Here is a 143,678-nt window from a genome sequence, read left to right on the forward strand (position 1 = left end):
GGGCCTTCCTAGGAATACATAGTGTCTGGAAACCACCTCCAGTCATGTTTGGCCAGTCTGTTTAAACCTGACGGTTCAGGGCTCAGGCTCAGTGATGTGGGGCTTCTTGGGCCTGGCAAGGTTTCGAGGTTATCAGGGCCACATCTGGCAGTACTTAGGGCTGGATGCTGGGGATGGAATTGGGGGCCTTGCTTCATCCCTTAACCTAACTGCTCTGTTTCCATTTGGGGATAGGCTATTTTTCATAGTTCTTTGTGTCTTTAAATAGTTGTATCGAGCTATTGTTGGCATATCACAAACTTCATACTTATAAAGCATACAATTTGGTAAGTTTGGTGGACTTAAACTCTGTAAAACCACCACCACAACTAAGATCAAAATAACCATCACTCCCCAGATTTGTTGTTTTTGTGAGAGAGGAAAGCCGTACTTATTGGGGAGCTGGGCCTTGCATCTAGAGTTGCGAGATGGTGCTACAGATTGGACCGAGGACCTTGTACATGTTGTCTACGCACCCTGTCACTGACTGAGCCACATCCATGGCCCACTACAAATTGTCTTTGGCGCTTTTGTAATTCCTCTTCCTGCCTGAATCTCTGAAGTTTTCTGTGCTTTATAAACCAATGTGCATTTGGAATCACTGAAAATTTTCCCTTCCTCCCTCTCCTACTTCCTTTCCTCCCTCTCTACCTTCCTTCCCTTCCTCCCTCTCTTCCGTTTTTTGGGCCCATCTCTAGCAGTGAGTTACACCTAAGCTCTGTGCTCACCACTCCAGCTTGCTTCGCTAGCATGCTTACCTAGTGTAGCAAGAATCCTTCTTAAGATGGCTTTTTTTTGGGGTGGAGCCCCCACCCCCACATCTGCCAATGTTCAGGAGTTACTCATAGCTCGTTACTCAGGAATTCCTGTGGTGAAGCTTGGGAGACTATATAGGATGTGGAGATCGAACTTGGGTCTGGCCATGTGCGAGACAGATGCTCTACCCACTATACCATCAGCCCCAAGTTGGCTGATTTTTACTCAGTCATATTGAGATCCTTGTTGTATGTATCCTTTTGCTCTTTTCTTGATGAATAGTGATCTATTATGTGGATATATTTCAGTTACCTATTAATGAACATGATTTTTGATGGTTAAGTATTCCACATAGTACCACTGAGAATACCTGTGCACAAAGTTTTGTGTGGACATGTTCTTATCACTCTAGGGTAAAATCCTAGGAGTAGAATGTTTGGTGTCTTTACTATTTCTTAAAAAACTACTAAATTGGGACTGGAGCAATAGCACAGCAGGTAGAGCATTTGCCTTGCAAGTGGCCAATCTGGGTTTTATCCCTGGCATCTTCTATGGTGTCCTGAGCCTGTCAGGAGTGGTTTCTAAGCACAGAGCCGCAGGGTGTGGGCCAGAAACCAAAAACCCTGCTACCATAATTTGTAATTTGGAGCCGGAGAAATAATAGTACTAGTTTAAGTTGCTTATGTCAGGTATGGGAACATATAGATTCCTAATCACCCACAAGTGTGGCCTCTAATCCAAACCCAAACAACTGCTAAGCTCTGTGACCTCCAGCCAGAATGTGAGAGCCCTGCAGTGGAAGGTGTATAGCCACCCAAGCATGAAAAGCATCACAGCTTGTGTGCACTACTTGATGCACGACTTGACCCACTGAGCACTTCTCTTAGGCAGATGTGAGACCCTGGTCATCTCAACATGATAGGGAAGAGGAGAAAAAATAAACTGCTTCACTTTTTCTTTTTTTCTTTTTTGGTTTTTGGGTCACACCCTGCAGCGCTCAGGGGTTACTCCTGGCTCTAGGCTCAGAAATCGCTCCTGGCAGGCTCGGGGGACCATATGGGATGCCAGGATTTGAACCACCATCCTTCTGCATGCAAGGCAAAAACCTTACCTCCTCACTTCCACCTCTGTGTGGTGCTGAGAATCAAGTCCAGACCTCTAGAATGACAGTGTTTTTTTGTTTGTTTGTTTTGGGGCCACACCAACTCTCCAGCCTCAGTGTATGTATTACTATTTACAGTGATGCTTTTTCTATGAGAAAGTTTCTTCCCTTTTTTTTTGTTGTTTGTTTGTTTGGGCCACACCCATATTACACTCAGGGGTAATTCCTGGCTATGCACTCAGAAATCGCCCTGGTTTGGGTGGGACCATGGGACACCCAGGAATCAAACCACGGTTCGTCCCAGGCTAGCACTTAGCTCTAGCGCCTCCTCTCTGGCCCCTCTTCACTTTTTCAAAGGGGTTACTCCCTTTTACATTCTTATCAGCAGTGTATGTATGCAAATTCTAGTTATACATTTTCTTAGGCCTCCTTTTTCACATATAGAGAGATAAAGAAAAAACAGACATTAAAACAGCTTTCCTCAAATAATATGTATACATGCATGGTTATACAATTCAAACATTGTAATCTGGGTTAAAATGAAAAGCAAATAGCCACTGTCCAGAGATAGCTAGTGTTAGTAGGTATTTTGCTTTTCTGTTTGTTTTTGTTCTTTTTGAGCCACTCTGGTGGTGTTTAGGATTTATTCCTGGATCTGCCTTCGGGGATAACTCCTGGCAGGTTTAGGGAATTATAAAGAGTGCCAGGGGTTGAATCCAAGTTGACTGTTTGAAGGCAGATGTGTTACAATCGCTCCCACCCTAAGAGTAACTTTTAATCTTTTCTTACCGGAAACCTTGCTCAAATCTGTTCCAATATTTCTGTTGTCTGTTCTCTCTCCCCTAGTTAATAGTGTTCTGATCTTAGCTTTTGCTTTTTCACTTTGCAATTTATTTAGGGACATTTGCATTTCAAGCACAGTCTTTTTAATGACTACATGACAATGTCACAGTGTACAGTCTGTTTTGCTAATAAATACAGATTTGTTCCCCTGTCATTTATAAGCTAGGCAACTATGTGAATGTAATGTGAATTTCACGTTTGATTGTGTGTGATTTCATCTGCAAGAAATGCTGGTGTGTGTGTGTGTGTGTCTGTGTGTCTGTGTGTCTGTGTGTCTGTGTGTAATAGGGCACCTGCCGTAGAGACCTGAAGAATGACTGCACCAGCTGCGCACAGCCACAGACCTCCCACGGAAAGTTGCCAGCCCCTCAGTGGCTGCTTTGTCCTGAGCCACACTGGCCACATCTGCTCTGACAGCTTTGTTAGGCTCCCTCCTGCCTCTTGACTAAATCACAGGCTGTGACCTTTTGGGGCTTACTCTGACAAGCAAATTTGAGGTCTTGTGCTCAGGTAAAGTTCCATATTAATTAGATTTGTAGATTTTGGTTTTGGGGCCAAACCTGTGTATTTGGAGGACTCTGCTTATTTTGTACTTGGGAATCTCTGGAACTTGGGGGATTATAATAATGCTGGGTATCAAACCCCCTCCCCCTCCCTTATGCAGAAGTGTCCGGGTGTGTTGAACTAGATGGTTTTTGTTATGTATGTTTGTTTAGTTTGGGGACCACAACTAGCACCACCTCTCTGTGGTGCTGAGAATCAAGTCCAGACCTCTAGAATGACAGTGTTTGTTCCGTTTGTTTGTTTGTTTGTTTGTTTGTTTGTTTGTTTGTTTTGGGGCCACAACAGCTCTCAGGGGTTACTCCAGGCTCTGCCCTTGGGTCATTCCTGGCATTGCTCAAGGGTTCATTTGGGATGTGAGGATCAAACCTGGTTGGCTATGTGCAAAAAAAAACAGCCTACCTGCTGGGCTCTCCCTCCGGCCCTACTGTAAAGTTTTTGAGTGTTGTGCCCCAGTCCCTTTTGCTCCATAAGCCTTGTGGTTTTTATGAATCTTAGGGTATGATATTTAGGAATTCATTTGTCTTGACAGAGCTAATATATTCTGTAATATGAATGTATAATTGCTTTTGGGGAGCAATGTTTAGACATACCCTGCTTTTCAGTCTTTCTAGCAGTGTTCGAGGGATCTCCTGGGGGTTTATTCAGGAGATTCCTGTGTGGTGCTAGGGATCCACCCATTGTCAGCTGAATACAAGGCAAGCACCCTACTTGCTGAACTTGATCTCTGACCCCAAATGCATTATTTCTTTGTTACTGTGGGTTTTTTTTTTTTTTTTTTTTTTGCCACACCTGGTGATGCTCAGAGGTTACTCCTGGCTATGTGCTCAGAAATAGCTCCTGGCTTGGGGGACCATAAGGGATGTGGGGGATGGTCCATCTTGGGTCAGTCGTGTGCAAGGCAAGTGCCCTACCACTATGCTACCGCTCTGGCCCTGTTACTGTGTTTTTACAATAGTGAACAATTTCTTATATACTAAGGAGCATGTGTCATTGATATTATGCTTTAAAACACCTTGACATGGGTTCATGTGTGAGTGTAGTTTAACAGAAATTTCAGTATCGATGTCATGGTGTTAAATAGTAGAACTTAAAAAATAATATAGACGAAGATACCTTCTTAGCTACCACTCAGCTTTAAAAAAATTACTAATACTTGAATCTTCTGTACTCTTCAGTGAGTTAATTTAGTTTTTGGTTTTGGTCCACACCATACACTTATGGTGCTCGGAGGTTCCCTTTGGGCTCTGTCTTGCAGGGTTCTGGTCTGGTTTCTTGAATGCAAGGTGTGTACTCCGTCGATCCCTTTGAGGCATCTCCCTGATCTTCACTGATGATTTAATACATCTGAGATACTTCATGATACAATTAAAAGTCATCTGTGGAAATGACACTTTATACTCTCTCCTTCCCTAAATAGATTTTCTAATACTGATTCTCCAGCTGACTTCCCTACAAATGTAAGTGTGTACATTATTCACGACATACTCAGGGAAGAATGATCTTTGAATAGGTTTCTGTTAGAAGCTAATGTACATTGGATTTATCATTTATTAAAGTTATTTTTGGTTGTGAGCCAGAGCTTGCTGCTGGGCTATACTGCCATCCCATCACTGCAGTTTTGTTTTGTTTTGTTTTGTTTTTTTCACAAGAAGATTGAGATTTAATTGTGATCTAATTCACATATGATACAATTCACTCTTTCTAGTGGTATAAAGTTCAGTACTTTTTTTTTTATGGTGGTGGTGGTGGTGCCAGGGACCTAATCAGTCATGCAAGGCATAATGCTGTCATTGAGCTACATCCCCAACCCTCAATTCCAACTCTTTAAAGTATCTTCACCAAGTTATGTAACCACCAGTGTGTGCAATTCTAGAAAACGTCATCCGTCCTCGGGTTTTTGTAGATGTGCAAATTTTCTAGAGTAGGCAATATAAAGAAAGATCAATTTTCTTGTTTGTATGCTTTTAAGTGCTTTCCTCCCCCAGACTTGAAGCTCCTGATGGAAATGCTTAGACGTAGGAATTCTGGGCAGGTTAGGAGCTCTGGTGGGAAGTTCCCATTTAGTGAAACGTTCAAGATTTGGCTCCATTTATTTTCCATGACTGTCCTGGAAAGCAACAGGGTCATGATCTGGTTCAGTTCCATTTTTTCCTTTCCAATATGGCTTGTAGGCAGATTTTGTTTTCTTTCTGCTTCTCGTGGAAAGGAAACTGTTATGGCTTCATAACATGGATGTGACTTAGTGATGGAGCACTTGACTTGCATGTATGAGGCTCTTGCTTCATTTTAAGCACTGCATAGGCTTCTGAGCATCAGAAGCAATTCCTGAGCCCCCAAGTCAGGGAATAGACCTTTAATCCAGGTAAGACCCCCCCCCCCAAACCAAAACAGAAAAATGGGAAAGATGAAAAAAAAAAAGACAATTCTGTCATCTTTGAAAGTGATTTCTTTTTTCTTTTTTGGGGGAGAGGGGCACATCTATTGGTGCTCAGGGGTTACTCCAGGCTTTGTGCTCAAAAATTGCTCCAGGCAGGCTCTGGGGACCTTATGGGATGCCAGGGGTCAAACCCGGGTCCATCCTGTCTGCTGCATGCAAGGCAAACACCCTACTTCTGTGCTATGACTCCGGCCCCCTGAAAGTGATTTCAAAGGAAGTCACTGGAAGGTTATGTGACTTCTTTCTGGTCATTTCATAAATTTGTTTTTAGCATCTCAGAATCCTTAAACATCCCATATGACACACTTTGTTCAGATAAATTCTGTAGTGTGCTTATTTTGCAGACCAGGTTCTATTCCCAGCATCCTATATGGTTCTCAGAGCCACCCAGGAGTGATCTCTGAATACCAAGCCAGGAATAAACCCTGGGTACCTATGGGTGTGGCCCCAAAACAAAACTTAACCACCATCACCAAAACAAAACACAAAAAATTAACCCAACAGCAAATTCAGAGTTTAGTGAGGGAAAAGTGCAAATTTGTCTAAGGGCAACTCTACAAGTTATGGTGCGGCTCTTCTCCCCACTTGTAAGGCACAGTACCTCAGCACAGAGTCCATAGGGACCCTTTGTGGTATGGTATGGGCCATAAAAACCAAATAAGTCAGTGAAGAGTACAAAAGGCTAAGTATCAGTACTTTTAAAGCTGGGTGGTAGTGGCGGGAGAGATAGCACAGTGGTAGGGTGTTTGCCTTGCATTCATCCGACCCTGGAGGGACCCGGTTTAATTTCCCAAAGCCCGTATGGTCCTTCAGCCTGCCAGGGACAATTTCTGAATGCAGAGTGACCCCTGAGCTCCACTGGGTGTGGCTCAGAAACCAATTAATCAATGAGTCAATAAAGTAAAAAAAAAAAGTTGGGTGGTAGCTAAGAAGGTATCTGTTGTTTTTTTTGTTTGCTTTGTTTTTAATTTTCTTAACACATTGATGCCAGTACTGAAGTTTGTGTTAATTAAACCACATACATGAGCTCATGTGTGAATAAAGCATAATACCAATGACATGTTCCTTAGTATGAAAAAATATTTCGCTATTTTAAAAACACAACAAAGAAATGATACCTTTGGGGTCAGAGAGCTGGTTCAACAGGTAGGGTGCTTGCCTTGCATTCAGCTGGCATCTGTTGGGTCTTCTGAGCAGCCCCAGGAGATATCTCTAATATGTTAGGACCTGGGCAGTTTTAGAGTGGAATGAGCCCTGATTTTCTACTTTTTTGTTTGTTTGTTTGTTTTTGGACCACACCCAGTGACGCTCAGGGGTTACTCCTGGCTATGTGCTCAGAAATCACTCCTGGCTTGGGGGACCATGTGGGACACCGGGGATCAAAACTGAGGTCTGTTCCAGGTTAGCACGTTCTATTTTGAGATTTCTCCCTGTTGCTATTTGGATCATGGATTCAGTGGCCATGACCCACTTTATTTGTCCTTTCTCCTCTTTTGTTTATTTGTTCTTTTAATTTTTACCTTATTCGGCTTTCACAGCAGTGCTCAGGGGTCTAGGACCAATTCCCAGTCCAGAGGTGCTGGGGTTCATTTGGTAGTAGTGCTGGGGCCTGTGACAAGGAGAAGCTGCAGGACCTGAGCTTTCTTCCTGGCCCCTCCTTGTTTTTTGTTTTGATTTTGCCTGACTGCTTGGGGCTCCTCTGTGCTTAGGGTCCACTCCCAGATGTGCTCATGGGACCCTGTGGAGCTTGGCTCAAATCCAGGCCTTCCTAAGCAAAGCATGTGCTTGGCCCTTTGAGTTTGTTTCTGGTCCTTGTTTTGTTGTTTTGTTTTGTATAGTTTGAAATGTCTCTTTGGCTAATAGAGGAGAGTGGAGTGCACAGGCTCTTAATCAGACATTCAGTAAAGGAGCACTTGTTTTTTATTCAGATGGATGTGCTGTACTTCCCCTCTGTGACAGTTGATGCATGGGCAAGTTGTCTATGGTGAGAATACACAAAGCAGAGGTCCTAGAGAGGATCAGATCATTTTATTTTGAGGGCTAGGAATGTGGCTCAGTGGTAGACCCCTTGTCTCATTTGTAAAGCCCTGGCTTCCATTCCTGGCAATGAAAAAAACAAAGGAAACAGCATTTTATATTGAAGATATTTCATAGTACATGTCTCTTTCAATTGTCTCATTTATCATTTGCTCCATAATCCACTGCTTACTGAATGTAGTGTTTGAAAACAATTCTGGGGCCTTCTTTGACATGAGAACCAGATCTTTTGCTAAGAATTTTTTGTGATTATTATTATTGAGCTTTTTTGTCCACCCCTGGTGGCACTCGGGTTACTCCTGGCACTGTGCTCAAAAATTGCTCCTGGCTCAGGGGACCATATGGGATGCCGGGAAATAACCCAGGTCCTTCCTGGGTTGGCTGCTTGCAAGGCGAACACCCTACTCTGTGCTATCTCTCTGGCCTCTGATTATTTTGCCTAATTTTGTTTTTATTATATAATTCAGTATTTTTCTCTTGTGGTTTATTTTAAAGTTTAGAACATTCCAAGCTTAGAACATTTTGTCTTGGTCTTTAACATCTGTCAAAAAAAACTCAGGCTTGTTTGTTGAACAGGATGGGTTTGATTAATTACATCGTACATGAGGAAAACCTTATTTTCTAAGCATAAATGAACTTTTTTTTTTTTTTTTTTGGTTTTTGGATCACACCCGGCGGTGCTCAGGGGTTACAACTCCTGGCTGTCTGCTCAGAAATAGCTCCTGGCAGGCACGGGGGACCATATGGGACACTGGGATTCGAACCAACCACCTTTGGTCCTGGATCGGCTGCTTGCAAGGCAAACACCGCTGTGCTATCTCTCCAGGCCCGCATAAATGAACTTTTAATTTTTTGTAACAAACTTTAAGTGAAGTAAAAATTTTAGCTTGGAGAAAATGTTTTCTCACAGGAATGATAAAGAGCTTTTTGGAAATAGTTTATTTGTTACAGTATTCTTTCTAATTTTATCTGGTTTTAAATTCAAAGAGGAAATTTTAAATTCAAAGCTGGATGTTTTGTTTCCAAGTTGAATCTACGATATCTAACAACTGCTCACATTTCCTTTTCATGAGTCGCATAGTCAGACAGGAAGAATGCAGAAATTAATAGTACCAGGGGTCTTTTGTTACACATTCCACATACATATGGATCCCATCATGAAGAGCCCATGCCTTGGCAGACATACTGAGCTACAGAGAGAAGATACTGAAAGGTGCCTTCCCACAGAGAGAAGATACTGGAAGGAGTCTTATGGGCTTTGCTCTTTGAAACAGGACTGGTCTGTTTAAAATGTGCAGTACACATCTGCAGGAGTTAAGCAGTCCATACTGTTATGGGGCACCAACAGGAACATTTCTTCCATAGTTGTTTTTTGGTGGGTTTTGGGGTCAGAACTAAGAGTGAGTGAGCTCAGGGCTTAATCTTGGCTCTGCACTCAGGAATTACTTCTGTAGGAGCTCAGGAGACCATTTTGAAATACCAATGAGCATACCCAGGCCTTACCTGCTATACTCTCCCTCTCCCTGTTTTTGGTTTTTGACCACGGACACTAGTACTGGAGGTTTCTCACAGATAGTATCACTGGGATGGAACCCAGGGCACCTGCTTACAAAGCATGTGCTCAGTCTTTTATCTCTCCTGCCAAAAGAAGTATTTTTTAAAGTACCTAGGCGTAGATGAAGAACTTTGCTTTTTTTTAAAACAACAACACTAACACACACACACACACACACACACACACACACACACACACACACACCAAAAAAAAAACACCAGAAAACCAACTCAGCATAGACCTAAATAGTCCCGTACATGTATATTAGAATTTCAAATTTATGCCAGAAGATGTTAGAAGCTCTAGTTAGTTAGTTACAAGGGCAAACACCTACCCACTCTATGATTGCTTTGAACCTAAAGTTAGCTAATTTTTTTTTTTTTTGGTTTTTGGGCCATACCCAGCGGTGCTCAGGGGTTACTCCTGGCTGTCTGCTCAGAAATAGCTCCTGGCAGGCACGGGGGGACCATATGGGACAATGGGATTCGAACCAACCACCGTAGGTCCTGGATCGGCTACTTGCAAGGCAAACACCACTGTGCTATCTCTCCGGGCCCAAGTTAGCTAATTTTTAATATCTTGAGTTGATGGAATATTTTAGACATAGGCTTAGGATCTGTTAACTATATTACAGGTTTGTTAATGCAAGTCTGTAAGTTGGTGTTAATGAATCATGATCTGAATAAATGACCAACAATTGTTATGTACCTGTTACATAACATACTTTATGTGCCAAGGAGATGTTTTATATAATAAATTGTTTACTGAGATTTTTATTTTGACATTTGTGATACTGCATGGGCTTACCACATTTTCATTAAATTTTAATTTCTTTTCCCATGAGAGATTTGAGAAAGATTGGTTTCTTTTGAAAAATTTGAACAATGTGCTGCCTTGTCAGAGGTTTTTGGTGGGGGGAAGGGCACACCAAGCTATGCTCAGAAGTAACTGCTGGCATCTCAGTTTGGGGGGCTATATAGGATGGCTGAGGTTGAACCCAGGTTGGCTGCATGCAAAGCAAACACTGTACTTGCTGTACAGTTGCTCTAGCCCCAATGATTTGAAAGGGAAAAACTTTTGAAAGGGAAATCGAAGCTTTTAACAAATTATTTTCCTTTTGGTTTGGGTTTTTATTTGTTTGTTTTGAGCCACACCTAGTGATACTCCGGGGTTACTCCTGGCTCTCTACTCAGTGATCACATCTGTGGTTCAGGGGATTATATGGGATGCTGGGGATCAAATCCATGTCAGCTTCATACAAAGCAAATGCCCTACTCACTATATTATTGCTCCAGCTCCAGATTATTTATTTTCTAGTTATTTAAAGTTATCTTTTGTCTTTGAAGGAAAACACATCCACACAAACATAAGTGTTAATATTATGTAATAATTCTTTGGTGTGTACCCATAGATTTCTAAGCACAAATATTAAACTGTGTCAATAATTATTTTATTGTTTATTTACAGTGAAAAACGAATGTCATCATGTCTGGAGTCAAACGAATAATCAAAGAGACAGATCCTGATTATGAGGATATATCTGTGGACTTTCCAAACAAGCGGCATAAAGCAATCGAGAATTCAGGTAGAAACTTACCTGCCTTAGGAAATGATCCATTTCTCTATTGATATGTAGCTTGAAGTAAGATGTGTAAGAATGAAAATAAAATGTCTTTCCACTGTGTTATATAATTTGAAGAAGTTTGTGGGGGGCTTTGCTAAATGCCTCATTTAACTATCAGTCCACCATGTGTGGGACCAGAGGCAGGAAGCTTGAGAGTCAGCAACGAGACAGACCCTAAGTTTCAGCACTCATTTCATGTTCAGGATAATAAGGCCTGGAACATATTGCAGTGTGGGATCATATGAGATTATAGGTGGAACAAGGACTAAAGCTTTTAGTTTTAGTAATTATCTGTTATTTTAATGTGTATCACAGGAAGAAAAGCTCATCAGACTTGTTTCATGCATGACCTTGGGATAAGGTTATAATAATTTAAAATACTACTTAATTGTGTTAGACATTTCACATAGCTCTCAGGTGTGGTAGGTTTCTTGAAAGTGGCATATGAATAATTAAAATTTGGGAAACATAATTTTAGCCCCAGTACTTTTGACAGTTGTTGATTAAGGCTCAGAGGTATTGTTATGTGTCCACAGGGACAAAGAGAACTCAAGGGGCTGGGCCATGCCTTGAGGTAGGCTCTGGTTCCATCTCTAGCACCACTTGCCCATACCCCAGCATCTCCAGAAGCTTAAAACTAGCCAGCATGGAGCTAGGAATAACCCCAAAGTACTGCAGTGTGTGGCCCCAAGCCCTCTGACCCCCAAACAAATGAATCTATTACAAGCACAGTACAGTGATCAAAATAAGTATGTTTTAACATACCCACAACATAACCTTTTGTCTAAACTCGTCTGTACTCCACTTCTACCGTTTGTTTCAGTTTTGTGTTTTAGAACTATTTCCCCCTTTAAATGGAAGCTAGGATAGACCACAGTGTCCATTTAGTTACCATTGCTCTTTGGTCTCTTTTATATGTGTTTGCTTTTTTGGGGGGAGGCCACACCTGACCTTGCTTCAGGACCACAATGGCTGGCACTATGCTCCATTAAGGGCACACACAGCTGTGGACAGCTGTGGTACGGGGAGTCAAACCGTTGTCGTGGCAACAGCCCCTTGCTTGCAAGGCCTGTCTATATACTATCTCTCCAGTTCCTCTTTAGTCTCCTTTAATTGCCTTGGCCTTTTTAAAAAACTTTTTTTTCTTAGTCGAAAAATAAAAATTGGTTGTTATAACTTTATAGTGCTAGAGGCTCCTCCTGGCTGTACTCAGGCTCATTAGGTGCAGGTGATTGAACTTGGGCTTTCTGCATGGCAGATAAGCATTCCAGCCATTGAGGTCTCTCCAGCCCCAAGTATTTTGTTTCTTCAGGGTGGAATTAACACCCTGCACTGTTGAGGAAATGCTCACAACTGATGCTGAGGGAGCTCTTTGGTGGTACCAGTGAAGAAGCTGGGCCTCCTGCATGCAAAGCATTGACTCCAGCCCATTGAGATGTCCCTGGGGGGGGGGCCCTCTTTGACTTTTCTTTGTCTTCACTGTAATTCTTCAGTAATATGTGAACCAGTTACTTTATAGACTCATCAATCTAGGTAATTGAGTAATTAGGTTTAGCATTTTTCTTTATTTTATTTTCTTTATTTTTCTTTCTCCCAGTTAGTCAAATTTGGGTGTGAGCAGGAGACAGTGTTAAACAGCTTAACAATAATACACAACCCTCGGACCAACTAGGTTTATCATTTTTCGTTGAGAGTGCCAGAATATTGTGGTCTTCTCGACAGATCATATCAGAAACATGTGAAGTCATTTTGCCCATTATTAGGGAAGTGAACTTTTCTCCACATGCAGGGGATGACAGCTGTTTCTCTTTTTACATGCTTGTTCTGAGTTTTGTTATTTGCTGTCTTGAACCAAGACAGCTTCTGATTAATTAGGCCCTTGTATTCAAGATAATATATAAACATGTTCTTTGTGTAGCTCGAGATGCTGCTGTGCAAAAGATTGAGACTATTATCAAGGAACAATTTGCACTTGAAATGAAGAATAAAGAACATGAAATTGAAGTCATTGATCAGGTATAATGATTTTTGTTTTGTTTTTTTAATTTTGGGCCATACCCAGAATTGCTCAGAACTTACTCCTGGCAGGCTCAGGGGACCATATGTGGTGCCAGGGATTCAACTTGTATTGGCTGTGTACAAAGCAAACACCCTACCCACTGTACTATCGCTCTGGCCCCAATAATGATAGTTTTTAAGGTTATTAAAAGAAACCTTTGAGATAGAATGTTTCTTATCTTGTGCCCCCTTTTTTCCGGGCAAGGGGACACACCTAGCAGTGCTCAGGACTTCTGGCTCTGTGTTCAGGTATCATATGGTCTGGGGACCATATAGGGTTTTGAGATCAAACCCTTGCATGCACTCTACCTGCTGTACTATCGCTCCGGCTCCTCTTATTCTCTCCCCCCCCACTTAAGTGAATTGTAGTAAAAGGAGAAAGAAGAAATTTCCAAAATTCTGTTTCCAAAATAAATCCTTTTTGCTTTTTTTGTTTTTCTTTTAAGTCTCTTTTATGATTATTTCTCAAACAATATACATATCTGTTGGTAAAGATACCTATCTTTGCCTACTACTGTGCTCATATATGCTCTAGGAAACATGGTTCTTGTTATTCTTTTAACTTTTTTTTTGCAAATCTGATATAGGTGATTTTTATTTGTTTTGGTTTGGGAACTGCACCTAGTAGTGCTCAGGGTCTACCCCAGCTTTATGCTCCTTCTGGAGATACTCTTGGGACTAGGTGGTGCTGAGGATCCAGTCTGGCCTCCTGCATGCAAAGCATGTGTTAACCCATTGAGCTACATATCTCTGGTCCCTCAAAAGAGATTTTTATTTGTTTACTTTTGGAAGTGAGGCTGGATTTGAGTTATACCTAGTAGTGCTTGGGAGGTTATTCATTCTTGGCAGTGTTCTGGGGACCATGTGCTGGGGAGCAAACTGGGTTGGCTCCATTAAAGACAGGATTCAAAATTCCTGTAATGTCTCTGATGCCTTGATTTTTATGTCTTTGCTTATTTGAGAAGTTGAATTATTTTTGTGACTTTCACATTTCTTTTTGTGAGTTGTTTGTTTTGTGAGTGGTATGTTCCTTTTCTCATTTCCATTTTTTAGCGACTGATTGAGGCTAGAAGGATGATGGATAAACTTCGTGCCTGCATTGTTGCAAACTACTATGCTTCTGCCGGGCTTCTAAAAGTTTCTGAGGTGAGTTTTCTCATGCAGGCATTTTTGGACACTCATTTGTTTCATGAAGGTGAGATTGATATTGAATAAACTCTTTTTTTTTTTTTTTTTCCTTTTCCAATCCGGTAACTAAACTGGTAACTAAAACCGCCTAGAGAAGGGACTGAGGGGCGAGGGAGAAAGAAGGGACTGAAAGGCTGCCGAGGGGCTGCCTTGGTGCAGTAGTCTTCCACTAACCGGTCACAGATGTAGACAGACCAGAAACTGCAGATCTTTTACCTGGATTGTAACTGCCGAGAGTGGAGTGGAAGCGGGCCAGGAGTGAGAATGAAGAAAGAGGAGAGAGAGAGGAGAGAAGAAAGAGGAGGAGAGAAAGGAGAGAAGAGAGAGAGGTGAAGAGAGACAGGAGAGGAGAGGGGAGAGAGGAGAAAGAGGTGAAAGGAGAGAGATGGAGAGAGAAGACACAGGAAAGAGGAGAGAGATGGAGAGAGAAGAGAGAGGAGGAAAGAGAGATTGAATAAACTCTTAACTGTCTCTTTCCTACATTGGTGATAATACCAAGTAATATTTCTTTTTTGGCAAGGGAAGGAGGGAGGGGCTAACACCCGCTGTGCTCAGGGTTTACTTCGAGGGGATAGTAGTGTGTTGTAGGGGATTGAACCCAATCAGTCACATGCAAGGCAAGCTTCCTACTTTATGTACTATATAGTGAATTTATTTTACTTTTATTTATTTGGATGGGAAATTGGGTTACATCCAGATGTGCATATGACTTAACTCCTGGTGGTTCTTGGGAACTATGAACAATGCTAGGGATTGAATCAGGATAAGCCACATGTCAGACAAGCACTTTACCTTCTACTACCTCTCTGACCCAACATTTTTTGTTTGTTTAATCCTTCAACCATTAGCACTGTTGCTCATATTTGTAGATATAAAGTATGAGAGTGAGACCCAGTCCTAATTTGCTGTGTGTCTCTACATTTGATTGTAGTTGACTCTGAAGTCATTTATATGTCAATTGCTTTCCCTCCCTTTCCCTTCTAATGAATGACAGGTGCTTAGGTAACCAGTGTATACTCTCTTTTAGTGAAGTTTAGTTCTCCAGCATTTAATGAACAGGTACACGGGTATAGCAAAGGATATTTGGGATGTCATTTCTTTAGCCTAGACTGCTTTGCTGAGGCTAGGGTTAGTGTGTGCACTTGGCAAATTTCTGGATATCTCTTGAGTATCCCTGGGACACTTCTTGAAACTACCTTCATGGGTGCACTTGTGAATGTAGAGAGTGTCTTTCCTGGTTATTATCCTATAGGTGACAGAACCTTTTCTTTTTCTTGCCACTCTTCTGTGGGGCCCAGATGAGAAAGGAAAAAAGCCACACATGTACAGAAAAATTCTAATCTAGAGAAAAAGTTCTTATAATCTCTCTTTATCTAGAATGCTGCTCATCTGTCCTTTCTGTCCCATTCCTCTCCTCCTATTTCCCCAGGTGTTAAGTAGATTGCAGAGATGGAGATTTCATCTTGTAGAATGTCCCTCATTTTGTGTTTTTTTATTTGCTTGGGTAATTCCTTTTCTCTCATTTTTTATAAACTGGAGATTGGGCCTAAAAATTAAAGTTAAGCCTTTTTTTTTTTAAGGAGTCCCACACAGGCAAAGCATACACTCCTGTGCTCTGTGGTATCTCCCCAGCTCCTGTGAGGTGTAGTTTTAAGTAGTATCCTATTTTCCAGGTTACTGTAGCTTTCATTTTATCTTCAGGGAATTTTAAGTCTTTAATGTTTGGTGTTTTTGACTATTTATTTAGTACTCTGTAACTTTTCTTTGAAGTGTAGACTTTGTATGTCAGAGAGTTAGGGCTTTATTATTTATGATGAGATGAGTTGAAGGATTTAAGCAAGATCCTAAAATAGCTAATGATTTGGGAAGGCTCAGACATTTGCTTCCTTTGGATGTATTTGAGTTTAAGTTTGTTGTGCTTGCTTTAATTTTTGTAGGGATCAAAGACCTATGACACAATGGTTTTTAATCATCCTGCTATCAAGAAATTTTTGGAATCACCATCCAGGTCATCATCTCCAGCCAATCAGAGATCAGAAACACCATCTGCCAATCATTCAGAAAGTGATTCTTTATCTCAGCACAATGACTTCTTATCTGACAAAGACAATAACAGCAATTTGGATATTGAAGAAAGACTCTCAAACAACTTGGAGCTGAGATCAAGCCGAAATACTGGAAGGGTATAGTTGGTTGGGAGGGAGGGAGCCAAAGAAGGGAACCAGTTATGAAAGTGCATGTTAGTTTCTTTATTGGAGCTCTAGGAAATAAATTAATCATCTTCTTTCAGAAAACCCCACATTTTATTTAGCCAAAAGTATTAAATCTAAGAATTAAATGTAGGGCTTTCTAATACCAGTTTTCTGTACATAGCACAAGCCCTAGATTCCAATCATATAGTAAATGAAACCTGCAGGAATTGCTAGTGCTAAGTTTTGCCTGAGTTATGTGCACTCATCTTTATTCATTGAAGAGCTGTGGCTCTTCAGTTTACTCTGCAATTTACAAGTTGGCTTTCATAATTGCTGGAAACTTAACTAGTAGTAAATAGGACTGAAACCCATTTGTTGCTTTCTCCTTGCTTCACCAACCTGATTTTCAAATTTTCATTGCAAGTGATTTGAATTTCTTGGGAGTCCTTATGGGATTAGATTAATGGTTTTGATCAGCCCAATATTCTGATGAAGGAAATTTCTAGGTTGGTTTCTGCATAGTTAGAATTTGATTTTTTTGTTTGTTTGTTTTTTTGTTTTTGGGCAGCACTCAGGGGTTACTCCTGGCTCTATGCTCAGAAATCGCCCCTGGCAGGCACGGGGGACCATATGGGATGCCGGGATTTGAATTACCATCTTTCTGCATGAAAGGCAAACGCCTTACCTCCATGCTATCTCTTCGGTCCCTTAATTTTTTTATTTAATAAAAAATGGTGAAATTATTGAAATTATAAATATGTTCATTGCAAATTATAGAATATAAAAACATAAAGAACAGAAAAGTCAGTCACTGCACCTATCCTAGAATCAGGCCTTTTGTGGTTGTTGTTGTTGTCTTGTTACTTTTTAATTTGTAAACCATACTTGGTGTGATGCAAGGGGTACTCCTGGTTCAGGGCTTGGAAGTCAATACCAATGGTACTGGGGCTATGTAGAGGGGATTATGGTGATGGTAGTTAAATCTGCACTTTCTACATGCAGAAATGCATTTCAGCTCTTTGAACTTGTCTCTAGCCTCACATATTTGTTTTTTGTGTTGGGAATTTGGGGGGGGGGTGTTAGCATACCTGGCAGTGCTCAAGGATCACTCCTGGTAGGCCCAGGGATCAAACCTGGGTTAGCTCATACAAGGCAAATGCCCTACCCCCATACTATCATTCCAGCCCATGTATTTTTGTCTTTTATTTTATTTTGTATTTTTGGGTCACACCCGGCAGTGCTCAGGGGTTACTCCTGGCTCTATGCTCAGAAATCGCTCCTGGCAGGCTAAGGGGATCATATGGGATGCTGGGATTCGAACTACTGTCCTTCTGCTTGTAAGGTAAACGCCTTACTTCCATGCTATCTCTCTGGCCCCTGCCTTTTATTTTTAAGAAAAACAACTTAGTCCTTAACAATAAGTTCTAGAAATTTACCATCCTTTCATAATACACATTCTCATGTTCATGTCACAAATGCTTAATGTTTGCCTTGTATCAGGCATTTTGCTAAGAATTGTTCAGACCCGCAGGGGTCTTCAAACTACAGCCCGCGGGCCACATATTGTATTTATTCCCATTTTGTTTCTTCACTTCTAAATAGGATATATGCAGTGTGCATAGAAATTTGTTCATAATTTTTGTTTTTACTATAATCTGGCCCTCCAACAGTCTGAAGGACAGTGAACTGGCCCCCTGTTTAAAAAGTTTGAGGACCCCTGGTTCAGAGCAATGAAACAGATCTGCCAGACAGGTGTGATTATCATCTTATCTTAATAGATGAAGAAATTGACAGAAAGGAAATGTAGCTGCCCATTTGAGGTACAGTACATCTGCATTGGAGAGCCAAGATTTGAGAGGTGATGATCTATCTCCATAATAAACATTTAAAACTAGCTGTTGTGTTTGTATTACTTCTCATTGAAAAATTTATACTAGTATAGAAGAGTAAGAAAAATGTAGATTTTGAGGTTAGGGGATAGAGCCACATACAAGTCCCTAAATTTGATCCCTGAATACAAACACACAAAAGTTTCATTGACTCTTCTTGAACTCGTTTTCCAGAATTAACCATCATTGCAGTTTATTTTTTTTTTCCCATTTATTTGTGGAGGAGGGGATGGCATGTCACACCAGGTGATGTTCAGGGATTATTCTTGGCTTTGCACTCTGAATTTACTCCCAGAGGACTCAGTGGACCATATGGGCATACGGGATGCCAAGAACTGAACTCGGATCAGTTGCATACAAGGCGAGCACCCTACTCGCTGTACTATCTCTCTGGCTCTTCATTGCAGTTTCTTTTGTCTCTTTGCAGAGGAAATGAAAATGTAGCTATTAAAAATATACTTACTCGGGCCCAGAGTGGTGGCACAAGTGGTAGGGTGTTTGCCTTGTAGGCGGCCGATCTAGGACGGACCTTGGTGTCCCATATGATCCTCCAAGCCAGGAGTGATTCCTAAGTGCATAGCCAGGAATAACCCCTGAGTGTCATTGGGTGTGGCCCAAAAGGCAAAAAAAAAAAAAAACCTCAGACTTTTATGTGTAACTTTTATATAAATGGATGCCTAAATGAAAGAAAATTTTTCTATTCAGAGAGATACAAAAGCTAAGTAAGAATTTGGTAATAAAACCATAGGAGAAAAATCTGAGTATTTTTCTTTTTTGTCTTGTATGATTTGGTGGTTTCTCACCATTGGACATTGTACAAATTGAAAATAAAAATTGATTATGATTTCTTTTAGGACACTTCTAGTATCACTGGCTCCCATAAAACAGAGCAGCAGAATGCTGATGCCACAGGAGATGAGACTTCACGACTTTTTATAAAGAAAACAATAGTAGTGGGCAATGTGTCCAAGTGAGTATCTGTTGATTTACAGTAAAATTTGTCTAATGTCCACGTGTCTGGCTGAGGCCGTTCTTGGCATGCCACGCATGGCCCGGCACCTTTAGCCCCTTCCGCGGACAGGTCTGAAGACTCAGGGTAGTTGTGGTGGAGAAATAATTCACAAGCAGTCAGTTAAGATTTCCTTAGGGTCAGCCAGCTTTATTCCAAGGCCCTATCCATATTCCAGGCAGCTTCCTTTCTGCTGCTTCTCCTCTGGCTTTCTGCCTCTATCTGCTCTCCCTTACCCCCCCTCCACCCCCCAACCAGAATCTTTATTTTCTTTCTTCAAAATCGCCTGCACCACTCCAGGTGTGGGCAGGTGTCTGATTCTCCAGGTTGGCAGGAAGCCCAGCCAAGGGCCTTGGAAGGGATAACCCACAAGTATCCTCTTGAATTGATTCATTTTCATCAATTTATGTTACTATGCCAGCATTCTAAGTTTGTGTTATGTAGGGAAAGGCTTAAGGGATTATTTCCCCCCACAAATTCTTTGTAGTTTTTAAAGTATTTTTAAAAAGGATGGGGCCCGGAGAGATAGCACAGCGTTGTTTGCCTTGCAAGCAGCCGATCCAGGACCAAAGGTGGTTGGTTCGAATCCCGGTGTCCCATATGGTCCCCCGTGCCTGCCAGGAGCTATTTCTGAGCAGACAGCCAGGAGTAACCCCTGAGCATCGCCGGGTGTGGTCCAAAAACCACACAAAAAAAAAAAAGGTACAGAGGGGCCAGAGAGATATCATGGAGGTAGGGCATTTGCCTCGCATGCAGAAGGATGGTGGTTCAAATCCCGGCATCCCATATGGTCCCCCGAGCCTGCCAGGAGCGATTTCTGAGCATAGAGCCAGAAGTAGCCCCTGAGTGCTGCCGGGTGTGACCCCCCCCCCAAAAAAAAAAAAAAGATACAGAGACTGAAGTGTTAATTTTGGATTAGAGTAAATTTTTTTCTGAAATGTAAGCTTTTATGTAAATAGCATATTTAATCTAACATGGAAATATGGATATGTTTGTGTTTGGAGGAACTTTTTACGTCTTTTGACCTAGTCTTACCATTTGGGGCCTTTGTTATATTATAAAAATTTTTATTTGGATACTCTCACTGAAATGTAACAAAAGGTTGTTGAGCAAGTATGAAAGGTAAAATTCCTCCACATGCAAGGATTATAAAATCATATGTTATCTTGTGGGAAAAACATTAGTTTATCAAGTGCTATCTCTCCACCTTCCAATCATACAATTTTGACTATTGGGCCATACCTGGCAGTGCTCAGGGGACCGTGCCATGGCAGAAATTGAACCCAGGCCTCCCAACATACAAAGCATGTGTTCCAGTTCTTTGAGTTATTTCTTTAGGAAATTGTACAGGGCTTATTCATTAATTTGTGATTGATTTACCATACTGTGTCCCAGAAGTAAACCCTTCTTGATAATGGTCTTGTTTTAATGTACTGTCAAATCATGTTTGTTAATATATTGGAAGGATTTTGATTTTAAGCTTATCAAGGATATTGCCTTCCCTCTCTGCCTCCCTTTCTTCCTGTTTTGCCTCATTAAATGAGTTTGTTATATGTGCTGCTGAAGTGAGCATGTCATTAAATGAGTTTGGAAGTCTGCCTTCTATTCTAGTTTGTAAGTGTTTGAGAATTGCTGTTCTTTAAATGTTTGGTAGATTTTTACCAGTGAGTCTATCTGGTCCTGCATTTTTGTTTGTTGGAAGGCTTTTAAGTACTATTTCAATCATTTTAGATTTTTGTCCCACATTTAGCAGTGTTCAGGACTTATTACTGGGTCTAGTCTCAGGGATCACTCCTGGCAGGCTTGGGGGACCATATGGGGTGCCAGGGATTAACCCCAGAATGGTTGTTTACAAGACAAATGTCCTTATACCTGTTATACTTTCATTGCTCCAGTCCTGAATACTGATTGAGTTTTTAGTAATCGTAAAATTGTACTTTGGATTTGCTTACATGTTCCTGATTTATTATTGGTAGATTATATGTTAAGAATTCATTCATTTCTTCTAGGTTTTTGGCCTGTACTTTTTTTTTTATTTTGGGGGCGGTTGGGGCCATACCTGACAGCGCCCAGGGGTTACTCCTTGCTCTGCACTCAGATATCGCTCCTGGCCAGCTCAGGGGACCATATAGGACGCTGGGGATTGAACCAGTTTCTGTCCCAGGTTGGCCGCGTGCAAGGCAAACACTTTGCTGCTGTGCTGTCTCTCCTGTAATTAAATTGTTTTTGTTTTTGTTTTTTTGGCCACACACTATGATGCTCAGGTTATTCCTGGCTATGCACTCAGAAATCGCTCCTGGCATGGGGGGACCATATTGGACGCCTGGATCAAACCGTGGTCCGTCCTAGGCTAGCATGTGCCACCACTCTGGCCCCTTCTGTAATTATTTTTAATCTCTTATGATTCTTTGAATTTGTGTGCTGTGTGTTGCAGTTAATCTTTCATTTATAGTTGAGTCCTTTTGGTAAGAATAGCTAACACTTTTTTTGCTCTTTTTTTTTTTTTCTTTTGGTTTTTGGCCCGATGACATTCAGGGGTTACTCCGGGCTATGCACTCAGAAATTGCTCCTGGCTTGGGGGACCTTATGGATGCTGGGAATCGAACCATGGTCCGTCCTAGGTCAGCACGTGCAAGGCAAATGCCTTACCACTTGCGCCACTGCTCCAGCCCCTTTGCTCATCTTTTTTTACCTGAAATTTAGTTTTTGGACTACACCAGGTGGTACACAGGGATTACTCAGGGATCACACTTGATGGACTTGATGTAGTGCTAGGGATAAAACCTGGGTCAGCTATTTATGAAACAAGTGCCTTCTGTGCTCTCTCTGGCTGTTAATGTTGTTTTTGGGGGAAATAAAAAATGATTGTTTTATTGACACTTTTTGTTGTCTTTTTACTTTTAATTTTGTTACCATTCTTAAAATCTTCTAATTTTTAGATTTAATTTTTTGTTTCCGTTTGTTTTTAATTGCTTAGGCACACACTCAGGGGCTATTTCTGGCTCTGTTAGGGAGGAGACTATATGCAGTATAGTACCTGGAGACTGAAGTAGAGTTAATTTAGGTGTTTAATGCTGCAGACATGTTTGTCTTAACAATTGGGTTTTTGTTGAATACTAGAAATTTTGTATTTCCCCTTCAGCCAAGAGAACCAGGTCGTATCATATAATACTTTGCCTTCAACATGGTAGTGCCAGGAACTCAAGCCAAAACCAGCATCGCTTGGTTCAAACTGGGTCCAGTGCAAGCAAGGGCAGGTTTCAGAAACTCTAGTACAATTTCCCTGGCCCTTTCCCTTTTTCTTTTTCACCCAGTGGTTGTTCAGTATCCTGTTGTTTCACCTCCATGTAGTTGTGAATTTTTCACTTTTTCTTCCATAATTGATTTTCAGTTATAAGTTATAGTTAGGTGTTTGAAGAAAAAAAGACTTCATGATTTTTCTTTTTTGGTCCTCTAGGTATATACCTCCTGATAAGAGAGAAGAAAATGATCAGTCAACTCATAAGTGGATGGTGTATGTTCGAGGGTCTCGCAGAGAACCCAGCATTAATCATTTTGTCAAGAAAGTTTGGTTCTTCCTTCATCCCAGCTATAAACCAAATGACCTTGTGGAAGTTAGGTAAGCACACTTGAATTATTTAACCTAAGAAGTGCAGATTTATGGAAATGGTGGAAGACATTTAATTTGAGTGCTGCTTTTAAAATCTTGTGTTATTAATGATTTACTCATCTTTGACTCTTAAGTCACATTAGATTTAGTTGCCTTTGAAATGGCTACTCACTAAATGGACATTGTCTCTTGTCACATTGTTACCAGACAAATTATTTTAATTTAGTTTTCCTCTGGAAATAACATATTTATAGGTACAAATAAATAATAAAATGTTGCTTATTTGGGGATGGGGGTAGCTGGAGCAATAGGTAGGTGTTTGCCTTCTGACCTGGATTCAAGCTTGGTACCCCTTATGTACCTCTGAGCCCACCAGGAGTGATCCCAGGTGTGACCCCCCAAATTCAAAAATTAAAAAAATAAAATTTTAATTAATAGATACTATAAAGATTAAAATAGAGAATTAAAACTACTTAGATACTTTTTTACTTTCTTTTTGTTTTGTTTTGTTTTTTTGGGCAACACTCGTTTGATGCTCAGGGGTTATTCCTGGCTAAGCACTCAGAAATTGCCCCTGGCTTGGGGGGACCATATGGGACGCCGGGGTATCGAACCGCAGTCCTTCCTTGGCTAGCCACCTCACCGGCCCCTACAATTTTTTGTTTGTTTGTTTGTTTGGGCAACACCTGGTGACACTCAGGGGTTACTCCTGGCTATGCACTCAGAAATTGCTCCTGGCTTGGGAGACCATATGGGACTCCAGGGATTGAAGTGAGGTCTGTCTTGGGTCAGCCACGTGCAAGGCAAGTGCCCTACTGCTGCGCTATCGCTCTGGCTCTTGATCTCACTATTTCTAACATAACCTCTTTTTTTCTATGTTCCCAACAGTGGAGTTTTTGTTAATTTATCTAGCATGAAATATGTCGTATTTAGAAATGATTTCAGATGTATTCTTGACACCTTTGTATGGAGTGCTTACTAACCACCTATACATTCGTTGTCTAGTTTTGTTTTTTGCTTTTGTTTTTGTGGAAGCTATCATGATTTATCATCAGCATCTCCTATTTTTCACCTCTTAAGAACAATCCTTCTGCACCTGATTCTTAAGATATGTTTGTTTGGGGCCGGGCGGTGGCACTAGAGGTAAGGTGCCTGCCTTGCCTGCGCTAGCCTAGGACGGACTGTGGTTCGATCCCCCGGTGTCCCATATGGTCCCCCAAGCCAGGAGCGACTTCTGAGCGCATAGCCAGGAGTAACCCCTGAGCGTCACCGGGTGTGGCCCAAAAACAAACAAACAAAAAAAAAAAGATATGTTTGTTTTCTAAAAAGACTGCTTTTCTTCACATAAAACTACTTCCGGGTGGTTTAGGTCTATTTCATGCTCAGAGAAATGGCTTTCAGAGCACCTTTATCTCCTTAACCTGATGAAACCTCAGCTCTTCTGAAGCTTAGGAACATTTGTTGCTTCTTGTTAAAGGCATCCCTAATTATTGGCCACTTTCACAAATAACATTAGCACCCCAGTTCTTGGACTTTCTCTCTACAGATACCTTGGCCACCATTTCTAAACCTTCACCTCTCTGTTCATTCTTTTTTTGTTGTCATTTGTTTTTGTTTTGGAGTCACACACAGCCATACTCACAGTTTATGCCTGGTTCTGTACTCAAGGATCACTCCTGTTGGAGCTTGGGGGACAATAAAGGATATGGGGATTGAACCCAGGTTGGGTGCAAACAAGGGAAACCCTTTTCACACTGTACTGTTTTGTTTCTTCACTCTCAGCTCCTCAGCCACTGTTACTCCCTTGGGAAGGCTTTCCATTGAGGTTTTCATTTCATCTACTGAATTTTTCAGATCTGTTGTTTGAGTTTGGAGTTTTCTGAGTTCTATCATTGTGGTCTGTTCAGCTCGATCTATGTTTGCTTTGAGTTCTTTGACATCCTCCATATTAATACTCTAAACTCCTTATCTTGATAGCTGTTGTTCCTCTTTCATTTTAGGAATAGAGTTTACTTAAATTTCGTTTTATGGGTGGACTGAAAGTACAGTGGGTAGGGCTCTTGCCTGGCACAAAGTGAATCTGGTTTAAACCTCGGAATCTCACATGGTCCTCCAAGCACTCAGGAGTAATTTCTGAGCACAGAGCCAGGAGTAAAGCCTGAGGACTGTAGGTTATGTTCCTTTAAAAAAAAAAAAAAAGAATTTCATTCTTAGGCGTTTAGATATGAATGTTCAAAAGACCATGTCTGCGAGTTGCTTTAGAGCTGATGCAACAAGCCTTCCAGAGAGATGCTTACATATAGTTCATCACTCCTCTCCTGGAATTCCTTTGCTGACTTGTACTTTATTTTTTTTTTTTTTTTTTTGGTCGCTAAAAAGCATCTATCATCTTTTGTCTGTTTTCAACCACAGACACGTGTGCACTTGGTAGTTTTTTCCCTGAAGATCTGCCTATCATCTCGCAAGATATAACTCGGCTGCTCCTCCATGACTTTCTTTGCCCATTTTTTTTTCTATTGTTTAAATTGCAGTAATGAATTACTTGACTGCATAACATCTTGACAATATTTTTCTGAGTTTAGATAACCCAACTCTGCTAAGTAGTCCAGTAATTTTATTCATTCATTTTGGGTTTGGGGACTTTACCTTCTGGTGGCAACTCTCAGCTCCAAGTGTAAAGAAAGGACTGTGGTGTCCAGGATCAAATTCAGGCCTTGGCATGCAAAATATTGATCTCTCTCTGACCCATAGCTCAGTATTTAAAAGAAAAAAAAAACTGAGTTTGGTTGATAGGAAATAAGATGTTTTGTTTTGTTTGTTTATTCATTTGCCTCTACCCCCTTGAGAAACAGCCGTGGCCTCAACTTTTTGGGGATCTTTTGGTGGAGCAATGGTTTTTAGTCATATCCTATACTTTTATGGCCAGTCATAGATATTTATGTCTGTTGTTTGATTTGTTAATTCACATGAATATCTGCCTTACTAGACTCAGTTCTGATGTTTAGACCCTTTTCTTAACCATCTGTTTCTCTTATCATAGTGTGTTTGATATATAGTTAATAATGAGTTTGTACTAGTTGTTAGAATAAATTAATGGACCTGTGAGGTGGGCTTTTCCATTTGTAAGTGACTATTTGGAAGTTTTTAGTGTTATTAGCAGAGTCCTAACTTCCTCTAACTTGTAAACAGTAAACAGTGAACTGTTGTGTCTTGTGGTTTCACATAGATGATATAATCCCTTTTCTTTTTCCATATAGTGGTTCCAGTATTTTGATAACAGCTGTTGGATTGCTTTTAGTCATATCTAGGCCAAATACTCACACTTGCTTTGTATTACCTTTGTCATTCAAGTAATATTTCACAGCACCAGTTTGTTTTACTCTTCATATAATCTGTTTTTCTCTTTTTCTTTTTTTTTGGGGGGGGGCACACCCAGTGATGCTTAGGGGTTACTCCTGACTATGTGCTCAGAAATAGCTCCTGGGTTGGATGACCATATGGACGTCAGGGGATCAAACCACGGTCCGTCCTAGGTTAGCGCATGCAAGGCAAACACCCACTGCTTGTGCTACTGCTCTAGCCCTGACTTTTCACATATTCTTAAAATTAAACTTAAATTCTGGGCACTATTTCCTTTGAGGTGCAGAAGCTTCTCAGCTTAATATAGTCCCATCTGTTTTATTTCTGCTTCCGCTTGTTTGGAGTGTGCTGTTTCCTCCTTAAAGATGCCTTTAGTCTCAATGTCACGGAGTGTTTTACCTACATGTTGTTCTATATACCTTATGGTTTCAGGTCTGATACCAAGGTCTTTTTTTTTTTTTTTTTTGGTTTTTGGGTCACACCCGGCACCGCTCAGGGGTTACTCCTGGCTCTATGCTCAGAAATCGCTCCTGGCAGGCTCGGGGGACCATATGGGACGCCGGGATTCGAACCGATGACCTTCTGCACGAAAGGCAAACTCCTTACCCTCCATGCTATCTCTCCGGCCCCACCAAGGTCTTTTAATCCTCATTTTACCTCATATATGGAGATAGCTGGGGGTCTAAGTTCACTTTTTTGCAATTGGCTAACCAGTTGTGCCAACACCACTTTTTTTTGTTTTGTTTTTTGTTTTTTTGGGTCAGACCCGGCAGTGCTCAGGTGTTAATCCTGGCTCTAGGCTCAGAAATCACTCCTGGCAGGCTCGGGGACCATATGGGACTCTGGGATTCAAACCACTGTCATTCTGCATGCAAGGAATGCCTTATCTCCATGCTATCTCTCTGGCTCCTCTAAAACCACTTATTGAAGAGGGTTTTCTTGCTCCATTTAGGATTTCTTGCTTCTTTATCAAAAATTAGATGATGGTATGTCTGAGGAACATTCTCCGAGTACTCAAGCCAATTCCACCGATCTGAGCATCTGTCTTTATTCCAATACCATGCTGTTTTGATAACTATTGCTTTGTAATTCATTTTAAAGTTGGGGAAAGTAATGCCTTCTATATTTCTTTTCTCAAGGATTGCTTTAGCTCTTTGTGGGTGTTTATTGTTCCAAATGAATTTCAAAACTGTTTGATACACTTCTTTGAAGACTGTCATGGGTATCTTTAGATGGATTGCATTAAATCTGTACAATGTTTTGGGGAGTATTGCTATTTTAATGATGTTAATCATGTCAATCCAAGAGCAGGGTATGGGTTTCCATTTCTGTGTGTCCTCTCTTTATTTCTTGGAGCAGGGTTTTACAGTTTTCTTTATATAGGTCCTTCATGTCTTTAGTCAAGTTGACTCCAAGATATTTGACTTTGTGTGACACTAATGTGAATGGAGATGTTTTCTTTTCTTTTTTTTGGGTCACACCTGGCAGCACTCAGGGTTTACTCCTGGCTTTATGCTCAGAAATCACTCCTGGCAGGCTTGGGAGACCATATGGGATTTCCGGATTTGAACCACCGTCCTTCACCTTACTTTCATGCTATTTCTCTGGCCTCAGAGTTGTTTTCTTAATGTCCATTTCTTCCCTATCATTATTGGTATATAAAAAGGCCATTGATTTCTTTTTTTGGGGGGGGCACACCCAGTGACTCTCAAGGGTTACTCCTGGCTATCTGCTCGGAAATAGCTCCTGGCGGGCACGGGGGACCATATGGGACGCAGGGATTCGAACCAACCACCTTAAGTCCTGGGTTGGCTGCTTGCAAGGCAAATGCCGCTGTGCTATCTCTCCAGCCCCAGGCCATTGATTTCTTTGTACATCTATTATTTCTAAAAAGCTTTTTGGTAGAGTCTTAGGGTTTTCTAAGTATAGTATCATATCATCTGCCATCCACTGAGTGGGAGAAACTATTCACCCAATACCCATCAGATAAGGGGCTAATATCCAAAATATACAAGGCACTGACAGAACTTTACAAGAAAAAAAATCTAATCCCATCAAAAAATGGGGAGAAGAAATGAACAGATACTTTGACAAAAAAGAAATACAAATGGCTAAAAGGCACTTGAAAAAATGCTCCACATCACTAATCATCAGGGAGATGCAAATCAAAACAACTATGAGGTACCATCTCACACCACAGAGATTGGTGCACATCACAAAGAATGAGAACAAGCAGTGCTAGCGGGGATGTGAAGAAAAAAGAACTCTTATTCACTGCTGGTGGGAATGCCGTCTAGTCCAACCTTTATGGAAAGCTATATAGAGATTCCTCCAAAAGCTGGAAATCAAGCTCCCATACGATCCAGCTATACCCTAGGATATACCCTAGGAACACAAAAATATAGTACAAAAATCCCTTCCTCATACCTATATTCATTGCAGCACTGTTTACAATAGCCAGACTCTGGAAATAGCCTAGATGCCCCTCAATAGATGGATGGCTAAAGAAACTGTGGTACATATATACAATGAAATGAATCAGAAGAGATGAAGTCATGAAATTTTCTTAAACATGGATGTATATGGAATTTATTATGCTGAGTGAAATAAGTCAGAGGGAGAGAGAGACACAGAATGGTCTCACTTATCTATGGGTTTTGAGAAAAAAAAAAAGGCATTTGTGCAATGATTCTCAGAGACAAAAGAGAGGAGGACTGAAAGGTCCAGCTCACAACATGAAGCTCACTAACAGAGTGTGATGGGTGCAGTTAGAGAAATAATTACAGTGAGAACCATCATAACAAAATGTGACTGAATGAGGGAATAAAAAGCCTGTCTAGAGCACATGCCTGGGTGGGGTGGGGAGGAGGGACACTTGGGACATTGGTGATGGGAATGTTGCACTGGTGAAGGGTCTTTTAAAATATATATATATATATTACAAAAAAGAAAATTGAATGAGACATCAAAAAATAAAAATTAAATTAAACTTAAAATTTAGATGTAGCATAATTTCTGTAGACAATAGAACTGCAAAAGTGTTGCCTTTTGCTTACTTATATTTGAACTCTTATCTATTGGAGAATAGTTTGCATTTCTACTCAGCTCTCTTTTTTTTTGGTTTTTGGGCCATACCCTGCGGTGCTCAGGGGTTTAATCCTAGCTGTCTGCTCAGAAATAGCTCCTTGCAGGCACGGGGGGGGGGGGACGGGGGGGGGACGGGAGGGGGGACGGGACAGGACGACCATATGGGACACTGGGATTGATCTTGGATAGGCTGCTTGCAAGGCAAATGCTGCTGTGCTCTCTCTTCGGGCTCTCTACTCAGCTCTTTTATCCTTCATTGGAATGCTTTGATTGACTTTTGCATGCAAATTTAGGAGGTTAATCAGATATTTGGGTATGGTGTTTAAATAACATTTGCTAATTGATTTCCCGTTACTCTTGCTTACTAGCTCCCTAAGAAGCACTACATTAAGTTTTCAGTTCAAATTGTTGCAAATAATTGTATCTGCAAAGGATGTCAGATTTTCAGTTTGTGGATCTAAGGCACATAACTTTGTCTACAGCCTTTTTGTTGAACTCTGGTTTAATCGCTGGCACCGCCTGTGGTCTCCTGAGTACAAAGGTCTTAGCCCAGACTTTCCCTCCTCCCCCAAATGCAGGCATTATGGAGCCAGAGAGTACAGGGATTAAGGTGTTTTGCTTTACATGCAGTTGACCCCAGTTCAATGTTTAGCACTGTATATGGTTCCCTGGTAAGTCACCTCAACTTTCTACCCCTAAAAGCCAAAAAAATAAAAAAATAAAAACAAGTCACCTCAACTTTCTACCCCTAAAAGCCAAAAAAATAAAAAAATAAAAACAAGAACAACAAACTCAACTAACAACAAATTTTCAGTTTGTGTTTTAGCTTTGCTTTGTGCTGAATCTGACCTACCCTCAAGCCAGGAACTGTAAAACCTGTCCTATATTCAGTTTTTGTTTGTTTTGTTTTAAGTCCTGATATCTTTCCAAAACCTGTCCATACTTTTGTACATTCTAACATGCAGAGTTGTAGTTTTGAGTTTTTGTTCATACCTTTTTTTTTCTTTTTGGTTTTTGGGCCACACCCGACGTGTTCAGGGATTACTCCTGGCTATCTGCTCAGAAATAACTCCTGGCAGGCACGGGGGACCATATGGGATGCCGGGATTCCAACTAACCATCTTATTTTTGGTTTTGGTTTTGGTTTTGGTTTTTGGGCCACACCCGGCGGTGCTCAGCGGTTACTCCTGGCTGTCTGCTCAGAAATAGCTCCTGGCAGGCACAGGGGACCATATGGGACACCGGGATTCCAACCAACCACCTTTGGTCCTGGATCGGCTGCTTGCAAGGCAAACGCCACTGTGCTATCTCTCCGGGCCCCCAACCAACCATCTTACATCCTGGATTGGCTGCTTGCAAGGCAAATGCTGCTGTGCTATCTCTCCGGCCCCATGTTCATACTTTAATTTATAGTTGTTCTGGAAAAGTACTGACTTTGATCACCACAATGGTGACACTCAGGTAAAATACAAATCCCCAATAGTGTATGGACCTCAACACCATCTTTTTTATTCTCTCATTGCTCAAAACTCACCGACACTAGCCTTTCCATAAACAGTCCATAAATTGTTCTCCTTTAGAATCTTTGTGATTGTTACTTCATGAGATTTTAGAACCTAATTCCTCATCACTTGGATGGTCATTCATTTTAATTTTAACTTTATATATCAAAAAAAGAAGAAAAAAGCATGTCTGTAAAAATAATGAAAGGGGTTTCTTACATTGGTACATATAGTTATTTGATGAGTAGGCAAGATCTTTCACTGCTGCTTTGAAACTTAGGAATTGATTTTGCATCTATTTCAGAGCACAGGTGTGTTTCTGCATTCTGAATCTCTTCCCAAGCATACAAACTGGTAAAGGGCAGGTTGGGTTTTGTTTTGTAGTAGTTTGGTTCTGTTGTGGTGGCCACCTTTAGCCAACTTCATAGGCCCTGGGTTTTAGATTTTGCTTTTAGGCACACAGCAATACTAAATGTATACTGGTAGACCTGGAGATTCAGATGTGAATTGTCAAGAGGAAAAACGTGATCTCCCCACCTTTGAGGAGTTGAATAGAATATTCCTGTTCCTGGTGCAAGAGAATCACTGAAGAGAATGATACTGAGACTCTTGGAAACATTTGTATCTATTTCATTTGGTGTGAATGAATGTAGGAACTGCATTGTGCAGGTGAAGTATATTGTTAGCCATAAAATAAGTTTTAAATTTCATAGTAGTTACCTCAGGAAAATAAAAATTGGGCCAGAGAGATAACACAGAGGTAAGGGGCCAGAGTGGTGGTGCAAATGGTAAGGCATCTGCCTTGCCCACGCTAGCCTAGGATGGACTGCGGTTTGATATCCCCCCCACCCCCCCCACCCCCGTCCCATATGGTCCCCCAAGGCAGGAGTAATCCCTGAGCTCACCGGGTATGGCCCCAAAACAAAAAATAAACAACAAATAACCCCCAAAGAGGTAAAGTGCTTGCTTTGAATGCAGCCAACCCAGGTTTCATCCTGGGCACTTCATATCCTTCCCTGGGCCCTTCCAGGAGTAAGCCCTGAGCACAGCCAGGTCTGGCTGCTAAGACAAACAAACAAAAATAAATCAAAAAATAAAAAGACCCAGAAGGCAGAAGTAAGTCCTTGGTACAGAAATGCAAACTTGGGCTGTGTTCTTAGAATTCCATAGATTTGCAGTGCCCTACAGTCCGATGCTGTCCCGCCACACTGTTGTCTGTGGTGGGGAGTGACCTGGGTGGGAGAGAAAGGTGTGAACCAGCTCTTTGAGCCCTAAAGCCTGATGCCTGGGTTTGAATCTTTGTTCCCTTATTTAGAAACTATGCCCTGGGACCAGAATGGTATACATAGGATGCACTGGTGTTCTATATGGTTCTCTGAACCTTCCTTCCAGGAATGTTACATAAGTGCAGAACCAAGAATAACCCCTGAGCATTGCTGGGAGTGGCCCCAAAATAGACAAAAACAAAACAAAACACAAAACTGTGCCAATGGCAACTTAAGTAGTCAACCATAGCATGTCTCAGTGGAGGTATTTTATTATGTGGTTATAAAGCCAGACAAGTTAAAAGATAGAATTGACTTCACACAGTGACTGCACTATAGTAAACTGTGCGTTTTTTCTGCAAAGGAAAACAGTATATTGGGCTGGGCGGCGATACTGTTAGTATTTGGTTTTTTGGTTTGTTTTCATTGGGCGGGGGGAATTGGACCACACCCAGCAGTGCTCAGGGGTACTCCTGGCTCTGCACTCAGAAATTGCTCCTGCCAGGCTTGGGGGACCATATGGGATGATGTGAATCGAACCTGGGTCTGTCCCGGTTCAGCTGTGCGCAAGGCAAACACCCTACCTCTGTGCTATTGCTCACGTTCCCAGTTTCTATAAATTTTTGAAGGTCTATAGGGGAACTATAACATATATTCTAGAAAAAGACAATATTTATAGCTGATAGATTCAGAAGTATAGTAGCAACCTTCATTAAATAATGAGTTCTGGATGTCCAGAAATGATCGTGAAAGATTGGTCAACTAACTGAATTATTTGGGTGAGACATTATATTCTTCCTGTTTCTAAACCTGCCAATTTTTTTTTTTTTTGGCTCATACTTGCTGTGCCCAGAGATTACTCAGGAGATCATACGGGGATGTTGGGGACCTGACTCGGGTTCAAGGCTAGCACTTTACTCCTTGTAATATATCTCCAGCTCCAAAATGGCATTTTTTTGTTTTTGTTTTTGTTTTGGGTCACACTCATTTGATGCTCAGGGGTTACTCCTGGCTAAGCGCTCAGAAATCGCCCCTGGCTTGGGGGGACCATATGGGATGCCCGGAGGATCGAACTGAGGTCTTTCCTTGGCTAGCACTTGCAAGGCAAACACCTTACCTCTAGTGCCACCTTACCGGCCCCCAAAATGGCATTTTTAAGATCTCTATTGCTTTGTTTTTTCTCTCTGGGTCATCAGTGAAGTTACTCTTCTATAAATACTCTACAGGTCTATTAAAGGTTTAGGAGCTGACAGTCCTTATATAAGTGAAGACATCTTTGTTTTTTTCTGGAAAACCAAAACAAAACATAGTTTAATAAAACAAACAAGAAGTCATGTATAACTTCAAGTTCATTTTGAGCTTCCTCACTGAGTCAAGGGTGCAGTCAGTTCCCCACTCACTTGTCCAGTCAGCCTGGGGCATACCCATGAAGAACTGTCACCCTCCTCTCAACACTTGAGTAGGTGTGAATGAAGACCAAAGACCTGGGGGTAGGAATGGCAGGGCTGGTTTCCTAAGCGGTTCAGAAGACCAGACTCTTCGTCAGCTGAAAATCATTCTTCAGAAGAACAACATTCATCTGTTATGTGTTATCTTCTATTCCTTCTTTTGCTTCCCAAAAATATGTTATAGGGGAATATCCCATTGAAAACTTGGTTCCCTTTGCAGCTCCTTTTTGCTTTATTGCTTCTATTTAGCCTTCCTTCCTCTCAGTGAATATAAGGCAGACTAGGTACATCTCATCTGTTCAGGACACAGCTGGTGTGCTAGACCCATACTGGCAGAAATTCAGCATATAAACGTCATTTTTTTGAGGGGGTCACACCTGGCGGCATTTGGGTGTTTCCTGGCTCTGCGCTCAGAAATCGCTCCTGGCAGACACGGGGGACTATCTGGGATTCCAGGATTTGAACTACCATCAGTCCTGGGTCTACTGCATACAAGGCAAATGCCCTACCGCTGTGCTATCTCTCCGGCCCCTAAACATTGTCATTGACACATACTGAAAGATTAATTCAGGCTTTTGCTTAAAAGGACCAGTTGCGTTATCATAGAATTTGCTTTAATCTTACATTCATTATGCTTTGAAGCAGTATCTCCTCATGTTGTGCTTATAGGCCTGGGTGCCCTAGAAATGGCACAAATTATGCTTCTCCTAGCACCACAGGATTAGCACCTGAGCACTGCTGCATATGACTCACCATATCAAACAAGACAAAGCAAAAAAGGAGAGGATGAAGCATTCATTTTGCTTTTCTGCCCTACCAGATCTCTTGTTTTGGATCCCTTTTCAGTCTTCTCAGATTGCTCTTCTCATTTGATATCAAGCTATCTTTTCTTTTCAGCTGATTATATCTCAGCTATGGTGGTTTCTCTTTCTAATTTAGCTAGTGTTCTAGTCTTTTCTATCCAGGGCTTGCTAATTTTCTTTGCTTGCTTTTCTGTTTACAACACAAGTAGGTTTCTTTATTTTCTGGACAATTCTTAGACTCAAGGATGAGCTCTTAGAAGCTCTCCTGTCCCCCCTGCTGGCCTCTGGCTTGGTGCCTGATCTAGATCTGTTGTTAGACTCTTCTCAAGCCTTCTTCCCCTCTCTTCCATCCCTTGTGATGATAGGTGGGTCACACATAGCTGTGAGTTGTGCTCTTATATATCTTTCTTTGGCTCTGAGATCCAAATGGCATCACCAGAGATGGCAAGAGTGGCCTTGCAGACGTGTCTGTGCTACATCCCCTGGCACTTACAGCCTGTTCTTGACTCTGCTCACTGAATTTGCACTTCTTAGCTTTCAAAACCCACAGTGGAAGTACCTTACTCTATATATAATCTTGGCATTCTCTTTCATTGCTGTAAAACCACGCTGGTGATTCATAGGAACATTTAAATTTTAAATTTTAATTTATTTTCTTCATTAGCTTAAACAACTTTCTGTTTTTAACAGACCTTAAAGGTCAATCAGTTAAATGTTCCCCTTTTTGTTTTTTGGATCATGCCCAGTTTTGCACAAGGGTAACTTCTGGCTCTACACTTGGGCATTACTCCTGGCAGGCTTGGGAGACATGGGATGTCAGGGTCAAACCTTGGTCGGCCATGTGCAAGGCAAATGCCCTATTCACTGCTGCACTATCACTCTGAACCCAAAAGTACCATACCTATTTTAATTATAACTCATGTACCATTGATGATTGATGGTTTGTCACTCTTCTTTTCATTAATTTTCCTTTTGCTTCCCTTCAACATAGTTTTTTTGTTTGTTTTGGGGCCACATCCGGCAGTGCTCAGGGATTACTCCTGACTCTGTGCTCAGAAATCGCTCCTGGCAGACTCGGGACCATATGGGATGCTGGGGATTGAACCTAGGTTCCTGCTGGGTCTGTCGCATGCAAGGCAAACACCCTACTGCTGAGCTATCTGTTCGGCCACTTCAACATAGCATTTTGAATGACAACAAACTAGTTCAGTGAGCAAAATACATATTCCTCACCATCCACTAAATTCAGAGTGAGTGTGTCATACTGTTAATACTTAAAAAAAATCAGTAGCTTTATTTCTTTTCTACCTCCCCATTATTGCTGTTACTGTGATGGGCTTGTACACATGATGCGACACCTCTAGAGAGCACAGCTATGCTGAGATCTGGCTCATGTTCACATGCCTGGCAAGGAGCCACATCCCCAAGCACAACACAGGTTCTTCAGATCTTTTCAGTGCCAAATTTCAAATAAATTGTCACTTTTCAGATTAAAACATTCATTTTGTGTTTGCCAGGATGTAAAATAAACGAACGTTTGAGTAGTGAATGTGCAGCTCAGAGTTTTTCACAGATAATCAAGACAATGTGATAGCTATCAATGTCTCCTAGTTCTCTAAACAAAATTATAGCATTGGATTATATGGTATAAGTTATGTTGTGTTGATTTTAGGCTGTTTTATGAAGCTCTTTTTAGTGGATTTCATACATGAAAGATCATAACACTGCACTCTCCACCAGCATGTCCACTTCTCTCCACCATTGTTCTAGTGATTCCTCCCCTCTATCGTTTTACAAGTAGGAACTGTTAGCTTCCTACGGACAACCAGTTCTCAATTTCTGTTGCCTTTGGACATTTGTTATTCCTCTACTATGATTTTTATATCTACTTATGAAAGAGATAAGAGATTCTTTTGTGTCTGTCCCTCTACTGACTTTATTCAGCATGATACTCTACATCTATCCAAGCAGCAGAAAATAGCATGATTTCATCTTTTCTTATAGCTGAGTTGTATTTCATTGTGTATATGTACCATATATTCTTACTGTAATTTTTTTGTTTTGTTTTGTTTTGGGGTCACACCTGGCAGCACTCAGGTGTTACTCCTGGCTCAGCACTCAGAAATTGCCCCTGACAGGCTCAGGGGACCATATGGGATGCCTGGATTTGAACCACCACTCTTCTGCATGCAAGGCAAATGCCCTACTTTCATGCTATCTCTCTGGCTCCCTGTACCATATATTCTTGATTATTTTGGGGGATAGTACCTAACTCTACTCAGAACTTACTCCTGGTTCTGTGCTCAGGCATAACTCCTAGTGGGACTTATAGGACCATATGAGTGGCTGGAAATTGAACCAGGTCAGTTGTATGCTCTACTGGTTGTACTCTCCAGCTTTGTTCAGTATAGATTTTTTATCCAACCATTTGTTCTTGAACTCTTGGGCTGTTTTAGATTAGGGCTCTTGTAAATAGTGCTGTAATAAATATAGAAGTACAAATGTCCTTTTTTAAAATCGATTTGGGCTCTTAGGCTAGATGCCAAGGAGTGGAATTACTGGGTCATTGGGAAGTTAGCTTTTTGAGAAGTACCATCATACTGTTATCCAGAAAGGCTAGACTAGTTTGCATTCTCATTAACAGTGTATGAAGTTCTCTTTTTCCTCCCATCCACGCCAGCACTTATTTTTTGTTCTTTGAGGTATGCCTGTCTCACTGGTATGAGGCGTTATCTCATTATTGTTTTGATTTGTATTTCCTTGATGATAAATTATGTGGAGCACTTTTGTTATTAATTTTTAATGAATCACCATGAGATATACACAACAAATTTGTTCATAATTAAATTTTAGTCAGACATTATGTCAGCACCAGATGTAGAGCATTTTTTCATATACTTTTGGGCTATTTTATTTCTTCAAGCAGGTCTATTCACCTCTTTTTGATGGAGTTGTGTGTGTGTGTGTGTGTGTGTGTGTAGTTCTAGTGCTTTTTGAATCAAGGATATGGGCAAATATTCTCTCGTAGTCTGTAGAGTATCTTTATTCTTATCAATTTCTCTCTCTCTCTCTCTCTCTCTCTCTCTCTCTCTCTCTCTCTCTCTCTCTCTCGTTTTTTGGGCCACACCCACTAGCGCTCAGGGTTTATGCCTGGCTCTGCTCAGAAATTGCTTCTGGCAGGCACAGGGGACCATATGGGATGCTGGGAATCGAACCCAGGTCTGTCTTGGGTTGGCCTTGTGCAAGGCAAATGCCCTACTGCTGTGTTATCTCTCCGGCCCCTCATCAATTTCTCATGAAGTGCTGAAGATTCTTAGTTTGTAGTCCCAAATTGTTCTCTTTTTTTTTATGTGTTACCAGTGATACTGAATCATTGAATGTTCTTCTAACTTTAGTGTCAGGAACTGTCCTATTTATATTCTCCTTAGTGTAATTTATAGATTCATGTCAGATGTTGTGATTCTTTTTTTTTTTTTTTTTGGTTTTTTGGGCCACACCCGGCGTTGCTCAGGGGTTACTCCTGGCTGTCTGCTCAGAAATAGCTCCTGGCAGGCACAGGGGACCGTATGAGACACCGGGATTCCAACCAACCACCTTTGGTCCTGGATCGGCTGCTTGCAGGGCAAACACCGCTGTGCTATCTCTCCGGGCCCTGATGTTGTGATTCTTAATCCACATTGATTTGACTTTTGTGCATGGTGTTAGAAAGGGATCTGAAATCATTTCTTATCTGGGACTGACTTCTCTCCATACCACGTGCTGCAGAGACATTCCTTGTTCCACTTCCTATTTTTTGTTTCTTTATTGAAGATTAACTGTCTACTTAGGGAATGAATCTGCTTCTGGATTCTCAATTCTGTTCCTTTGCTCTGAAAGTCTGTCTTTATTCCTGTGAAGTGAGATGAATTTCTTTTTTTGTTTGTTTTTGGGCCACACCCGGTAACACTCAGGGGTTACTCCTGGCTATGGGCTCAGAAGTTGCTCCTGGCTTGGGGGACCATATGGGACACCGGGGGATCGAACCGTGGTCCATCCAAGGCTAGTGCAGGCAAGGCAGGCACCTTACCTCTAGCGCCACCGCCCGGCCCGAGATGAGTTTCTTAACTAAATATTCAGTAATGAAATTTAGTGAAGTTGAATTATTTTTTGTTATTAACTTAGCATTTTAGGAAAATCCAGATTGATTTAGCCTCAAAAGAAAAATATGTTTCGTTTTTGTTGTTGTGGACCACAGCTGGTGCTACTTGGAGGACATCCATATGGTGCTAGGATCATACCTAGACCTCCCAAATGCAAAACATGTTTAGACCAATGGGCTAATTCTTGGTCAAAGGAAACTGGAGCCAGAGAGAGTAAACTTTGTCATTTTTGTTTTTGGGCCATACCCAGTGGTTCTCAGCGACTCTCCTGGCTTTGCACTCTGGGACCATATGGGATTGCCAGGTAATTGAACTGGTTGACTGCATGCAAGGCAAGTTATCTAGCCCCAAGATGTGAACTTCTGGCTAACCATTATAAAATAATCATTTTCTCTTTAGTATGAGAAAGTGGGACCATCATGGTTCTGGCTTAGGTGGTAGAACACAAACCTCATATGTGCCAGGCCCTGAGTTCAATCAGCAATACCACATGGTCCCTTGAGTAGCAGGCATAATCTGGGTGACCTGACCACTGCTGGATGAGGCCCTGGTGGCACTTCTGTACTGCTGAGTATTCGTGATTGCTATATTTGTTAGAGCACCACTGGGCCCTTAGCATTGCAGGGACCATATACCACTGAATTCGGAGAGGCTCCTTATTTTTTATTTTAAGTAAAAACAGGTTTTAGAAATTTTGAGGAAAAGAAAGAGAATGACTTGCCTGAGAGAGCCTCAGTACATGTCCCAGAGTTAAAATATGAAAGTTTCACATCTCCCCTCACATCTATTGTTTTGTTTTGTTTTGTTTTTTGCTTTTTGGGCCACACCTGGTGACACTCAGGGGTTACTCCTGGCTCTGCACTCAGAAATCGCTCCTGGCTTGGGGACCATATGGGACGCCGGGGATTGAACTGTGGTCCATCATAGGTTAGCATGTGCAAGGCAGACACCCTACCTCTTGTGCCACTGCTCTGGCCCCTCCCCTCACATCTTGAGGGGAGATGCGGGCAACTTGTGTGTATGGACACTATATCCATCAGCTGGCAACATACACATGTGCAAGTCAAGGCTCCTATTAAAAAAATATTGAGGTGAGCAGGGACTAATGAGTTAATGCCTGTTTTTCCCTAGAGAGCCTCCTTTCCACCTGACCAGAAGAGGCTGGGGTGAGTTTCCTGTCAGAGTTCAAGTTCACTTTAAGGACAGCCAGAACAAGCGGATAGATATCATACATAATCTGAAGGTATCGTAATAAGACATTGCTTCCCAGATACGAATGTCTCCTTAGCCTAGTACTGAAAACAGCAGTATTCAGACTTCTGAAAGAAATGTCTGGATTCTAGAAGTCGGTTAGATCTTGTGTGTCCTATGCTGTGCCGAAGATGAACCCTGCAGATAATCAGAAGACTTGAGCCTCTTGTTAGGCCTGTTGTTTTTTATTACCTGAGGTTAAACAACCAAAACCAAACATCATCATTGTCATCGTCATCACCACCATCACCACCATCACCATCATCATTTTATTTTTGCTTCTCCAGAAAATGGAGAAAACAATGAACCTGTTATTTGGATAAGGAGTATGCTTCTCTTCCAATGATAAAGTGAAGATCTTTAGAAAATTGAGAAATTTTATATAGAACATTGTAGTTAATCATTTTGTGATTTAAGAAGTTCAGGGCATACCCGTAGACCTTGCTTGACTACTTATGGACAGGCAGGGGGGACAGTGTATGCAAGAGAAATCTGGAGATCATGCCAGTTCTTGTCAGCTTAATGGGTGGCTGAATAAATTGCAGCAGTGCTCCTACATTAAAGAAAAATGTTCTTTATTGTTATAGCTACATATTTCTTATGCAGCTGTGAGAAATGTTTTCAAGGCCTGGGGGGAAATAATAAAAAGTGAAAATTACAGAATATGAAGCTGTATGTGCAGTGTGAGGTTAACTGATTTGTGTCTGTGTGTATGGGTATGTGGCTTGAAGTTTGAGCCATGGGCCTCAGAGATGCAAGGCATGCACTGAATCAACTGATTTTAAATAGGTGGAAGACACCCAAAAAATACATGCCGAAGTACTAGTCACTGAAGTAATGGCATCACGAGCAGTCTACCTTCTCCCTTTTTCTGTTAATATTGATACCCAAAGCACCTCGGTGATTTCTCTAAAGGAAACTGTTTATAGAGAGTTCACATATATTCTGTTTTGGAGACCTCATAGAATTCCTGTTTGATTGTGACACAGTGCTTTGGGATTCAGTTAACAATGGGACTAAGCAATCAATGCTGCAGCATGTAGGGTGCTTGTTTTGCATATGGCCAAGCCAGGTTCAGTCCCTCACACTCCATGTGGTCCTCCAGGTACCACCTATTGTGATCCCTGAATAAGCATGAATAAGCTTGAGCACCAACAGATGTGGCCCCAAAACGGTTACAGTAAAGTAGTATTGGAGCGATAATACAAGGATTAAGACTCTTGCTTGTCTTGCATATGCTTGGCTGACTGTGGTTCATTCCCCAGCACCACACGGCCCATCACATATGTACAAGTTTCATCAGGTGTGATCCCTGAGTACAGAGCCAGGAGTAAACCCTAAGCACTATAGATTGTGGCCCCAACTCCTCTCTCCTCATTTCCTTAGAATTCCAGAAAGGCATTCCCAGGTGTACTAGAAAACAGTTACTTGCTGATTGCCTGAGATCTAAACTACCTGGATTGTGGCATCTGTTAGTACTGGATTATCATATTCTCTTTCTCTGGGTTGATTCTCAGAGCTATACCGTTTGTTTGTACCCTATTCTTGTTCTTTTGTTCAGACCATGATTCCTCATAATCTTTTTTACATTGCACTCTTGTCTCTCTGCCCTTCCTAGCCTTATCTTGTTCCTGCTTAGCTTCTTTAGTCTTTTATAGTCTCCTTTACCTTCAGTCCCTAAAACATACTCTTATCAAAGCAGTCTTCCTTTCAGATCATAGGAACTGTTCTGTTAAGGCTTTTTAAGAAACCGCTGCTGACTTCTGTTATTCAAGTTCAAATGATAATGGGCCTCTTCACACTTTTTACACAATGCACATGTTTCCCTTTTGTCGCCACACTGATGCACCACAGGGCACACTCTTCTTCAGCCAGACCAATAGATGTAGGTTTCAGAAATGCTTGGCACCTCTGTGTCTTCATGTTCTCTCTCCCTTGAATGCCTGTTTGACTTCTTTGCATGCTTTTAAATTCCTGTGTCACCTTTCCTGACTATTTAAACCCATAATTATTTCTGAATTTTGTGCTGCAGATCAATTCCTCTTTGATGCTCTAACACATTGAAGTGTTAGAGAGTTATATAAGATGTAAAGTTTCCAGAATGTATGGAATTCTTGTATTCTACATTCCCGACAGGTAATCAATTCTCTCTTCTCCCTCCACCACCACCAAAGAGCACAGTAATTTTTCCACAACAGTCCTTATAGCCATTTTTGTAAATGACAGTTATTTATTTATTTATTCTGCCTCCCGCCCGCCAGCTCTTAAACATTTCTTTATTAATGTTATTTTAATTTGCCCTTTTATGGGCTGGAGTGATAGCACAGCAGTAGGGTGCTTGCCTTGCATGCAGCCAACCCAGGACAGGCTTGGGTTCAATCCCTGGCATCCCATATCTCAAGCCTGCCAGGAGCACAGAGACAGTAGTAACCCCTGACATCACTGGGTGTGGCCCAAAAACCAAAAAATAAATAAATAAAAAAAAATTTGCTCTTTTATTTTTATTTTATTTTATTTACTTATTTTTAACTTGATCTCATTTTGATCTATGGAACTGGCACAGATCAAGACTTTTTTCAGTGGCACTCAAATAATATTTAATGATAGCCTTTATATCTCTCCCAAATTCTTTTTTCTTGTTCTTTTTTTTTTGGGGGGGGGGGCACACCCAGCGGTGCTCAGGGGTTACTCCTGGCAGGCACGGGGGACCATATGGGACACCGGGATTCAAACCTTAGGTCCTGGATCGGCTTGCAAGGCAAACGCAGCTGTGCTATCTTTCTGAGCCCTTTTTTCTTGTTCTTGTGGCGTTTCTTGTACCTACTCTGTCCCTCTTGCTTTGTTTGTTTGTTTGTTTTGTCCCTCTTGCTTTGTTTGTTTTGGGCCACACCGGCGGCAGTGCTCAGGGGTTGCTCCTGGTTCTCTGTTCAGAAATCACTCCTGGCAGGCACGGGGGACCATTGGGATGCCAGGATTGGAACCAGTGCTGGTCTTGGGTTGGCCGCTTGCAAAGCAAACGCCCTACCTCTGCCCTACCCTATCTCTCCGGCTCCCTCTTGCTATTTTGATAATAGTTTTTGTTTTAAATGTGATCCCTAGAATGAAATGCAGATTACATAGAACACTGTCATTTCTAGTCTTTGGAAGATATAAAAATGGATGTATCTTAGAATTATCCAGGTCTTCTTAGTAATATAAGAAGGCTAAAGTTTAAGGGTTTTTAAAATTCTGTTTAGTTTTATTTTTGGACCACACCCAGTGGTGCTTAGGGCTTATTCCTGGCTCTCTCCTCAGGGATCACTCCTAGCAGGGCTTAGGGGACCCTTTGTAGTGCTGAGGATCAAACTCAAGTCAGCTGCATACAAGACAAGTTCTGTGCCTGCAGTATTATGACCCAGGCCCCAACTTAAAGTATGTAAACTTTTCTATTATGAACACTAGATTTTAATTATTTATTGAGTAGTTCTCTCTATTGGCTGCTGAGTACCCTAGCCAGACTTCAGTCTATCTCTGGCAATTTTTTATTTGCTGATCCACTATAGTTTTATATTTACCTTCCTCTCTATCTAAATTATTTCCCCCCTATTCTTTTACCATATAGTGTTCGTTTTCCTTAGCTATCTCAATTTATTTATACTTTAGGATCTCACATGGTAATGCTCAGGGCACTGTGCTCAGAAATCACTACTGGTGGTGCTCAGTGGACCCTATAAAATATTGGGAATCAAACCTGGGCTGACTATGGAAGGCAACCCTCTCGCTTGGCAGTGCTGTCTCTTCAGCCCTCACAAAAAATGTTTTTAAGTGGTACAATATAAATTAAAATACAGGGCTAAAGCTTTGCCTCTTGGTCAGGAGATACAGTACAGGAGACGAGGCACTTGCTTTGGAGGGAAGTTGACCCTGGTTCAGACTTGACATCACCTCATAAAGTGCAACCATTACTATCTGCATGGCTTACATAATTTCCTTCCAAAAGAATTTACCTCTCTGAATGTAGATATGCTTGTTTGGTGTAAATAATTTCTCAGTTATAATCCTTTCTACTCTGAAATCATTTTTGATGTTAATATATTAGAAGTAATTAGCATTGCCTTTTCACTCAGTTTTTTTCCTAAGAGGATTTATGTTTGGATATGTTTGGATATTTCACCACAGTCCTTGCCCCTTCCCTAGGAATTTACTAACAAAATCTTTAACAAAGCCTAATAGGAAAACCAGCTTAATTAATAACATTAGGTGCTGCGTTCTTGCTTCAGTGTTTAGTTGATAGTTATACCATGGATGTGACAGGTGTTATTATACAAAGGTCTTAATTGCAACACATTTTTTGGGGTCACACCTGTTGATGCTCAGGGGTTACACCTGGTGCTGTGCTCAGAGCAATAGCGCAGTGATAGGAGCAATTCCTGAGTACAGAGCCAGGAGAACCCCAGAGCACTGCTGGGTGTGGCTGGCCCAAAAATCACAAGCCTGTGGCAGGCTCTGGGGACCATATGGGATGTCGGCGATCAAACTCAGGTCCATCCAGGGTTGGCCGCATGTAAGGCAAATAGCTTACCTGCTCTACTATCACTCCCAACATTTTTTTAATGTCGTGGAAGGGAGGTTTGGGGCTTGGAATCACAACCCAGCAGTGACTGGGGCATACTCCTGGCTTTGTGTTCAGGGATCACTCCTGATAGCACTTGTGGGACCCTATGTGGTGTTGGCGATTGAACTGGGGTTGGTCATGTGTATGGAAAGCACCCTGTACTACCTTTCCAGCCCTAACGCTTTAATTTTTTGCCTTTTTTTTTTTTTTTAATTTTAGTTTTATTTCTTTTGACCACACTAGCAGTGCCATAGCTAACTCCTGGCTCTACTCTTGTCTTATTGGTGGCTCTGCTCAAGTGATATCTTGATGGTGGGGATTGAACCCAGGCTGGCCAAACATAAGGCAAACACCTTACCTTGTACTGTTTCTCTGGCCCACCTAATACTTTTTTGTTTGTTTTTGGGCCACACCCAACTGTGCTCAGGGGTTACTCCTGACTGTTCAAGGGAACAGGTTGGGGCTGGGGGTGGGGTCATAAGGGAATGTAACCTTGGTTGGCTGCATGCCAGACTAGCAACCTCATTCACTGTACTCTCTACTCCCTCCCATGTGTTTGTCATTTTATCTACTTATTTACACATAGATAAAAATTTCTGTTTTTTTGTCTGTTTTATTACTGTGTTTCATATAACTCATTTGAACACCTTTCTTTTTTCTCTTTTTTAACAAATGGCAAGTAATTATTGTTTATAGCTAAAAGTGTTTTGTTGTATAAATGTACTACATCTTGGGGCGGGCGAGATAGCACAGTGGTAGGGCCTTTGCCTTGCAAGCAGCCGATCCAGGACCAACAGTGGTTTAAATCTCATTTCATATGGCCCCCCATGCCTGCCAGGAGTGATTTCTGAGAGAGCCAGGAATAATCCCTGAGCACTGCCGGGTGTCTCCCCCCCCCAAAAAAAAAAGTAATACATCTTTATTCAGTCATCTGTTGATGGTACTTTATTTGCTTTCACATCTTAGGTATAGTACATAATGCTGCTGTAAACATTGGAGTGGTTATGACTTTTTGTGTCAGTGTTCTTATTCTTCAGATATCCAGATAAATATGCAATTTTGGGATTGCTAGATTACTGATAGTTCTTTCTCTGGCTTTTATGTATTTATTTTGTCACACCAAACTGCTCAGGGTTTATTCTTGGCTCTGCACTAGGAATAAATCCTTGGTGCTTGGGGTCCAGATATGATGCCAGGGATCAAACCCAAGTTGGCTATGTGCAAGATAAACACTCTACCTGCTGTACTATCTCTCCAGCCCCTTCTCTTAAATTATTTTTTATTTGTTTGTTTTGATTTTGAGTCATACCTGGCAGCAGCGCTCAGGGATCACTCCTGGCTCTGTGCTCAGAAATTGCTCCTGGCAGGTTTAGGGGACCTTATAGGATGCAGGGGATCGAACCCAGGTCTGTCCTGGGGTGGCTGCATGCGAGGCAAACACCCTACTGCTGTGCTATTGCTCTGGCTTTCTCTCTTAACTTCTTAAGGAAGCTCCAGGGTTTGTTCTAAATGGCTATACCACTTTCTGTGCCTACCAAGCTGTGTATGAGATTTCTTTTTCTCCACATCCTCACCAGCAGTTATTGTTGCTGCTTTATATCAACAAATTGATGGTTCATGATTGCTGAATGTACCATTTTCTGTCTGTTAGACAATGCTGCAGTGATCATTCTTCTTCCATTTTTAAATTGCTCTTAGGCAGATTTGTTTTTGTTTTGGGAGCACACCTGGCAATGCTCAGGAGTTATTATTCTTGACTTTGTATTCAGGAACTACTCCTGACAGTATTTGATACCATATAGAAAATGTGGGCTAAACACAGTAAACTGCATGTAAGACAAGCACCCTACCTGCTGTACTCTCTCTAGTCCAGGCAGTTTATTTTTAAGGAAGTGTTTAGTTTATATTAAAAGTATTATAATTATATCTGAAGTTGTTTTTAATTTTACTCCACTTCCCTCCCAGAAAATTATGAGGGCATCTAGTAAACTGATGAATTTATAGTTTACACCATAGAAAGTAAATCTTCTAGTGTAAGCATTTGTGGTATGATTGTGGTATGATTTATAAACTCTGAAATTTAAGTCTTCCTTTTGTCTTTCAATAGCTGGATAGAACTTACACCGGCTTGCAGACTCTTGGAGCAGAGACGGTAGGTTTTCTCCTGATAATATAACTATATATAACTATATATATATGTATGTATATAAGAATAAGTAGAGTAACGATTGATAGTCATTGATATTTATATTTTGTTTGTTAGTGTGTTTTTAGGAGCTATACCCAGCGATGCTCAGGGACTACTCCTGGCTCTGTGCTCAGGGATCATTCTTGGTAGTGCTCAGGAAACCATATGAGATGCAGGAATCGAACTCAGGTCAGCTGTGTGCAAGGCAAATGCCCTACACATTATGCTATTGCTTCAATCACTGAACTTCATTTTTAAATTGAGCTGGAAATGAGTACTGAAAATATTTTGAAGCTTGTCTTCTCTTTTTTCCTCTTTGTAAAATGGAGAGATGCTCAGTGGTTGGGGTTCAAGCCTGGTGTGCAGAGGCCCCAGGTTTGTTATTACTGCATCATCCCCCAGACACCACCAAGTAAGCAGTAGTGGTTCGCTGATGGCTAGTACTTTAGACCTAGGTGCTGGACTGTTGGCCCAAACAGGCAGGCTATGTCATCATGGCCTCCTAGCCCTCTTTTGGGGACACCTTACCCCTAAGTTTCTTTTTTTTTTTTTTTTTTGATAAATGTCTATCTCAGCACTTTTTTTTTGGTGGGGAGAGTTAATTTTTGGGCCACACCTGGTGACATCAGGGGTTACTCCTGGCTACGTGCTCAGAAATCGCTCCTGGCTTGGGGGATCACATGGGACACTGGAGATCAAGAGCTTTCTTTGTCACATGTGTCAGAACTTTCTTTCTGAAAAGGTTGAATAAGATTGTTTGGAGGGGCCAGAGAGATAGTGGGTCTTGTTGGCACTTGTCTTGCACATGGCTCTGGGGTCCTGTGGCTAAACACACAAAGCACACACCCTGTCTTTCCTAAATCAGAAATTTTGTTCTAGCTTCCTCTTCCCTACACCCACCCTTTTTGAGATGTAAAGATCCACCTAGGCTTGATTAGCATTAGAAAGGTACTTGTCTGTTAAATAGCCCTCACCCCAGTGGATTGAATCTGGTCAATAAAAATCCTACAGGAGGACCATAGGTGTCTCTCAGTCCTTGAGGCTAGAAGGACCCAACTCCATGCTTTTTCTCTGCGAAGTTTGTCTTGTTTTTCTTTCTTTTTTGGGGGGTGGGGGTGGGGGTGGTATTTGAGCCACACCTGTTGGTGCTCGGGTTATACTCGGCTCTGCACTCAGAAATCACTCCTGGCAGTCTCGGGGGACCATATGGGATGCCAGGATTTGAACTACTGTCTGCCCTGTATTGGCTACATGCAAGGCAAACACCCTACAGCTATGCAATCTTCTAGTTCAACGTCTTGTTTTTCTTAATCCTTGTGGTATCAAGATCTGTTCACTCAGGGCTGGATTACAGCAATGAAGCCACTATAGGTTTCAATCCCTGGCATGCTAAATAAATCCCCTGAGCACTTCCAGGAGTAATTCCTGAGCCTAGTAAAGCCAGGAGTAACCCCAGAGCACTGCCAGGTATGATTACCCCTCTAAGAAAACCCCCAAGAAAGCTTTTGTTTCGAAGTACTGTATATTTTATTCGTCCATTTATGTCAGTACTTTTTTGAGTTACTAGTTTATTTGGGCTGCTAATAACAATTCTGCTAAGAATATGATCAACCATAAACTTTGAGTTTCTGCTTTCAAGGCTTTTGCATATAGAGCCTTGGAAGTACAATTGCTACATCATATGCTTAAGCCATCACAGCGTTTTTCCAAAACAGCTGTACCATATTACTGGCCCCCTGGCAGTGTGCAAGGATTGCAGTTTCTACATATACTTGCCAACATATTCTCTCTCTCTCTCTCTCTCTCTCTCTCTCTCTCTCTCTCTCTCTCTCTCTCTCTCTCTCTCTCTCTCTCTCTCTCTCTCTTTCTCTCACACACACACACACACACACACACACACACACACACACACACACTCTCCCCCTCCCTCCTTCCCTCCCTCCCATACTCTCCCCTCTCTCCCTCTCTTTCTCTTCCCTTTCTCCCTCCCTCTCTCCCTCTCTTTCTCTTCCCTTTCTCCCTCCCTCCCTTCCCCTCAACAAGGTGGTATTCTCTGATATTTATATTGTTCATATGTGCTTACTTGCCATTTTGTATCTTTGGAGATATTTTTCTTTTAAATGCCTTTTAGTCCATTTTTTAATATGTTTGATCTTTTGTGGTTGGGTTTTAGGACTTCTCTTTTTCTACATTAATCCCATATCAGATAATATGATTTGTAAATTATTTTTAAATTCTGTATCCTGTAATGTACAAGTTGGGGGGATGCTGTGTTCAGCCACTCCTAACAGGGCAGCAGTGCTCAGAGCTTACTTCTGATTCTGTGTTGAGGGATTACTCTTGGCAAGTACTCCAGGGCCTTATGCAATGCTGGGAATCAAGAGGGTTGACTGCATACAAAGCAAGTGCCAGACCTCCTGTACTATCTCTCTAGCCCAATGCACAGTTGTTTAAAATTAAGGTATAATCCACTGTTTCTAATATTATGAAACCTTGCCCATAGATTTTTTATTTTTAGGAGTTCTTTGCTTTGGGTCAGTGTTCAAGTATTTGATACATTTTCAATTTTTTTATATTAACTCATAGCTTTATGTGTGATATAAGGCTAGATCTTCCTTCATTCTAATATATGTGATATCTAATTTCCCTGTATCATTTGATAAAGACTGTTCTTTTCCCACAGAATGGTCTTTGGTACTTCAATAAAAAGTGGGGGCCTGGAGGTTATGTATTTGCTTTGCATAGGGCTGACCTAGACTTGATCCTTGGCACCCCTGAATACCACCAGGTGCAATATCTGAGCACAGCTCTGTGTGGCCCTCTGCAAAAAAATTAAAGTTTGGTTATGTAGCTGTACCAAAATCATACAGAAATTATACGGAAATAGGCATCATGTCATGGGAAATAAGCCATATGAGAAGATAATAAATACTGGAGCATCAAATTAATATAGAATGTAGAGGGACAAAACCATGTTAAATATAAATAAACCTTGAGCCCCGCGTTACAAAACTGAGGGTATCAAGTAGTGCGGAGAGGTGAGGGATGAAGAAAGAGGTGAACTACAAGTGGTGAACTGTCTGAGCACATTGGTGCTGGTGGGTGCAGTAAGTAAATGTACTTATGCATAAACATTAGCACTGTTAGTAACTATGTTACCCAAACCATAATAAAAACACATTTAAAACAACCAAAAATAATTTAACCATTTTGTAAGTGTATATTCTATTCTTATGAACTGTGTGTCTTTTGTTGGGTTACTATGTCTTTATTGTCGTGTGATTGTTTTGTTATTTGATTTTGTTGCCAAGGCGTTAAACATAGAACCATATACCTGCAAGACATTTGGTCCGCCACTGTGCCACACCCCAAATCCATGCAATGTTTCAAAATAAGTAAGACCTTTTTTGTTAAGACCTTTAACTTCACCCCCTCCAAACATACAATACGTACATAAATACAAATGTGTACATACATATATACAAACAAACGTGTGAGACTTTAACATTTCACATCATTATTTTTGCTATGTCAGCCATAACAATTAACTTAAAATGAACTAGTCAAGCTATATTCTACTTTGGGAAGAACACTGTTCTGTCAGAAGTTATTTCTTGAGCACACTCTGTGTGTGATAGGTACTGATCTATGTACCAGGGATACAGAAACAAATAACATTGCTGCTTTCTCAAGGAGTTGCACTCCTGGGTGTGTTGAGAATGGGGAGAAAGATGAACAGTAAGTTTGAGAGCAGGCAAGAAGACTTCCCTTCTAAGTAAGTAAGTAAGTGCTATTAAAAAGGCGAGTAGCTGAGGGGAGTAGTTAAGGAGTGCTCCTATAGAAAGATAACATTTTCCTGAGACCCAGCAGTGGAAAGGAATCAGTCATGCAAAAATTTGGGGTTAGATAAAAAAGCAAAAACAAAAATACCCAAACAAACAAACAAAAATAGCAACAAAAAAAAAACATTGTCAGGAAATAAATATAGGAAAGACATTACATTCTCTTTCAGAATTAACAAAATATAAATGAAGGCCACAATGAGATAACATTTTGCTATAAGATTGGAAAAATCTGCCGGTCGTGGTGGCATGCGCCTATAGTCCCAGCTACTCTAGAGGCTGATGCCGGAGGATCACTTGAGTCCAGGAGTTCTGGGCTGCAGTACGCTATGCCGATCTGGTGTCTGCACTAAGTTCAGCATCAATATGGTGACCCCCGGGAGCGGGGGACCACCAGGTTGCCTAAGGAGGGGCGAGCTAGCCCAGGTTGTAAACGGAGCAGGTCAAAGCTCCCATGCTGATCAGTAGTGGAATCGCACCTGTGAATAGCCATTGCACTCCAGTCTGGGCAACATAGTGAGACCCTGTCTCTAGGAAAAAAAAAGATTGGAAAAATATATTTAAAATACTGAAAAAAAAATTTGGGGGGGGGGTAAGAGCTTTCCAGGTAAAATGGTAGGTGGGAAGGCTTTATTTTTATGATGGCTACACTTAAGTTATCTACTTACTAAGCTAGACTACTTACTAAGCTAGACTATTCTCGAATAGGCACTTTAGGTCTTGAGAGTCAAGCTGCTTGTAAGGTGTCATTAGAAATGGTCTGCCTTGGGGCCGGAGAGATAGCATGGAGTTAAGGTTCCATGCAGAAGGTCGGTGGTTTGAATCCCGGGCATCCCATATGGTCCCCTGAGCGCTGCCGGGTGTGACCCAAAAACAAAAGGAAATTTTCTGCCCCATAATCCTTCAGATAGCATATTCTTTGCCAGATGTTAGGTTTTCCTTGCCATTGAGGATGAGTTTACAAGCCTTTTGGTTGCCTAACACAGGTAGTGGATGTAGAGCTGCATCGACATTCTCTGGGAGAAGATGCCATGTACCCTCAGTCCTCCGAGTCTGATATTTCTGATGCTCCACCAGCTTTGCCTTTGACCATTCCAGCACCTGTGAAAGCTTCCTCACCCATTAAGTCGTCCCATGAACCAGGACCTGATCCCTCTGTGGAAAAAGGTAATATGTGTATCTGTTTTAGATCATTTTTTCTTCACATTTTTATTACTTTATTTAAACATTGCAGTTTACATAGTTGCTTATAAAAATTTTGTTCCTGCTATTTCATGCCTCAGAAACCAGTGTAAAATTCCCTCCCAACATTGTCCACAGATTCCATATCTGCCTTCTTGGCAGGCTCGAAATAATTTGCTTTATATTACTTTTTACGACTAAGTAGTAATGGAATTATTGAGAAAAACAACGGCATAAGAAAATTTGCGAAAATTATTATAGCTTGCAATAGAATCATTAAGTCATTGTCTGAAACAAAATAAGCTGTTTATTGCTAGTTGATCATAGTTTATTCATCTTAGGTGACTGCTATGCTACTTTGACAGCTATTTTTTTGTGTTCTTACTGGAGTGTCACCAGTAAAGAAATTGAATGTGTCCAGTAATTTTTCGTTCTGTGGCTGACATGTTGGCAGCTGTGATTTGTGGCTGTAGCTGTCAGAGCTTTGGGAAGTATGAAAAGGTGAGGTTTGGCTACTTGTACTCACTCTGACAAAGCCCTGGACATCTTAGCACCTAGTATCAGCATACTTGGAGCTTTGGTCAGATAGGGTCTGATCAGTGGTTAAGCTCTGAAGTTGGTCCATTGGTGTGGTGATTGTGGCTTGTCGATGCAACTGCCACGGCTTGCAGGCTTGCAGGGCAGGGACTTGGCCCGCCACTCCTCTGGAGATTGCTCCAGTTTTCAGTTGCAAGGCTGGTATACTCATGATTTTTCATGATTCGAATTATATCTCATTTGAGAATAAGATGCATCTATGGAGCTGGTAAATGAAGTGGCTGAGGGGTTGTGGATGTCCGTTTTGTAGCTTTCTTTTTCTCATTTGTGTTAGAAAAAGGGTGCTGGACTGCTGCCTTTGGACACTTAAGAGTATATGGGGCATGATTTTTCCTAAGTAGGCATGCTTCTTCTACTGCACAGCTCTGTTGGAAGGAAAACCTAATCCTTAATCTTCTCAGATAGGAATTTTTTTTCTTTTTATCTGGGTAGGGTTGGATCATTCCTTAGCAGTGCATAGGGCTTTCTCTCCTCCTGACTTTATGCTTAACAGTCACTTTCAGAAGTGCTACAGGAACCATATGTGTTGCCAGGGATTAAACTAGGCTTGACTGCCCATAAGACAAGCACCTTAACAACTCCTGTACTACCTTTTTCATAAAATTTTTGTAAAGTTTAAATGATGGTTTGTAGAGTACTGCATGCACTAAAAAGTGGCAAAGTTCTGATTTTTATTTAGGGTCCACACTCAGTGGTGCTCAGGACTTAGTCCTGGCTCTGAGCTCAGGGATTACTCCTCATAGACTCTGGGACAATAGGGAGTATCAGGGATCTAACCTCAGTTTACCACGTGTAAGACAAGCACCCTATCTCTGCTGCTGCTCCAATTTTTTAAGTGATTTTTTTTATTCACTTATGATTATAATGGTTTTCTATAATGTTTTGTAGGAATATTTTGTCACTCAGTGCAAATATATAATCAGATATTTAAGTACATAAGGTATAACACCATTTCTAAATGTTGTTAGGCTTTATTTTGCTTCAGTGTGATGCTAATATTTTTTGTAAACACAAAGGATGCAGTACACATTTTTGTTTTATTTACCATACTTACTGGCATATAAAACGACCCCCTACTTTTCCTCTTAAAATATAGGGTTTGGGTCACTGTATAAAGCTACCTCTCTTTTAACGCACACCAAATGGAAATTAAAAAACCTAAGAGAAAAGGAGTAGAACCCTCAAAAGTTAACAGTATATTTTTAATAAAGCTAGCCTTTGGAGTGCCAACAATCATTTTACATTTGTCATTTGTAGTGACTGTGATTTTTTTTTTAATTGTGATCTACATTGAGAGCAGGGAGAGGGGACTCCTCCAAGAGCAGCTGGCTAGGGTGCAATGATTAATAGGACAGCAAGAGGGAGACAGAGCACCTCCTCTGTGTGTCCCATAAAAGCTGAACAGAGGACTGAACACCAGAAAGCCGCAGACCCGGCAGCTGGATGAGATGCAGCTCTCAGTAACTCAGTTCCTCTGTGCACCCTGAAAGATGAATCAGGACAAATAGGACTGAGCACAAGAAAGCTGCATACCAGCGATGATACCCGGCAGCTGGATGGGATGTAGCACTGGGTAACTCAGCTCCTCTGTGTGCCCTGAAAGATTAATCAGGACAAGCAGAGGACTGTGATGATGATGCCTGGCAGCTGGATAAAATGTGGCGGTAAGATGGGGGTGGGGTGAATCACTTGAGTAAGTTTCAAGCGTGCTGTATACTGGCATATAAGACAAGCCCCGACTTTTAAGAAGTTTTCATGGGTTAAAAAGTCATCTTATATGCCAGAAAATACAGTATTTACTTTTTGGTTTTGGGGCCACATCCAGCAGTGCTTGAGGGATACTCCTGGCTCTGTGCCCAGAAGTCGCTCCTGACAGGCTTGGGGGACCATATGGGATGCTGGGATCAAACCATGGTCCGTCCTGGATTGGCTGCATACAAGCCAAAGACCCTACTGCTGTGCTATCTCTCCAGCCCCTGATGTTAATATTTTAATTTATTTATAAATCTCAAGTTTTCTCTTTAAATTTCAGTCGCATCTTTATAAGCATCTAATAATGCAGCATCATTAACCTTTTTTTGATTATTTATTTTTGGTCCACATCCAAGGATTACCCCTGACTGCACAGTCACTCTTAAATTTAAGTTACTTTATTTTCAGTTTTCTTTTATTATTATTTGTTATTTATTTTTATTTATTTTTATTTTTTATTTCTCTTGCCTTTTTTTTCCATTCCACAATGTTAAGATTTTATCATTTGATAGCTAATGACTTATTTAATGACTTACTATTTGCCATGTTTTTATTTCAAGCAGAATTCCCAGCAAACACCGAAGCTGAGAGACACACTACATTTTATTCATTGCCATCCTCATTGGAACGAACACCTACCAAAATTATGACATCCCAGAAAATTACTTTTTGTTCCCATGGCAATTCAGCTTTTCAGCCAATAGCATCAAGCTGCAAAATTGTACCACAGAGTCAAGTTTCTAATCCTGAGTCACCTGGGAAGTCCTTCCAACCCATCACTATGAGCTGCAAGATTGTTTCTGGTATGCAAAGGATATGTATGAAATCTATGTGTTTAAAAATTGCTGGAGTGTATGGGGCAGGAGAGATAGCACAGTGGTGTTTGCCTTTGAAAGCAGCTGACCCAGGACCTAAGGTGGTTGGTTCAAATCCCGGCATCTCATATAGTTCCCTGAGCCTGCCAGGAGCTATTTCTGAGCAGATAGCCAGGAGCACTGCTGGATGTGGCCCAAAAACCAAAAGAAAAAAAAAATGCTGGAGTGATAGCAAAACAGCTAGTAGGGCATTTGCCTTGTAGTAGGGCATTTGACACATACGCAGGCACCCCAAGCTTGCCAGGAGTGATTCCTGAGCACAGAGCCAGGAATATCTCCTGAGTACTGCCAGGTGTGGTCCCATCCCCTCATTCCTATTCCCCACCCCCAAGAGCAAGCAAAATTTGCTGGAGTGACACTTTACAGCTTAGAACTATAAGTTTACAATTACAGCTGGTTCCACCCAAAACAAAGATGATCCCTGGTTTCTTTGTATTTGTTTGTTTACAACTTGGGTGTACCCAAAACAGATTTTCCCCACTTAGCATGTATCAAGCAAACCTGGGTGGGATTAGCTCAAAATAGGCCTTCTGTCTATACTACCCTGCTTTGGGGTTGTCTCTGTACTCAATAAAAAACTACAATCTAGCAGGCACGCATATTCAGCCATGCATATTTTACTCTCAGCTTTGTTTGGATTATTTTCTGTAGCGACCCTTGATCAAGACCCACTTTTCCTGGGTAGAAATAGAGCATTTGGGGCCATTACATGACATAAGTCTAAGGACTTGTTTCTAAGGCCATTCTTGTTTCCCTGTGACAGAGCAGTCACAGAACAAAAACAGGTCATTCATGTGTAAATTAACTTTTGAATGAGAAAGGAAATGAGATTCAAAGTATTTGGACATTTTTTTCTCAAGTCAACACAGCTAAAATTTCTAAAATGGGAATTGAATTTTGGAAGTATACATACCAGCATTACAAGTAAGAGAAAAAAATTAGAGGCCTTTTGGAATTAAGTCTCCAATGTTGGAATTGACTTGGTATTGAAATCCCTTTTATACTTACTAGAGAAAAATTTATCCTCACTAAGTTATAGTTCTAAGCTTTTATTTTCATTGCCTCAACAGTTTTATACATGATGTCAGGCATGCTTCTAATAGAAATAGATTTTATAGTTTGGTTGTGCCACCTAAGAAAAGGTATGTTAGACACTGAACAAAAGGTGGTAGAGGAGAAAGGGGCTCATAGTTCTGAGCTCAATCTTCAGGAGACCCAGGTTCCAGCCCTGACACCACATCACCCGGAATGGTCTCTGAGCACCCTTGAGTGTGGTCCTAAAATAAAAAGCAAAAATAAATAGGAATAAACGGAATATTTGATGATAAAAGTAAGCAACTCAGTAGAAATACGACCCGCGTCTTTGAAATTGATGGTAATGTACACATAATTTTACATTTCATTTAGAAGTGGTCTGAAACTTGGTGCTTCAGGGAGAGAATGGCTAAATGTAAAATTGATAGGAAATTTAGAGCAATTAATGATGGAAGATTTGATTAGTGAAAGACAGTTGTTGTGTAGCCATCCCCCCAATAACCTTTTAAGAGCTATGGGATTAAGAATCCATTTATCATTACTGTGGCATAGTATGAATATGTGTTTTGGTCTTTTAATTTCCTATTGGAAATTAAATAAACTCCCCATTTTAAAATTATTAATTCTACACACATTTTCCCTTCCTCACCCTCTCTCTCTCTCTCTCTCTCTCTCTCTCTCTCTCTCTCTCTCTCTCTCTCTCTCTCTCTCTCTCGCTCGCTCGCTCTCTCTCTCTCACTTTCAGTGTATTGCATATTCTAACAATCAGCCTGAGTTGTTGAAGATTTGTTATCTAAAAATTCCTGACAGTTGTTCTAGACTGTTGGGGTAAGATCCTGCATTTTAAATTTTAGGTGCATGCCTAAAATGACATCATTAAAATGTCAGCTCAGGGCAGAGTGGTAGAGTGTGGTAGAGTGCTTTCCTTTCATGCGATCACCTGGGTTTAATAATCAACATCCTTTATGGTCTCCTTAACCCAGGGGTCCTCAAACTTTTTAAACTGGGAGCCAGTTCACTGTCCCTCAGACCATTAGAGAGTCTGACTATAGTAAAAACAAAACTTATGAACGAATTCTTATGCACACTGCATATATCTTATTTTGCAATGAAGAAACAAAACAGATACAAATACAATATGTGGCCCTCGGGCCATTGTTTGAGGACCACTGCCCTAACCCTTCAGGAGTAATTCTTGAAGGCAGAGCCTGGAATAATTCCTGAGCATTGCCAGATGTGACCCAAAAACAAACAAAAAATGCAGACTTATATCCACTGTTTGTAGTAGGACCTTGCTGCTGCAGCTGGTTCTTGGATGAGGGAGTAGACAGGGCAAGTGAATACCACACCCACTTAGGTTAGCTGCTGGGGCCTGAAATACACAGTCCCAGTCTCTTCTCAATGTTACCTTTGCCTTGCCAACCCACCTCTCTCCCTTTATCTTAGCATCTTCTTAGATGGTTTGAATATGTCTTTCTGCATTTTCTTAACAATCAAGGTTCTCCTATATCAACTCCAAGTCCTTCACCGTTGCCTCGAACGCCGACTTCCACTCCAGTGCATGTGAAGCAAGGCACTACCAGCTCTGTTATCAGTAATCCGTATGTTATTCTGGACAAGCCAGGGCAGGTGATTGGCACCACCACTCCCACTGCAGGTGTGTTTGATCAACATTTGTATCATACAAAATAATTTACACATTGTTTTTTAAAGAATTAAATCTGGGGCTGGAGTGCTAGTACAGCAGGTAAGGTGTTTGTCTTGCATGCAGTGAACCTGGATTCGAACCCTGCCATCCCAAATGGTCCCCCAAACCTGCCAGGACTGTTCCTGTATACAGAGCCCTTGAACACTATAGGGTATGGCCCCAGATCAATAAATAAATAAGGCATTAAATAAAATGACAAATGAATAAATAAATGATTAAATTCTTTAAAAGTCTGAAATCTCTCCACAAACAAGAAAAGGGAATATATGAGTAACCCTGGTTTCTGCTCACCCATCCTTACAACCCTTCTTGATGGCCTCTGATCACTGCAACAGAACTTGAGAACGGAGAGATTGCTCTATGAGCTGGACCTCAAACTTTGCATGTGAGAACAGGTTTGATCCCTGGTACCACATCGATTAGGAAGTAGCTCCTGGGGTCGGCGAGGTGGCGCTAGAGGTAAGGTGTCTGCCTTGCAAGCGCTAGCCAAGGAAGGACCGTGGTTCGATCCCCCAGTGTCCCATATGGTTCCCCCCAAGCCAGGGGCAATTTCTGAGCACTTAGCCAGGAGTAATCCCTGAGCACCAAACGGGTGTGGCCAAAAACAAACAAACAAAAAACCCCCCCAAAAAAGGGAAGTAGCTCCTGAGCATGCCTGTTGGTTCTCCTTCAAACAAAGCAAGACAAGTCTAAATAGCTGATTTTATTTTTATCTGGAAGGCATGGACTACATACAGTATGATCATTAACTTTTCCAAATTAAATGTTAAGAATAAGTTAAATAAAATAAATGAGCCACAGTCAAATAAAATGGTGAACTTTTCTGTGGGGGAGGGAAATAAAAATAAATAAAAAATAAAAAAAATTTTGTGGGGGAGGGAAGCATAGTTATAAATAGACTGTTCTGATTCAGAAGAGCAAAAATTATTTTATTCCTCAGTTAAGTTACTTAAAAATATGTTCCTAGCACCACCGGGTGTGGCCCAAAAACCAAAAAAAAAAAAAAATGTTCCTGGGGCCAGAGTGATAGCACAGCTGTAAGGCATTTGCATTGCACATGACCAACACAGGATGAACCCCGGTTTGAATCCCGGCATCTCGTATGGTTCCCCAGGGATGCCAGGAGTGACTTTTGAGTGAACAGCAGGAGTAACTCCTGAGCACCACCACTGGGTATGACCCAGAAACCAAAAAAAAAAAAAAAAAAGAAATGTTCCTAAGGAGCCGGAGAGCAACAGCACAGCAATAGGGTTTTTGCCTTGCATGTAGCTGACCCAGGAAAAACCCGAGTTGGATCCCCAGCTTCCCATATAGGTCTTCTGAGCCTGGCAGGAGCGATTTCTGAGTGCAGATTCAGGAGTAACCCCTAAGCACTGTCAGGTGTGGTCCAAAACCAAAATAAAGAAAAATAAAAGATCCGGCTGGAGAGATAGTATGGAGGTAAGGCATTTGCCTTTCATGCAGAAAGTCACTGGTTCGAATCCTGGCATCCCATATGGTCCCCTGAGCCTGCCAGGAGTAACCCCTGAGCGCTGCCGGGTGTGACCCCGCCCCCCCCCCCCAAAAAAAAAAAGATCCTACATATAGGCATTCATATAGCTTTTGCTTTTGGTTTGTTTTGGGGCTGCACCCAGCAGTGTTCAAATATCACTCCTGGAGGGCTCGGGGAAATCCTATGTGGTCCCAGGGATTTGGCCTATCTCTGTGCTATTGCTTGACCCCTAGTTTTTACTTCTCATTAAAAGAAAACATGAAAAGATGTAAGAGAGATGATTGTTAGGTTATTATACTAACTTAAAAAAGAATTTCAGGTTGGGGGCTGGAGAGATAGCACAGCGATAGGACATTTGCCTTGTACTTGGCCAACCCAGGAGGGATCTGGGTTCGATCCCCAGCATCCCATATATTCTTGACCCTGCCAAGAGCTATTTCTAAGCACAGAGCCAGGAATAACCCCTGAGCACCTCTGGGTGGGGACACTTCCTCCCCAAAAAAAGAGACTTTCAAGGCTAGAGCTCAGTGAGTAGGACATTTGTCTCCAAGCCTGCAGGAAAGAATGTGAGCCAGGAGAAATCTCCGAGCACTGTCAACTGTGGTCCCTAACCTCTTCCTCCAAAAAAGAGAGTTTTCAATTTTGGGGGTGGGGCACACCCTTTTGATGCTCAGGGGTTACTCCTTACCTCTAGTGCCACCTCTCCAGCCCCAAGAGTTTTCAATTTTAACACATGAATGAACTTTTGGACTTTTAGGTAGATTTCTGGTAGAAATTACGCGTTTTAAGAATAGCTATAGGGGCCAGAGAGATAGCATAACAGTAGGGCATTTGCCTTGCACGCAGCTGATTCAGGACAGATGGTGGTTCAAATACCGGCATCCCATATGGTCCCCCGAGGATGCCAGGGGCTATTTCTGAGTGCCGAGCTATGAGTAACCTTTGAGTGCTGATGGCTGATGGCTATTTACAATAGCCAGATCAGGAAACATCTCAGATGCCCAGTAACAGAAGAGTGGCTAAAGAAATTGTGGTACATCTATAGTACGATGGAATACTATGCAGCTGTTAGGAAAAAAATCAAGTTATGAAATTTGCTTCTACATGGATGGATTTGGAGACTATTATGTTGAGTGAAATAAGTCAGAGGGAGAGAAATAAGTACAGAGTAGTTTCATCAATTCGTGAGATTTAAGAAAAATAAAAGACAGTATAATAATAATATCCAGAGACAATAGAAATGAGGCCTGGAAGGACCAGCCCATGATAAGCTTATCACAAAGATTGGTAAGTGCAGTTAGAGAAATAACTACATTAATTTTCAGTTACCATGACAATAATAGAGAAATACAATGCCTGTCTTGAAGACTGGCAGGGGAATGGGGGACAGTGGTGGTGTGAAAGTTGCACTGGTGAAGGGGTGTGTGCATTTTATGACTGAAACCCAATTACAAACATGTTTGTTACCATGGTGCATAAATAAAAAAATTATTAAGAAAAAGATAATAGGGGCCGGAGAGATAACATGGAGGTAGAGCATTTGCCTTCCATGCAGAAGGTTGGTGGTTCGAATCCCGGCATCCCATATGGTTCCCCGAGCCTGCTGGGGCGATTTCTGAGTGTAGAGCCAGGATTAACCCCTGAGCAAAGCTGGGTGTGACCCAACCTCCCCCGCCCCCCAAGAAAAGATAAAGATAATAGGGGCTGAGAGATAGCATGGAGGTAATTAGGCGTTTGCCTTGCATGCAGGTCAGTGGTTTGAATCCCGGCAATCCATATGGTCCCCCAGGACCTGCCAGGAGCGATTTCTGAGCGTAGAGCCAGGAGTAACTCCTGAGCACTGCCAAGTATGATCAAAAACCAAAAAAAAAAAAAAAAAAAAAAGAGAGAATAGATACAATTATGGTACCCCTCTTAACGCTATTTTAAGAGATTGTCTACTCCCTTTGTAAGTAAGGATATCTTTGAGGATGTATAGATTTAAAAGTCAGCCAAAAGTTTTGCTACTGTGTTTGGTAAATGGTGTAGGTGATCATCTACTATTTTTGGTCTTGATTTATAGGTAGCATAACTATAGAAAATGTGAATTATCTGCTTTGCATGTGGGCGGCCTGGGTTCAAACCCTGGCACCTCATATAGTCCCCTGAGCCTGCCAAGAGCGATTTCTGAGCACAGAGCCAGGAGTAACCTCTGAGAGCCATCAGATATGGCACCTTCCAAAAAAAAAAAAAAAGCAGTTTTTAGCATTGACTACACTAAATTAAAATAGGTTTAATCTTCCAGTGAAATGAGTTGGAAGGAGTTCACATTCACTGACTAGAAGGTATTCAGTTTGGCACAATGTAGAAATGTCAATATCAATCATGCTTCAGTATCTTTATAAGTGATGGATTCATTTTTTTGGATTTTGGTTTTTGGTTCACACCTGGCGACACTCCGGAAGGCTCAGGGAACCACATGGAATGCTGGGATTCGAACCACCGCTGGCCCTGGGTTGGCCGCTTGCTAGGCAAGCGCCCTACTACTGTGCTATCTCTCCAGCCCAAGTGATGGATTCTTAAAGAGTATCCTAATACAGGGGCTGGAGAGATAGCATGGCAGTAGAGCGTTTGCCTTGCATGCAGAAGGATAGTGGTTTGAATCCTGGCATCCCACATGGTGCCAAAGCCTGCCAGGAGCGATTTCTGAGCATAGAGCTAGGAGTCACCCTTGTCACGCTGCCGGGTGCAACCCCAAAATACCCAACAAAACAAAAAAAAATTTTTTAAAGAGTATCCTAATACAAAAGCTGCTTTTACTAAGTCATCTTGACTTTTGTACTGACTTCTTGCCCCTTTTTAGCTTAGCCATGTGGTCAGTTCCAAAAGAGGAATCCTTAACTGCTTTTTTGCTGTTTTGTTATATTTTGGGACCACATGTTTTTTTGTTTTTTTGGGTTTTGTTTTTGGGTCACACCGGCAGTGCTCAGGGGTTACTCCTGGCTCTACACTCAGAAATCACTCCTGGCAGGCTCAGGGGATCATATGGGATGCCAGGATTCGAACCACCAATCTTCTGCATGCAAAAGCAAACACCCTATCGCCATGCTCTCTCCGGCTCCATGGGACCACATATGATGATGCTCAGGACTTATTCCTGGCTTAGCACTCATGAATTACCCCTAGTGGTGCTCAGAGAATATGGGATTCTGGGGGGATTAAACTCTGGCCTTCCATGTACAAGGCAAACACCCTACTTGCTGTACTATTACTCTGGTTCCTTTAAGTGCTTTTATTTATTTTATTTTATTTTTTGGTTTCTGGACCACACCCAGCGGCTCTCTCATGGGATTACTCTGGCTCTGCACTCAGAAATTGCTTCTGGCTGGCTCGGGAGTCAATGGGATGTTGGGGATCAAACCCAGTCGCCACATGCAAGGCAAATGCCCTACATGCTCTGTATTGCTCCAGCTCCTTAATTTTTTTTTAAGCCTACAGCACCCGGTATTCCCAGGTGGTCTCCCATCCAAGTACTAACCAGGCCCGACCCTGCTTAGCTTCCAAGATCAGACGAGATTGGGCGCGTTCAGGGTGGTATGGCCGTAGACTCCTTAATTTTTTTAATTGAGTTTCAGTCTTACAATGTCCAACATCCACCCTTACATGCTTTTTATTTTATTATTGTTGTTATGGGTTTTTTGGGGTTCCGCACCCAGCAGCGATCAGGGGTTACCCAGGGCAGGCTCGGAACCATATGGGATCAAACCTGGGTCGTCTCAGGCCGGCTGCATGCAAGGCAAACACCCTACTGCTGTGCTATTGTTTTCCCCTTCCCCATATGCTTTTTAATGATAATTTTAGCTCTGTGAACTTCTGACCTTTAAAAAAGAAATGAGTTGCCAGCGTGATAGCACAGCTATAGGGCGTTTGCCTTGCATGCGGAGGACCCAGGGTGGACCCTGGTTCAATTCCCAGCATCCCATATGGTCCTCCAAGCCTGCCAGTAGCGATTTCTGAGTGTAGAGCCCAGGAATAACTTCTGACAGTGGCAGGTGGTCCAACCCCTCCAAAAAAAAAAGACAAGAAAGGAGAAATGAGTGACCATGAACAGGTGACACTGGTGAGGAGAGATCAGTTCCAGGAACTACCCCACAGACACAGGTGTCATCCCTTGATAGATGATCCTCCAGCATGGCACAGCCAAAAAGCATGGCAGGACCCAGCCACAGCTGCTATAAGCATGCAGGTCCTGCAGTCTAGTGTGTGCTGCTGCTGGTTTTCTCAGGAGGGAATGAAGAAGATTAAACCTTTTTAAAAGATCAGTACATATCTAAAGCCAGAGAGTTCAGTGGGTAGAGGGCTTTGATGTGCATCTTGCCAACCCAGGTTCAGTCCTCAGCTCCCATGTGACCTGACTGCCAGGAATGATCCTTGAGCACAAAGTCAGGAGGAGTAAGCACTGAGCAACTCTGGGTGTGGCCCAAAAATTAAGTAAGTCTCAGAAAAGAGAGATAGTTGTGGGAACTATCTTGAACTTTCTTTGTAAACAAATTGCATAGTAACGTTGTTTATTTTATACCTACCTTATTTATCAGGAAGTCCTACAAACAAGCTCTCAACTGCCTCGCAAGCCTCCCAGGGAACAGCTTCTCCTGTTCCTAAAATTCACGGAAGCAGTTTTGTAACATCAGCCGTCCAGGTAACACTCTTGGGGCATTTGAATTTGAAAATTTGAACACTGTTAGGACGATTAGAATTTGTCACTCGAGTGTGCAAGTTTCATGTTTAGAATCTCTAGCTACTAAGTTCCTTGAATACAGTGCTTCTCAATTATTTTCTGTCATGCCCCCCCTAGGAAGAAGAAAACATTTTTCGCACCCCCCCTGTGCAACTGTAAATAGTATCTTTATTAAAAAAACTTAAACCTGCAAAACAAAAATATATAAAATAACTTGAGCAGATTTATTTTGTTGTTCTTTTGTTGGGCCACACCCGTTTGATGCTCAGGGGTTACTCTTGGCTAGGCGCTCAGAAATTACCCCTGGCTTGGGGGACCGAACTGCAGTCCTTCCTTGGCTAGCGCTTGCAAGGCAGACACCTTACCTCTAGCGCCACCTCACCAGCCCCTGTGCAGATTTTTTTTTTTTTTTTTGGTTTTTGGGCCACACCCTGTGACGCTCAGGGGTTACTCCTGGCTATGCGCTCAGAAGTTGCTCCTGGCTTCTTGGGGTAATCAAATGTGATGTCTGGATTAATGGCTACAATGAGCACCTTTTACAGTGCATAGCTTTTCGAAGCGGGGTTTGAAGCAGGACACAGCAACTCTCAGCTCCAGAGACATACAGAGACATAAATACGGGGCTTAGCTTATTTTGACAGTGTTTGTCGAGGTCAAATGCACCCCCCCCTTTACAGAGCCTCACGCTCCCCCTCCCCCCGGGTGAGCCCCACTATTTGAGAACCACCACTTAAAGATAAGTAGCACTGGGGGCCAGATAGCATGGAGGCAGGGCATTTACCTTGCATGCAGAAGGACAGTGGTTCTGAATCCCAGCATCCCATATGGCCCCCGAGCCTGCCAGGAGCGATTTCTGAGAGTAACCCCTGAGGGCTGCCAGGTGTGACTCAAAAACAATAACAATAAACAAAAGCATTTCCTGCGTTACCCTAGGTCTTTGACTGGCTCCTCTAAAAATCCTCACTCCTCTCCTTTACTCACCTGGTAGCTATTTAGATATTTACTGTGAGGAGCCCAGATGTAACTCAGTGGTACAGCCTTTGTTCTGCTTTTGTGAGGTCCTGAATTCCTCAGTGCAAAATAAAAATTAAAACAGCCCAACTTCCTGTGGTGTGGAAGTTGTCTTTATTGGTGTGGTGCAAGTTTTACTGTATAAAATACTTGGTATGTATTAATTTTTTATTTAATTTTTATTTTTAGACAGTGATTTGTATAAACACCCTCCATCTCCGCAGCACCCCCTCCCACAGTGAACTCATTTCTATAGACCAGCTCTCAGATTCAGCTATCTGTGGCCTATAATAGCTGTCTTAAATTAAGGCTTTCGAATTGCAAGCCTCTAAGAATTCAAAAATCATTTCTGATATTGGGCCAGAGCTTTAGTACAGCAGTTTGGATTTGATCCCCAGCATCCCAGGTAGTCCCCTGAACTTGTCAGGATTTATTTCAAAGTGCAGATTGAGGAGTAACTTCTGAGCATCAACACATGTGACACCCCCCAAAAAAAACAACAAAACAAAACAAAAATGACCTCTAATATCACTAGTGCTTAACATGGATTCCTTCTGTTAGGCAATTTATCCTGTTGAAAGTTTCCTGGTCAAAGGCAAGGATTTTCTATAACTTCACTATAATCTATCTGTGAGTTCTGTTAGATGAATGCCTGAACAATAGTGTTTTCCTTAAAGTCTTAAAATTTTGCAAGTTAATTTTTAAAAATAATTCTTGATTATTTTGGGGCCATGTCTGGCAATTCTCAGATTTCTCCTGACTCTGTGTTCCTGGTGGGTTCAGGGGATTATAAGTGATGTCAGAGATTGAACCCTACCCACTGTACTATTTCTCTGGCCCCGTTTTGGTACTTTGGGGGGGGGGGGGTTCAGCCACACCCGGTAACAGTCAGGGGTTACTCCTGACTTGGCACTCAGAAATCGGGACGTCAGGGGATTGAACCCTGGTCCGTCCTAGGTTAGCACATGCAAGGTAAACGCCTTACTGCTTGTGTTACTGCTCCAGCCCCCTAACTTCTTTCTTGCCCTTATTGTTTGTGGCAATTATTTCTTAGATTTGCATTTTGTAATTGAGACTAGAGGCAACCATAGTAATTTTGAACACTGAATCTTTGTTAATTGTTCAAGCTGTTTGTTGTCCCATTTTTCTAAATTCTTGAAAACTTTTCGCATACCTTGGATATTTTATTCAACGTAAGTCAACTTTTAGTACCTTTAAAATGATATGTGTTGAAATACTATACCTGCATTTATTTATTTCTTCTTAAACTCTGGGGTTCTAAAGCAAATAAAATGCAGCTCTATCCTTATAGTTTGGAAAAAGTCCTGGTTATTGAATCTTTTGAATATTAGAGATGAATGATCACAACTTTCCATCAGCCCTTGGACATGGAGCAAGCATTAACTTTTTGGATTTATTTTCTAAACAAGACTATAGTTCAGGTGTAAATGTCTGTAGTTGGTCTTATGACAGAATGCTTCATGAGTAGGGACACCCTGTTTTATTTTAGACCCAAAGTTTTTTCTTCTATTTTTCCAACTTTTGCTGGGCCTATGTAAAATTATGCCAACCTCTTTATCTTTTAATTAGAGGCATCTGCCCTTCCCTTAGAAAGTTCAATTTCCCTTAAGATGTGAATTAGGCGCTGGAGAGATAGCATGGAGGTGGGCCATTTGCCTTGCATGCAGAAGGACGGTGGTTCGAGTCCCAGCATCCCATATGGTCCCCCTAGCCTACCAGGAGCAATTTCTAAGTGTAGAGCCAGGAGTGACCCCTGAGTGCTGCCGGGTGTGACCCAAAAACCCAAAAAAAAAAAAAAAGATGTGAATTACTTTGTTTTACCTCAAATTACTTCATTTTTCTCTGAAGTCAATTAGGGGGAGATGTTGGAGTAACTGGATGCCACCCCATTCAGTATACGACTTGTTACTCATTGGTTGGAAACATCTTTGAATGCAGCACCTTGGATTCTCACTTGTTCTCCACTCCAGGGTGTGTTCTGGTTCTTCCTAAACAAACTACAGGAAAAATCTCAAAGGTCTTTTTGTTTGTGGCGATGTTTGTTTGATGTGCTTAGGAATAGAAATCTCATTTTGTGTCTATAATAATCTAATCAGTTGGATTTGGAATCATCCATTTTATCTAATTGCATGTTGTGTTTCTGAATCTTACCCAGCAGGAGGATTCTTTGTTTGCTTCTATGCCACCTCTCTGTCCTATTGGAAGCCACCCTAAGGTTCAAAGTCCCAAACCTATAACTGGTGGACTCGGAGCTTTCACAAAAGTGAGTATTTATTGGGAGTACAGTTCTGCTATATTGTCCTTTTTGTGGCTACTGGAGTTGATGGGGTAGGGAGGAGTGGGAGAGAGAGAGGAGAGGGGAAAGGAGAGGGAGAGGGAAGAGAGAGAGAGAGGGGGGGGGAGGGAGGGAGGGAGGGAGGGAGAGATAGAGAGAGGGAGGGAGGGAGAGAGAGAGAGACACCTTTTTTTTTTCAGTGTTTCTAGTTCTAAGACCAGATCCAATTTCTGTGATATGTTTGCATTTTTTTAGTGGTGTTACAAGGTTACTATGAAGATCAGCAAGACTACAGAGGACACAAGCAATACATGTGTTTTCTCTTTGCTGCCCCTTTGTCACTGCTGTGAAAAACATGACTTAGCTGAGTTTAAAGATACATCAGTTAGGGGAGAGGGGAATATGGAGCAATAGTATAGAGGATAGAGCTCTTGCCTTGCATGTTGCCAGTTTGATTGCCGGTATCCATATGGTCCCCTGAGCACCTCCCATAGTTATTCCTGAGCATGCCAGATGTGACACAAAAACAACCAAAAAAGATACACCAGTTCATGTCCTTCTTTTGGTCCTGTAAGTAGCTGTTGCAGGCTACATTTCAGCTGTGCTTTTGTGCTTATGGTGGAATCATTCCTTACAGACCAGGCTTCACTGATTCATTAGTTCCTGTAAGACTAGATTTGGATACTAGAAAGTTTCTTTTTTTTTTGTTGCAAGGTGATCATCAAACAGGAGCCTGGAGAAGCCTCTCACATATCCACAGCGGGAGCTGCCAGCCAGTCACCGCTCCCTCAGTATGTCACTGTGAAAGGGGGTCACATGATAGCTGTGTCCCCTCAGAAGCAGGTCATGGCTGCCGGAGACGGGACTGCACAGTCACCAAAGATTCAGCCCTCCAAGGTTCGTGCTGGGTGGGCTTGGGAGGCCAACAAGTAAATGATGCTGTTTGTCATAAGTTATGGGCAAGTGAGGAAAGGGTTCAGATGAGGTGAGGTCAATAATCCCAGGAAATGTGTAGCTGGAAGCCCTGTTGGCAAAAAGCACATTAAATGATGTTAAACCTGTTTACTGTGCAATAATCATTGCAGGAACAGTTGAAAAGTAAAAAGCTGTGTTAATCTCCCTGGAACTAAGGTCTTTTTTTTTTTTTTTTTTTTTTTTTTTTTGGTTTTTTGGGTCACACCCGGCGGTGCTCAGGGGTTACTCCTGGCTGTCTGCTCAGAAATAGCTCCTGGCAGGCTCAGGGGACCATATGGGACACCGGGATTCGAACCAAGCACCTTTGGTCCTGGATCGGCTGCTTGCAAGGCAAACACCGCTGTGCTATCTCTCCGGGCCCTGGAACTAAGGTCTTAGTCTTAATAGTCACTGTTTTCCACTTGATTCAGGCCTAAAGTGGGTCACTGATCAGACCAAGCTCTGCTGTCTGGCTTGGGTTTTCTGCTCAGGTGCTCTAGTTTGCAGTGACATGTTTAATGAGTCTCAGCTCTCTAGAGCATTTATTTTTAATATGCAAATGTCCATGGATGTACTGGAAACTCTAAAATAGCACAGAGACTCATATTTTCCTCCATAGCTGTTTATATATGCTGTATTCTGTTTTGGTTTTTGGGTCACACCCAGCAGCGCTTAGGGGTTACTCCTGGCTCTATGCTCAGAAATCGCTCCTGGCAGGCTCGAGGGACCACATGGGATGCTGAGGTTCGAACCATCTTCCTTCTGCATGCAAGGCAAATGCCTTACCTTCATGCTGTCTCTGCGGCCCCATGTATGCTGTATTCTTATTTCACATTGTGTGATCTTTAAACAAGCTTTCCAAATGATGGATGGAATTCTTGACTACATCCACTTCCATTTTACAAAAAGGTCCCTAAAACATGAGCAGCTCTTTTTAGAACAGGCAGTTAGTGAGTAACAAAGGATTTGAATCCCTGTATACTGATTTAACAAAGGATTTGAACCCTGGTTTAAATGCTTCCCACTTTCAGCTGATTAAAGTACAAGTATTATCTATCACCCATGTCTATTTTTAGAACAGAGTTGAATTATCTCACTTTGGGAGAAAATAGAATACTTTTTTCTTTGGTTTGGCTTGGGGGCCACACCTTGCAGTTCTGTGTTTTCTCCTGGTTTTGCATTTGGATCATTCCTGCCAGGCTCAACGGACCATATGGGATGCCAGGGATTGAACCCAGGTAGACCATGTGCAAGGCAAGCACCCTAAAGAGGATAAATGTAGCCTGATATTATAAGCATATGTGTGGTATTTGCCTCTTAGCTTGAAAACCATAATAGTTAGGGAGAGTGAATTATGTGAGAAGGCTAATGGCTTAGGTATTTTTGATAAGCCTAATAAGCAACCATCAAAATGATTGAGATAAAAAATTCAGTGATGAGTGGCCAGAACAATAGTGCAACAGTATGGTGCTATTTCATATAGCTGATCCAGGATGGATCTTGGTTCGATCCCTGATGTCCCACATGGTCCCCCAAGCCAGGAGTAATTTCTGAGTGCATAGCCAGGTGTAACCCTTGAGTGTCACCAGGTGTGGGCCAAACCCTCCCCCCCCCCCAAAAAAAAAAGAAAACTCAATGAGAGATTAAAAAAGTTTATCTTGCAATTGGCTGGCCCTGTTAGATCCCTGTCCCCCTCCCCATAGTCCCTTGAGCGTTATTTGAAGCGATTCCCTCACATAGAAATAGGTCTTGACTGAGCACAGTGAGCCCAAAAACAAATAGGCAAAATTTGTGACTTTCCAGTAAGATGGCTCAAAGGCCTAAAACTCATACTTTAGTTGATTTATGAGTGTCTTTTTTTTTTTTTTTTTTTTTTTTTTTGGTTTTTGGGCCACACCCGTTTGACGCTCAGGGGTTACTCCTGGCTATGCGCTCAGAAATCGCCCCTGGCTTGGGGGGACCATATGGGATGCTGGGGGATGAAACCGCGGTCTGTCCTATGCTAGCGCTTGCAAGGCAAACACCTTACCTCTAGTGCCACCTTCCCAGCCCGATTTATGAGTTTTATGAGTTTATGAGTTCATTGACAACTTTCCCAAATTTAACCTGGCTCATAAGAGTTCTCTGATGGTCAGATAAGGCCACTTGCTGTAGTTGTCATCGCAAACATAGAGTCTTCCTTAGGGTCCCTGAAAATCTAGATAGTTTTATTTTGGGGAAAAAGGGACATACCTGTCAAAACCTGGGGTACATGATGCACTGGATACCAAGTGATCCAGGGGACCAAACCCAGGATTTGCAATGTAAAATATTCCTTTTTTTTTTTTTCACTATCTCCAAATTCCCTTCCACAATACTTGTAAAAATATACATGCTCACACATTAACACTGTGTGCACACCACTTTTCCCCCCTCTGCACATTGCATTGCCCCCACACCCTCAGTACAGATTGTTTGTTGTTGTTTTATTTTTGTTCTGACCTAGCGATGCTCGGGGGGTTACTCCTAATTCTGCACTCAAGAATCACTCTTTGTGGGCTTGAGGGTCCATATGGGATGCCAAGGATCAAGCCTGGGGCAGCTATATGCAAGGCAAATGCCTTCCCTGCTATGCTATCACTCCGGCCCCCAGAATTTTTAAAATAAGCTTTCTTACTATTTGTTGGTAAATCAAAGAAACTGGAGCTACAGCTTCAAATTTGACTTTGGTTTCCACAGCCAATTTGGCGGGTCCTTAACTGCTTTTTAACACTGATTCTTAGGACCTCCTAGGACAGAGGTCGGCAACCTTTAAGACATAAAGAGCCACTTGGGCTAATTTCTAAAGGAAAAAAAAAACAACCGGGGAGCTGCAAAATCATCAGGGCATTTAAAACAAGCATATCACTGCATACATTGTTTCTTATCTTAATGCTATATACAGGATCCTGAAGTTAGCTGCCCAGATCTGAAGGAAAAAAACTTTCTCACTTAACAGTGTAAAATATATTTGTGCAAATTAATAGCCAATTAAAATATTTAATTCCCCGCCCCCCTGCTATCGCCCTGCTGTCAGAGCCAAGGCAAAGCTTCAAAAGCCGATTGCGGGGGGAGGGGGCAATGGAGCTGTAGAGTTAGAGGTAAGGTGTCTGCAAGTGCTAGCCTAGGACAGGCCATGCAGTTCGATCCCCCACCCTCCATATGGTCCCCCAAGCTAGGAGTGATTTCTGAGCACATAGCCAGGAGTAACCCCTGAGCATCAATGGGTGTGGCCCAAACAAAACAAAACAAAAAGAAAAGCGCATTCTGACTCTGGAGTCCCGGGTTGGGACCCCTGTCCTAGAAAGCATTCTGGTCACAATGCTTCAATTGTCACCTAGCAGTTCTGATTCAGACACAGCCTTTCTCCAAGTTGGCTTTGCCTAGAGATACAAGGGATAAATGGTTTAGGCTTTTTATTCAGTGTGGTGGTGCTTTGTTGTTCAGAAGTTAGCTGACAATTTTGGTTACTTGGCGGAATGCTGAGCCACTATATTTGTTTTCTTCTCACATCGCCACTTACCTCGTGGTAATGGTGGATTAAGGAAAGGTGCTGAGGGGACCTGAGTGATAGTGGTAGGGCATTTGCCTTACATGCAGCTGACCCGGGACAGACCCAGGTTTGATCCCCAGCATCTTATATGGTCCCCTGAACCAGCCAGGAGTGATTTCTGAGTGCAGAATCAGGAGTAATCCCTGAACACCCAACACCCCCCAGCCCCCAAAAGAAAAAGAAAAGGTGCTGAGAGCCTGAGCGACAGTACAGCAAGTAGGATGCTTGTTTTGTATGAGAACCCAGGTTCTATACCCAGTATCCCAAATGGTCCTCCGAGCACTGCAAAGAGTGATTCTTGAGTGTAGAGCAAGGAATAGTCCCTGAGCATCTTTAGGTATTACCCAAAATTAAAAAGAAAAAAAAAAGAAAGAAAAGGTGCTGAGGATTGAGAAAAATTGGTGAGTTCTTATTCTGAGCCAAATTATAAAAAGTATAATTTTTCAAAAGAAAACCTATTCTCGGGGCCGGAGAGGTGGCACTAGAGGTAAGTGCTAGCCAAGGAAGCACCGCGGTTCGATCCCCGGCGTCCCATATGGTCCCCCCAAGCCAGGGGCAATTTCTGAGCCCTTAGCCAGGAGTAACCCCTGAGCATCAAACGGGTGTGGCCCAAAAAAATAAATAAATAAATAAATAAAAGAAGACCTATTCTCGTGTGTAAAAAGACAGCTCAATGGACTATGCATACACTTTGCATGAGGGAAGCCTAAGTTTTATCCCCATCACCACTTGGTCTCCTGAGCACTACTGGGCTTGACCAATCCCACCCCTCAAGCACAGAGCCAGAAGTACTAACAGGTGTGGTTCAAACACTAAAAAAAAAAAAAAAAAAAAAAAAACCCTAACCAGTTTGGAGTTTTAATGCCCTATTTAGAGTCCTTTTTCTAACAGGTAAGTGTTTATTAACCTTTTCTGGGTAGAGCGCCATCTTCTGTTCTCATTTACGGGTTGGGGGCTGTTTGGTCCACTCCTAGTGGAATTCTTGCCTTTTTCTTGGCTTTGTGCTCAGGGCTCACTCTTGGCGGTACTTGGGAGACTATATGTGGTACCAGGGGTAGAACTTGGATCATCCATGTGCAGGATAAACAAAAACCTTAACTTATCTGTATATTCTCTTTCTAGCACCCAGTCTCATATTTTTTTAATTATCTTTATTTAAACACCGTGATTACAAACATGATTATAGTTGTATGATTACAGTCATGTAAAGAGCACCCCCCTTCACCGGTGCAACATTCCCACCACCAATTTCCCAGATCTCCCTCCTCCCCACCCCCCTACACCTGTACTCGAGACAGGCTTTCTACTTCCCTCATTCATTCACATTGTTATGATAGTTTTCAGTGTAGTCATCTCTGCAACTGCACTCATCACTCTATGTGATGAGCTGCATGTCCTGAGCTGCACCTACCAGCCCTCATCTCTCTTGTCTCTGAGATACTGTTAAAAATGTCCTTCATTTTTCTTAAAGCCCATAGATGAGTACCAGTCTCATATTTTATAGGGATTGGGAGGGAATTAATATTGTGAATTGGCTCTGCTAATAAAGACTGCCCTCCTGTGGCCAACTTGGGATATCATGCTGTAGGATTCTTGGAGATGTAGTGTCATGTTCTGGAAATTTTGAGGAAGTTGACTATGGAATTGGCACAAGGTTGGGAAAAGGAGGGGAAAGCAAATCCCCATCGAATTATGGAAAAGAAACTGAAGTAAGCCCAATGTTTGCTTAGTTTAGGAGCATAAAAATAGATTATATAATTTTACTTATATAATGCATTTTATATCTTTAGTAAATCTAAAATGGAAGACTCTTGTCTCAATAAAGTAAATCCAAATAGTTATATCAGAAACCCAAACCCAATAGGTTTAAGTGATTTTATTTCATTTGCACAGAGAAGATCAGTAGTTAGCTGTGTTGTGTGGTCCCACAATCATCAAGAGCACGAGGTCCTGGGACTATGAAGCATGGACAGGAATCAGTGCCTAGCGTCACGTGACTTCCTGAGCATCGATGTGTGTAGTTCTGGAGGCCCCTGAACAACTCTAGGCTGGCTCATGTGATTCCTAGTAGGACAGGGCCACAGTATTGCCACTCCAGTGTATGCCTGAGCACAGGTTAGCCAGCCTCCCTGCATTTTAGCCTCTTCATCTCATGCAACAGTTTTTGTTTTCATTTTTATTTAGAATTTTGTTCCATACCTGAGTCAGGGCTTATTACTGGCTCTCTGCTCACTCAGGGACCATTTGTGGTGGTACTCAGGGGTCCATATCATGCATGCTGGGATTGAACCCCGGATCCATTATGTGCAGGCAAGCATTCTAGATATAAGAAAACAGACTCTTATGGCCCCTGGTCAGCTTAAGTCTATTCCTGTCCTTCTAAGGTTGAAGATGTTATTTATGAGATGCAACTTGTAACTGTCATCTTAGGTCAGTTGGGCCAATAGGTTCCGGCAGGAATGCTGGGTGCTGCCCTCTGCCGGATGGTGTCTGCCGGATCAACTGAGAAACTGCCCAAATCCCTGTTTAACTCCTTTTTTGCTGCTGCAACAATTTCTTTCTCTGGTCCTTTCTGTGGCTGACTTCTTGTTCTTGTTTGTCTGTCTCCCTCTCTTTCTTCCTCCCCCCCCCTTCTTTACCTCTTCCTCTGCTTCTCCTCAGGAAGATTGGCCTTCCTGTTTGCCTCTTCCTTAATTCCCTTAATTAAACCCTGTATCTAACCCTCTCATTGTGGTTTTGATTAGCCCCGCCCTACAGTTTGGTGCCCAATCTACTACATTATCTCTCCAGTCCTCTCAGAATAATTTAGAACACCAGATCTTAGTATATTCGCATTTGATTTGACTCAGAGTGTAGACTTGACCATACGGTCTTCTGCTGTGCCCCAAGGTGACAACAGCCACCAGTAACCTCACTGGATCTTGACCTCAGTGCCTCTTTGAAGCCTCTTCAGCAATATGTGTGGCAGCAGCTGCTATTGGTTTATTTGCATTTGCTGGGCATTTGTAAATGACCCCCATTGATGTCTCAGGAGCTGGCAAGATTCCCATGTTTTATAAATGGGCTGAGTATTGGGAATGCCCAGACCTCCTGAACTCTGCTTGGCAGAACTAGAAAAAAATTATACATAAAATATTCTACTCAGTACAGCATGTAAGATGCTTGCTTTTCATGCAGCTGACTTGGTTTCGATCCTTCAATACTGCCAGGAATGATTCCTGAGCATAGAGCCAGGAATAGACCTGGAGCACCACCAGGTGTGGTCCAAACCCAAAAATTCATTGACTAAATGACTTAAAGTTTTGTTCTTCAATAAGCCTATTATTGGCTGGAGAAATAGTACAGTGGGTAGGTTATTTTCCTTTGATGTGGTCCACCCGGATTTGATCCCTGGCACCTTGTATGATTTCGAGCTTAACAGGAGTGACCCCTGAGTATAGAATCCTGAGTGCCACTGAGTGGGTGCTTCACCCCTTTAAAACAGAAAACCCATATATTTTTTTAAAAATTTAGAAAGCATATGAAACTTCAGTAAAATGCAGAGTAATATCAGTTTTTACCCTGAATTAACATGTTAACAGGTTTTTTCCTTTTTCTTTTTCTTTTCTTTTTTTTTTTTTTTTTTTTTTTTTGGATTTTGGGCCAACCTGATGACACTCAGGGGTTACTCCTGGAGGCTTTGCGCTCAGGTTTTGCTCACTCTTGGTTTGGGGGACACTGGGGGATTAAACCACAGTCCATCCTAGATCAGCAGCATGCAAGGCAAACGCCCTACAGCTGGCCACTGCTCTGGCCCTTAAATATCTTTATTTAAGCACCACGATTACAAACATGTTTATAGTTGGGTTTTAGTCATTAAAAAAAACCGGGCGGTGGCGCTAAAGGTAAGGTGCCTGCCTTGCCTGCGCTAGCCTTGGACGGACCGCGGTTCGATCCCCTGGTGTCCCATATGGTCCCCCAAGCCAGGAGCAACTTCTGAGCACATAGCCAGGAGTAACCCCTGAGCGTTACTGGGTGTGGCCCAAAAAAAAAAAAAAAAACCAAACACCCCCCTTCACCAGTGCAACCTTTCCACTATCAATTCTCTCCCCCTCTCACTCCCTACCCCCTGCCTGTATTTAAGACAAGCAGTCTATTTCTCATTCACTACTTTTTTTTTTTTTTAATTAACTACTTGTGGGCCCGGAGAGATAGCACAGCGGCGTTTGCCTTGCAAGCAGCCGATCCAGGACCAAAGGTGGTTGGTTCGAATCCCAGTGTCCCATATAGTCCCCCGTGCCTGCCAGGAGCTATTTCTGAGCAGACAGCCAGGAGTGACCCCTGAGCATCGCTGGGTATGGCCCAAAAACCAAAAAAAAAAAAAAAAATTAACTACTTGCTCTTAATTTAACATGATACTATCGATATATAGTGTTAATGTTACAGCATGTTCTTACTTGAAAGATTTTACCCCCCCAATTCAGTGAAGTATTCTTGCATATGCTTTTGTTTGTTTGCTTCATCAAATATCTGCCTTTAGGGAAAGGAAAGATCAGAAATACATAGACTCTTGGGGAAAAATAACTTGATTCAAAAATGTTTTGAGGTGCCAGAGCAATAGCACATCAGATAGAGCGCCTTGCACACAGGCAACCTGGATTTGATCCTTGGTATCTCTTTTTTTTTGGGGGGGGTCATACCCGACAGCCCTCAGGGGTTACTCCTGGCTCCAGGCTCAGAAATTGCTCCTGGCAGGCTTGGGGACCATATGGGATGCCAGGATTCGAACCACCATCCTTCTGCATGCAAGGCAAACGCCTTACCTCCATACTATCTCTCCGGCCCCCGATCCTTGGTATCATATGTTCCCCTGAACCTGCTAGGAATAAACCGAGTGCTGCTGGATGTGGCCTAAAAATCAAAAAAACAAAAAATGTTTTAGCAAGGGCCATTTTGGACTGTATGAATTGTTCTGTTCTTGAGATGAAGGAAACTAATTCTGTGAAGAAGCACTACTGGTCTCTCCTCTGTCTTGAACAGGTTGTTGGGGTACCTGTTGGGTCTGCTCTGCCTTCAGCTGTAAAACAGGCTGTTGCCATTAGTGGTGGCCAAATCCTTGTAGCCAAGACCAGTTCCTCTGTCACCAAAGCAATTGGTCCCAAGCAAGTTGTGACCCAAGGAGTGGCCAAAGCGATTGTGAGCGGAGGTGGAGGAACTATCGTCGCCCAGCCAGTGCAGGCCTTAACTAAGGCTCAGGGCCCTGCTGCTGGCCCACCGAAGACTGGATCCCAGGGCTCAGGTAAGGAACCTGACTGGGACCCTTTCAGTAGCTTCCAATTAAATTGCTGTGTGCCAGGGATTGTGTTTGGAACTTAGTTCTACTTAGGAACCATAGTGGGTCTGTACTATAAGGACTGCATAAATGCAGTTGGTACTCTTTTTTTGTAACATTTCACATAAAAGCCCACCCATCATTTGTGTGCATATGTGCTATTTATTGGGGGAAAGGCATATGTTTTAGCAATAATACTAAAAATAATAAGTGTCGGAGTCTGAGTAATATATCAGTACAGGGGGTGAGGCACTTGCCTTGCAGGTGACTGACTATCCTGTTGATCCCCTGAGTACTCCAGGAGGGACTTGAATGCAGAGTCAGGAGTAGCCCCTGAGCACTGCTGAGTGTGGCCCCAAAACAAATAAAAGCACTCAGAATAGTTTAAATAGTATAGGGGCCTGAGTGGTAGCACAGTGGTAGGATGTTTGCCTTGAATGCGGCTGACCTAGAACAGACCCAGGTTTGATCCCTGGCATCTCATATGGTCCCCCGAGCCAGGAATGATTTCTGAGCACAAAGCCTGGAGTAAACCCTGAGCATTGCTGGCTGTGGCCCAAAAACCGAAAAAAAAAAAAAAAAAAAGTAATTCTTGAAATTGTCTGTGTACAGGTCTGAAGGGTAAATCTCTTTTCTCCTCACCTTGAGATTGCTTTGAACATTTTGCCAGCAGCATTCACAGATACTTTGATTCATGCCTTCTCTACCAATCAAGAGTTAAATAAATACCCTAGACATGGGTTAGGCCTTGATTTGTTTTTGTGGGAGCATGAAAACAGCATTCCTAAGACTGTCCTTAATTTGAAACTGTTAATGAGACTCCAGAGTTTCATATGAAATGAAAAAGGTAATAGATGCCCCCCCCCCACTGCTCAATTTGACTGGCTTAAAAAAATTAAAAAAAGAAAAAAGAAATACTGTTTCAGGAGCTAGAGTGATAGTACAGTAGAGAGGGTCTTGCATGTAGCTGACCCAGTTTTGATTCCTGGCATCCCATATGGTCCCCTTAGCCTGTCATGAATAATTTCTTTCTTTTTTTTTTTTTTTTTTTTTTTGTTTTTCGGGCCACACCCGTTTGATGCTTAGGGATTACTCCTGGCTAAGCGCTCAGAAATTGCCCCTGGCTTGGGGGGACCATATGGGACGCTGGGGGATCGAACCGCAGTCCTTCCTTAGCTAGCCCTTGCAAGGCAGACACCTTACCTCTAGCACCACCTTGCTGGCCTCAGGAATAATTTCTAAGTATAGGGCCAGAAGTAACCTTTGAGCGCTGCTGGGTATGGCCCAAAGTCCCCTCCTCCCCACCAAAAAGGCTATTTCAAGTCAGTGGATCCATCTTTGCTAGAAATATGAATACAAGAGACTTTAAAGAAACGGGGAAATTTTTATCCAGTGATAGGGTGATTATTTCATTGGTTGTCTAAACCAGTATCTCAACTGGGGTCCATATAACTGTGGTTCATTCTAGTGCCCAGGATATTCCAAGATGGGGTCTTCATAGGTGAAAACCTTGTAAATGAGGAGCAGGACACATGTCTAGGGGCCCACACAGTGGGCCTAGGATGAAAACAAGGTTAAAAGAGGACCACCGTTGGAAAAAGATTGAGAGTAAAGGTTTAGTAATTACAGTGGGATAAGAGTGAACCAAAACTTCCAATCTAGACATATGTCACAGATACAGATTACCTTATAGTTTATAAGACTCTTCTAATATATGAATTGTCTATTTGTTTTGGGACCGCACCCAGCTATGTCAGGTAACTTGACTCTATGCTCAGGGTTTGCTCCTGTAGGACTGAGGGGATTATATGAGTTTGAACCTTCAGATCAGTTGTATGCAAGGCAAGCACCCTACTGTTCTACTATCTCTCTGGTCCAGTAACTTAATATTTAACCAGCAAAAGATTTGTAAATATTAGCCTATGTTTGATTCTAGGGAATAAATTGCCATGCTTGCTGTTACCAGTTTTCAATGAGTGTTTCATTCCTCTGGATTTTAGTTATAGCATTGGCCTTGTAGTTGATATTACAACTTTTTTTGTCTTTTTTTTTTTTTTATTATTATTCCCTGTACTCTCAGTGATGGCAACATTGCAGTTACCAGCCACAAATTTGGCCAATTTGGCCAATTTGCCTCCAGGAACTAAGCTCTACCTTACAACAAACAGCAAGAACCCTTCAGGAAAAGGGAAACTACTCCTCATCCCTCAAGGCGCCATCCTACGAGCCACCAACAATGCCAGTGAGTTGCTCATTAAAGCCTTTAACTCTTGTGTGCCCACCAGAGGGTCACTTACCCTTCATTTCAGGAAGCCCTTGGGGAAAGTGGGGACTGTTAGGAATAGTGGCATTTATGCCCAAGTGGATTCTCAGCATACACACAATTTAATTAGCAGTTGACTACAATAATCATAGCCTAAAAGGTGATACTGTTATCCTGAGCTTACTTAGAGTTTGGGGTACAGAATATGTGATACTGGGAGGAAGATGTGGCTGTGAGGCTCTCTATGGGCAGAGCGAAGGGGGCTCTTGCTTTCAGGGGTATTTGGGAACTGGAGGTGTGAGAGTGGAATCTAGGTGCTGCTGACATATTGAGAAAGGGTAAAAAAATTTTTTTTCAATTTAAAAAATTTTGTTGTCTTTAAATCAGACCAAGCCAATGGCTTCTCACGTGTTAGCACAAACTCTATCATTGAGCCTCACTGTTGTCCTCACGTTAACTGCTCTTGCCAAAGTATAATTCATAGCCATGTTGTTAATTGGTTATGATGATGGGTTTGTGCTTACATACCTTCTGATCCCTCACACCCTACTCCATACTAAACTGGTGTATCCAAATTTAAGTGTATAATTGAATTCACATAAAGTGATTTAAATTGTTAATTTATAAGTATCATGCCACTAATTAGGAAGTAAAAACTGCTTACAGGCTTTAAAATGGAATTTTAAAAATGTCTGCCAGACTCTCTCTTAAGTCAAAATACTTCTCAGAGATATATAATCTAAAGATAACTTTAAAAATAATTGTGCCCAAGAACTGAACTAACTTTCAGATATGGCCCCTCAAATAATAATAATAATAATTTATGTCAGCTCTCAGAAGTCTTCTTGTACAGAGTTAACTTATTGCAGAAAAGGAGCAGTTAGGAAAGGGAAAGGATAGAGCTATGAAAGATCACAGGTTCTCTTTCTTGATACTTGTGTGAAGCTCTGTCATTTGCTGTGTTTTCAGACCTCCAGTCTGGCTCGGCCACAGGTTCTGGAGGTGGAGGTGGCGGAGGAGGGAGTGGCACTGCTGGAGGAGGAGCTGCAGGGGGAGCTACAGGTGGACCAGGAGCAGGGACTGGTGGGACCCAGAGCCCTGCAGGCCCTGGTGGAATATCCCAGCACCTCACGTACACATCTTACATCCTGAAGCAAACTCCTCAGGTCTGTTTGTTTGTATTTGGCTTCTTTCAAATCCTTTAGTTCTTTAATAACTGTCTTTAGTTGTAGCAGATTTACCTTTACAGCTTTGAGATCAGGAGTCAGTGTTTTATGGCTATATGATCAATCCATATCAAGTTGGATTTGTTTTAACTAGACATATCAAACGCTGCATACCTATGTAGAAAGAACTTGATTCACTTAAGCAAGTTGTGGAATATGGATTTAAACTTTAGTCTTTCTAACCAAATGTTTTTTCACTATGCTGATGCCTCCCAACACATACAGTTGCAAGGTTTTTTAGAATGGAATTACCCATGAGGTAAAATCAGCTTACTGTGTTTGGAGTTGGGTTCAAGATTAGAACCTGGGCCCGGAGAGATAACACAGCGGCGTTTGCCTTGCAAACAGCCGATCCAGGACCAAAGGTGGTTGGTTCGAATCCCGGTGTCCCATATAGTCCCCTGTGCCTGCCAGGAGCTATTTCTGAGCAGACAGCCAGGAGTAACCCCTGAGCACCGCCGGGTGTGGCCCAAAAACCAAAAACAAAAACAAAACAAAAAAAACACCAAGATTAGAACCTGAAAATCTTTCCTTATTTCCCTTGTACTGGGAGTCTTCCTTGTTCCTCAAGGAAGGTCATAGAATTTGGGTTCCAGAGGTTCTTATTGAGAAGAATGGTTAGTCATCAACCTGAGTGGATACAAATAGCATTCAGGGAGAGATTATAGAACTTGGGTTTCCAGTAGCCTGCTCAGCAACTACTTTGCAAAGTAGGAGATGGGATAACCATCAATACTGGCTCTGAGAGCAGAGCTATTTTTCATTATTCTAAGTTGTGTAATTTGTTGTTCATGATGGGATGTGAGTCATTTAAGTAAGTAGTTGCAAATGACAAATTACTAAAGTTTTTTCTTCTCATTTAGGGCACCTTTTTAGTTGGCCAGCCATCACCGCAGACGTCTGGGAAACAACTGACAACTGGTTCCGTGGTCCAAGGAACCCTGGGGGTCAGTACAACTTCTGCCCAAGGACAACAAACGTTAAAAGTCATTTCAGGACAAAAAACAACACTATTTACCCAGGTAAATATACCTTCTCTCCTCATGTGTGGTGGTTGTGGCATTTATTTGAATATATAGTTTCATCTCCATCAGAATTATGAACTATAGAACTTTGTGTTTTCTGTCTGGTTTGGGTATTTGGATTATGCTGAACTCATTTGAGTTGGTTTGTAGAAATGGTATATTTGATTTTTTTAAGCCACTAAAACTACTATATTGAATAGTTCTCCACTACTAAAAAAGGGTAGGTTGTACTAAATGTTAGCCTAAAATACCATGAACATACCTACTTAAATTTGGGCCCTTTTCAGGTAGATTTTCAAATATAAAGGTATTATGCATATGTTTAAGATCACATCACAGTCAATTATTTTTTATAATAATTGCTCTGACATTGAATACAGGTACCAAACAATGATCTACAAATTCATGTGTTTTGTTTTCTTTTGAGGACATACCTGGCAGTGCAGAGTTACTCCTGGCTCTGCACTTAGGGATTATTCCGGGTTGGGATAGGGGATCGATCATATGGGATGCTGGGGATCAAACTTGGGTTAGCCATGTGCAAGGTAAATGTCTTACCTATTGTACTATTTCTCCAGCCCCTAATAACTATTTTTTTGTTTTTTGGGGGGCTCTTGGCTAGGGGGACCATATGGGATGCTGGGGGATCGAACCAGGGTCCATCCTAGGTTAGCGCATGCAAGGCAAACACCCTACCACTTGTGCCACCACTCTGGCCCCATTCAGTCCATCCTTGTTTCTGCAGGCAGCCCCCGGGGGACAGGCATCGCTGATGAAAATATCCGATAGCACATTGAAGTCTGTGCCAGCAACCTCCCAGCTCTCAAAGCCTGGCACTACTATGCTGAGAGTAGCAGGAGGGGTCATCACTGCTGCCACCTCGCCTGCTGTAGCTCTCTCGACTAATGGTCCGGCACAACAGGTAAGCTTTAGCCTGACAGAAACTGGAATGTAGCATAAAGGCAGGGAGGGATAAAAAGATGAGCCGACATTGTGGTAGGTTATTTGTTCTTTTGGGGGGCCGTGGGGTGAGGGGTAGGGATGGGAACCCTCCCAGGAAGTTCCCAGAAGATCCAGTGGCCCTACCAGCAATTCCCAATCAATAGGTTTAGCACAAGGGCCCCTAGATGTGATACTGCTGGGGCACTGTAGTGCCTGGACATATATGAGCTGTGTTAGGGAGATGTTGATGCTTCCAGGGCTGCACCTTTGATGCTTGGTATTAATCATGTGATCTGGAACTGAACCTGGGTTGGAAACATTCCAGGCATGTGCCCTGTCAGTTATTTTAGCTTTCGGTCTACATTTAGTTTCTAAATTTCATTAATTTTAAGAAAACTCGCCGTTTTCAAATATGTCAATTTAATAATGTTTTAAAATTTTAATTCTCAGATTTGTGCGATCATGGCGAGTATCTAATTCTAGAATATTTTCTTTAGCATCCTAAAAGGAGACTAGATCCCCAATAACTATCACTTTTTACATTCTCTCACTCTTTCTCTTTCTCTCTCTCTCTCACACACACAGTATTTATCTCCTTTCTCACTTCTGACTTCTTTTGCTTCACATGTTTTTACAGTTTGTCATTGTATATCAGCAAATCATGTCATTTTCATATTTGAATAATGCTCACATTTATAGATATATAGTGTATTTTGTTTATTCATCAGTCACTGAATATTTAGTAGTTTCTGCATTTAAATCAACACTTAATACTGCTGTGAGCCTTGGTGTATACATTTTTTAAATATTTTTATTGCAGTTCTTTGATTTACAGTGCTCTTGCTGTTTTCAACAGCTAACCTATCATCAGTGTACCTGCCTCCTTCCCTGAAAGACCCTAATGCCACTTCCTCCAGTCCCCCCCAACAACAACTCATCTGTGTGGTTCAGTTCTTTTTTATAAACACCGGTATTTTTGTAGAATAACATGTTTTTTCTTTTGGGGGCTCTCTATTCCTATCCTAGGAAAGGAATTGCAGTGCTTAAGAAGCTACCAAATTATTTTCCCAATTGTTTGTGTGAGTTTAGATTCCAGCAACAATGTATGAGAGTTCCATTTCCCCATACGTGGACATGCAGGACACTTGTTCTTTTTTTTTCTTCCTTTTTTAAATTTTATTTATTGGAGTCCTTATGGTTTATGTGTGAATTAGTTTGATTTACATTTCCCTCATACTTAATAGTATTGAGCATCTTTTCATGTGCTTTGAGACCATTGTGTATCTTTGGAGAAATGGCTGTTCAAAAGCTTTGTGCATTATCTGATTAGGTTATTTTTTTATTTATTAATTGCTTTCGTAGATCATGAAAGATAGAAATCCATTCTTATATTTAAAAAAATAAAAGAATTCTGCCCCTATTATTTGTACCATCTTTTTTGATATTCTTTACCCTATGGGTTTTTTTGGGGGGGCCCACACCCGACAGTGCTCAGGTATTACTCCTGGCTCTGAGCTCAGAAATCACTCCTGGCAGGCTCAGGGATCCATTTCGGATGCTGGGAATCAAGCCCAAGCTGGCTGCATGAAAAAAACAAACTGTGCTGTTGCTCCAGTCTCCTCTTCTGGGGCTTTTTGTTCAGTGGTTTTGGGCCCATACCTGGCTGTTTTCAGGGCTTATGTTCTCATACATATTGAGTATTCAGATAGCATTTTATAAAGTAATAGAATAGGGATAGAATTTTTTTCAGTGTAGTAACAAATTAACTCCTTTTAATTAATTTTCCTCGTTCGTTGAAACCTGTGTATGTAGGAACAGCTAGAGAATTGGTCTTTTAAATGCTCTGACCATGGCTGGGTAACTGACTCAGTTAGCTAGAGCATATTGGAAACTGGCACCACCAAATGTGATTCCTCCCCCCTCCATAAACATGAAATGGCATTTTCCCTTTTGTATGTCATTACACTTAATGGAAAATGGAAATAGTTTGACTAGATAATACTGAGTTTGCTCAGTAGTCATAATTCTTTCAAACCAGTTACACTTTTTTCTTCCTCATTTCTTTAATTCTATCACCTTGGGCAAGCAGTCTGAAGGAGCTCCCAGTTCATCGACTATTAGTTCTGTCATGAAAACTTCTGGGCAGCAGCAAGTCTGTGTGAGCCAGGCGGCCATGGGAACCTGCAAAGCTGCTGCCCCCTCTGTCATAAGTGCAACATCCCTGGTATCCACGCCAAACCCCATTTCAGGAAAAGCTACAGTATCAGGTCAGTTATGCCATGATGATGCTATTTCTCTTTCCTATCTTTGGAAATCTTGTTGGTGTTGGTGATGGTGGTGGCTTTTGTTTTGGGGCCACCCCTGGCTGTACTTAGGGCTTATTCCTGGCTATGCGTTTAGAGGATCAGTCCTGGCAGTGCACCATGGACCACCTAAGGTGCCTGGGACTGAACCCAGGTTAGTGCAAGGCAAGTGCCTACCTGCTGTACTATCACTCTAGCTCAAACATACCTTTCCTTTTTTGGGGGGTGGAGGGGTTGGGGCACGCCTGGCAACTCTCAGAGGTTAGCTGTGTGAAAGGCAAATGCCTTACCACTGTACTATCTCTCCGGCCCCTCAAACATACCTTTCTACTATGAAACTGAACGCTTGGAGATACTGCGGTTGGACTAAAATACAAATTATGGAAGAAATGACTTTTAAGAAATTAATGCCCATGGGCAGGAGTGATAGCACAGTGGGTAGGGCATTTGCCTTGCATGCTACCAACCCAGGACTGACCTGGTTCGATACACGACATCCCATATGGTTTCCCAGCCTGCCAGGTGCAATTTCTGAGTGCAGAGCCAGGAATAACTCGAGTACCACTGGATGTGACCCCAAAACAAAAACAAAACAACAAAAAAAGAATGCCCTGCCTTTTCTGATCACACTTTAGCATGCAATAAATAATATCTCTGCTTTAATTTCTGATACTACATTAAATTGTCTGTACATTCTCATGAAAGAATCTACCAAGGGGCTCAGGGCATAGCCTGTTTGAGGGACTGAGTTCAAATCTTGGTACTGCATAAAATAAAGGGGGAAAAAAACAGTTATGTCCTAATGACCATCAAATATTTGGGTTTTTTTGTTTGTTGTTGTTGTTGTTATGTTTTGTAGGGGGGTTGTTTTGTTTTACTTTATAAACAATTTAGAATAGGTCGTCACTGTGACTAAAGTACTCAGAGATGAAGTCAGACCAATGGGGCACAGATCCCAGTGGACCTCTTTAGGACACTGTGTGGTCTTTACCTTTTGTTCCAAAGGAAAGTATTGAAGGAGTAACATGGTCAGCCTTAACCTTTAGACAGGATCCTTGGCTGCAGTGTTTAGAGTTAAATAGGGGCACAAAGTGGAAAAAGCACGAAGAAGTAAGCACTAAGGGCTGGAGAGAGATAGTACCGTGGTTTGAGTGCTTGTGTTGCAAGTGCCAAGGTTCAGTATCTGGCATTCCAAGTGACCGCTTGAGCACTGCCAAGAGTAATTCCTGAGCTCAGAGTTATGAACAATCTCTTAAGCATCACTGGATGTAGCCCAGAAACCGAAACTAAACAAAGAAAAGTAAACATTAAGAAAATTTGATGACATATCTTGAGAACATTTGACTAAGAGTTCCAAGAAGAAAACAGACAATAGAGGGAAGGAGATAATCCAAGAAATAAAAACAGAGGCCGGAGACATAGCATGGAGGTAAGGTGTTTGCCTTACACACAGAAGGATGATGGTTCGAATCCTGGCATCCCATATGATCCCTCAAGCCTGCCAGGAGTGATTTCTGAGCGTAGAACCAGGAGTAACCCATGAGTGCTGCCAGGTGTGACCCCTTCACCCCCCAAAAAAACCCACCAAAAATAAAGAAATAAAACCAAAATTTGTTTGAAAATTGAAGCGCTTGAGCTTCCGATGAAAGCCACACTGCCAGCTCATTTACAGAAAAGTGGCTCACCTGAAGCCTTTGTCCATGGAATAAGAACATCAGGGACAGGATCTTAAAAATCGTCGGGGTGGGGAGGGGAAAACAGCTCGGAAATTACATTTTCGGGCCAGAGAGATAGCACGTGGTCAACCCAGGACAGACCTGGGTTCAAATCCCAGCATCCCAATGGCCCCCCGAACCTGCCAGGAAAGATTTCTGAATGCAGAGCAAAGAGTAACCCCTGAGTGCTGCCAGGTGTGGCCTAAAAACAAAAAGGAAAACTACATTAGCATCAGGTTTCTTTTTTTTTTTTTTTTTTTTTTTTGGTTTTTGGGCCACACCTGGCGGTGCTCAGGGGCTACTCCTGGCTGTCTGCTCAGAATAGCTCCTGGCAGGCACGGGGGACCATATGGGACACCGGGATTCGAACCAACCACCTTTGGTCCTGAATCGGCTGCTTGCAAGGCAAACACCGCTGTGCTATCTCTCCGGGCCCAGCATCAAGTTTCTTAGCAGCAGTGCTGAGTACTACTTTTCTTTTAACTTTTTTGGGCCACACCCATTTGACGCTCAGGGGTTACTCCTGGCTATGCGCTCAGAAGTCGCTCCTGGCTTGGGGGACCATATGGGACTCCGGGGGATCGAACCGCGGTCCGTCCTAGGCTAGCGCAGGCAAGGCAGGCACCTTACCTCTAGCGCCACCGCCCGGCCCCCTGAGTACTACTTTTCAGAACCTAGGAGAAAATAACTTGATTCTAAAATTCTGTGTCAGCCACATTATTACTGAGTGTGACTTTTCAGATAACTTTGGCTTTCCTGTCCCAGGATATTACAGTACACACTTTTCCAGAGTTAAAGAGATGTAAACCAAGAAAGGAAGAGAAGAGAATATCACTGAGCAGGACAGCAGGGGGATTTCTCAGAGTCACAGAATTGTGTTCTTGGGGAAAGCTTTGCAGCAGACCTAGGAAACAACTGTCTCCAAGTTGGAGCAAATCAGAGAGCTTAAAAAAGGGCGTCTCTTTAAAAAAAAGAAAGAGAGAGAGAGAGAGAGAGAGAGAGAGAGAGAGAGAACTATCAGTTATTTAGGAGATTTGAATAGGTAGAAAATTGTATTGGAGGCAATTTAGATATTTTTGAAGGACATTGAAAGAAAACCAGTGAAATGAAAATGAAGTTATTAACTAGAGCAGAATGAGAGATGGAATTATAGAATCTATTATCTATTCAGTCAAATGGCAATATAGGAATATAGGGAAGATAGGATTTAAGTATCTAAAAGAGCTCACCCATCTACCCTGGACCTGAGCCATAGGACAACAATTAGGCCACTTGTCCTGCATGCAGACAATGTAGTTCAATCCCAGCATCCCATACGGGCCCTTTAGCACCACCAAGAGTGATTTCTGAGTACAAAGCCTGGAGTAACTCCTGAGTATTGCCAGTGTGGTCCAAAGAGCAAACAAAAAAATGTTTACCTGTCTTAATCTTTCATTTTATTATTTTTGTTTTGTTTTGGTTTGGTTTTGAGCCACACCCGTTTGATGCTCAGGGGTTACTCCTGGCTAAGCATTCAGAAATTGCCCCTGGCTTGGGGGAACCATATGGGACGCCGGGGGATTGAACCACAGTCCTTCTTTGGGTAGCGCTTGCAAGGCAGATACCTTACCTCTAGCGCCACCTCACCAGCCCCTAATCTTTCATTTTAAATTGAATGTTTCATAAACAAGGTCTACCTTACATGCATTTTTAAAAAGTAAAACTAGGATCAGAAAGATACTACTGAACAGGTTATTGTCTTGCATGCTACCTACTCAAGTGCAATCCCTGGCACCCCATATGGTCTGCCAAGGACTTCCAGCAGTGATGCGAATGAAGAGAGAGCCAGGAGTAAGCCCTGAACACTGCTGGGTGTAACCCCAAAACTAAAATAAATAAATAAAACCATGAAATGAATTACAGATAGTCAGGAAGAGTTGAAAGTGCCTGCCATGGGGCTGGAATGATAAAACAGCAGGTAAGGCATTTGCCTTGCATGGACTGAACCTGGGTCCGATCTCTGGATCCCACACGGTCCCCTGAGCACCACCAGGAGTGATTGCTGAATGCAGAATCGGGAATAAGCCCTGAGTATCATTGGGCCTAAACCCCCCTTTAAAAGAACAAAGAATGAGAAAATATCTAAAAAAGTGCCTCTCAGACTTGTAAGTAGGAGACAAATTAGAAGAGAGAAGTGGACACTTATAACTGGATCATTATTGAAAAATTGTATGAGTTTTGTAATTCAGTGTCAAAAAATAATTTTTTTCTTTTTTTTTTAAGTGCCTGCAGGGTAAACTAAATGTGAAAGAGGTGACTCAAGGAATGGCTGTTTTCACCTTAAAGGCCCTTTTCTTTTCAGTTTAAATATATATGTAACTTTTTTTTGTTGTTTTTTTCAGCCACACCCAATGACACTCGGGTTACTCCTGGCTATGTGTTCAGAAATCACTCCTGGCTTGGGGGACCATATGGGACACCGGGGATGGAAATTTGGTCTGTCCTAGGCTAGCACCGGCAAGGCAGATGCCTTACCGCTTCGGGCCACTGCTCCAGGCCCTATATGTAACATTTGATAGAAAATAAAATCTCAAAGTTAATTTTATTTGGGGCCAAAGAAGAACTTTAAAGCTGAATTTGACTTTCAGCTTTGCCTTATTTTCTGTGTATTTCAGGGTTGTTGAAGATTCACTCCAGTCAGTCCAACCCCCAGCAGGCCGTCCTGACCATCCCCAGCCAGCTTAGGCCACTCAATGTCAATACATCTGGAGGTGTGCAGACAATCCTGATGCCTGTGAATAAAGGTAAGGCCTTTATTCACCCTCCTACCTTCAAACCTGGACTTGTCTCCTGGTCTGACTGGGAGGTGGTTGTGGGGGGGGGGGGGATGGGACGGGACCCGTGACCCTGACAGATGGCACTTTGAACTCTAGAGTGCCAACCTCAAACTGGAAGTAAAGCCAAGGCAATCCATTGGCTCCTACATAGGTGCTCATTTCTAAAATTGAGTAGATGGGGGTGGGGAAGTAATGTTGGTAAGAATTGAGGTTTGTGGTATCGGAGAGATAGCATGGAGGTAGTGCGTTTACCTTACATGCACAAGAACAATGGTTCGGATCCCAGCATCCCATATGGTCTCCTGAGTCTGCCAGGGGCGATTTCTGAGCATAGACCAGGAGTAGCCCCTGAGTGCTGCCGGGTGTGACCCCCTCCCCCCCCCCCCAAAAAAAGAATTGAGGTTTGCTGGGTGTCTGTTTTCTTTTTTTTTTTTTTTTTTTTTTTTTGGTTTTTGGGCCACACCCGGTAACGCTCAGGGGTTACTCCTGGCTATGCACTCAGAAGTCGCTCCTGGCTTGGGGGACCATATGGGACGCCGGGGGATCGAACCGCGGTCCGTCTCCTAGGCTAGCGCAGGTAAGGCAGGCACCTTACCTCCAGCGCCACCGCCCGGCCCCTGGGTGTCTGTTTTCTAAGCTCTGTGGTCTGTGGTTGCCTCCATTTCCACAGTTGAAAGATAATAGCGAACAGCCCATCTTGTTAAATCACTGCATGAAAAGGAACCAGCAACATCACCAATGATATTGAAGTGTTTTTGTGCTGTTAGCTTAATAGGGGGCTAATGCTAAACATCATTATCTCAAATAATTTCTAAGTTACATCCTTCCCATTTTTTTGCCCGTTAGTGGTACAGTCATTTACTACCAACAAATCACCTACCATTCTGCCTGTCACAGCCCCAACTCCAGTTGTCCCCAGCTCTGTTCCAGCAGCTGTTGCAAAAGGTATGTATTTTCTTAACAGTATTTTTTCCAATTTCTATGCATTCTATTACTACAACTTTTGATGCCTTGAATTCACAGCATTTGAATCACTTTGAAAATATTTGTAAGATAGATTTGATATTGAGGGAGAAATACAAGTTTTTAAGACACTGTTTCTGGGGGCTAGAATGAATGATAATAAAGCAGGTAGAAAACTTGCCTGTAGAATTACATTAATTATGGAGTGCTGGATGGAGGTGGATGATTGTGAGATGGATGGAGGGTGAGGCCTTTCTCCTCCAGCTTGGACCATGCGTCTGCAATCCCTCCAGCTGGTGGGTCTTAGGATGGCAGTGAGGAAACACTCACAGCAATCAGGTTTCAGGAGACATCAGCTTTTTTCAGGCCCTGGCCAACATGTGTGATCTATTATTACCTTTCAAGCCAAATCCATTATCAGCCCTGCATTCAACCTTGTCTCTCCTGCCAGCACCCTCTGCTTCTCTCTTCCTCTGTCTCTCTCAATTTATCCTCCAAATCCCCTTCCTGCCCCTAAGGCAATCCTCTTGATACCTCCCAAAGACCCCTCCCAGAAATGGGCAGGTCTTACTATCAGGTAAGATTATGTAGAAGATGGGGGTGCCTTATATGCAGCCAATTTGGAGTCAATCCCCACCCCTACCAGATGGTCTCTGGATCCTGCCAGATATGATTTCTGAGTTCAGAGCCAGGAGTAGCCCCTTAGCATCATTGGGCCCTAAAACAAAAAGCTGGTAAAAGAATTGAAGTTAGTCTGGCTTAGCATTTTTAAAAATTCTATTGTGGTGGCATGCAGAAAAATTAAGCATATTGTTCTATATATTTCTGAATATGTAAACCCTTGTGACCAAATTCCACAAAATAAACAAATTCAGTGAACTAAGCATGACAGGACATGAATGCTGCTGTGTCTGTTTTCAGTCACATACTGCTGAAATTCATGTCATTGCTCAGTAGTGTCTTACATTGTAGGACTGTGTAACACTTTATCCTCTCTTCAGTTGGTAGTCAACCGCTATTCCAGGGGATATTGTGTGCATGTCATTGGGATCGTATTTTCATTTCTCTGGTAGAATAACTTTTTCACAGAGAGACAGGAAGAAGTAAAATGCCTGTCCCAGATATAGGTGGGGGGTCAGTGAATGGGAGAGATACCGGGGACATTGGTGGTGGGAAAAGTGCACTGGTGAAGGATGATATACATTCTTTTCTGAAACTTGAGTCTGAACGATTTTGTAACCATTGTGCTTAAATAAGGAAATAATTAATCAAAAATAAAAATACATTTGTTTAAAAAAAAACCCAACTTGAAATGCTGCTTATAGAGCATTATAATGCCAAGGACCACTCAAAGGGGTGAAATTCATGCTTTGCATGATGGGGCCTTGGATTCTATCCTTAGTGCTACATAGTTCCCTGAGACTACCAACAGCAGTTCTGCAGCACCCTGCCTGAAGTAGCCTCTGGGTAACCCCCAGATCAAACAGTAAAAAAATTAAATATTGTAAATATACTTGTCCTGCAAAACTGGATTATCAGAACTTGGGCCGGGGGCCTTTCCTTCTGTTCCTTGAAATCTTTTTTTTTTTTTGGTTTTTGGTTTTTGGTTTTTGGGCCACACCCGGCGGTGCTCAGGGGTTACTCCTGGCTGTCTGCTCAGAAATTGCTCCTGGCAGGCACGAGGGACCATATGGGACACCGGGATTCGAACCAACCACCTTTGGTCCTGGATCGGCTGCTCGCAAGGCAAACGCCACTGTGCTATCTCTCCGGGCCCTGTTCCTTGAAATCTTGAGCTCACTAGGGATTGGCTGAGTATCAGTGAACATGTACGTGTGCACTTAGATCTTGTCTTACATGAACCATAATAGGCTGGAACACTTGCTTTGCACACAGGACCCCTGAGTTTGATCCATAGCTTTAAACCTATAATAGTTCCCAAGCACCACTGTGTGGCCCAAAAAGAGAATGAAAGGAAAAACTATCCAGAAAAGAACAATATAATAAATTGTATTTTATTGGGGCCAGAGAAATAGCACAGTGGTATGGCATTTGTCCTGCATGCGGCTGACCCGGGATGGACCTGAATTCAATCCCTGGCATCACATATGGTCCCCAAGCCTGCCAGGAGTAATTTCTGAGCAAAGTAACCCCTGAACGCCTCCGGGTATGGCCAAAAACCAAATAAATAAATAAATAAATAAATAAATAATCAATTATCAGAGGGACAAAATGAAAAGTGAAGGTCAAGCCAGAAACTCAGATACCTGACAAAAGAGTCTTGTACAGAGCAGATACCACCTCCTAAAAAATGTGTGAGAGCACTGAAGCAATAGTACAGTGGCTAAGGCACTTGCCTAGCACGTGGCTGATTGGGGTTCAAATTCTTGCATCCCATATAGTCCCAAACATCACTAGGAGCCAGGAGTAATACCCTGAGCACCAACACATGTGACCAACAAAAATCAAAACGATCACCCACACACACAGAAGATAAACTTATTTTTAAAAAGCAGCATTCAAAAGACTTAACACTTATGTGCCTTGTTAGCATAGTAGGTTGCACACCAGTCTCATAGAAAGACTGATGCTTTTTTAAAGAACGAAACCTGTGAGCAGCATCTCAGAGGATATCTGAGTCAGTCACAAAAGGAATGACAATTTGTTGACACTCATCTGTCATCCCAGAAGTGTAGACTAGAGCCATTGGAAATGCTCTTCTGTTACTAGAGTGAAAAGGACTTGCAATGCAAGGTGTGAACTATCAGATTCTGTTGGTTGGATTTTTGCTATTTGGACACATATTTGGCAGGGCTCCGGGACTCCTCCTACTCCTAGATTGGTGATCCCTTCTGGCAGTGTAGATTCAAACCCAGGCCTTCCACTTGTAAATCCTGTATTCCAGCTCTAGCACATTTTTCTAGTTGAAAAGAGATTGGCACCAGACACGGCACAATCCAACTCACACAGTTCAAAGAGGACAAAAGTTGGTTGTCTATGGCAGAAAGGAACTGCTTGAAACAAAGGAGCAAGGTTGATAATTACAAATACTCTTTATCCTGAGTAGTGTGTGGGCCCATCATTGTAAACATAAAGCTTATCAAACTGTACACTGAAAACTTGGGAAGTTGGGCCCAAGAGATAATATTGGGCCCAAGAGATAATACAGAGGGTAAGGTTGGCTTGCATGCAGCCTGGGTCATTCCCTGTATCACATATGGTACCTCAAACACCCCACAGTAAGGATCCCTAAGCACAAAGCCAGAAGTAAAGTAAGCTCTAAGCACAGCTATGTGTGACACCACACAAAATTCCCCAACCTTCCCACCTCCCACAAAAGGGGAAACTTAACACATTTATAAAAAGGAGAGTTATACTTTTTATTATGTGTTGACTGATGCCATATCAAAAACTGTTGAAAAATACTTGAATAGAGAAAGGATACTAAGAAAGACCCATAACATTTTTCTTTTCTGTTTTGTTTTGTTTTGGTTTTGGTTTTTGGTTTTTGGCTTTGGGGTCCCACCCAGCAGCACTTAGGTTACTCCTGGCTCTGTGCCCAGAAGTTGCTCCTGGCAGGCTGGGGGGGTGGGGGGGAGGCATATGGGATGCCGGGATTCAAACCACCATCCTTCTGCATGCAAGGCAAACTCCCAACCTCCTTGCCATTTCTCTGGCCCCCATAACATTTTTCTGATGCTGATATATGAGGTAGGCTAAGAGGGCAGAAGTTGAAAGCAGCAAAATGATACAAGCATGGTATTTGGGCATGTTCTTTGATCAAAGGAGGCTACAGAAGGAGTTAAACATGTGTCATAGTGATAGTTCAGCCAGGAAGGCGCTTGCCTTGCATGAGGCCAACGAGGACAGTTTCCTCACTGAGTCCCTTTGGAAGAGATTTTGCACCTACCTGCTCATTGCCTTCACCTGTGACTTCCCCCAATGACTCTCACTGTTGCTCTTGCTTTGTAGTGAAGACAGAACCAGAAACACCAGGGCCAAGCTGCCTTTCTCCAGAGGGACAGACAGCAGTGAAAACAGAAGAGAGCTCAGAGCTGGGAAACTATGTCATCAAGTAATTCCTTTAGTATTTTTGAAGGGATTGTTGCTTTGCGTATTCTCAGGATGGTTGTCTTTTTCAAACTAATGATGTAACTCAGTGGTTGAGTGCTTGCTTGCCTTGCAAGTGTGAGGCCCTAAGTTTGATCACTCACTCACACACTCTCACACACACACACACACACACATACACACACACACACACACACACACACAGACTTAGACTATTCTCTCTCATACATACACACTTATGAGTGAGCATGAGTGTGTGTGTCTGTGTCTGTGTGTCTAGAGTTCAGTGTCTTGATAAGTGGACCGTACTGCCTGTGTTCTAGTTTACTATTATGTATTTTGTTATGCACTTACCATCCTGGATCCTGTAGTAAGCTTCTCATGGAAAGTTCTCTGGACACTTTTTGTAGGGTGGGCTTTTGGGGCCACAACCCTTAGTGCTCAGGGCTATACTCTTAGCTCTTCACTCATGGATCATTTCTGGCATTGTTCAGGGGACCATATGAGGTTCTGGGGATCAAACCCTGGGTCAATCATGTGCAAGGCGATGCCCAGCCATGCACTATTTCTCTAGCCCCTCTCTGGACTCTTTGAAAATGAAGGTTGCCCTCTTCATTAAATATGAACTAAAGTTTACTTTGCTAAAAGGATAGAAACTTCTTGTGGGATCATTACTCACATGCCTATACATTTTGTGTGTGAGTAACTACACACTTGTCTAATCTCCCACAGCTGTCTTTTTATGAACCATATACATAGCTTCTTCCAAAAATATTTCCTGAGACTTACTGGTTTTTAAGCTGGGAGGCCATCTTAGGCTGTTCAGGACAATAGAAATTTAAACACTTTCACATTCTGAGTGACAGTATGGGCTGTGAGAACCCTCAGGCAGATATCTTCGTGATAACATGTTTCTATTTAAATACTCATCAAAAAAAAAGTATTGCTACCAATTCAAAAATACAGATTTCCCCCACATTCCCAACTCTAGCATTGTCGTGTCTGTTGTGTTAAATAAATAACGATGGGGCTGGATGGTGAAGGATGCCATCCAGCCCATGTGGCTCTGCAACCTCCATGCAGCCGGCGAGTTCCAGGCCCAGGTGAAATTACTCACTCACACGCAGCCATCAGGAAGAATCATCTTTATTCATGCCCTTGCCACCACAGGTGTGTGGCCTATGTCAACCTTTTAAGCACAGCTATATTTTGCTAGCCCTGCATCTTATCTCCTGTTAGCCATCTTCCCTTTGGGCTCCATGCGGCCCAAAGATCCAAAAGCCAGGAAGCCAAGCCGGGCCAAGAGAGAAACGGCAAAAGGGCCCGAATCCCCTGGCTCAGAGGTTTATCTATCCTTTTCCAGACCCCTCCCAGAAATGGGAGGTCTTGCAGGTAGTTACACCTATTATCCGGTTCCCAAAACTCCTCCCAGATATGGGTGGGTCTTGGGGTACACCACAGTGTCAATGGCTCTACCCAAACACAACAATGGGCAAAAATCCAAAATGTGCTATTCATATAGTTAGATGTTAATGGATTTTTTGTTTATTTAGTCAGACATCTTGTTTTTGGGTTTGGTTGGTTGGTTGGTTGGTTGGTTTACTTTGGGTACCTGTTGAGGGTTTTACTCCTGGCGATACTTTGAGACCATATGGGTTGCTAAGGCCTGAACCCAGATAGGCCACATACGAAACAAATGCCCAGCCCATTTATTATTGGTCCAGCCCCTCACATTTTCTTTTTAACGTAAATTGCTACTTGCCTACAAATAAGGTTTTCTGTGGGGATAAATCCATGCCAGTATTCTTATTTCCTTGGAAGTGGTGACTCTACACATACCTAGAACATGTGCATTTTCATCTATTCTGCATGAAGAATTTAGCCGTTTCTTGTAGATTTTGCAGAGTAGTGTTCACATTACATGTGTTGTGTGTAGGAATTAGAAATACTACATGTATTTGTCTTCATTGATTTTTCTCTCCTCAGGATAGACCATTTAGAGACTATTCAACAACTCTTAACTGCAGTAGTAAAGAAGATTCCATTAATCACTGCAAGAGGTAAGACATTTGTGCTAAATAATATGATTGAAGGAGGTACTGGGAGGGTCATACTTAGTGGTGCTCAGGGTTAGTCCCCACTCATGCCCAAAATCCAGTGGGTGCTTAAGGAACTTAAATGCCAGGAATCAAACCCAGGCCTCCTGCCTGCAAAGCATTGCACTCAACCTACTGAGCTTTCTCTCCGGCAAGGCTTGTCTTTTACAAAGCTGTGAGCTACTTGAGATACTGATACAGCTAAATCTAGTTGGCGATGGTAAATTAATCCTGCTGTGATATTTGGGTTGGCCATTTAAATTATTGCTGAGGCTCATTTGTAATAAGCTTTTAGAATTTATAATAGTTTGGTGAACAGGTTTTTTTTTTCTTTTTTACTCTTTCCACCACATTTGAGGTACTGTTCTCTTGACTTCTCGTGGAATACCATTCCTACTTACATTTTTTTTTTTCCATTTATTTGGTTTTGAGGCCACATCTGGCATTGCAAGCCCCGGCTCTGTTCTCAGTGATCTCTCCTGGTAGTATAATCAGGACCATTTGGGGTGCCGGGATTGAACGTGGGTCAGCTGCATGGCCAGGCCAGTGACCGACCTGCCCACTGTGCTTTCTCTACTCTTTAATTCTGTTGATTTTAATAACTGTCTGTAGTTTGCCTCTTCTGAGGAGAACCCTTTCTGCCTTGTGTCAAATTTGCACTTGCCTGGTAAGGAGCAGGTATGCAACAGAGGCAGAGAGACACTTTTTGGTCATGTCTCCAAGCAAATAAGAATCAATTGAGATTTAATGGTTGCATTCAGAGTGTGCTGGCTGTGTGCTTTGTAGGTGAAGATGCCAGCTGTTTTTCTGCAAGGTCTGTGGAGCAGTATTATGGCTGGAACATTGGGAAAAGGAGAGCTGCTGAGGTAACCCCGCATCTGCCCACGCGACACACAGGTCCCCTCCAAGATGGGGGTCTGGGAGAGGGGACACCACGTGCACCCCAGCCACCTCCACAGCTGCTCCTCAGAGTAGGGAGAAAATGCGCAGCCTGCTGAGAAGTAGATTGTGGTGGAATTTTTTTCTCCTTTAAAATTGTGGCTTATCTGCAATCTCAAACCAAGATCTGTCACCTTGAAATCTTTTAAACCCATTTTCCACTTTCTTATTTGTAAACTGGAAATAAGCATTGTTACTTTTTGACTCTATGAAGTGATATATGTAAAATTACTGAGCAGAAAACTAGCATTTTACAAATAGAAAATATTAGAAAATATTGTCATTATTAAACAAAAAGCTTAAGTAGAAAACTTATGGTTTGATCACATATTTAAGTCAATATTTTTTCCTCTGTAAAATGAATCTTATGAAAAGGAAGTATTTTTCCATTGTTTTAATAAATTTGGAAGAGTTTTCCATTGTTTTAATAAAAGTTTACCTTAAAGCCACCCTCCTCCCCCTTGTGGCTCTTCTAGAATTATAGCTAGCTTTTTGTGTGTGTATATTTGGTTTTGGTTTGTTTTTTTTTAGTTTTGGTTTCTTTTGTTATGTTGGGGGGCCACACTTGGCAGTGCTCAGGAATCACTTTTGGAGGAGCCCAGGGATGCCAGGAACCAAACCCAGGTTGGCCACATGTAAGGCAAGTGCCTTACTCACTGTGTTATCTCTTCAGCCCCCAAACTAGCCTTCATAAAGGGCCTACATTTTTTTTTCTGCCTTGATTTTTTAAAATGAATTTAGTATATTAAAACTCAATTTGTGCTGTTTCAAAAGCAAGATACACTCAGTCAAGTTCAGGTTCCTGGTTGATGATAATTATTTTACAACTGACTTGTACATAAGTTTTTGATTTGCTCTTTGTTCTTTGGTTTGGGAGCCACGCCTGCTGGTACTCAGGCTTTGTGTACAGATTTCACTCTTGGCAGGGCTCAGAAGACTGACTAGCTGGGGTGCCAGGGATTGAACTTGAGTCAGTGTGTGCAAGGCAAGTACCTTACCCAGTAATACCATCTGTCACTTTTTAAAAAAGTGATTCTGGGATTTATACTTTTTCTATATGAATGCCTAAACTAGATGGTTTGCTTTAGGGTAAATTAAAATCAAAACCCTGGAACCTGATAAAAAAAAAAAAAAACAAAGCAATCAAGTATATATTGAGTTATTTTTATGTGACCATGACTAGTCAGATTGGGGTCATCAGAAATATTTTGCACTAAGAGAAAGTTTTGGTTTGATCTAATTTTGAGGTGTCTGAGAGGAAGGGGAGTCGAAGGTTCGGGGTTGAGACTACCTGAAACACCCACTAGGCAACACATCTAGGCAGTTACACTTGATTTTACAGGCATTAAGGGGAAATTCTTTTATTTTCATCATTGATTTGTTTGTACAGATCTACTTAGTTGAAAAATTTAATGAAATTCCTTTTTATCCTTCCCCCCCCCCCCCCAAAGTGGCAAAGAGCAATGACAATGAGAAAAGTCTTACAAGAAATTTTGGAGAAGAATCCAAGATTCCACCACCTGAGTCCCCTGAAGACCAAGCACATCGCACACTGGTGTCGCTGCCATGGCTACACCCCACCTGATCCCGAGAGTCTGCGGAACGAAGGTGACTCCATCGAGGACGTGCTGACGAGGATCGACAGTGAGCCCGGTGAGCACATGAGATGTACACACCCCAAGCCCACCTTCCTGCTGAGGTGCTGATATGAAGGGACTCAAGGACTCAGGAGAGTTAACACCAAGTCTACACTCACTTATGGCCTTGTGCCCCTTCTGGTCCATCCCCTACTAGCCCCACACCCTACAGAACAGAAGTCAGTGTGAGTGTGGTGTCCCAGAAACCTCCTAGCATCATTTCTTCTTTAAGACGTTCCTGATCCTTCCTTACTCTACATTGATGTGACTTGTCCTGACCTGTGACTTCAGGTCCCCTCATAGATGATTTTGCCCCCTCACCTTCAAAATGGTACAGCATTTGAGCTGGAGTGATAGCACAGCAGATTGGGCATATGCCTTGTGTGCTGCTGACTCTGGTTTGGTTCCTAGCATCCCATATGCTCTCCAAGCACCATTCCTGAATCAGAGTCAGGAAAACAAACAAACAAACAAACAAACAGAAAAAGCCAGTGCAGTAGTAGTAGTAGAGTGGGTAAGGCGTTTGCCTTATACATGGCTGACCCAAGGTTTTGTTTTGTTTTGTTTTGGGGCCACACCCGGTGACACTCGGGGCTTACTGCTGGCTGTGCACTCAGAAATCTTTCCTGGCTAGGGAAACCATATGGGATGATGGTGGATTGAACCGCAGTCCTTCCTAGGCTAGTGTGGGCAAGGCCAACGCCTTACCGATTGCACCACCGCTCAGGCCCCAACTGACCCAAGTTCTACCCCTTGCACCCATATGGTCACCAGGAGTAATTTCTGAGTTCAGAGCCAAGAGTAACCCCTGAGCATTTCTGGGTATGACCCTAAAACAACAAAAAAGTATCATTTAAAAAAAATAGTATCATTTATGATGATAAGTTATGTTTAGGCTGTTTTATGGGTAGAACAAGGGCATATGACATGTCTGGTATTCACAGTAGACGATTAAAAAGGGTTAGAGAGAGCCCAGCAGCTAGAGTGCATGCTTTGCATGCTGAAGACCAAGGGTTGATCCCTCACAGATCCATTTCTCCTGATCCCTGCTGGGATGGCACACAAAAATAAGTTTAAAAAGCCTTAGTTACCTGTGAGAACAGGTTACTCCTGTTCCCCCAAGCTGAAGAAACCCAAATCTCTGAACACAGGATATCCTTTAGGATCTAGCAAGCATTCCAGTGTCTCAGCATGTGCTGCCAGACCAGGGACTTAGTTGCTTCCTTCATCTAGATCCCCCAGGGACTAGACATCATCATGATGACTCCATAGCTCACTGGCAGCAGGTGTGAAGCAGAGAACCCCACAGAAATAAGCCTTTTATTGTTTTTTTGTACAGCAGATAGATGAGTTTGTGAGCCCCAGCCAGGAACCAGCTGCTTTGCCCCCAGCCTCATATATACCTGCTCTGGACCTTACTGAGCCAGTAAGCCAAAGCCATTCACCCAAAACTTCCCACAGCCTCTGCTGACTTCAAGTGATAACTTGAAGATTTGAGCAGATTTGTGTATTAAAACTTGAGTTCACCTTGTGCACTAACATGCAGATACTGTAGTGACAGCATGGTTAATTTTTCTCTCTTCATTTGGCACTGAATTTTCTAGATCTTTGGATACCTGAAAAACCATTTTGGTTGAATATTTAGCATTTTGGAGCTGGAGGCCTGGATTACAATAGTATTCACATTCTTTTGTCTTAGGTGCCATCTTTACATACTGCCCTGAGTGGCTTCTGCCTCAGTCACTGTGATTGTGACACCAGGTGCAGAGCTTGTTGGGGCAGCTCCCTAGACAATGTCCCCTTCCTGTCTGGGTCCCAAGGAGGCAGAAGGGCCATGATATCAGCAGCCTCCTTCCCTCTCATTTAGAGTGCCCGTCATCCCTCTCCTCGGCCGACAGCCTCTGCCGGAAGCTCGAGGACCTGCAGCAGTTTCAGAAAAGAGAGCCTGAAACAGAGGAGGAGGTAGACATCGTCAACCTTTCAGAGCCGTTGAAAATGAACATTAAAAAAGAGCAGGAGGAGAAACAAGAAGAAGTGAAGTTCTACCTGCCCCCAACTCCAGGGTCCGAATTTATTGGGGATGTCACACAGAAGGTAGGGGGCTATGTGTGATCAATCTCTAGCTTTTTCTAGAGAAATCCATGTATGCTTGAGCCCTGCCTAGTAGGCATGGGGCTTCTTCTCTGGGGCCCCTTTCACACCATGGCCCTACGTAGACAAGGAAAATCACTACAGGTATAAGAATTGTTTGTTGGGTGGCCAAAGAGAGAGAATCAGCAGGTAGGGTGTCTGCCTTGAACTCAGTGAACCAGAGCCCCAATCCCCAGAATCCCGTATGGTCCCCAAGCACCATCAGGAGTGATTCTTGATGCAGAGGCAGGAATAACCTCTGAGTATTGCTAGGTATGGCCCCAAAACAAAAATGTTCATTGGGCATGTGGTAGAAGCAGACACAGAGAGATCCAGGCGGCCCTTGGCTTTGGTTTCCCATTTTTTCTCTTTTGCCTCCATAGAGAGCCAGAGTAGAGTGAGTTTGCCTTGCATACAGCCAACCTGGGTTTGGTCTCTGGCATCCCATATGGTCCCTGAAACCCACCGGGAGTGATCCCTGAGTGTGGAGTCAGTAGTTAAACCCTGAGCACCACCGGGATCAAAAAGAAAAAGCCCCCTCATCAGGCCTGGCATCCTGGTTCCAAAGGCAGCTCTTCCTGCCTGCAAAACCACCCCTCAGGGCCCTACCTGAGCTACTCACCCCAAGGAACCCATAGCTGTTTAGGTTCCAAGTGCATGGTGGAGTTTGTTTTCTTTAGCGGGTGGAGATTGGGGGTGGGGCAGAAGGGCATGGTGCCAGGAATATTTTGACAAACTGCAAATCAGGCTAGTGAGAGTCCAAGCAGAGGCTCTCAGGTACTCACTCCTGTGGCAAGAGGTCACGGAGAATCCTGACCGTGTGTTTCTGGGAAGGAGATTTGGGAGTAAGAGTTTCGCAGGTACCTTCAGATGTTCCCAGAGTCAGAGGGTAAACCTGCCTGTCCCATGTATTCTGTCCAGCACATTGGGGGAGGCCCATTCTTCCACCTATGTATGTCTTTAGGCAGCCGAGGAGCAAGCTGATAATCACAGAGAGATGAGAGTGAGGGGTTTTCTTCTGCTTTTTCAGATTGGGATCACCCTGCAGCCTGTGGCGCTTCATAGGAACGTGTATGCGTCTGTGGTCGAGGACATGATTTTAAAGGTGGGTGCCTGGGGCTAGAGCCATCGTACAGCAGGGAGAGCACTCGCCTTGCACACAGCAGATGGGATTTGATCCCATTCATTCCTTAATGGTCCCCAAGCCCACTAGGAGTATGCTCTGAGCCCTATTGGCTATGGCACAGAAACCAAAATCAGTAAATGTGGTTACACACTGGCGGGGCGGGGAGGTGGGGGGGCAGGTCTGAATAAGAGGGGCCATCTGGATCCCAACTCTTTAACTCTTCAGGTAAGAGCTGAGCACTAAAACGATGGGCTTGAGCTTAATTTTTCTTTCTGTGAGTCTATAGGGGGTGGGCAGATAGGGGTTTGTTTTTTGGGGGGCAGAGGACATTTGGGACCTCACACAGCTATTCTTAGGGTCTTCTTCTGACTCTGCTTAAGGCATCTGTCCTAGTGTGCCAGGGATCTCATGGGGGTTAAGCCCATGCAAGGCAAAATGTTGACTGCCCTAATACTATCTCAGGCCACTTTCCAAATAAGTGGAATCATGTTTCCTCTCCATGTTTAAAGTCTCCACAAGAACTTTTGCGCTGATGTCTCTGGAGTGTCATTTTCAGTATCAGTCGCAAAACTTTTTCAGTAGTCTTAAGGTGAGAGTTGTGTCAGCAAGTAGGGGGATTTCTCCACTTGCAGTAGCAGCTGTCCCTGGCCAAGGGACTCGTCCTTTGCTGGTCACACGTGATCCTTTAAGGCCTTTCCTTAGAAGTACCGACCAGTGAACAGTTCCCATTTGTGAGTTCCCAGACTCCCAGCCTTCCTGATTGTTATCGGGATTTGCTATTAGGGTCTTTATCCTCTCCCTCAAACTTTGAGTTCTCTGATTAAGCCCAGTTGTTCCCAGAGGTCGGGCAACAGGAGGTTAGAGCAGCCCTTCTCACTGTTGTAAGATGACAGCATCTTCTGTCTGTTGCAGGCCACAGAGCAGCTGGTGAGTGACATCCTGAGACAGGCGTTAGCAGTCGGGTACCAGACAGCGTCCCACAGCAGGTACCTCCTCCCTCAGGGTGGGCATGTTGGGTCTGTCTCTTCCGTCTCGTTGCCCAGCAAGACTTAATTGTGTTGAAGTGTTTTGTGGTTGGATGGTTTTTGTTTTTGTTGTTCTTTTTATGGGCCACATGTGGCAGTGCTCAAGGACTTCTCCTAGGACTGTGCTCAGAGATACCATAAGGTGCTGGGGAATCAAATCTTGGCCTCCTGCATGCTGTGAATCTTTCCAGTAGGAGACAGAGCTGTTGATGTTTGAGGCATGGACAGCACCAGACCAAAGACTTTTCTGAGTCACTTTCAAAGAAGTTTTTTTTTTTTTTTTTTCAAAGAAGTTTTTGTTGTGAAAACTCTGCTTTGCCCAGGCGCCTACCACCGCTGCTGACACTCTGCCCTACCAGCTCTTTGTGGTGTCTGATGACCGGGGTGGCCGTGATGTGCCAGACGTCGGGGGCAGACCAGGTGTTGCATCTCATAGCTCACTCTTTTCACACTGTTGGACTCTCCCAGGCTAGAGCTTCCTTTTTTTTTTTTTTTTTTTTAAGAAACTGGGTCGTTCTTTTTTGGGGGGTGGGGGGTGTTTACTTGGCTTCTTCACCACATCCACAGTGTAGCCTTGATCTCACTGACTCAGCTTCTCCATTCCTCCCGGCTGTCTGTCCACTGACCAGTGATCAGGACTCTGGATTTTCCTCTCTTCTGAAACCCTTAAGGCCTTTATTCCACAGCCAGGCTTTTCTTCCAGAGGAAACAAATATTATTTGTCCTAATGTGTCTCATTAGAGGCATTTATAACTGGAGTGCCTATGAACACTGCCAGAGAACACTGCCTTGGGCAGAAGGTCCTGGAGAAGAGAAGGTAGGCAAAGTGCCCCTGATGGGTCTGAAGCTGAATATCCACACCAGCTGGGCCTGTCTCCTACATTTACAGGAGACAGAAATAGGCCCCAAGTTCTGTGGTGCTCCGATTCACCAAGTGTAATATTTCTGCATGGTGGTTGGTTGGTGCGTTGTGGGGGTTTTTTGTTTTGTTTTGTTTTGTTTTGTTTTTTGGGGGGGGGGCCACACCCGGTAACGCTCAGGGGTTACTCCTGGCTATGCGCTCAGAAGTCGCTCCTGGCTTGGGGGACCATATGGGACGCCGGGGGATCGAACCTCGGTCCGTCCAAGGCTAGCGCAGGCAAGGCAGGCACCTTACCTCTAGCGCCACCGCCCGGCCCCTTGTTTTGTTTTTTTGTTTTGGTTGTTTTTTGCTTGTTGCTGCTGTTCTATTGTCCGTCCCTTATCATGACTGGGAGCTATCCCTGACACAGCCCCAAACAAATGGATAGTGATTTGCCATCCACTTTACTTCCTTTTTTTCTCAGTCCTCAGAATCTCTTTTCCTGTCATTCAACTAACTTTTTTTTTTTTTTGGTTTTTGGTTTTTGGGCCACACCCGGCAGTGCTCAGTGGTTACTCCTGGCTATCTGCTCAGAAATAGCTCCTGGCAGGCACAGGGGACCATATGGGATGTCGGGATTTGAACCAACTACCTTAGGTCCTGGGTTGGCTGCTTACAAGGCAAACGCCGCTGTGCTATATCTCCGGCCCCTCAACTAACTTTTTTTTTGTTGTTTTTGTTTTTGTTTTTGGGCCACACTCGGCAGTGCTCAGGGGTTACTCCTGGCTCTCTGCTCAGAAATAGCTCCTGGCAGGCACGGGGGACCATATGGGACACCAGGATTCGCACCAACCACCTTTGGTCCTGGATCGGTTGCTTGCAAGGCAAACGCCGCTGTGCTATCTCTCCGGGCCCTCAACCAACTTTTTGACTCCTATTTTGGGTCTGTGATTAGGAGGTCAGCTCTGAGACCTGAGATAGACTAACTGGTTGGGGGTAGGTCATTTCTTGGAGCTGGAAGGAATTGCTGTAGATGAGAAAGAGTGCAGTCAGCTGCTTTCTGTTCCCAGAGCAGCCCTGGGGAAGCAGGACACTCTTCCTCCCATAAAGGGAGGAAGATAACATTATATTCAAACATCACTGGAATGAGAGAAAAGTCTGATGACACCCTTTATATTTTGGACCAGGATTCCCAAAGAAATTACAGTGAGTAACATTCACCAGGCCATCTGCAACATTCCTTTTCTGGACTTCCTCACAAACAAGCACATGGGTATACTGAATGAGGATCAATGAGAGGCGGGACAACAACCCTGGAGAAGCAGGACAGAAGCTGTCCCAGTAGAGGCTTTGGTCTGTGGTGCCACTTCTGTTTTGGGGCAGAGCAAGTCCCACCGAACATCATGGCTACTGAACCATTTCCTCCACCTCACTCAGCGTGACACCAGTGTTCAGTCCCAGGTCAGACCCCACTGGGACAGAAGCTTGTGTTTCTTTGTGCTCAGCTGGGCTGGACAGAATGCGTTTTAGGTGCTCCACACCACTTCCTGGGTCCTCCAGGGAGCACCTTGCGTGTGAATCTCCAGGAGGTAGAAAATGAGCCTGGCAGGCTAGAGACAGGACCCACTCTGTGGGCTGGAATGATCCAAAGGTGACCTAGAACCTCTGAAGAGCGATTGGATATGAGCACTCAGCCAGTGGCCAGTGTGAGGGGCTCCCAGCCTATGGAGGCTCCTGGCCACCCAGAATTCATTTTCAGCGGAGCCCAGGAGCATTCCTAACTCCCATCTTGGCAGAGCCCCGCACAGGCCAGGAAGAGGCCTTTCCATGACCTGGTGAGAAGCTTTCACCAGGTTTCATCAGTGCTAGCTGATGCCTGTCCTCGGTGACCCTGCTGGGCAGCGGCTTAGGGGAGCCCCTGCTCAGTCTACTGCATGGCCCATGGGAGCAGTTTCTGGTGCAGGTGGCGCTGTGGGGGACCTCATCCTTTCGGTGGATTTAGCGTTCTGTTTTTGTGCCACCATTTTTCCCCCAAGAAGAAAAGTGTTTCTAAAGAAGCACATAATTATGAGTGCCTTAAAGGTGAGAAAGGACTGCCTGCAGCCGAGAGCCAGCGGCTGATGCGTGGCCAAACCGGGGCCACCAGTGAGAGAGGAGGACACACAAGGAAGGTCTGCCAAACCCTGCAGGATGGCCACTTTCAGGACAGACGCCGTCCTTTCTCACACTATCCAGGAGGTGGAAGGGAAGAGAATAATCTGAGAGCAGTTTCTCAGAGCAACAGAATTCCTGATTTCATGCAGCCTTTGAGTCGCAGTGGGCCAGGGTGTCTGAGAGATCCACTGCCCTTCCCCTTCCCACTGTGGACAGCTGATGCGGGGAATGGGGGTACCAGGTAAGGCGAGGAGCAGCAGGCAGTGGCTGAGTCCTTCCACAGGGGACCCTGAAGCTTAACTGAAGGAAGATTTGGTCCACGTGAGATCAGATTCATTACAGGTATGAACACTTGAAGAAATCTTTTTGCAAAAGAAATCTTACATGACTTAACCATCCCTTTATGTGTTAACATTTCAAATGTATTTGTATCTTAATGTGTAACATAATTCTGTAACAAATATCTGCAATAAATTTTAGTATTTCTGATGAGTCTCAGAGTTAGAAGCACTCCACCCCGGTAGGGATATCCTTACATTAGGGTCAAAAGCATGGGGCTGAGGGGTTGGGGGGAGTACGTTTACATGAATTGTACCACTCTTCCCCAGAAATGAATCTGTAGCTACATAAACTAGCAGTTACACAAGGAAGAGTTACATAAAAAGTCTAAAAAAGACTTGGAAGATACATGTTGACCCTGAACATGATTGCTGGCAGCTTGAGGCAAAGGAATAGCACCATACAGGGCCACAGAGCTTCCTCCAAGCAGAGACCAAGAAGGAAACAGCTCATGTTACCTAACAGTCGTGAGCTGACTGGCCCAGCAGGGATGTGCTCTGTTCTGCTCCACTGTGCTGTGCGGAGGCCCAAGAGGTTGTCCCAGCAACACGGCCCCCCTGCACCATCTGGTCCCTCCATAGCTAAAACTATCTCATGCAGGAACATTCCAATGACCCCTTTTCTACCAGCTTACTGAGAACTGAAGGCTTTGACAGCCCTGGTTGCCTTAGAGTGGGGATTTCAGCACGGAGGAGGCTCTAATGCATCCAACCTTCCCAGCTTCTCTGGAAGTGAATCCCCGTGGTTCAGAGGTGGGAGAATTGGAGGGCAGGGGGAGTAATGATCAGAGGCAGAGTTTTGATCGTTGTTGAACCAGCAGTGAGTATTACAGAGTGTTAAATTAGAGACTCCCCCTGCCATCAGGCCCACAGGCCACCATCCCCTGCAGGCCTGAAGGCAGCCAGCTCTTTGGACTTTGAGGCTTCCCCAAAGGCTGTATGCCCCCTAGGGCTGGCTGGGATGTTTGAGGTGACAGCCAGCAGGGCTGATCTTGTGCTTTGGGCAGGCTGCGAGGGAGAGAATTGGGAACCACACCTGGTGGTGCTCGGGCTGCCGCCAGCTCACAGGGTTCACAGCTACGTAGGGGTCAGACCCAGGTAATCGTGTGATCCATGATCTCAATACGCTTTACACCATTGCTTTTAGCTGAAATCAGATAAAAATTAAGCTGCTCTTTATTTTTAATTTGCTTTTTACAGAATATAAAAAGTATTTTATAGAAACTTCAAATTGAGTAACTATAAAAGTATTTTTAGTGAAGTAAATTATAGGAGGGAAAGACAAGTTGAGAAGTGGGTAAAATCTATGAGGAAAATGTGCCTAAATTTTTTTAGTTTTTAACTATTTTCTTACACAGAGGTATAAGTCACCATTATTCCCCTTCTCCAAGAGCTGCACTGATACCACCATTACAAGCTCTGCTTGCGAGATGGACAGAGCCACAACTTCCAGCCACCACGCAGCATGGCATGGTGGGAAGGGGGTAAGCCCACTCTCCACCTGAGGTATGAGGGGTCTGCATGTCAGCCAAAAACCCATGCATCCCCAGCATGTGAAGACTGAGCTGAGCAGGGTTGGAGGGCATTTGGAGAGCATTGGTGTGGGGAGGACCAGCACTGCAAGAAAGCCTTTGTCAGCCCCCAGGATAGGGCAGTGGTGCAGCTGTACAGTCCCACACGCCACAAAAAATCCAGATTCTTAGACCCTTGGGGTGCCAGCCTCCCTCTGTAGATGTGGGACAGATGTGAGCAAGGAAACCAGGGATCCTCCTGAGTCTAGCTTGAATAACAGTCTGTGCATGCTGGGGTGCCGGAGAGGGAACCCCAGCCTCCTACCTACCTGAGCTGTTGCTCACCCCTTCAAGCCCTCTCCCCAGTCCCAAAGGGTCTCACACCTCTGGTGAGGGCCGCAACTTGCGTTCTCAACTGTCCACAGGACACAGATGGCAGAGGCACTCAAGTTTGTGACTACTGTAAGGAAATAATTAACCAGGAATCCAAACAGTCCATTTCCACATTTTAGTAAGATAAGAGATTGTGTCCAGGTCCCAGAGGCCCACAGGAACATCCAACATGCAAACCAGGGGCGTCTGCAGGGTTGGACCCCACATAGGGTCCCCCATGTAAAAGAGCTCCCAGAGTGCTGGAGGGGAGGAAGAGCTGTGCTGCAGTGCTAGCACCTGAGGGGACCCCTCTGTAGTCAGAGAGGATCTCGTGCCCAAAAGCCATCACCTGCACCTCAGCAGCTGCTCATCCAGAGAACGGCTGTCCTGAAGCACCCAAAATATGCCTCTAATCTCTTCTGTTTTTGATTTCTGGTTTTGTATTCAGAAGTGAGCAACCCCAAGCAGTGCTCAGGGACTATATATATGATGCTAAGGATTAGACCTATGGACCAGAGCCCTGGCCACCACAGCTGCATTCAAGGCCAGAACCTTCCCTTCTGTGCTACTTCGGCTGTGCCTCATGTCTCTGATTGGACCAAATCAGCCTTCAGGTGATGGAGGGCTAGAGTTCGGAGAGAGGGGTGGCCTTCTGAATTTGAGAAAATCAGGAGACAAAGCTCCTTGAGCCCTGAGTGGAAGGGAGCCCATCAAGGCCTCCCAGGGGCTTTGGCACCTGATAACCACTTCCCCCACATACCCCCAGTTTCACACCAGTGTGGGGTAGTGCAGGGTAGGTAGTACGTACTCTGACCTTGATTAACAATTGGGATTAGTCATCAAGGCAGGTTAGAAACTGAACCCAGGGCTATCCTTCACTCCCCACATTTCCAGGACCCCACCAGAGTAGAAATGCTCTGAAACAGAACACTGATACTGTTTGGAGCACAGCGTCCTGGCCACCTGGCATCTCTAGGTGATACCCATGCACGTAACCATCTTCGTCCAGGGCTCCAAAGGGATGGCCTGGCAGAGTGTTGTGGGCTCGAAAATTCTCATGCAGCCAAGGAAACTTGTTCTTTCCAGGACCCCTGATGTCTCTATTCCTCAGCTCCCCGGGTCACTTCTATTACCAGAAAAACGAGACTCAGGCACCAAGATCCTGAAAGTGGATGGTGACTGCAAGGCCAAGTCTCCTGTCCACACGCTTGGAGGAAGAATGTTGAGACTGGAGTTGCATCTGCCCCGCACATGGAGAGGGGAGCACTCCTGGCTGGGGGGGATGTCCCCCTCTAATCTTGACTCAGGACAGCCCATAACATCTGCCGTGGGGATTACTCTGCCCCACCTGAGGCCTTCCTTCTCAGAAGCCATCACACATTGAGGATCCGGGGAGCCGAGGCCTGAAAGATGGCAGAGGGGTTGGGGGTGAACTTCTTCCTCACCTCAGGGACCTGGAAAAAAAAATGGAGCCCCCATCAGTGGTCTATGCCCCAACCCCAATTGTGGGACACTTCCTCCGCCACCCACCCTGTCCTTCAGCCTGAGACCACATATTCGGCAGAGACACTCCCCCACCACCACCATTAGGCAGGACCCGGCCTTGCCACAGAGAAGCCCCCACATCCCCCATCTCTCCTTGCACAGAACCCAGGACTAAAGCTTTGCCACCAGGGCTCTGGTTAGGAGGGAAGCTGGCAGGAGCAGCTCCCCCAGGACCTGGGCCTTCTGTGTCTGCAGACACTGCCAGCTCTGCCGATATCCGTCCCAGCTGACTCTGAGACCTAAGCCCCCACAAGCACTGACCTGGAAACCGGTCCGAGGGTCACTGCCATCCCATCCAGAGGTACGGGTAGTGACCACGGTGGCAGGTCTGGGCTTGGTGGGTTTGGGGGGCTTCACACCAGTCCAGGCTTGGAATTCCTGCCTATAGCAGAGAATAACGTCAGCCCATGACCCCAACTGATCTCTGGCCTACAAGGCAGGCCCACCCTGTTTCCCCTGGGAGCGCCTGCCAGAGCCACACAGTCTCCTGGCCACTTCAAGGGGTTCATGGAGCCCAGTTAGTTCCCCTGGTTATGGGTAAAGGGAATGGCTCTATGTTTACTGGAGGTAGAGTACAGGGGTCCCACTATTGATATGTTTTGTTTGGGGCCACACCTGGCGTTACTCAAGGGATACTCCTGGCAGATACTGAGGATCAAACCTAGGTCAGCCACATGCAGGGCAAATGCTCTGGCCCCCACTAGAACTCTTAGCAGGCCTTTGCCTCAAAACAAGGATGTGATACTGCTCAGGCCTGGTGGTACTAGGTGCCTTGGCAACAACACCCTGCGATGCGGAGGGGACCATGTGGTCCCAGAATCGAACCCGTATCTGGCAATTGCCTCCCCAGTGTCCTGGCTCCCACCATTGCCCTTACTTCGTGATAACTTTCCTTAACTCCTGCCATAGTCAGTCACAGCAACCATCTCAGACGTTGGCCACTGGTTCTGAATTGCTTTCTGCTGGGAGAGCTGGCTCCTGGCTTACAGGAACACACACCGTCGCCCAAGCTCCAGGACAGATGGACTGTCCCCTTTTGGTTTTGGCAGTGCCCTTGCAGGTGGCAAGCCCCACAAGAAGAAACCTGGGCTCAGAGGTCCCACCCAGCTTGTCTGGGGAAAGTGCTCAGTGGCTGTGCCCTGGTCAGTGTCAGGCCCAAAGGTCCACAAAGCTGCCCTTTCTCCTCAGTAGCAGCACAGCTGGGCCGTGTGTGTGTGGTCAGCACTTGGGGTACCAGGAGGCGAGCTGGGCCAGGGCCCTTGTGGGTCGTGTTTGCTTCCAATGCCATCACAAGCTTCCGAGACAGCTGCCCATGCCATCTGCTGCCCTGTTCTCAGGAAGCGGGTACCCCTTGGCCTGCCAGCTTGAGCTCAGGCTCACCAGAGAGAAAGGACACAGCTGAGATGGGGTCAGCAGAACAGGAGACCATCCTGAAGTGGAGGTGGGAGAGAGTGGCTGGCCAAGGTGGGCTCCTGAGCAAACAGGTTCCAGGGCCGGCCTGCATGAGCTGGATCCCCAGAACAGCAGCTGCTCTCCCCTCCCTCTCCTTCTCTTCTCCCTCCTACTACTACTGAGTTTCAACTCTTAAGAGTCCAGAGCCTCATCTCCATGTTCCTGGCCTAGGTTGGGTGGTGCCAGGGAAAGGGGGACACATTCAGGGTTGTCGTTTCTGGGATTGGAACCCAGCCAGAACTGGGGAAAGAAAAATGGTGCCAGGGCCCGGAGAGATAGCACAGCGGTGTTTGCCTTGCAAGCAGCCAATCCAGGACCAAAGGTGGTTGGTTCGAATCCCGATGTCCCATATGGTCCCCCGTGCCTGCCAGGAGCTATTTCTGAGCAGACAGCCAGGAGTAACCCCTGAGCAAAGAAAAATGGTGCCTTGGGAGGGGTCAGAGAGCACAAGAATAGGGTTTGCCTCGCAAGTGGCCAAACTAGGACCAACAGTTCGAATCCCGGCATCCCATATGGTCCCCCGTGCCTGCCAGGAGAGATTTCTGAGCACCATCGGTTGTGCCCCTCCCCAAAACAAAAAAAAGAAGGTACCTGAGAAGGGGTACCCAGGGGATACCTTGGGGCATGTGTGATGGGGGATCCCTAAGGAGAGGCTCATGTGGGCCCTTGTAGAACAGATGGGGAAAGACTGTAGGCCAAGCAGTGACCACAAATCTCCAAAGTCAGAGCAGATGATAAAGGGGTCCCTGCAGGACCATCTCCCAGACCTGGGCTCTGAGCCCCAAGCAGGAGGGCAAGCCGACACACAACTCACTCAGCCCTGGGATCCCAGCTGCCTCTTACCACACTGTACCCCAGAATATTTCATGGTCCAAACTGCCAGAGAGCTGCCCACAGTCCTGGTAGGAGACTGGCAATCCACCAGCCACCCACATGCCCACCTACATTCCTACAGCTCAGTCAGAGGTGCCAGCACATCCATGACCAACTGGGCAGCACCCAGGTGACAGTGGTTGAGCTTTACTGTGAAAATCACACTCCTGTGCAATTGAAAAAGGGGCCTGAGATAGTTCAGCGGGTAAGTAATGTACATGCCTTGCACACAGCCAACCCTTGGTTCACTATATCCCCAGCATCAGCTACATTCCCCAGAGCACTGCCAAAAATGATCCTGGAGCACAGAGCAGAAATGTGTGGTCCAAAACAAAAATTCACTATTACGGGGACTACACCTGGCAGTGTCTGGAGCCAGATGGTGCCAGGTATTTGATCCAGGAGTACAAGGGCAAGCATCTGCTCTGCTACTTGCATGCTGGTGCTTCCCTCCCCTCTCCCCTCCTCTTCCTCCCTCTCTTTCCCCTTTCCCTCTCTCTCGGCCCCATCTCTCCCCTCTCCCCTCTCCCTTCCCTAAAAATGTTTCTAAGATATTGAAGTCCCCCAAGTCCTCCCAGAAGCGATCCCTGAGCACAGAACCAGGAGTAAGTCCTGTGAACAGTTGGATATGACCCAACCATCCAAGAGACAACAGGCAAGCGGTTCTGCATCTGGGCTTTACGGAGCTCAGCCTAAGCAGCAGCTGAGCTGCAGAGGAGGGGGGGGGGGGGGACGAGGACCCACTCAAGTTCAAGGGTACCTGTAAGGGAAATTCCTAGAGGTAAGGAATGATTTTGATGGACTCCGAATTAGAAATACCCTCAGCATGTCAATGAACTGGGATGCAGATGAACAGCTTTGGGACATGTGTATCAACATATAGTCACATGCTTGGCCACATGAGAAAAATGCTGCAGCATTTACTCTGGGTGGCAGGTCTAGTAGCAAGACAGACGTCAGAATGGGTGGGGAGAACGTGAGCTAAGAGGGGCCCGAAGCGATAGTACAGTGGGGAGTGTGACAGTCTTGCACAAGGCCGACCAGGGTCCGTCTCCTGCGGCATCCCATCTGGTCCCCGGGCACACAGCCAGCGGGGAGTAATTCCTGAGCGGGTTTGGGATCCGAACCACAGGTGAGAGGGGTTTAAGGAAACACTCGCTTCGCTCCGGTGACATCTGTCATTTCTCACTTTTTCTGGGACTTTGAAATAGGAGAAAGGACATAACTCGCCTGCGAAGGGGTGCACGGCGTGGGACCCCAGCCCGCGTCTTCGTGAGGGCGGAGGCAAGCACCCCCAGCCCAGGGGGCTCCCAAGGTGGGCGTCGACTCGGAGCTCGGCGCCCGGACCTCACCCCCGCGGCCCCAAAGAGGGGACTGACCGGAGAACGCGCCCCCCGGACTGGGCAGCGGAGTGGAAGCCGAGTTCCAGCCGGCGGGGGGTGTAGGTGGGCGGAGGTGCGGGGCGAGCCGCCCGCCCGCAGTGCCCGGGGCTCCCGGCCTCAGTTTCCCCAGTCCTCCCTTACCGGTACGACGTGGTGGCGGCTGCAGTCGCGGCGTCCGCGTCGCCCACGGGGAGCACATAGACGCCCCGGGGCCCCGGGGGCGCCGCGGCTTTGGCCCGGCGGCCGCCCGCTCCGGACCCGCGGCCGGGCGCTGCATCTCGGGGCCCCGCGGGCGCCGTCCGGAGCACGCCGAAGTCCCGCTGGTACTGCGTGAGCGGCACGTCCCGGCCCGGCTCCCGGGCGCCCGCGGGGGGCACGCTCTGGCTCTGGCCCTGGCCCTGGCGCGGCGCGGCGCTGCCCGCGCCCGGCTCGTCGCTCTCGAGGTCCGAGTAGCTGTGCAGGGTGAGCGGCACGGCCACGTCCGAGCGGTCCAGCTGGTTCCAGCGCCGCGCCAGGCAGCACAGGCGGCTGATGCAGGGCCACGCCATGCCGCCCGCCCCGCAGCCCCGCAGCCCCGCAGCCCCGCAGCCCCGCAGCCCCGCAGCCCCGCTCCGCTCGGCGCGCGCCCGGCGGCGACAGGCCACGCCCATCCTCCCAGGCCACGCCACGCCCTCGTCCACTCGAGGAATTGCCCCGTCCGCCCCCAAGCCCCGCCCACTCACCCGAGGCCCCGCCCCTCCCGGGGCCGTCCCGCCCCCTCGAGTGGTACCCAAGGAGCGGCCGGGAAAGCGTGGCGCCGCGCGCGCGGGGGAAGATGCTCAGCCCGGAGGCGCTTGCAAGTGATTCATGGCTTCCCTGCAGGCTCGCTACAGCCGGCCTAGCTGCCGAGTTGGGTGGGTCCTCGCTGCCAGGCTCCTTCCTACCTCGCTGTACCCTACGGGGCCCGGCAGGCACACCACACCACGGGGAGGGGCAGCAAAGAGGGGCTCGCGAAGTCATGGGGGCCCTGGTTCCCAGAGAACGCGTGTTTGAATCTGCCTGAGTCACCGCCTTGGGGTGCTAAATTTGCAGCAACCACCCCAGCTTCCATTGAGAATAGACTTGGGAGGCAAAAGTCCTCAAATCACCTTTCCCTTTAGAGACCAAGTCGGCTGCTGTACTGGGGAACTGAGGTGCTTTATTTAGAGGGCTGGAGGGCGTGCTCTGAGGAGTTAACGGAGGTGGGGGGCAGCATCGCTTGGAGGAAACACTCACCCCCACTCTCCAGTCCTTTCTAGCATCTTCTGGAGTACCCCTGAGCACTGCGGTGTTCAGACAAAACAAAATCAAGGGGCCACAGCGGTTGCACCGCGGTAGGGCGTTTGTCTTGCACGCAGCAGACCCAGGACCGACCCAGGTTCGATCCCGGACATTCCATATGGTTCCCCAGCCTGCCAGGAGCAATTTCTGAGCGCAGAGGCAGGAGTAACCCCTGAGCACCGCCGGGTGTGATTCAAACCCTCAAAATCAAAACCCCCAAGTTTCAAACCTAGCCACAAAGGCTTTATTTCACTTGGAAACTGCACAGATCTCTAGCCACTGTGGACTCTCCAGGCCAGTCTGTTTAATGAGGGAGGGAGCATCAGACCATCACGACCAAGCCCACAAAGATCCCTAAACTTGACACATGCTTTCAGTGTGCTCTGCGGACACTCCCACGACACTAGGGAACCACATTCATTCACTAGCGTTCCATCTCCAGTCTGCAGGACAGTCCTGGACCTCGGAACAGAGACGGCTCCCCAGCCATGCACCACTCTGGAGTTTAAGGTCATAGTCAGGACCCCACCCCACAGGTGCTTTGGGCCAAGCCATGGGCCAAAAGACAAGAGCTGACCCCTGGGAGATTTCACACCACCAGGTCCTGCTAAATCTCCGTGACCTCCCTGCACAGGAGAAGGGGGGTGCTGAATTAGCTGGCTCCCAACCCATTAGGTGACTAGTCTTTTAAAAAGTCCTTAAAGGGGGCCAGAGAGGTGGCGCTAGAGGTAAGGTGTCAGCCTTGCAAGCACTAGCCAAGGAAGGATCCCGGTTCGATCCCCCAGCATCCCATATGGTCCCCCCAAGCCAGGGGCAATTTCTGAGCGCTTAGCCAGGAGTAACCCCTGAGCATCAAACAGGTGTGGCCCGAAACACCAAAAAAAAAATGTCCTTAAAGAATGATTCTTATTTTTCAAACTACTATGCGTGGCGAAGGAGCAGTGGGCCAGACATGGAGCCAAAGGTGAGAAATGGATGAAGCTCTCGGAATCAGGAAAGCGAGCCTGAGGCTCAGGTGGGAGTTTAATGAAGGGATATTGGTTCTCTGGCCAGAGGCAGCAGAGGCTGGACTAGTACACTGACCAAAGATCAATGTAAACTGCTCCTAGGGGACAACAGAGCTCTCATTTGGGAAGGAAGGGGACTGGGGGGGAGGGAGGGGTTGGGCCAGAATAGTAGCCTCTGAGCATTAACCAGACCTGGCCCCAAATCCCCCCCACCCCCCTACCCTACCTCAGGCCAAAAGAGAAAGCATCTGGGGTGTAGTAAGAAGGCAAGGAGTAAAGATCATGAGATGTCAGCAGAGAAGCTAAGCTGAGAACATCAAGGCCCTGGTGGACCCACGGTATGCAAGTGGCCCAGCTGTGGAATGTCCTGGACCTTGAAGTCAGCCTGAAGGTCTGTTCCTTCCCTGATTACAGTGGAGGAGCCAAGCCGTGTCTCCATCTCCCATGTCTGCCCACAGCAAACACAGACTTCCACTTCGGACTCCAGATGGGATGTTCATGTGATTGCAGCCTCCTCTCCCTTTTTCAGAAGTGTCTGAAAAACACTTCTAGCCTCATTTGCAGCTTCAGATTTATTAGCATAATAGATTCAGAACAGTCAGCTCACAGCTGTGTGACCTTGAGCACCCCCCCTTACACACACACACACACACACACACACACACACACACACACACACACATGCATGAGCGAACAGCCTGGGTCTTTTCTGGCAGTGACATCGATAGCTGCTTTAAACCGTCTCTTGGTGCTGGGGATGGAACCCAGGGCTTCAAACATGCAAATATTTCTATTCAGCCACATACCAGGCCCTCCAACTGGCAAGAGAGTGGAGATAAGTGGCTCTGCATCTTATCCAGGGGATAATGTGCAGTGCTGGGGGTCAAATGTAGGGTACAAGTTTTAACCACTCTCTGGGCTCTTGCCCCCACTTTCCTGGGCAAAGCACATAAAGAGAATTCTCTCTTGCAAGTGGCATTAGATTAGAAACAAATTGTCTGGTAAAAAATAACTGGCACTTCACAGTAGAGATGTATGTGCTTGGTGGAAACAAGGTATAAACTGCCTAGCCCTGGGTGATTCTATGCTGTGTTGGGCTGGGACCCGCACATGGGGCTCAGCATAGGGAGGCAGGGTGACCCTGCTCTTGGGCCTTAGCTCTGAGCTCAGCCCCTTAAAAGTTTACTTTTTTATGGCACTAGGGCCACACACAGCGGTGCTCAAGATTTACTCCTATCTCTGTGCTCAGGGATCCCTCTGGCAGGTTCTGGGTATGTGGTGATCACTTGGGGGATCAAATCTAGGTCAACCACATGTAAGGGTAGACCCACCCTAATCACTGTACTCTCTCTCCAGCCTTAAAGTAGACTTCTTCATGCTCCCTCAGGGCAAAGGTGTAAGATTTTGGAGAATCAGTGGAAATCAAAGGACTAAATCCTAGGCCAGAGCAGAGCACCACAAGTTGGTCTTGCACATGGCCATTTTGGGTTCCATCCCTACCATCTCATATGGTCCCCTGAGCACTATCAGAAATAACCCCTCAGCACAGAGCCAGGAGTAACATACCCCAAAAAAACATAAAAGACTAAATCTTGTTTTAGAGTTCAAGACAAATTTAATTCTCAAAACCCATTTCCTCAAAAATCAGAGGATTAGGAGCAATAGGGCTGGATTCAATCCTAATACTCCATATGGTTCCCAGGTACCACCAGGTGTGATCCCTGAGTGCAAAGCCAGGAGTAAACTCTGCGTACTGCCAGGTGTGGCTCCAAAACTAAAAACATGGAAAAAAAAATCAAAACTCAATTCCTCAAAAATAATTCCAACCAGCATTCCACAAAGGGCTGCTCCAAAGGGTGATCCCACTGTGCTATTTCCATTCAAGGAGTACACATGTTCAAGCACAAGATGTAATTAAGCTCCAACTCATCTGATTTGATCCAAGAAACTGCCATCCAATCCCTTAATTTAGCCACAGTTTTAACCTAGAAAGTGAAACCTAAAAATAGCTTTCTGTATATGCCACTCACTGCCAGCAAACATCACCTTTCTTGGGAAAACACAGAAATATTGCCGCCTATTACTTCAGACCATGCCAGAGAAGATACTCTCAACTTTCATCTACCACCTACTCAAGGCAAGGGGAAGTGGAAGAGCCAGAAAGGGAAGTACCCCCAATTTAAACCAGCTGCCCCACCTTTACCAGGCTCCATAGCTCAAGCACAGCGGTCTTCTAAGTCAAGCACAGGGCCAGAAACCCATGACAGGGATTCTGGCACCTGCCAGCAGCAGACCCTGCTTCAGTCTTCATTACCACCTGGTCCCTGAGCACTGCTGAATACAGTCCTGCCCAAGCACTACTGGGGTGGCCTGGGGAGTCCCCAGCAGTGCAGAGCTCTCATGGACAATGCCTCCCAGGCCTCGTGTTGAGACCTCAGCCTAGTACACCAGTCTGGTGATAATAGCCAGAAAGAACCCCAGCCTCCCAAAAGACCTTTGGGAGACCCACCCAAAAAAGGCAACATACCCCCTCTGGTTATAAACTAGATACAAACCTTTATTTCACAACTCCATCATAATTTGCTTTCTAGGAAGACACTACTAAGGACATTGCATATAATACTAGGAAAGCGAGAGGCGAGGTGGCTTCTCGCAGGGGGGGCATCCCAGATGGGGGCAGCACTGTGGGGTGCTGTTCAGGCAGCAGGTCCGGATGTACCAGCAAGGACCACCTCCAGTTACTTAGAGCCACCTCCCTTTTTGGGGGGATTAGTCCTCATTTCATGCCACATTTTCACTAGAGGCTCCCTGTTCTTCCAAATGAGTTCATGGCCGTACGTAATGTACCATCTGGGAAAAGAAAAACAAAGAACATTCAAATAGGAAGGCAGACGGACTTCAGAACCCTGATATGAGCAGGCTGACAGCTGGGAAACTGAACATCACTGTCAATTACTGTCAACCTTAGTAAAGTAGCTGATAGACTTATTCAATGTCCCGTAATGACTTACCTTAGATAAGAGTGGATACAAGGTAGGATGGATGCAGAGAAGTGGAAGTACACTCCATCCCCACCCCTGGCTGCTTTCATTCCTGGTTACAAACGGGGACATTTCAAGGTACAGGAAGTGACCAGTCCCGACAGGTCAGATACTAACCTGCACTCAACTACAGGGCAAATCGCTAAAAAGGAACGAAGAAGGCGGCTGGATACTGAGTAAGCTCAAAGACCTTGAACAAACTCTGCATGTGGGAAGCCCAGTTCTACAGCCAGCACCTCTGACCCAATCCCCTAAGCACTTTTGAGTGACCCTCTGTACAAAGCTGGGAGTAGCCCATAAGCACCACCAGGTATGGCTCCAACCTCCCATACCCTCCAAAAAACAAAATCAAGAAACAAGCTTGAGAACAGTCAGAATCAGAGATTACTAATGAGGATGTAATAGTTTAATGCCTCTTAACATCTTTCCCTCGGGTACAAAGGCTGCTGGTCGCGCCCCCCCACCCCTTATTATTCCTTTAAATTCCAGGGATCACACCTGGCAGTGCTCAGGGAACCTCACGTGGTACTGGGAATGGAACCAAGGTTGTGCCTAGACAGGACAGAAGCGGAGGCAGCAGAAGCAAACAGGGTGTCATTCACTTGTTCAGGGCACACCAGTTCCTGTTTGGAGAACCAGGCCCTAAACAACAAGGCGTAGGGCAGGAAGAGCAGCTTCCAAACAGATGACAGGGATAAGTGACAAATGAGAGCCCCCCCACTTCCAGACCTGGGATACAGAGACTTGGAACACTCAAACAGGCCACATGTGCAGCCCCCAAGGTATCAACATCCCCTCCCAGGCTGCCACTGACATCTATATTTTGTCTTGGCTTCCCCCCCCCCACAGACATGTCCTGTTCCTTAAAACATAAACCAGATTTTGTTGATTTCTGCATTTCCTTGAGACCTAAGTGGAAATAATACTAATAGAGCATATTTCATTTACATTGGTAACATAACAGCACTGGGGGGGGGTTGTTTGGGCTATTCCCCGACACTCAGGGGATTACTACTGGCTCTGCACTCAGAAATTGCTAATGGCAGGCTCAGGGGACCATATGGAATGTTGGGGGATGGAAGCGGGGTCTGTCCCGGTCAGCTGCGTACAAGGTAAACCACCCTACTGCTGTGCTACTGCTCCAGCCCAGAATAGCATTTTAATATTTGGGTTTGGTTTGGGGGCCACACACAGAATTCAGGGATTATTCCTGGCTCTACACTGTCTGTCATGCCAGAAATTGCAATGAAGTCAGTTGTGTGCAAGGCAAGTGCTTTAACTCCATTCTCTCTCTTCAGCCTGTTTTAACATTTTCTAATGCTCTGAATATTTTTAATCAGAAAGGGCTTGAATTCAATTGGAAGAATCACTAGCTAAATTCTGATGATGGGGCCAGAGCGACAGCACAGTGGTAGGGCATTTGCCTTGCACATGGCCTACCTGGGACGAACTCAAGTTTGATCCCGGGCATCCCATATGGCCCCCAAGCCTGGCAGGGATGATTTCTGAGCACAGAGCCAGGAGTAACCTCTGAGAGCCACAGGGTGTGCCCCCGCAAAAAATATATATATAGTCTGATGGTGAGGGCCAGGCTGGACACATGCATGGCATGTGGAAGCCTCATGTCTAAACCCTAGCACAGCCTGTTTCCTGAATGCCTCCAGGAGTGACTCCCAGTGGCCCAAGAAGCAATCCTATCACTATGGGTGAGTGATAAAAATAATCACCATCCAAGTTTTAGAGAAGGGCCATCAAGACACCCCAACTGACTAGGGTATGTGCTGTGCATGAAAGAAAGCCTGGCTCAACCCCCAGCACATGGTTCCAGAACACCAAGAACAACTCCTGTTGTGAGCTGTGAGTGGTTCTTGAGCACTGCCAGATAAGGCCCCCAAATAAAAACAAAATTAAAAAGGAAAAAAAATGTTGGTGACACACTTGACAATACCTAGGAGTTTCTCCTGGAGCTGCACTCCTGCGTTCCTGGCAGGTCTTGGGCATGAGATATTGGGGATCAATCCTGGGCCAGCTGTGTATGAGCCAAGTGCCCTACCCTTCCCAGTGTACTATCTCTGTCCCCTTAAAAATGGTTTTTGTTTGATTTTTGGGCCACACCCAGTGATGCTCAGGGGTTACTCCCGGCTATGCGCTCAGAAATCGGTCCTGGCTTGGGGAACCATATGGAACACCGGGGGATGAAACTGAGGTCCATCCTAGGCTAGCACCGGCAACGGTTACCACTGTACACCACCGCTCCAGCCCCTAACAATTATTTTTAAATTTGAAAGAAAGCCAGGTAAATGTCTCTAAGGGCTGGAGTGCAGGCTCTGCATGTGGAGCCCAGGGCTGTATCCATAAGTACCAAAGGCAGGGGGAGTCACATCTCACCAGCACAACCCAGTATATCCCTAACAGAGAAAAAAAATATCCAGGAGCTAGAAAAACAGTACAGTGGGTAGAGCACTTGTCTTGCAAGTGGCTGACCCAAGTCTGATGCCTAATACCAAATATGGTTCACTGAGTATCTCCACACTGTGTATAGCCCGAAAACAACAAACATAGATTTGCACAAAGAATAAGTCATTTTGTAAACATATAAGTGTATGGATAGCTAACACAATTCTACTGCACTTATCAGCAAGAAAAATAGAATCAACCTTGTGTTTAAATGCTATTGCTGAAGTCTTGAGAAATAAATCACTTGCCAGGGATTTGCATTAATAAAAAGTCTCCCCAATCTTTATAACCTACTTATTAAATACACTTATTAAATATATAGGCACATTAAAGATTTGACCTACTTATTAAATACTTTCTTTTTTTTTTGTTTTTTTTTTTGTTTTGTTTTGTTTTTTTTGTTTTTGGGCCACACCCGTTTGACGCTCAGGGGTTACTCCTGGCTATGTGCTCAGAAATCGCCCCTGGCTTGGGGGGACCATATGGGACGCCGGGGGATCGAACCGCGGTCCTTCCTTGGCTAGCGCTTGCAAGGCAGACACCTTACCTCCAGCGCCACCTACCCGGCCCCATTAAATACTTTCTTATACTCATCATCAGCCCAATTTAGCAGATATAACTGTTCATTTCCTATCATTAAATCAGAAAAAGAATTAATTTCTGAGCTACAGCCCTAAATGGCAGCAGAAGCCCTGCCTGAAACCCCAGATTTACAGGAAACAGCTTCAAGACTTTGGACAGGGCCTTTCCTTCTCCAACATTCTGTGCAATGGAATCCCTTTCAGGATTTCAAGACTTGCATTAGTCTAACTCTAAAAGGTACAAACTTGCAACTGTAAGAGGTTAATTTCTACATATAATGGGTGATGTAGATGTATAGATATTGTATGTGTATATGATGTGTAATTTCAACATTTAACATTGACTATGTATCTAAGTTACAGGGAAGGGCCTGTGGAGAAGAGCTGAGAGCACAGTTGGTATGTGGAAGCCCTTGCTTCCATGCCTAGTACCATATAGTCCCTGAAGCCCCACCAGGAACACATGAAGTTAGAGTAGCTCTTCAGTACCGATGGATGCTTCCCCAAAACAAACAACCCTAAAGGATAAATAAGTAAAGTTGCTAAGAGTAAATAGTTCTCAAGGGGCCAGAGAGATAGCATGGAGGTAAGGCGTTTGCCTTTCATGCAGAAGGTCATCAGTTCGAATCCGGCTTCCCATATGGTCCCCCGTGCCTGCCAGGAGCAATTTCTGAACATGGAGCCAGGGGTTTCCCCTGAGCACTGCCGGGTGTGACCCAAAAACCACAAAAAAAAAAAAAAAAAAAAAGTAAACAGTTCTCATCACAAGAAAGAAAACTCTTAACTATATGGTGACAGATGTTAGCCAGAATGGTTAGCCAGAATGGTCATTAGTTCTGAGGACATGGATCAAATCAAAAAGCTGTACAATGAATCAAACACAATGTCATTCACCAGTTAGATCTGGTAAAATCCTTTTAAAAGTACTAAATTATTCCTTAGCTTAGGCCCACAGTAAATATTCTGTAGAAGAAGCTGCTTCTACTGTCATCGAATAATGTGAAAACTAAATTTTCAGCAGACATAAAGTAGGGAAATGTGCAGGGGTTGCAAATGGAATTTTTACCATCAACAAAACCAGAGAGCTTTAACTGAAAACAAAAAGGGAATAAAAGGCAGCTTTGACTTCTCAATGTAGATTTGAAAAAACTTTCGAAAAAAAGTTTTGTGTTTTTTTTTTAACAGATGTTGTAAATGAAAAGTACCTGAATTAGAAACAGCAAAGAGAAATGATTCCTCTGCCTTTCAGATACTGGACTTTAAATGCCTTAGATCCAATTATTTTCAGATGGAAAAGGCCATCTGATTATAGTTCAAAAAATATATACAAAAAACCTGCTGGGGAGAAAACCCTTTATAAATGGTAGATCCCGATAAATTTAGAGTTCATACAGCAGCACCTTTATTCGTAAGTCTTTCTGTTTTTCACACTATATCAGGTCAGTTTCTACTATTTATAATGTGCTGCTGTTAAAAGCTAGAACTGTCATATGCTATTTTTTAATCATCACCAAAAATTATAAATGGCATAATGGCATTTAGTTCTACCACCCACTGGAAAAAACTAGAATAGATTTTCTACTTTTCTTTATTAAAAACTTAAGTCTTCCATTGTCATAAAACAAAGTGAAAACCAAGTCAGGGCAATAAGCAATTTTTGTCTTGTTTCTGGACTACACTTGGCTGTGCTTTGAGCTTGCTCCTGGCTCTGTGCTTGGGGATCGCTTATGGTAGTACTCAAGAGAATATATGGGGTGCTGAACTGAACATACATGCAAGGCAAGCACTCTAACTGCTGTACTATCACTCTGGGCCAATAAACAGCTTTCAAGGAAGATAGGCCACTGAGGATCTTGCACACTGAATAAAGGACAACTAGCAGAAGAGACTCTAATGGCTTAGATGAGCTCCATAAGGTCCACGACAGAATCGCAACAGATCTACGTTGTCTGAGCACATGTTCAAGCTCCTGTGGGAGCAACATAACTGAGCTCAATATGGGCTCTGGATCTAGCCGACATTTCTGTTGATTACTCAAGAGTGATTAACCTGAGGAAGATCATTTCTGAGCCATTTCCTATAAGAGGTTGGGGATCACAGTAAAACATAAAACACTGGCAGCATCTGCCACTCTCTCTGTGGTCAGCACTGGCCCATCTTCTCAAAAGGAAGACTCACACTCTGCCAAGGAAGGGTTCTCTGTGCAGTGTGTACCCAGTGTGAGCAAGCTAGAGGGTGCAGCGTGCAGGGGCAAAAGAAAAGATCTGACAGTGAAGAAACAGGGTGTCTGTCTGTAACAGAGTGGGGAGCTAGGAACCTTGTCTCAAGTCAGGAGTTGGGGTGGCTTGGGAAGGTTACAGAAAAGGTATAGAGGTCCTTCTCCACAAGTTATTGTGGCATATTGGGGTTCCCTGCCTTACATGGCCCTTTTCTCTGCCTTCCCCCTTGTTCTTCTTCCCCCCTGCCTGCAAATACCTCCTTTGAGGGTGGGGAAGGAGCAGTTAAGGGATCAACTACATTTAAACTTACATTCCAAAAAGAGCTCCTCCAAGATGTGCTGCATGATCAAAAAATTTCCATCCCAGGATCATTCCTGCTGTATCCATGGCAATAATGGCTTTGAGGGCCTGGAAGCCAGTAAAAGAGAGCAGAATTGTACAATTAGATGCTGAAATTCCCAATTCGGCCCACAGAATACAAACACAGCCATCCCCTTGCAATACTCACATTCCCAGCCGTGAAGGTGAACATGGGCAGGAAGATAATGGCAAGTCTTCCATCTGGGACCTTAGTGCAGACAGCTGCCAGCACAGTCATGATGGCACCCGACTGCGAAGAAACACAGCAGGGATAAGTGAGCATCTTGGTGAGCCCCAGCTCCCAACAAAGGTCAACAACACCTATACATTTTCCAGAAAGTTTATTTGCCACAAAAGCTAGGTATGTATGATGCTTTCAAGCTTTTGTTACTGCTGTACAAAGTTACAGGCTAAGAAAGGGACTGTGAGTTCATCACAGTGACCAATAGAGAGCAATTTACTGTCCCCTGTGTATCAGCATCTGCCTTACAAGTAATTGTTAGGAAAAATAAAGTCATGAAATTTGCTTACACATGGGGAGAGTATCGTGCTGAATGAAATGAATCAGGAGAAGGACATAGAAAGATAGCACTAATTTGTGAGATATTAAAATAAAATCACCAAAAAAAAACCCCACATGTGCTAATACCCCAATACAACAGAAATGATAAGGGGGATAGTGCAGTTTGGACAGGGAACGGACCACTATGAAAATGATAGCTGGAATTGATCCCTCTGGACAAGAACTGGGTGCTGAAAGAGGGGGTAAGGTAAAGGAGTAAGGTAAAGTACATGGGTGTTGGAACATAGGAGACTAAAACTCAACAACATTTTAACTAACCATTATTTAATTAAAAAAAATTTTATTTAAAAATTGGAGTAAGCTAGATCTCGGTTATTTTGGGAAGAGGTATTTGAGGGATTTGGGAATGGGGGAACAAAGAACATATAAAGTACTTATGTAACCTAAAAATGATTCTTCAAAATTTATGTATTAGTGACTGACACAGGTAGGGTGCTTTGCATGCTGCTGACGTGGGATCAATCCCTGACATCCATATGGTCCTTGAGCACCACCAGTGATTCCTGAGTACAAAGCCAGGAATTAACCCCTGAGTATCATACCAGATGTGGTCCAAAAACAAAAGCAAAAATTATTCATCAATTAAAAAAGGAAAAAACCAACTTTATAGTAAAGAAGCTAAACAAGCTTATCTACTCATCAGATGGTAGTTAAGAGCTACAGTCATCCTGATCCTCTTGCTGTTAGGCAGGCCAGGGCTCCGTTCACAGAGCATTCCAACAAAAACATAGAACTGATCCCAAAGGAGCAAAGTAATGGAGTAAAGGCAGTGCCTGCACACTGTTCCTGCCAGGAGAAACAACAAAAGGGGCCAGAGAAAAGTTCCAGCATTTAGGAGACAAAAAAAGCAATGCAATCTATGACCTTGTGCAAGGGAAGACATTATCAGAATAATTGGCAAAACTGTCTTGCTCTACAGAGTATACCAATATTAAATTTCTAAAAATTGTTAACTATACTGTGGGATTTTTTTGGGGGGAGGCAGGGTTTTGGGCCATACTTTGTGGTGCTCATAAATTACTCCTAGCAGGCTCAGGGGGCCATATGGGATGCTGGGGATCGAGCACAACACACAGTGGGTTGGCAGTATGCAAGGCCAAAACCCTCCCCTCACCATGCTATCACCTTGGCCCCTACTGTGGGATTTATAAGATATATATGTATTTTTTGGATAAATACTGATACACAGCAAAATGCACAATGGATGCAGCCTATTCCCAAATGGCTCAGAAAAACATGGGTGCAGTGAGAAACATTGAGTGAAATGTGGCAAAATGAATGTGACATGAGTGAATGCAGTTCAAGAATGTTTCCTGGGGCCCAGAGAGATAGCACAGCGGCGTTTGCCTTGCAAGCAGCCAATCCAGGACCAAAGGTGGTTGGTTCGAATCCCGGTGTCCCATATGGTCCCCCGTGCCTGCCAGGAGCTATTTCTGAGCAGACAGCCAGGAGTAACCCCTGAGCACCGCCGGGTATGGCCCAAAAACCAAAAACCAAAAACCAAAAAAAAAAAAAAAAAAAAAAATGTTTCCCAAGGGCAACAGTGGGGATCTTTACAATGTAAAAACCAAAAATAGAAACTTTTTTAAAAAAATCTGGTGATCTTCAATTAAGCAATGATTGTATTATTACAAGAAAAATTGCGGGCCCGGAGAGATAGCACAGCGGTGTTTGCCTTGCAAACAGCCAATCCAGGACCTAAGGTGGTTGGTTCAAATCCTGGTGTCCCATATGGTCCCCCGTGCCTGTCAGGAGCTATTTCTGAGCAGACAGCCAGGAGTAACCCCTGAGCATCACCGGGTATGGCCCAAAAACCAAAAAAAAAAAAAAAAAAAAAAAGAAAAGAAAAGAAAAAGAAAAAAGAAAAATTGCAGACTATATAAGAAAACAAAGAACTGTATATGTATGTTATATAGAAATCATAAATGATACACATATGTAATCTTGCATTCTTTGAAAGGCATGTTTTAGACTAAGGATGAAAAGAACATATACAGAACACAAAGGAAAAATTTAAATAAAAAATGGGGAAAAGATCTGTATGATACTTAAAGAAGATGAACATATAACCAATGAGTACAGGCCAGAGGGGCATCTAACTTGGTCCCCTGAGCCCATTAGAAGTGATCCCTAAGAGAGAACCAGGAGTAGGCCTCAAGTACTGCCAGGTGTAAACCCCCTGCTTCCCAAAAAGGAGTGTATAAACATAGTCATTAAGAAAACAAAAATAGGGCCCGGAGAGATAGGAGAGATAGAACAGCGGTGTTTGCCTTGCAAGCAGCCGATCCAGGACCTAAGGTGGTTGGTTCGAATCCCAGTGTCCCAAATGGTCCCCCGTGCCTGCCAGGAGCTATTTCTGAGCAGACAGCCAGAAGTGACCCCTGAGCATCGCCGGGTGTGGCCCAAAAACCAAAAAAAAGAAAAATCACAGTGAAAAATCACTATGTACCTACTAAAAATGCCAAGGACTTGGGGACAGGAAGATGGCTCAGAGCTGGACTACATGCTTTGATTTGGGAGCCCTGGGTTCAATCCCTAGCACTACAATAGGTCTCCCATACACCACTAGGAGTGACCCCCTGAGCAGCACCAGGAATAGTGTTTGAGCACTGCTGGATATGACTCCAAGCCCTTAATAAGCAAAATGACTTCAAACTAAGTGTTTTGGAGGTACAAAGGGAAATGGATGGAGTCAAGACCACAAAAGCCAATATCACATGTAAACTAGAAAACTTTTTTCAGAAGTCTAGCTGAACTATTAAATAGTTAAAGTGTTTTTCAGAAATACTTACTGCACCAAGTGAAGGTCCATATCTTCCTGTGGCAACTTTACACATGTAACTGACAAAATTAGAAATGACACCTGAGAAACAAGTCACATTTTGGTCATGTCAGTGAGGCATGAAATAAACCTGTAGGTTTTCCCCTTGCATCCTCACAAGGGGGCAGCACGAAGATCCCTTCAAATTTCACAATTGTCATCTGACAAGGCAGCTCGCAGAGTGATGGCAGGGCATTGGTTTTACCTCTCATTTGCTTCACCTCAAATTCAAAGAAAACCAGTTTCCAAACTCCCCACCTGTCTGGATATTCTCAGAGCCAGGCTCCAGACACACTATAACTAGACTCTCTGAGGAATCTATTTTCACCCAACTCAAGAGAAGCGCATAGTACAGCCAGAGCAATAGCATAGTGGTAGAGCATTTGCCTTGCACTCGGCTGACCCAGGACAGAGAGTGATTTGAATCCCAGCATCTCATAAGGTCCCCAAAGCCTGCCAGGAGTGACTTCTGAGCACAGAGTAAAGATTAACCCGAGCACTGTCAGGTGTGACCCAAAAACAAAAAACTACAACAACAAAATATAAATAAAGAGAAGCGCCTAACCACAGAGCTAGATTCTGTGAACCTTCCCCCTCTGCTCTATGGTCATCTGAGTGGTTCTTTTATTTTGGGAGGGGGATACTGACAGTGCTCAGAAGTTACTCTGGCTTTGTACTCAGGAACAATTCCTGGCAGGGCTCAGGGGACCATATATGGTAGCAGGGACCAAACCTGGGTCTGCCTCATGTAGTCAAACACCCTACCTGCTGTGCCATCACTCCGGGCCAAATGTTGTTCATTTTTAAGAATTCCGTATATGGGCCCAGCGGCGTTTGCCTTGCAAGCAGCCGATCCAGGACCAAAGGTGGTTGGTTCGAATCCCGGTGTCCCATATGGTCCCCCGTGCCTGCCAGGAGCTATTTCTGAGCAGATAGCCAGGAATAACCCCTGAGCACCGCCGGGTGTGGCCCAAAAACCAAAAAATAAAAAAAAGAACTCCGTATATGGGACTGGAGAGATAGCATGGAGATAAGGTGTTTGCCTTACATGCAGAAGGATGGTGGTTCGAATCCTGGCGTCCCATATGGTCCCCCGTGCCTGCCGGGGGCGATATCTGAGTGTAGAGCTAAGAGTGGCCCCTGAATGCTGCTGGGTGTGACCCAAAAATAAAAACAAAAACAAAAACAGAACTCCCTATAGGATAGGAATTAACATCATCTGAACCAAACCCTTTGTATCCACAACATATTTAGAGCTGGGTAAGGGCTCTTATTTCACAAGCCAAAGGTACCACTTTCTTCAAGGTTTGATGTTTTGGTTTTTGGGTCATATGTGGCTATGCTGAGGGCATACTCCTGGCTCTGTGCTCAGGGGTTACTTCTGGAATGGCTCAAAGGACTATATGGGATGCCAGGGATCGAACCTGGGTGAGCCACGTCCAAGAGAAGTTGCCTGCCTGCTGTCCTATCACTCTGGCCCCTTGTCTTCTAGGTTTCCAGTAGCAGAGGATGGGAGTAAGGAGTTGACACTGATGACATGCTGCCTGGATCCTGGGGCAGATGTTTGTATTCAATCCACCCCTCTCGTCCTGCCTCACTCAGGCAGTCTCTACTGCAGCATCATGGTCAGTGAAATCGAAATAGACTTTCCATCTCCACGCTCAGAACTTATTTTTATTACAAGCAACACTGTCAAATACTGCTTTCCTTGATTTATTTGGAGAACTTTCACAGCATTTCTAGTCTCAGTGGACTGGCAGTATCCAGGAGTCCACGTAATGTCAGAGACTGAGCTCAGGCCTTCTTGCATGCCAGGCATGTATGTGACTTATGCACTATTTCCCTAGCGACAGTATTTTTTTTTTAAATAAATAGATGGCCAGGCTGAAGTTTTAGATTCTTTATCATTCTTAGTTTCACTGCTAATAAGAAATAAGTGTAACTTTACCAAGCAAATGCTCTACCTGAGCAGCTTATAGCCTATAGGAAAACAATGCCATTTCCATGGCTGGGTGGTTTCCTGGTAACATATATCCTTACAATGAAGTTGTAGAATACGCTCTTTTTAACAATCTGATTGAAAAGCTCTGATATAAAGCTCTCTAGAGCTAAACGGGGCTTAGGACTAATTAACCAGGATGACTGAGCAGTTTCAATTCTCAGTCACGAAATTTGGGATCCACTAATTCATGATATTGGGCCTAGAGCTTAGGCAGCCAAGACCAAGTAAGATAAAAATGATGAGTTGCAGGGGCCAGAGTGGTGGTACAAGTGGTAGGGCATTTGCCTTGCACACGCTGACTTAGGACGAACTATGGTTCAATCCCCCAGTATCCCATATGGTCCCCCGAGCCGGGGCGATTTCTGAGTGCGTAGCCAGGGGGGTTACCAGGTATGGCCCAAAAGCAGTCAGAGCTGGAGAGACAGTACAGTGGGTAGTCTTGCATGAGGCCAACTCAGGTATAACCTGTGGGACCCCATATGGTTCCCCAAACCCTACTAGGAGCTATTCCTGGGCACACAACCCTCAGCAAAAGACTTATTTTGTTTTGGGGCCACACCTGGTGATGCTCAGGGGTTAATTCCTGGCAGTGTTCTGGGGACCATATGCTAGGGATAGAACCTGAGTCCATATGCAAGGCAAGTGCCTAACATACTGTACTATTGCTCTAGCCTCTCAAAAGGACATGTTTTCCTCTACAGAAAATCTGAACCACTGTTTACCTTAATTCAAAATGAAACATATCTTGGTAATAATAGCTAAAGATAATAGAAACCTATCTATTACTAAATATAATAGAAGTGAGGGCCAGGAAGGACTGGTCCATGGTAGGAAGCTAGCCACAAAGAGTGGGGGGAGTACAGTTAGGACCACTATAATAATGATAGTTGGAAATGATTGCTCTGGACAAGACCTAGGTGCTGAAAGGAAGAAAGTCATATGCAATATTGTCCATTCAGTAACAATATTGCAAACCACAGTTCTTAAAATGAATAAGAGGTGCTCGCTTCGGCAGCACATATACTAAAATTGGAACAATACAGAGAAGATTAGCATGGCCCCTGCGCAAGGATGATACGCAAATTCGTGAAGCATTCCATAATTTAAAAAAATGAATAAGGGGAGGGAGGGAGGCAGGAAGGGAAGGAGGAAGCGTACAAGAGAAGAAAAATGTCTGCCATAAAGGCAAGCAGGAAGGATGGGAGGAAAGCTGTGGATGTTATTGGTAATATGTGCACTGGAAAAGAGATGGGTGTTGGACGTTGTATGACTGAAACTCAATCATGAACAACTTTGTAACTATATTTCATAGTGACTCAATTAAAAATTTATTAATTAAAGAAACCCTTAAGCATATTGTAATAATGTGAGAAAGTCAGTAAGAGGAAGCAAAGGTAACATCTCTACTACATACATATGATTTGAGAAGCAATAAGCACTGAACATTCAGCCCATGTCAAACACAGCCCTAACCCTCCCCTTATCCCTCTGCAAAGACCCTGAAATGAGTTCATGTTACCTGCAGACAAGTACATTGCCACAAACTGCTCCTGCCCCAGAATGTTCACTATGCTGGAGGAGAAGCTCCACAAAACATACATGTTGGCTGCCATGTGAAACAAGGAGAAATGGCTGAAGGTGGACAGCAACATTGGAGAACAAAGGACCTCTACAAGAGAAAGAGAAGCAGAGCCCGGTTATGGCAGAACACACACCACTAAAAAAATCCATCTTAGTGGCTTCTTTATGATTGTAAAATATAGTAAACATGGGAAACAAAAATAAAAACAGTCAAATCTTCATTGAAATTTCAGATCTCAAAGTGGTGAATAGTGGTGAATATCTCTTTTCATTTAGTGGGCAATCAATACAATTCTTTTTTGTTTTGTTTTGTTTTTTTCTGGGGGGGGGTGCCACATCTGTTTGATGCTCAGGGGTTACTCCTGGCTAAGGGCTCAGAAATTGCCCCTGGCTTGGGGGGACCATATGGGACGCCAGGGGATCGAACCGCGGTCCTATCTTGGCTAGAGCTTGCAAGGCAGACACCTTACCTCTAGTGCCACCTCTCTAGCCCCAATAAAATTCTTAATTCAATGACAAGTCCTTGGTCTTGCATTACAAAACTCAGATTATTAAACACAGTGGGAAGGGGACGAGGAATGAAGAGGGGAAGCAGAGGTGGCAGAGAGCTGGAAAGGTCTGAGACACCAGTGCTAGGAAGTGTCCCAACACTACATCAACACCATAAGCTTTGTGCATAATGCATAAACTACTCAACATCAGCACCATAAACTTTAATAAACTACTCAACATCAGCACCATAAACTTTAACACATTAACACTGTAACAATGTTAGTGAAACCATATTTTTTCTTTTGGGGCTGCACCCAGGTAGAGTTCAAGGTTTCTTCTGATTCCACTCAGGAGTGGCCCCTGGTCTATATGTGGTACCAAGTATTCAAACTAGGGTTGTCTGCATGCAAGGCAAGCACCTTAAGCCCTGTACTATTTCTTCAGCCCTCGATTTCAATAAAAAAAAAAGTCTTAGTTAAATGAATGCAATCTGTCTCTATGACAAAATAGGTTAGAAAAATAATTACATTGTTTCATTTTATAGATTAAGTTGCATATAGTTTCCTCAAAAGGTAAACTAATTAGGCAAACTTAGAGCCACTCTGAATCTTTTTGAGGGGGACTGGGGGGATATCACATGGCTGAGCTCAAGAGTTATTCCTAATTCTACACTCAGGAATCATTCCTAGCAGGGCTTGGGGGACCAATGGGGAGTAAGGGATCAAACCCTGATCAAGCACATGCAAGGCAAGTACCTAACCCACTGTACTATATTTAATCATCCTGGATATTAATTCATTACAATGTATTCCGGTATCCTTCATGTGTAAATTACGCTTTAGCAAAGCTATTGGAGGGAGTTTGGGGTGGGGGGGTCAGGATACCATCCAGCAGTGCTCAAGGACTTTCACTTTGACCCACCAACTTTTGCTTAGAACTACTAACAAGTAACAATTATTAACAAGTAACAAATTGTTATTAATAAGTAACCCATCTTGGCATAATATCTCAACACAAACCTTTCCTATTACCTTTACTTCAAGACAAAATCCTTTCTACATCAAACAAGTTGCACTTACTTGAAGCAGGATTTGAAGTGAAATATCTGATCATTGTCCGCTGTAGAGAAGGCACTCTCCATAAACAGAATACAAAGACATTTGCAGCTATGATACCTACAAAATAAATATGATTTGGGGAGATGAAAATAAGCATAAAGACAACCTGATCATATTTTCTACCAAAATAATAAAAAAGTATTATACGCTTGAAGTGAAATAAATGCTTTTAAAAGTCTCACAATTGTCACAGGTAACGTTAAAAAAAAAAAGGAGCCAGAGCGATGATAGCACAGTGGGAAGCATGCTTGCCTTGCATGTGGCCAACCCAAGTTAATCCCTAGCAACTCAGATGATCCCCAAGCCTTCTAGGAGTAATTTTTGAGCACAGAGCCAGGTGTAACCCTTGAGCAACACTGGGTATAGCCAAAAAAAAAAAAAAAAAAAAAACCTATTGAAAATTTGCAAATGTACTAGAAATTAACTTCCTTCACTCAGATTCATGTCACTGCTTTAGACCATTTGATTTTTCGTAATAATTATATTTATAATTGCATAAGTTTTTGCTTATGGTCAAACCAAGGGCAGAAACCATGTCAAGAATTAAATTCTTTGGTCAAAAGTAAAAGGGTACCTATTACCATTTAGGACAGTGATGGCTAACCTTTTTGAGCCCGAGTGCCCAAACTGCCACACAATGCCCGGTCCTCCCAATGGCCAGTCCGGCCCTGTTGCCAGGTGAGCAAAGCAGACACCGGCACACTCGCCTCCTGCCGCGCCACATATCATAATTGTGGACCTTCCCGTGTGCCAGATGCAAGGCCTTCGCGTGCCACAGCTGGCACGCGTGCCATAGGTTCACCATAGAGGGTTTAGAGTCACTCTGTTTCCATATCTGCTCATTCTGAGCAGACAGTGGAATTCCCAGTCTCTTTCGTTTTCCCTCTTTGGACACATAGGGAAAAATACTGCCCTTCACAAAGACACTACTATTACATTTTCTCCACTTTAGTATTTGAATGCAAGCAGCATTTCTTTCTTCAAAACACATTAATTGAATTGACTGCCTCAATTATATCAGGTGCTTTACTAGTGGTGACTGGGACAGCTACTTGTATATCACTATGGGAAACAGCTAGAACTCTTTTATAGATGCTGAGGGGGACAGTATGAGAGGAAAGGGAAAGAAGCCGTAAGTTCAGCCAGTGTATGCATGCGTGTGCATGTGGCATGTTTGTGTGAGTTCATCCATCTCAAATAGGGTCCAGACATCTGGATGAGGAGGAAGGAGTTTGTCAAAGAAAGGCACAGACTTTGGGAGTAATTCTAGAGACAAAGAATGGCCATGAGTGCTATATAGGGTGGGCCAAAAGAGGGAAATATCTTGAGTTTGGCCCTAGGTTCCATGCCCACAGAGAATCAGTCAAGACTATACATATATATAGTTCCACTCTAAAGTTCCACACAAAAGTAGGGACCTGAAATCTTGCATGCTGGATTGGAAAATGACAACGACTGGGCGAGTTCCACAAGTTACTCTCTGAAACGAATGATAAAAGGCACTCGACTGTGTGGATGGGTGAATGGGTGGATGGAGGAATGGCGGGATGGAGGGATGAGGGGATGGATGGATGGATGGATGGATGGATGGATGGATGGATGGATGGATGGATGGATGGATGGATGGATGGATGGATGGGTAGGCAAATAGAGAAACAGAGAGATATGCACACACACTGTAGAGAAGCATAGCACTTCTCTGACTAAGAAAGAACATTGAAATAACAGACCTGGGAAAAGAAGACAACCAAAGATGCAAAGCTAACAGCAGACAAAGAGATATCACTGGCAAGTTTGGTTTTGCAGAAGGAGAGGCTGTTTATTGTTCTGAAGCCAAATACAAGATATCTTTTTGATTAAATATCTTTGTTTTGGGTCAGAGATCACAATGGGTAAGGCACTTGTTTTGCAAGCAGCTAACCTGGGTTCAAGCGCTGGAACCAAATATAATCCCTGAGCAACACCAGAGCACAGAGCTAGGACTAGCCCCTAAACACTGCCATGTGTAGCCTCCAAAAACAAAACGAAACAAAAAAATCTATGAAAGTAAACAAAATTAACTTAGATGATACTGACAAATCCCTACAAAGATAAACTACTGAACAAATTCAAAACTAGAAAATTGCAGGGCCAGAGAAACAGCACAGCGGTAGGGTGTTTGCCTTGCACACAGCTGACCTAGGACAGACCGGGGTTCAATTCCCAGCATCCCATATGGTCCCCCAAGGACTGCTAAGAGCAATTTCTGAGTGCAGAGCCAGGAGTAACCAAACCGAGAGCCGCTGGGTGTGGCCCTCCCAAAAGAACTGAAATGTAGTTATCTATAACATAGACTGAATAAATTTTTTAAATCTTTCCATAAAGAAAAAGGCATAAAAAAATCACTTTAATATTACTGTTTTAGAATTACTGTAATAAATTGCTACTGTAAAAATTCAGTGGTCTAAATAAAAATGCATTCTGTCACAGCTCTGTATTCTGGAAGTTTGTATATTTCTTGTTTGGAGGCCATACTTGGCTCTATGCTCAGGGGTGACTCAAACAAAAGTTCAGGAGATCACTTTGGGAGTAAAACAGGGCCGGCCGTGTGCAAGGCAAGCACCATAATCCTTGTATCATGGCTCTGGCTCAGGGACACTAAGTTTAAATTCAAGTCAATGGCCACACTAGGCTTCCCATGAGTGCACTCATCCCAACTTCTTGCAGCTCTTAGTAATACTAGCATTGCTTAGTTTTATACACACCACTCAAACTCGGCTTCCATCTATTCATAAGGCCCTCTTTTCTGTACACTGCTTTGCCCTCACTTCAAGTTATAATAGTGTACGTAAATGGACTTAGGTACCTCTTAATCAAAAAAGCTCTTACAGGAACCATAAATATCTAGTGCCATCAGCAAAAACCCTGTTTCGGATAAGAAAACAAGCTTGAGTTTCTGGGTGAACATGACTTTTGGAAGAATCAATTCAATTTACTTCAAGTGATGAATTCTTTCAATAATTCACATCAATTTTTTCAACTTCCCCTCTCCCAAATACCAGGATCAAAAGGAACATTTCCCTATTTATTCTACGTAGTCAATATACTTTGCTATCAAAGCCAAAGACCTCAGGAGAAAACCGTTCCTTCTAAACAGAAATCTTCTGACTAGCAACCAAATTCAGCAACACAGAAAGAACTATAAACCATGACTAAGTTGAACTTAACCCAAAAAAGCAAAACTGGTTCAGTATATGATCAATAATGTGTTTCCATAGGTTAGACTCATAATTTTCCATTTGAAAACTTAGAACACAACTATAACAATCAAGAAAGTAAGACTTAAGGTTATACCAGCACTCTTCTATCTTTTTACCTGTATGGACTGGCAGTTATACCAAGGCAAGAGACCTCAGAGGTTTCCAAGCTCTCTACCTCTGTGGACCCAGGCCCATCTGTGGACCAGCGGGTGAAGTACCCAAAACAAAACATAGAGATCACGGTACAGAATTAGCAGTACAGAAGTATATCCATATAACAATATTAAAAATGGATCTTTAACAAGTGGATCTCTACAAGCAATGGAATAAATATGAATCTCTACTTCAAATCTAGGACAAAGATTAACTCAAACAACAGGGAGTGGAGAATTAATCCTGGGGTTAAGGCATATGCCTTGTATCCTAAAGGCTTGGGTACAGTCCCTGGAACCACAAGATCTCCAGAGCATTACCAGAGTAACCCTCACTCATGCAACAAGTCAAAAGTAATCCCTAAGTATCAGCAGGTGTGGTCCAAAGTTTAAATAAAAGATAAAATAAACTATCAAAGGAAAAATGCTTGTGCTCAATAACATTATTAAATGCCAGAGATAGTAACAGTGTTAAGGAACTTGTCTCGCACGTAGATGATCCCTAGTTGGACGCCCAGAACTGCCAGGAGAGCAGCAACTCTGTTTGAGAGTAACCCTCAGTCCAAAAAAACAGTATTATAACACTATTAATAAAGTGTGATACAGGGGCCGGGTAGGTGGCGCTGGAGGTAAGGTGTCTGCCTTGCAAGCGCTAGCCAAGGAAGGACCGCGGTTCGATCCCCCGGCGTCCCATATGGTCCCCCCAAGCCAGGGGCGATTTCTGAGCGCATAGCCAGGAGTAACCCCTGAGCGTCAAATGGGTGTGGCCCAAAAACCAAAAAAAAAAGAAAAAAAAAAAATAAAAAATAAAGTGTGATACAATAGGCAGTATTAGGGAGGATTTGCAAAATCATGCGCGTGCGTGTGTGTGTGTGTGTGTGTGTGTGTGTAGTACTGGCAGGTACAGAACTCTAAGAATACTAAGTGTATAATCAGCAGTTATATCTTGTTATTTCTTTATAAATTTTTCCTTCCTATTGGCATAAATGTTAAAGAACTTCAACATCTCCAAATTTCCCAAAATAACAAAGTCCAGAAAATATTGCACAAGTATTACCTTAAAGATCAGTCAGAACTGTCTTTCTGAGAGAAAATAGATAAATGAAACTGATTTGATGATGTGAATAATAATCTTTTATTTTTAATAAATAGCATGCATTTATATTTGGGCCATACCCATTGGTGCTCAGGGCTTATATCTGGCTCTGCACTTTAAGATCACTCTTGACAGGCTTAGGAGATCATTTGGGGTGCTGGGGTTTGAACCCAGGTCGACCACGTGCAAGGCAAATGCTGTACTATCAATCCAGCTACCTAACATGCATACATTTAAATCAAATTTTATTTGTTATTTATTTTGGTTTTGGGGCCACACCAGTGACACTCAGGGGTTACTCCTGGCTTTGCGCTCAGAAATAGATCCTGGCTTGGGGGACCATATGGGACATCAGGGATCGAACTGCAGTCCATCCTAGGTCAGCCGCGTGCAAGGCAAACACCCTACTGCTGCACCACCGCTCCAGCCCCTTAAATCAAATTTTATAAACAGCACAATATAGTAAACAGGAAATTGGCTTAAAATGGGGCAGATCTGAATTCTGAACATTGATGAGCTGCTTCTCTGAAAGTCAGTTTTCTTATCTGTGAAAAGGGAGATAACTACCCTAAAAAGAACCTGGTGAGATAGGGAAGAAATCATACTAAGTACCCTGCATAAAGAAGGTATTTAGCATTCCCTTTAGCTTTTCCTATCAGGGAGGCAACAATCACTCCCACCCCATTTCCCTGGCTAAGATTCCAAAGACAAGAGCATCTGCTTGTTAAGGAAATTCAAACGAGCTAATAACTGACCTAGAGCATCCTCAATACTTTGATGCAACAGTCTTGCTGGTATGATTACATAAGCCTGCAGATATAGACTGTCTTCTAATGCACTACTGCACCTGGTACACAAACCATTGACTGTGACATACTGTACCTTTGGGTTTGATTTTTCTTGCCTCGAATGGCTAAAACATGTAAGCTAAAACAAACCTGTCACTGTCCGCTGGCCATCACTTAGGTTATTCCACCACTTGTTAATCTAAAATAGAAGGAAAAGTGCATCTCACTGTAAGGTAAGTACTTTCAGGCTGGAAAAACTACAAGCCGGAAAGAAAATACTTCATGATTCATTTATAAAAATAGCTAGGGTACAAAATATTGGAAAGCTTAGGTGGTTACAATCATTTACACAGATCTTGATGAACTCTGTGACCTCCAATAAATTACTTCTAAACTTTTCTTTCATATACACAAAGGTCTATCAGATACAAATATCGACTAAGTGCTCACAACTTAAGTTTAAAAAAATTGGGGGTTGGGAGCAGAATGATAGCATAGTGGGTAAGGCATTTGCCTTGCACGCAGCTGACCCAGGTTTAATCCTCGGTATCCCATATAGGCCCCAGAGCCTGCCATGAGTGATTTCTGAGCACAGAGCCAGGAGTGCCCGCCAAAAGAAAATTTAGGTGTTGGGGCCAAAAAAATAGCACAATGGGCAGGGTGTTTGCCTTGCACACAGTTGACCCTGGTTCAACTCCCTCCCTCCCTCCTGGTATCCCATATGGTCCCCCGATCCTGCCAGAAACTATTTCTGAGAAGTAGGGTCTTGCCCAAGTGACAGAATTTTGAACAGAAGAGCCACAGTTAGAAAAACAGAGAGAATACTAATCTTTTCTTTTATGGCCACATTGGGTTGTGCTCAAGGCTTATTGCTGGCTCTGGGCTCAGGTATTAGTCCTAATGGTCTTGGGGAGGGCCATATGGAATGCTGGAGGATCATACCCAGGTTAGCATGCAAGGCAAGCATCTTAGCTGCTGTGCTATTGTTCCAATGCCATGAGAATCCTAGTCAGTTGGAACATAATCAAGTTTTGTCTATGGGTCACATCCAGCAGTTCTCAGGGAACCACGTGGTGTTGAGGATTGACCCAGGGTTCCCAATGTAAAGCAGGTGGTCCAGTTTTAGGAGTCATCTCCCGTGTTCCACACACTAACAATTTTTTTTTTTTTAATATGGAACGCTTCACGAATTTGCGTGTCATCCTTGTGCAGGGGCCATGCTAATCTTCACTGTATCGTTCCAATTTTAGTATTTGTGCTGCCAAAGTGAGCACCACACTAACATTTTTATGCATGAAATATGTCTAGGGTTTGATTTACACAATCAGTGTTGGGGAAGGAAAGGAACTAGAAGAAATAAAGTTGGCGATAGGCTGAATCTGAGAGTTGCAATATTTTATTTTTACTTTCCTACTTGTTTCAATTTTTCTATTATTACATTTTGAGAGCCAGAGAGGAAGTACAGTTGGTAGGGTGCCTTGTAAATGGCTGACCTAGGTTTAATCCCTGATATTCCATATGGTAACCCAAGCATTCCCAGGTTGAGCACAGAGCCAGCAATAACACCGGAGCATCATTTGATGTGACCCCAAAACAAAACCAGACCAAAAAATTTCTGGTGTTTTGCTTTTGGTTTTGGGGCACATGAACTGTGATCAGGGCATACTCCTGGCAACACTCAGGGGACTACATAGGATGAAAAGATTGAATCTGGGTCAGCTGCATGCAAGGGAAGAGCGTTACCTATTGTACCATCTCTCCAGCCTTTAAATTTGGCTTTAAAAAATACAAGGGGTACCATACAGTGCCAGAGGGTAAATCAGGATCTTGCATGCAAGTGCTCTGAACTGAATCAAGTTCTATCTTCTACAGAAAAACCAGGTTAAAAGCATGACAGATGAGGGGATGGAGTGACAGAGAGTACAGCAGGAGAAGCATTATTAGCTTTGTACATGGCTAACCCAGGTTCCAATTCCCAGCATCCCACAGGGTCCCCAGAGCCTACCAGTTATACCTAAATGCAAAGCCAGGAATAAGCCCTAAATACTAACAGGTGTAACAAAAAGTCAAAAGATTAAAATATAAAATTGAAACCACTATAGAGTAGTATTGTGAACCTTCAGACTTGCACACAGAGCAAGGGATACAGTAGAACCCAAGGACTTCCACTTCCCCATCGTAGGTAAGGATCTCTGCTACTTTCTTTAAAAAGCACAGGTTTTCTACTTTAAACCTACCATTTGTTTAACAAATCCACGGCAGTAAACAATAAGCAGCAATAAAAACCCATTCTTCGAGAAAGATCATGCATACTGCCAGGGTCATTTTTTACCCTTTGCAGCAACACTTGGATATCAATACCTCAGAGTACAGTACATGCAGTAATGCTCGACTCTCCAAGGCCTCCACTCCAGGCTTAGGGAACTGGTCATTTCTACCCTCCTCTCAAACACATTGTATGGTGGACTGGAGCAACAGTACAATGAGTAGGGCAGCTGCTTTGCAGCCCACCTAGGTTCGAACCCTGGTACTCCATAAAATCTTCCAGGCTCTGCCAGGATTGATCTCTGAACTCAATCAGGAGTAATCTCTGACTAGTGCCATGTGGGAACAAAGCCACAACAGCAAAAAATAAATCACACTGCATTGAATAAAGATCACTCCCTATTAGTCTCAAGATAGTTTTGGATACTGTCAGAAATAACTAAATACAATGACTAGGAGCCAGAGTGATAGCACAGGGGGTAGGGTGTTCGCCTTGTACACAGCCAACTTGGGTTCAGTCCACAGCATCCCATATGGTCCACTAAGTCCACCAGGAATAATTCCTGAATGCAGAGCCAGAAGTTACCTCTGTGTGCACAGCTGGATATGTTGCCCTCCCCCCTCAAAAACTCCAAAACTTAGGAATACCATGTGTACTACACATAGACCAATCTCATGTTGCCATGAACTAAAAATAAAAACACTTCATAGATAATCACAACTTTAACATCCATCTATGATCACCTAGAAAGAGCACTTACCTCCTTTCTGAAGTCTCCTCCCTTTTGTGGTCTTATGCTATCCAGCCAATCAGCTTTTATACCATCAAAATAACTCTGGACCCTGGACTTCAGTGCTTCATATTGCCAAATAGCAGCTGACCCAAAAGCACAGCCTGTAAACTATATAAAATAATTTCAAATTAAATTAATGAAAAATGCATAGTTCCAAGTAACACTTCATTGAACAAAACATCTAGTAGAGTGAAATCTCTTAGGTGAGAATATTTAATAGTTTCCCCTTTGATTAACTTCACAGTAGCCTAGGAAGTGGTGACAGCTAATGATATTCAAATAAAACTCAAAATATCAAGTGAGGGCCGGAGAGATAGCATGGAGGTAGGGCATTTGCCTTGCATGCAAAAGGATGGTGGTTCAAATCCTGGCATCCCATATGGTCCCCCAAGCCTGCCAGGAGTGATTTCTGAACATAGAGCCAGGAGTAACCCCTGAACACTGCTGGGTGTGATCCAAAAACCAAAAACCAAAAATAAAAAAGTGAGTATTACTTGAAATATTAAGATTTGGGGGCCCGGAGAGATAGCACAGCGGCATTTGCCTTGCAAGCAGCCGATCCAGGACCAAAGGTGGTTGGTTCGAATCCCGGTGTCCCACATGGTCCCCTGTGCCTGCCAGGAGCTATTTCTGAGCAGACAGCCAGGAGTCACCCCTGAGCAACGCCGGGTGTGGCCCAAAAACCAAAAACCAAAAAAAAAAAAAAGATTTGGGACCGGTGAGGTGACGCTAGAGGTAAGGTGTCTGCCTTGCAAGCGCTAGCCAAGGAAGGAACGTGGTTCGATCCCCCAGCGTCCCATATGGTCCCCCCAAGCCAGGGGCAATTTCTGAGCACTTAGCCAGGAGAAACCCCTAAGCATCAAATGGGTGTGGCCCCAAAAACCAAAAAAAAGATTATATATGAGATCCATGTTTCTCCAGGGCTTATATCACATAAAAAATAGATATTCAGAGCCGGAGCAATAGAGCAGCGGTAGGGTGTTTGCCTTGCACACAGCTGATCCAGGACGGGCCTCGGTTTGATCCCTGTCATCCAAGCCAGAGGCGATTTCTGAGCGCATAGCCAGGAGTAACCCCTGAGCATCACCAGGTGTGGACCCTTCAAAAACCCCCCACACACACAAACAACAGGTACAAAAATGCTATTATTTAATTTCAAGTCTTCTTTTTTGTTTTTGTTTTTCGGGCCATACCCTTTTGATGCTCAGGGGTTACTCCTGGCTACGCGCTCAGAAATTGCCCCTGGCTTGGGGGGACCATATGGGACACTGGGGGGATCGAACCGTGGTCCTTTCCTTGGCTAGTGCTTGCAAGGCAGACACCTTATCTCTAGCGCCACCTCGCCGGCCCCAATTTCAAGTCTTCTTATAATCATTCATGACCCAGATATTCAAATGCTTTCAATCCCCCTCCACTTTGTTTTGTTTTTGTTTTGGGCTACACCTGTTGTGTAAACAGGGCTTACTCCTGGCTTTGCATTCAGGGGTCATTCCTGGAGGACTAATGGGGATCAAACCCAGAGAATCTGTGTGCCAGGTAAGAACCCTACCCACTGTACTATCTATGTTCTAGCTCCTCTCCACCACTTTGAGAGAATCTGCCATAAAAAGTACATAAAACAGGGACCAGAGAGATAGCACAGTGGTAGGGCGTTTGCCTTGCAAGCAGCTGACCCAGGACCAACGTGGTTCGAATCCCAGCATCTCATATGGACCCCAGTAGCTGCCAGGAGCGATTTCTGAGTTGAGAGCCAAAAGTAAACCCTGAGCACCAGCAGGTGTGGGCCCCACAAAACAAAAACAAAAACAAAAAAGTACATAAAACACACTTTAGCACTGATACTCTAGTAGTAGTTTTAATACACTTCAGCAATAAGGCAAGTTATCTCCCGGAGATGTGAGCTCTTACCCCAACAGTGAAAAAAAAAGGTTTTATAAGAGTCCTTATAGGATAGGGTGAAGGATAAAAGACTGTTTCTTCAACAGGAGGAATCAAAGCGCTTCTTTTATATGCCCCACTCGTCCCTGAGTCTGTTCTTCCAGAGTCTGTTCTTCGAGGCTCAACCTTCCTGGGTGCTTTTCTGAATCCACATTTTTGTTGAAAAAAGAAGTTAAGCCTATAGAGAGAAATAAGAGGTTAGAAACAGAGCTCCATC

General features: G+C 43.7%; 3 protein-coding genes and 4 non-coding genes across 8 annotated transcripts in view; 3 read left to right on the plus strand and 4 right to left on the minus strand.

The window, feature by feature from the left end:
• The first annotated feature begins 10,806 nt into the window (after positions 1–10,806).
• Positions 10,807–105,715, plus strand: YEATS2 (YEATS domain containing 2). Of its 2 annotated transcripts, none has more exons than XM_049775816.1 (30): positions 10,807–10,918; positions 12,876–12,973; positions 14,069–14,161; positions 16,141–16,386; positions 19,139–19,254; positions 22,751–22,912; positions 39,639–39,750; positions 46,460–46,504; positions 51,369–51,549; positions 54,474–54,716; positions 57,322–57,480; positions 63,598–63,701; positions 66,928–67,035; positions 67,762–67,944; positions 76,592–76,850; positions 78,964–79,125; positions 80,116–80,312; positions 81,236–81,394; positions 82,143–82,319; positions 84,429–84,606; positions 89,012–89,140; positions 90,020–90,118; positions 94,109–94,211; positions 96,194–96,267; positions 97,090–97,169; positions 98,694–98,895; positions 100,747–100,973; positions 102,040–102,114; positions 103,048–103,121; positions 105,189–105,715. In XM_049775816.1, the coding sequence occupies exons 1-30, from the start codon at positions 10,819–10,821 to the stop codon at positions 105,295–105,297; spliced, it is 4,254 nt and encodes a 1,417-aa protein (XP_049631773.1). In that variant the 5' UTR covers positions 10,807–10,818; the 3' UTR covers positions 105,298–105,715. The 2 variants fall into 2 exon arrangements, with proteins under 2 accessions (XP_049631773.1, XP_049631774.1); XM_049775817.1 differs by having other exon boundaries at positions 54,477–54,716.
• On the plus strand, positions 40,183–40,319 carry LOC126012507 (small nucleolar RNA SNORA58). The gene has a single exon (XR_007496967.1). It is a non-coding gene; the product is annotated as a small nucleolar RNA SNORA58 (small nucleolar RNA).
• LOC126012274 (5S ribosomal RNA) lies at positions 62,492–62,610 on the minus strand. Its single transcript, XR_007496793.1, has one exon. It is a non-coding gene; the product is annotated as a 5S ribosomal RNA (ribosomal RNA).
• Positions 105,716–107,634: 1,919 nt separating the features above from the next.
• Positions 107,635–114,176, minus strand: MAP6D1 (MAP6 domain containing 1). Its single transcript, XM_049775896.1, has 3 exons — positions 113,770–114,176; positions 110,183–110,303; positions 107,635–109,830 (listed from the first exon to the last, which is right to left on the minus strand). Exons 1-3 carry the CDS (start codon positions 114,174–114,176, stop codon positions 109,750–109,752), a joined length of 609 nt encoding a protein of 202 aa, XP_049631853.1. The 3' UTR covers positions 107,635–109,749.
• Positions 114,177–118,505: 4,329 nt separating this feature from the next.
• The window catches only part of PARL (presenilin associated rhomboid like), a 27,597-nt gene continuing 2,424 nt past the window's right edge, over positions 118,506–143,678 (minus strand). The window contains exons 2-10 of the mRNA XM_049775872.1: positions 143,432–143,639; positions 141,491–141,631; positions 138,615–138,663; positions 133,151–133,246; positions 131,518–131,667; positions 127,968–128,038; positions 124,741–124,842; positions 124,543–124,640; positions 118,506–118,784 (exon numbers count right to left, since the gene is read on the minus strand). Of these exons, the coding sequence (XP_049631829.1) occupies positions 118,673–118,784; positions 124,543–124,640; positions 124,741–124,842; positions 127,968–128,038; positions 131,518–131,667; positions 133,151–133,246; positions 138,615–138,663; positions 141,491–141,631; positions 143,432–143,639 (1,027 nt within the window). The 3' untranslated portion in view covers positions 118,506–118,672. The remainder of the gene's footprint in view (positions 118,785–124,542; positions 124,641–124,740; positions 124,843–127,967; positions 128,039–131,517; positions 131,668–133,150; positions 133,247–138,614; positions 138,664–141,490; positions 141,632–143,431; positions 143,640–143,678) is intronic.
• On the plus strand, positions 130,998–131,104 carry LOC126012919 (U6 spliceosomal RNA). Its single transcript, XR_007497262.1, has one exon. It is a non-coding gene; the product is annotated as a U6 spliceosomal RNA (small nuclear RNA).
• Positions 139,632–139,738, minus strand: LOC126013022 (U6 spliceosomal RNA). Its single transcript, XR_007497359.1, has one exon. It is a non-coding gene; the product is annotated as a U6 spliceosomal RNA (small nuclear RNA).

Source organism: Suncus etruscus, chromosome 6 (assembly GCF_024139225.1).
Source record: "Suncus etruscus isolate mSunEtr1 chromosome 6, mSunEtr1.pri.cur, whole genome shotgun sequence".
In the NCBI taxonomy this organism is placed as follows: Eukaryota; Metazoa; Chordata; class Mammalia; order Eulipotyphla; family Soricidae; genus Suncus; species Suncus etruscus.

Excerpts from the sequence above, each read along its gene's own strand:
- YEATS2 (XM_049775816.1), top strand. The coding sequence starts at position 10,819 with ATGTCTGGAGTCAAACGAATAATCAAAGAGACAGATCCTGATTATGAG. Across the intron at positions 12,974-14,068 it reads AAATTGAAGTCATTGATCAG|CGACTGATTGAGGCTAGAAG; the intron begins GTATAATGATTT and ends TCCATTTTTTAG. Across the intron at positions 97,170-98,693 it reads GGAAAAGGAGAGCTGCTGAG|TGGCAAAGAGCAATGACAAT; the intron begins GTAACCCCGCAT and ends CCCCCCCCAAAG.
- MAP6D1 (XM_049775896.1), bottom strand. The coding sequence starts at position 114,176 with ATGGCGTGGCCCTGCATCAGCCGCCTGTGCTGCCTGGCGCGGCGCTGG. Across the intron at positions 110,304-113,769 it reads GCCGCCACCACGTCGTACCG|GCAGGAATTCCAAGCCTGGA; the intron begins GTAAGGGAGGAC and ends TCTCTGCTATAG. Across the intron at positions 109,831-110,182 it reads ACCCTCGGACCGGTTTCCAG|GTCCCTGAGGTGAGGAAGAA; the intron begins GTCAGTGCTTGT and ends TTTTTTTTCCAG.